The sequence below is a fragment of the Erinaceus europaeus genome, chromosome 5 (genome assembly GCF_950295315.1).
Source record: "Erinaceus europaeus chromosome 5, mEriEur2.1, whole genome shotgun sequence".
Taxonomy (NCBI): Eukaryota; Metazoa; Chordata; class Mammalia; order Eulipotyphla; family Erinaceidae; genus Erinaceus; species Erinaceus europaeus.
The window spans coordinates 127097200-127241378 of record NC_080166.1 but is presented as its reverse complement, the minus strand read 5'-3'; the positions used below and the strand labels follow the sequence as shown (position 1 = coordinate 127241378).

At 44.2% G+C, this 144179-nt stretch overlaps 1 protein-coding gene and 1 long non-coding RNA gene across 10 annotated transcripts; one reads left to right on the top strand and one right to left on the bottom strand.

The window, feature by feature from the left end:
* Positions 1-36216: 36216 nt before the first annotated feature.
* MBNL2 (muscleblind like splicing regulator 2) lies at positions 36217-109148 on the bottom strand. 8 transcript variants are annotated; one of them, XM_060191773.1, is made up of 8 exons: positions 108948-109147; positions 93963-94163; positions 85655-85915; positions 78856-78909; positions 77976-78129; positions 70286-70321; positions 68864-68958; positions 36217-39129 (listed from the first exon to the last, which is right to left on the bottom strand). In XM_060191773.1, the coding sequence occupies exons 1-8, from the start codon at positions 108999-109001 to the stop codon at positions 39115-39117; spliced, it is 870 nt and encodes a 289-aa protein (XP_060047756.1). In that variant the 5' UTR covers positions 109002-109147; the 3' UTR covers positions 36217-39114. The 8 variants fall into 8 exon arrangements, with proteins under 8 accessions (XP_060047756.1, XP_060047755.1, XP_060047758.1 ...); XM_060191772.1 differs by lacking the exon at positions 68864-68958 and having other exon boundaries at positions 108948-109148; XM_060191775.1 differs by lacking the exon at positions 70286-70321.
* A 9259-nt stretch (positions 109149-118407) lies between these two features.
* LOC132538734 (uncharacterized) lies at positions 118408-124852 on the top strand. Of its 2 annotated transcripts, XR_009550087.1 has the most exons (4): positions 118408-118528; positions 118783-118868; positions 122889-123025; positions 124418-124852. It is a non-coding gene; the product is annotated as an uncharacterized LOC132538734 (long non-coding RNA). The 2 variants fall into 2 exon arrangements; XR_009550088.1 differs by lacking the exons at positions 122889-123025; positions 124418-124852 and adding an exon at positions 119808-121017.
* The last annotated feature ends 19327 nt before the right edge of the window (positions 124853-144179 follow it).

Below are 144179 nucleotides of genomic sequence, written 5' to 3'. Positions count from 1 at the left end.
GAGTTGAGCAAGACCAAACAATTCCAGAACGCAAATTGCCTTGACTATTCTGTTAAGGTCTACTCTCTGATAGCTGTTAGGTTTCTGTGTAATGACTTTTGGCTATTTTCCATGTGAAGTGATGTTTCCAATGAGAAGATCTGATAACAAAAGTAAAGTATCCAAGAAAGATTAATCTGTCAGCATGAATAGATTCTATGAACAGCGATCACCTCCAAAGGTGAAGCTGACTAAATCAGTTCTGCCCTAAACAGCTAACTAACAAAGCTGGAGGAGCTAAAATGGACAAGGCAGAGTCTTGGAAGGCTGTGGTGTGTTGTTTTCACCGGGCTGGCTTCACGGGCGGGTAACAGACGACCAAGGACTCATGGTTGAGCTGTAGGCAGTATCTCTTTATTCATGCAGGACGCAGCACAATCTAAGCCGAGCTAAGCTAAACTCAAGGTACTGTAAAACTCACAATGCTGTCTTTATATATACTTGCCAAGTAGGGTGGAAACAGGATGTGACATAAAGAGGGTGGAGAGAAAAGTGACTGGTGAAAATCAGAGTGTGACAAGGAGGGGGCGGAGCAGGCGAGAATCCTATCACTGAACCACCAATGCCATGGAGGGAGGGTGGTGCTTGTTAACAGTGGTTATGTAAATAGAATGCAGTGGTTATGTAAATAGAATCGTGTTAAGCAGGGGGGATTTAAACCAAATGAAACAGAAGGGGTCTCATGCACACCAACAATTCCCCCTTACTTTTTAACTAATGGCCATAGTATTAGGAGTGTGGGGTGAACAGAAACCTATATCATACAGGCGTTTTCAAAAGAACTGGCATAAGACATGGAAAACAAAATAGGCGAGCAGCAATAACCAGTGTGATGCCAAGGGGAACGTTTCTTGCCTCAAAGGGCAAGGCCTAGCAGGCAAAAGGGCATTTTTCTGCAAAACACTCTCACCCCAAGCCTAGGTCCTCCTGCACCATCATGTACCAGGGCCTGGAAATCCCAGGCCCACACCCCAGAGTCTTTACTTTGGTGCAATTCACCAAACCCAGTCCAAGTTCTGCTTTATGTTTCCCCTTTCTGTTTTTATTTCTCAACTTCTGCCCATGAGTGAGATCATCCCATATTCATTCTTCTCTTTCTGGCTGATCTCACTTCACATGGTTCCTTCAAGCTTCATCTAAGATGAAGTGAAGAAGATAAATTCACCATTCTTCATAGCTGAGTAGTATTCCATTGTGTGTATAGACCACAACTTTCTCAGCTACTTGTCTGTTGTTGGACACCTGGGTTGCTTCCAGGTTTTGGCTATTGAGAATTGTTCTACTGTGAACATAGGTGTATAGAGATCTTTTTAGATGGTTGTGTTTCGTTCCCCAGGAGAGGAATTGCTGGGTCATAGGCTAGATCCATTTCCAGCCTTCTGAGAGTTCTCCAGACTGCTGTCCACAGGGGCTGGACCAATTTACATTCCCACTAGCAGTGTAGGAGGGTTCCTTTGTCCCCACAACCCCTCAAGCAATGAACAGTCCTAATCTTCATACTTTCAATTTTAGTGCATGTGCTGCCAAAGTGAGCACATGACCTTCAGACTTCAACTTTAACCTTGAATCTCTTCTCTGTTTCTCTATCCAGTGACCTCCAAGGCCATCTTCTGGTTTGGGCCATTAAAGTGATCTTATTCAAGTATGTCAGTTGTACCAAGGCCTCCTAAGTTTTGTCTCCAGACTTTGGCAAACATTGAAGATTTTCCTTTGCTCAATTCCCCATCTCTCAATCATGCCTTTGCCTGATGCTCACCATGGACAGAAGTGGTACAAAGATTTCAGGATCAGCATCCAAAGTCTCAAAACTCATCACAGTTTGGTATTGGGATTTTGGTTTGAAAACAAGACCATTTTCTGCCATCAGCTATTTGATATTGGGAATAAAAAAATTTAAAAAGCCTGGAACCCTGATATTGGAGAAACAGTACATTTTAAGCTGAGAGGAACAACCAGGCTGATTTTTTTCTTCTTTCTTGCCAGCAGGGTTATCACTGGAGCTCAGTGCCAGAATGATGACTCCACTGTTCCTGATGGCCATTTTTGCCTTTCCTTTTTATATGATAGCACCGAGGGAAATTGAGAAAGGGGAGATAGAAGAAGAAGGAAAGAGAGAGAGACAGAGACAGAGAGAGACAGAGAGAGGTGAGGTACCTGCACCACTGCTTCACCACTCATGAAGCTCCCCCCCTTGCAGGTGAGGACTGGGGGCTTGAACCAGAGTCCTTTCATGTGTGGAATGTGTGCTGATGTAGGTATTCCACCACCCAGCTCTCTGGACTTACCTGCTGTACTTGTACTTTTTTTCTTTTTTTTTGCCTCCAGGGTTATCGCTGGGACTTGGTACCGGCACTACGAATCCACTACTCCTGGTGGCCATTTCCCCCATTTTATTGGCTAGGACAGAGAGAAATTGAGAGGGGACAGGAAGATAGAGAGGGAGAGAAAAATAGACAAAATCAGGGAACCCGTGCCAAGCGTTCAAGGCAGTGCTTATGGAGTGCTCACTTTTGAGTACCCCCAGAAGTCACACTGATCTCATCACCCCCTTCGTGAAAGGTGGAGTGGAGTCAGAATAGAGATGCTGATTCTGCAGTTAGAGCTGAGTTGTGCTGGCAACCTGGAGGGCCAGTTCCTCCCTGGAAGTCATGGTGTTGGCAGCTCCTACCATCTTTAAGTGAATTTAAAAATGTATTTATTTGTTTTGGGTAGAAACAGAAATTGAGAGGGAAGGAAGGAGGGAGAGAGGGAGAGAAACAGATAGAGACACCTGCTTCACCACTCATAAAGCTTCCCCTCCTGCAGGTGGCGACCAGGGGTTTGAACCTGGGTCCTTGTGCATGGTAATGTGTGCACTCTACTAGATACGCCCCTATTCCTCTTTTATTATTATTATTTTATTTTATGAAGTTTCTCTTAATTCTAGTCACAGGCACTTTAAGGCACCTGCTAACACGCTGCAGATATCTGTAAGCACTTTTGTGCTTTCTTAACTCTCACTGGCACAGAGTCCCCCACACCCCACACCCCTTTTCCCTGCAGGTCTGCTCGGTGCTTCTCTGAAGCTGGGTGACAGCTCTGGGCTGTGTGCTGACAGAGACTGATGAGCCCAGAGCAGAAGGGTGTGTGCAGACTAGCAATAGTCTCTTCCCTGTCCTCCTCTTCTTCCTAATTCTCTTTTGTGTCTAGAAAGACAGCCCTGCCATGAGGGGATAAAGGAATTGGGCAGGGCTTTGCCAAAGCCACAAGCTCCCCGGGTGACTTAAGAGGGCGGGTGTCTAGCAGTCAGGCCTCTCTGTTCAGATGCCTCTGCAGAGTCCAGGGAGGGGACGGGGTAAGCCGGGGGTGATCTGCAAGAACTTCCATCACCTTCTTTGACTTCACCTTCATCACTGCCTTGTCCAGAAGGCCACTTAGGAAGAGCACAACTCTGAGACACCATGTAGAATATGAAGGTCACCAGTATTAAGGGGGAGTGGGGTAAAATGGGGTTCCCATCAGCGTTCTGGTTCGGAATCATTGGTGGTGATACATACAAAAGATGTATTCCTCATACTTCTCTTTTTAAAAAATAAATATTTTATTTATTTATTTACTGGACAGAGACAGAGAGAAATCATAGTCAGGCAGCAGTGCATCTGATATACTGCACACATTACAAGTGCCCAAGGACCCAGGTTCAAGCCCCTGGTCCCCATCTCTAGGGAGAAGCTTCAGGAGCAGTGAAGCAGGGCTGCAGGTGTCTCTCTGTCTCTCTATCTCTCTTTCCCCTCTCAATTTATCTCTGTTCTATTAAATAATAATACACAAATTAAAAAAGAGACAAAAGGAAACTGAGAGGGCAGGGAGAGATAGAAAGGGAGAGAGAGAGACATCTGCAGACCCTCAGCATCAGCTGTGAAGCTCTCCTCCTGCAGGGGGGATGAGAAGCTTGAACCTCAGTCTTTGAGTGTTGTGCTGTGTGCTCTCTACCAAGTGCGCCACCACCTGGTTCCCTTCAGACATTTCTGAAACATTTGGGAAACAATGTCAGTGCCTGTTGACACAGGAGTGGAGAAGTAGGATGATGTCTGTCTGCACAGTGGAATATTACTGGGCCATGTAAATGAAGGGGGAATCAGGATATGCTACAACAGAGAGGAACTTTGAAAATATTATGTTAAATGGCCAGGTGGTGGGTCACCTGGTTGAGTGCACACATTACCAGGCACAAGGACCCAGTTCAAGCCCTTGGTCCCCATCTGCAGGAGGGGAGCTTCATGAGTAGGGACTCAATACTGCAGGTGTCTCTCTTTCTCCCTCTCTGTTTCCCCTGTCCTTTTCCAGTTTCTCTCTGTCCCATCATGTGAAATCAATAAACACATAAATAAGATGATAATACATTCAAAGGAAAACAGCTGGACACGAGAGGGACAAGTTGTACACAGATTCCACTTTCACAAAAATGTCTATAGTAGGTAAGCTCACCGACAAAAAAAGAGCCACACTTGGGAAATATTAAAGGAAAGAGAGAAATGGGGAATTGTTTAGTAGGTACAGAGACTCCCTCTGGGCTATGAAATCATTTTGAGTCAGGACTGTAACGTACTTTGAATGTAATTACTGCTCTAAAGTGTATGTACACGCATGCTTGGCAGAATAAATGTTAGGTCGACTTTATCGTCTTTCACTACACACACACACACACACACACACACACACACACACACCTGAAGGGAACTCACAGAGAAAGATGGCACATGCCACTCTCTGTTTCTCTAAGTAAAGCTAAACACTGTGGATATATGAAATACAGGAAGACTCTGAAAAGCTGGGAACAAGAAGGACCTTGAGACCCAAGGAGTGACACAGTTGTGATTCTCATTGGCTTGTCATTTGGGCTCAGGCATCCCTGGTTTGGGTATCGGAGAAGTTGGCAGCCTAGAAACACAAATGTTTGCAAAAAAAAAAAAAATCCACCTGGCAAAGTCCTATGACAAGCTTGTTTGACATGAAGACGCTGGTGGCAAGTGTGACGGGTACAGGGAGGGGCTGGGCCAACAGCGAGCTGACTCAGTCTCTAGGCTTAGGGAGTAACCCCCAGGATTGGCCTGATAGAAAGCTCTCAAAGAAACACACCTAAACATCTCCCTTACTCAGTTCATGCCAAATGTTTGCTTTAAATTGAAGTGTCCATATTCAGCGGGGAAGCAATTACAGAAGCCAGACCTTCCACCTTCTGCATCCCTCAATGACCTTGGGTCCATACCCCCAGAGGGATAAAGAATAGGAAAACTATCAGGGGAGGGGATGGGATACAGAGTTCTGGTGGTGGGAATTGTGTGGAGTTGTACGCCTCTTATCCTATGGTTTAGTCAATGTTTCCTTTTTATAAATAAAAAATTTTTAAAAATAAATAGAAAATAAATTGAAGTGTGTTCTCTGTTCATTTCTAATCTTCCCAGAAATACTTTATATATTTATTCTTTTTTATTGGTGATTTACAAAATTGTAGAATGTCAGGGGTATAATTCCACTGTTCCCACCAGAGTTCTGTGTCCCCATTCCCTCCATTGGAAACTGCTGTAGTTCTCCCAAGGTCACAGATAAGGATTGACTATTATTTCTAAAACGATTTGTCAGTCTATATGTATTTATATATATTTGCCCATTTTTTCTATGGTCCTGCCTTCTCTTCCATTTTAAGTCACACCTATACCTATTACTGCTTCTGAATGTCTTTCCTTTTTTTCCTTCTTCTCTTTTAGGTCCTGATGGAGTTGGGGTTCAGAGAACTCTGGTCATCTTCCCCTAACATTTCTACCCCTCTGGGGATCAAAATTCTCCTTGGGGTGCAGAAGTTAGGAGTTCTGGCTTCCATAATGCTTCTCCACTGGACATGAGCCTGGTATTGACCAAAAAGGCCATCATTAAGTGAGCCAGTTTTGCCCCCCTTTTTTGCCTCCAGGGTTATTGCTGGGGTTCAGTGCTTGCACTATGAATCCGCTGCTCCTAGAGGCCATTTTTTCCCTTTTATTGCCCTTGTTGTTTAACGTTGTTGTTGTTGTTATTGCTGTCATTGTTGTTGGATAAGACAGAGAGAAATTGAGAGAGGAAGGGAAGACAGAGAGGAGAGAAAGATAGACACTGCAGACCTGCTTCACCACTTGTGAAGGATCCCCCTATAGGTGGAGAGCTGGGACTTGAACCAGGATCCTTAAGCCAGTCCTTGTGCTTCACGCCACACGCACTTAACCCGCTGCACTACCGCCTGACCCTGAAATCACCATTTTTTATTAGCTGAGTAGCATTTCATTGTGTATATACACCATAGCTTTCTTAGCCACTCAGCTGTTGTTGGACACATGGGTTGCTTCCAGGTTTTGACTATTAAAAATTGTGATGCTATGAACATAGGTGTACACAGACCTTTTGAGATGGTTGTGTTTGGTTCCTTAGGGTTTGTGTTTGTGTTTGGTTCCCCAGGAGAGGAATTGCAAGGTCATAGGGTAGGTCCACTTCTAGGCTTCTGAGAATTCTCCAGACTGCTCTCCACAGGGGTTGGACCAATTTACATTCCCACCAGCAGTGCAGGAGGGTTTCTTTGTCCCCACAACCTCTCCAGCATTTGTTGTTGCTGTCATTTTTGATGTATGACATCCTCACAGGAGTGAAGTGGTATCTCATTGTTGTCTGTATTTGCATTTCTCTGACAATCAATGACTATTTTTACCAGAGCACCATTCAGCACTGATTTATGGTGGTGCTGGGGATTGAACCTGGGACCTTTGTTACCTCAGGTATGAAAAGCTTCTTTGCATAACCCTTATGTTATTTCCCCAACCCTGACTTTGGGATTTTTAAAATATTGACTGTTAGATGTGCAAAATCCACTGGCTTCCTCTGTTATGGCAATTACATTTAAAAAATATATTTTATTTTAATGAAAGATAGATGAAAGAAAGAGAGACAGGGGCAATAGAGACCAGAGCACTGCTCGGCTCTAGCTTATAGTATTGCTACAAATTGAACCTGGGGGTTTGGATTCTCAAGCATGAAAGTATAATGGTTCTTTTGCAGAACCATTATACTATCTTCCCAGCCCAACTGAAAAAAAAAATTATGTAGTGTTGATTTCAATCCCAAGATCCTCAAGCAAAACATATGAGAAGGTGATATTTGCTTGGGCAGTAAAGTAAGTACAGGAACAAAGTGCCCCAAAAATAAAAGAAAAGAAGTGAAAAAAAAAAAAAGATTGATAATGAAACTCATTTCCAGTTGGCATTTCATTTGATAGAAAAAAATGCAGCCTTGATGCAGGGAAGACTGAGTCCTGAGCTTCTGCCTCTGAACCCAGGAAGGAGGAAGAAAGAAGAGGCAGAAGTGGGAGTTGGATGGTAGCGCAGCGGGTTAAGTGCATGTGGCACAAAGTGCAAGGACCAGTGGAAGGATCCTGGTTCGAGCCCCTGGATCCCCAGCTGCAGGGGAGTCGCTTCACAGGTGGTGAAGCAGGTCTGCAGGTGTCTATCTTTCTCTCCCCCTCTCTTCCCATCCTCTCTTTCTCTGTCCTATCTAACAATGATGACATCAATAACAATAACAATAATAACTAGAATAATAAAACAAGCGCAACAAAAGGGAAAATAAATATTTTTTTTAAAAAGAAGAGGCAGAATTCTTGCAGAATGAGAAACATATTTTTAAAAAATTCAGTCAAATGAACTTGCAAAACAAACAAAATAACAACAACAACAAACCAGAGTGTCTCTTGGCCTTTGAAAGGACTAGTGTTACAACAGGAAGGAAGATTGGGGGTGGGGTGGGGGACACACAGAACTTTGGTGTCAAACATGGCGACTTTCACGTATCATGTATGGGTATGCAAATGTTCCTGAGAGAAACAACAAAAGTTGGCAAGAATGTGGAGGAAAGGGGACACTTCTGCACTGCTGGTGGGAATGTAACTCAGTCCAGCCCTTGAGGAAAAGAATCTAGAGATCTCTCAGAAAACTAGAAATAGACCTACCCTATGATAGCAGTTTCTCTCCTGGGGATTTATCCAAAAGATATATATATGTATCCTATCCAAAGACGTATATATATCCTATTCAATGATATATATGTGTGTGTGTGTGTGTTCATAGAGGCACAATTTGTAATAGACAAAACTTGGAAGCAACCTGTGTACCACCTGATATATGAGTGGCTAAAATGTCATGATATATACATACATGTATACATGTATATCATATATCTCACACACAGGCACACATGGTAGAATACTATTCAGCTGTTAAAAAAGATTAAGTTATCTCCTTTGTTCATTTCCTATATCTTTCAAAATCATGATTAAATCCATCATTTTATGACCCATATAAAGACAAGTTCTCTTCACCTCTCCAGAGCACTACCCACTAGGAAAAAGATAGAGACAGTCTGAGGGTATGGATCAGCTGGTCAGTGTTCATGCCCAGCAGAGAAGCAATTACAGGAGCCAGACCTTCCACCTTCTGCACCCCATAAAGAATTTTAGTCCAAACTTCCAGAGGGGGAAATGTTAAGAGAAGACAACCAGAGGGCACTGAACCCCAGTTCCACCAGGACCTGGAACTTTTGTGACCTTTTTTTTTTTGCAACATCACTGAGGGGGAAGAAATTTTGGAAAACACCTGAGAAAGTCAGATACTGTTTCTTTTTTCTAAGAAGGAAGAGGAAAAAGGAAGAACTATAGGATGAGTTCACTTTTGAGTGGACTATAGAGAATTGAAACACATAAACTTGAAAAAAGAGCAATATATATATTTATATATAGGCAACCCATATCTATGGCCTTGGAAGAACTATGATGTTGGGGGGGGTGGACATAGGACTTTGGTGGTAGGAGTAGTGTGGAATTATAATCTTGTAAATCACTATTCAATCTCTATAAGACAAGTTCTTCATAATTTCTGTTCAAGGGATGGCACCTTCTCGTAAAGAGTGTCTGACTCATTTCAGAGTCACTGTGAGAGTTACTGGAGTGAATGATCTGTTAGTATGCAAACATACCTACCCAGCTTTAAAACTGACCATGACCTCCTATCATTTGGCTGGAGGAAGGTAAGAGGAGAGACAGACCAGCCAAGCATCTTGGCTTCATGCCATTGCTTCCCGCCTGTTATTTCCACCTTCCAAACATCTGCTGACCTTCTCCAATGTATTTGATTGTCCTAATGCAACAGAAACAATCAGCAACCCAGTCGTCTTGTGAAGATTAGAAACTAGGACCCACTCATGGCCCCTCCCCTCCACCCCTCTGTGACCTCTAGTTCCTTTTTCCTCTCTGTTAGGCAAGGCATCACCGAGTGGATGGGTCTCCTCTTCTGAATCACAGATAAAAGCCAGACATTTGTTCCTTTTGAGCCTGCGGCGTGGCTGAGTAACAAAGCCCAGCTATTTTTTTGTTTTTTTAAAGATAAATATAAAGTTGAGTCATCCAAAAATTGGGATCTGAGCAAGCAGCTCTGTATGGCTCCTTTTCATCTCTCTTCAGTGGCTTCAACCCATGCTTGCTGAATGTCTTTAATATAGAAGGCGCCATGCCCTGTATAAGTGAGTGAGAAAAAGAGAGAGAGAGAGAGAGAGAGGTTGAGAGTGAGTCATGGTCTGTGGAGAGAAGTGGAGCTATAGCTAACAACAGAAGGCAGGCAGTAAAAGCAAAAGGACAGAGAAAATGTTAGGGGAACAAGAGAGAGAGGGAGAGGGAGAGGGAGAGAGAGAGAGAGAGAGAGAGAGAGAGAGATTCATCCCAGTTCAGCTGGTTTGTGATACTTCATGAAGGATCTGGGCCTTGAAAATGGAGTAAAGATATCTCAGTGAGCTTCAAGAGGCAGAAGAGTCTTCCAGGAGAGGGAACCCAGACATCCAGACAAGAAGATAAGAGAACACAGAGAATGTTCTAATATGCTGGTGAGCAGAGACCAGGTGACGGCGCACCCATTAGAATGCTCACACTGGGGCCGGGTGGTGGTGCACCTGGTTGAGTGCACTTGTTACAATGCTCAAGGATTCAGGTGCAAGAGTCTGGTCCCCACCTGCAGTGGAAAAGTTCTTCAAGTGGGGAAGCAGGGTTGTAGATGGCTCTCTGTATCCCTCCCTATCACACCCTTTCCTCTCGATTTCTGGCTATCTCTATTCAATAAGGAAAGTTATTTAAAAAAGAATGCTCATGTTACCATGCACAAATATCTGGGTTCAAACCCCCAACCTGCACCTGCAGAGAGGGGAAAAGCTTAGGAGTGGTGAAGCAGTGCTTCAGGTGTTTGTCTTTCTCCCTCCCTCTCTCCTTCCCCCTTTCCTCTTGATTTCTCTCTGTCTCTATCCAATAAAGAAATAAATACTAAATAAAAAAGTAATACCGTGTAGCTGGAGTTATGAAGGTTTGGAAATATGCTAGAGATAAACTATAAATGTATCTTGAACCTATAGACTAGACCTTGAATGTTGTACTAGACAGCTGGGATTTTGTTCAGTCAATATAATCACAGTGTTACTGAGTTTCTGTCTAGCATGGTTTAGTAAGACAGCTAGAAAACTATTCTGATGAGGAAAGCACGGAGACAAACTAGTGTCCTTGCAGAGGCCTGTGACTCTGTAGGTGTCTGGGTCTTTAGCCTACTTAGGCATTCATGGCTTCGGAAGAGAGAGGAATGGCAGATTGCGTCAATGTAGTATCTGCAAAAGAGTCTGTCGCAGAAGCCCACTGCCTGCTTGGATAAGATTCTGGATCCTCGAGCCTCGAGGAGGGCAGAGGAGGAGGAACAGACTTCACTCTGCTGGCTTGCAGGCCTTCACGTGCTTTCCCAAGACTCAAAGCTTGATGCAGTGCTGCCCCTGGGTGTGGGTGCTTCTTTCTGATTTGTAGAGCCTGTGAGTGGAACTCCCTCCTGTAGCCTGGCAGTGCGATGACCTGCCAGTCTTGGTTTCTATTCCCTCAGTCTCTTAGTTCTCCTTAGGGTGAGACACGTATTGGTGTAAGCTAGTGAAGAAAAGGTTCATAAGGTGCCTCTGAGAAGTGTGCACAGGACATTTTGGGAGTCTGTTTGTCATGGTTCGACGAGAGAGGAGATAAGCAAATCTTACCATACATTTCTCATCTGTGGCTGTTGGCGAAATTCAGGCAAGACTCAGGATTCAGAAGATCTGTGGGATCATGATTCTGGCAGCCTGGAGTGGAGACAGTGGGTCTAGTATTCAGGGAATCAGAGTGGGGGTCCTCAGAGGAATACACTGAGTGCAAAATTAGTTAAGGAAGGTAGGGAATTATTCAGAAACAATATCTTTAGGGGTGGCGAGATAGCATGGTGGTTATGCAAATGGCTCCATGCCTGAAGTTCCAAGGTCCACCATAAGCCAGAGCTGACCAGTGTTCTGGTTAGAAAAAAGAAAAGGAAGTGGGGGGGGGACATCCAGTGGCATACTGGGTTTAACGCACATAGTACAAAGCACTAGGACTTGTGCAAGGATCCTGGTTTAAACCCCAGCTCCCCACCTGCAGGGGTGTTGCTTCACAAGTGGTAAGGCAGGTCTGCAGCTCTCTCTCTCTCTCTCTCTCCCTTTCTCTCCATCTGTCTTCCCCTCCCCTCTCAATTTCTTTCTGTCCTATCAAACTATATATAACCACAGGAGCAGTGGATTCGTAGTACAGGCACCGAGCCCCAGCAATAATCCTGAAGGGGGGAAAAAAAAAAAGGAGGAGGAGGAGAAGAAGGAGAAAGAAGATGCCTTTATGATCTGAGGGTAAAGAGAACTTGATCAAATAAGGAATGAAGAATGCAAGGAAGGAAGGAAGGAAGGAACGGGAAAGGAAGAAAAGATAAAATGGCTAGTACGGTTTGTCATACTAGCCCTGAGCCCCAGTGATAACCCTGGCAGCAATAAAAAATAAATACATAAGGAGAAAAACAAACAAAAAATAAAATACTGGCAAAATGTAAATGGACAATGTCAAATGTTATAATTGTACCTACGTGTCAACAATTATATCATAAGCCATTAATCTCCCTATAAAGTAGAAAAAATATGGAAGAAAGGAATGTCCATTCACAGCAGTGAATGAATCCTTGTGACTGGCCGTTAACCAGTAGGTAAGTTGTAGGTGATCCACACTACGGAAGGCTATCCAGCAGTGCCAGTGAAGGAACGTAAGCTATGAACCGTCATTCTCACACGCATCGTGCTGAATGAGGAGAGCAGATTGGGCGGGGAGAGGTGGTGGCACACCTGGTTGAGTGCACATGTTACAGTGCACAAGGACCCAGATTTGAGCCGGAAAGCAAGAAAGGAAGGAAGAAAAGGGAAAGGAAGAAAAGATAAAACTGCTGGGAGCCATTGGTTTGTCAAACTAGCTCTGAGCCCCAGTGATAACCCTGGTAGCGATAAAAAATAAATACGTAAGGGGACAAAGGGGGCAAGCTTCACAGGTGGTGAAGCAATGTTACAGGCGTCTCTCTGTCTCTCTTCCCTCTATCTTTCCCTTCCCTCTCGATTTCTGGCTGTCTCTATCCAATAAATGAAATAATAATAAAAAGGAAAGCAGATTGTAGTAAAGAACATGGTCTATGACACCATTCAGATAATGTTAAAAAAAAAAAAAAGCAGAGGCAAGCAAGCTGTTTCTAAGACTGGTGAGAACTCTAGTGGTTATTTTTAGGAGGTGGGAGGATGGGGACATAGAACCTTGGAGGTGAGGGCAAGTGAGGACCATTCTTTCATTCTTCCAGAGTAGGAAAAAGTGAAGAATGTTCTGTTTCTAGATAGCAAACGATTTGGAGGAATCCAAAAGCTTGTGCCACGTGCAGGACAACTGGCGTGTGGAACTACAGAGTTACGAAGTCAAACTCAATCCACTGGATGTTGTGAAGTGATTATTGCTACGCTTCTGGCTCTGGCAAAGGGTTTGCATCATAACTTATCATACAATTTGAAATAACGCTGAGTCATTTGTCTAAGGGTTTGCATCATAACTTATCATACAACTTGAAATAACGCTGAGTCATTTGTCTTCAGTGGTTTCTTGCTTTTCATTCTTTCTTCTTGAGCTAAACTTTTTTTTTTTTTTGAGTTTGTCTGTCTACATTAATTGTGCTGTGTGTCTCTGTCCACATCATCCAAACTGTGATTTTCGTCCATGTTATCAGCTCTTAGGTGACACTGTCCTCGTGTCGACATTGACCATGTGCTCAGTGTGCTACCCTACCCACATAGATTTTATCCCAGTGCCTGTGTTTACATGTGAATTGTATTTATTTACTTGTTTATTTTTAAGAGGGAACAATATTTGTATTTTTTCGCAAAGATAGCAACTTTATTAAACGTCCTTAAAAAAGAAAACCTTATTATTTCTTCTCTGGCTATAACAGTTATGATATTCTTTATTGGACATACAGAAGCAGTTTTCATTTTTGTTTATGTATTTATTTCTTTTTTTTTTTCTAGAGATAAGACTTCTTGTATTAAAAATGTATGTCTATCCTTTTCATTTTATCTATCCTCAATCAGGACTTTACAAGTTAACAATAACCAAAAAATGCACCTAAGAAGTAAATCACATATATATTTTTATACATGTACATAATATTTTTACCAATCAAAAGCCTTTGTACAAGCAAAATTTTTTGCATTATTTCAAATGTATCTTTTACTTATAGTTCTTATGTTTCAAAAACCACTGCTAAAATACTGTTAATACTGAAGATTGTTATGGATAATACCACCACTTCCATCATCAAAGGTCTGTGTCCACACCCCCACCCCCATAGATAATCACCATAATTCTCCTACAGTCTGAGATGTGGGTTGACATGTTTTTCATTTGTTATGTTCAATTTTCTATATTATGCATATCAGTGAAAGCACTCTCTAGTTGTCTTTTACTTCCTTACTTGCTTCACAAAGCATAATCTTCACTTCCATCCACTTTTATCCAAAGGACACAATATCATCCTTTTTATTGCTGCATAATACTCTGTTGAGTATATGTCCCATAACTTCTGTATTCAGTCATCTGTCAGAGGACATTTTGGTTGTTTCTATTTTTTTTTTTTTGCTATTGTGAATAAAATCACTATAAACATAGTGATGCATACATCCATTCAAATCAGTGCAATTATATATCTTGGGTAATTGCCTAGGAGCAGAATGGCTGGATCACAAGGTATTTCCATTTGTATTTGTCTAAGGATTCTCCATCCTGTTCTCCATAATGGCTGCACCAATTTGCACACCCATCAGCAGTGCAGTAGAGTTCCTCTCTCTCCACATCCTCTCCAACACTTCTCTTATTTTACTGATGGAGCCCATGCTCACAGGTGTGATGTGGTAGCTCAGTGTGGTTTTAATTTGCATTTCTCTCATGATGAGTTCAACTGAAGCATTTCTGCATATGTCTGTGGGCCATGTGCATTTCTTCTTTAGAGAGCCGTCCATTCATATCTTCTGCCCATTTTTGTGTTGGGTTATTACTTTTCTTTTTGTTGAGCTGTTTGAATTCTTTATAGATGTTTGATATCAACTACTTGTCTAATGAGCAGTGTACAAATATCTTTTCCCACTTGCTGGGTTTCCTGTTTATCCTTATGGAATTTTCTTTTGCTATGTAAAAGTTCAATCTTGTTTTTGCTTCCCTTGCCCATGGGGTGGAGTCTCCTAACACCTCTTTAATATTAAGGTCCTGAGATGTTTCACCGATGTATTCTTCTATGTGCTTTATAGTTTCAGGCTTAATATTCAGATCTTTGATCCACTCTGAGTTAATTTAAGTTGGTGTCCAGTGTTAGGTGGTGGCCTATTTTTGTTGTTTTCGATGGGTTATGTTGTTTTCGCCGGGCTAGCTTCACCGGCAGGTAACAGATGACCAGGGACTCGTGGTTGAGCTGTAGGCAGTATCTCTTTATTCATGCAGGATGCAGCACAATCTAAGACGAGCTAAGCTAAACTCAAGGTAAAATAAAACTCACAATGCTGTCTTTATATATACTTGCGAAGTAGGGTGGAAACAGGATGTGACATAGAGAGGGTGGAGAGAAAAGTGACTGGTGAAAATCAGAGTGTGACAAAGAGGGGGCAAATTAGGCGAGAATCCTATCACTGAACCACAAATGCCCTGGAGGGAGGGTGAAACTTGTTAACAGTGGTTATGTAAATAGAATGAAGTGGTTATGTAAATAGAATAGTGTTAAGCAGGGGGGATTTAAACCAAATGAAACAGAAGGGGTCTCATGCATACCAACATATTTTCATTATTCTGTATGTGGTTGTCCAATTCACCCAACACTGTTAAAGACGTTCTCTTCCCCATTAGGAAGTGTTGGCCCTTTTATTGTCTATAATGTGCCTGTGCATGAGTGGGTCTAACTCTGGGCTCTCTATTGAACTAAGCATTTTGATATTAGCCTATGATGCACACAGAAAAAAGATTTTAATTAAAATGACTATACTCACATCCCTCTCCCTCTTCTCCTTCTCCTTCTCCTTCTCCTTCTTTTTCTTCTTTTTCTTTTAGTTGCCTCCGTATTGCTGGGGCTCAGTGCCTGCATTATGAATCCACTGCTCCTGGAGGCCATTTTTCCTTTCATTGCCCTTGTTGTTTATCATTGTTGTTCATACTCTTCTAAAGAAGTTGAGATTTGATGGCGGGCAGTTTCATACAACCTGCATTCTGAAGGTTACCTGTGGTCCAACTGAAATGTAAATTTGTATCCTCACATATTTTTGGCTTATTATTTATCTATTTACTTTACCAGTAAACTTACCAAAATGAAAGAATCAGCCAACAGCATTCAGGTATCTTTAATGACACAGGGTGGATGTTTTCTTTTTAATATTTTTTATTTCTTTATTGGGGAATTAATGTTTTGCATTCAATAGTAAATACAATAGTTTGTACATGCATAACATACCCCAGTTTCCCATATAACAATACAACCCCCACTATGTCCTCTATCATCATTCATGGACCTGTATTCTCCCCACGCACCCACCCCAGAGACTTTTACTTTGGTGCGATATGCCAATTCCATTTCAGGTTCTACTTGTGTTTTCTTTTCTGATCTTGTTTTTCAACTTCTGCCTGAGAGTGAGATCATCCCATATTCATCCTTCTATTTCTGACTTATTTCACTTAACATGAATTTTTCAAGGTCCATCCAAGATCAGCTGAAAACGGTGAAGTCACCATTTTTTTACAGCTGAGTAGTATTCCATTGTGTATATATACCACAACTTGCTCAGCCACTCATCTATTGTTGGAAACCTGGGTTGCTTTTAAATTTTTTTATATTTATTTACTTACTTTCCCCTTTTTGTTGCCCTTGTTTTTTTTATTGTTGCTGTAGTTATTATTGTTGTTGTTATTGATGTCATCATTGTGAGATAGGACGGAGAGAAATAGAGAGAGGAGGGGAAGACAGAGATGGGGAGAGAAAGACAGACACCTGCAGACCTGCTTTACCCACCACCTATGAAGTGACTCCCCTGCAGGTGGGGAGCCAGGGGCTTGAACAGGGATCTTAAGCTGGTCGTTGTGCTTTGCGCCACCTGCGCAAAATCCTCTGCGCTACCTCCCGACTCCCTAGGTGGATGTTTTCTTAATGCATGCCAGCACTTACATGCTTTCATGGTCTTCCCTTTTAAAGCCCCAAACATTTGTCTTTTGAATAGGGTACAGTGTGTCCTGAACCAAAGGAAAAAAACCTGCAACAAGGAACACTCTCACATCCAATGTGTTGCCAGAGACCTGTGCTTTAAAGGCTGAGTTTTATTTTACAGGAAATGTGACTCAAAGCACTTCATTAGCAATTAGCTTTTAAAAATAGTGACAGCTGCAGTTGCTTCTTTATGCCAAGATGCTGGACATGAACATTGGGAGCTTGTTTCTTATTTCTTGCTGATGTGCAGGAAATGGCCCTTTTCTAGCTAAGAAACATAAAGATGTTCCAGACATGGCCATTGCCCAAGTCAGGGAGCCCAGGAGATCAAATGCTGAGGGACCTTAGAATTTTATTCCAACCCATCCATTTATTTATGGATGAGTATTTCACCTGACACTTCCTTCATCTCTGGGGACATTTTATTTCATTTTATTTATTTATTTATTTATTTATATTAATTTATTTTGGGGGGAATTAATGTTTTATATTCAACAGTAAATACAATAGTTTGTACATGCATAACATTTCCCAGTTTTCCATATAACAATTCAACCCCCACTGGGTCCTCTGTCATCCTTATGGACCTGTATTCTCTCCACCCACCCACCCCAGGGTCTTTTACTTTGGTGTGATATGCCAATTCCAGTTCAGGTTCTACTTGTGTTTTCTCTTCTGATCTTGTTTTTCAACTTCTGCCTGAGAGTGAGATCATCCTATATTCATCCTTCTGTTTCTGACTTATTTCACTTAACATGAGTTTTTCAAGGTCCATCCAAGATCGGCTGAAAACGGTGAAGTCACCATTTTTTACAGCTGAGTAGTATTCCATTGTGTATATAAACCACAGCTTGCTCAGCCACTCATCTGTTGTTGGACACCTGGGTAGCTTCCAGGTTTTGGCTATTACAAATTGTGCTGCTAAGAACATATGTGTACACAGATCTTTTTGGATGGGTGTGTTGGGTTCCTTAGGATATATCCCCAGGAGAGGAATTGCAGGATCATTTCTAGCCTTCTGAGAGTTCTCCAGACTGTTCTCCACAGAGGTTGGACCAATTTACATTCCCACCTGCAGTACAGGAGGGTTCCTTTGACCCCCACAAGCTCTTCAGCATTTGCTGCTGTTACCTTTTCTGATGTATGACATTCTCACAGGAGTAAAGTGATATCTCTTTGTTGTCTTTATTTGCATTTCTCTGAAAAAGACTTGGAGCATTTTTCCATGTGTTTCTCAGCCTTTTGGATCTCTTTTGTGGTGACTATTCTGTCCATGTTCTCCCCCTGTTTTTGGATGGAGTTATATGTTTTCTTGTTGTTGAGTTTGGCAAGCTCTTTATATATTTTGGTTATTAGCCTCTTGTCTGATGTATGGCATGTAAAGATCTTCTCTCATTCTGTGAGGGGTCTCTTGGTTTGGGTAATGGTTTCTTTTGCTGTGCAGAAGCTTTTTAATTTGATGTAACCCCATAGGTTTATGCTTACCTTAGTCTTCTTTGTAATTGGATTTGTTTCACTGAAGATGTCTTTTAAATTTATGCGGAAAAAAAGTTCTGCCAATATTTTCCTCTAAGTATCTGATACTTTCTGGTCTAACATCCAAGTCCTTGATCCATTTGGAATTTACTTTTGAATTTGGTGAAATATAGTGGTTCATTTTCATTTTTCTGCATATTTCAACCCATTTTTCCAACACCACTTGCTGAAAAGGACGCTGCTTTCCCCATTTAATAGTCTGGGCACCTTTTGTCAAAGATTAGATGTCCATAGGTGTGTGGCCTTATGTCTGGGCTCTCAATTCTATTCCACTGGTCAGTATGTCTATTCATGTTCCAATACCAAGCAGTTTTTATTACAATGGCCCTATGATACAATTTGAGATCTGGGAGTGTGATGCCTCCAGTTCTGTTCTTTCTTCTCAAGATTGTTTTGGCAATTCTAGGTCTTTTCTGGTTCCAGATAAACAATAGTAGCATTTGTTCTATTCTCCTAAAAAATGTGGTTGAGATTTTGATGGGGATAGCATTAACTTTGTATATGGCTCTGGGTAGTATATTCATTTTGATGATGTTAATTCTTCCAGCTCATGTGCCAGGCTAGCGTGGGGGTGCCTTCTTCCCAGGTTCGTACTCTCTGGGTTGGAGAGAACTCGACCAGGGCCAGCCTGGGCTGCTGCTTACTCAGCGACGTGGGAGAGAGACCAGGAACTTGTGGTGGAGTGGAAACGCAATGTGCCTTTATTGATCAGAGACAACACTTTTATAGGATAGAACCAGAAGTGGCAAGTCAGAAAAGGAAATGGCTAGGAAAGGGGGTGGAGAAAAGGAAAAAGTGGGCTAATGGTAGAAACTTCCTTAGCAACTGTTGAGAAGGTTTTAACCAGTGGGATTAATGTTACCCGGCAGGCAGGGCGGGTCTCAAGGTAGAAAGAAGATAGATCAAAGGTATGGAATTGGGTGGGGACCTTTCAGGCAAGACAATGATTATGTAAATAGGCCACAGTATCAGGAATTCAGGGGAGCTGGCTTAATGCCTGACACCCATGAACATGGAATATCTTCCCACTTCTTTGTGTCTTTTCCAATTTCCTTGAGTAGTGACTCATAAATTTCAGTATACAAGTCTTTCACTTCTTTGGTTAGGTTTATTCCTAAATATTTTATTGTTTTTGTTGCTATAGTAAAAGGAATTGATTTCTGGATTTCAACTTCTTCTAACTTAGTGTTTGCATAGAGGAATGGCACTGACTTTTGAATGTTAGTTTTGTAGCCTGACACCTTACTGATGATTTTCTTGCTGGATTTTTTAGTTTTTTATATGTATATTATCATGTCATCTGCAAATAGGGAGAGTTTGACTTCTTCTCTTCCAATCTGTATGCCTTGAATTCCTTGCTTTTGCCTGATTGCTATGGCAAGAACTTCCAACACTATGTTGAATAATAATGGTGATAGCGGGCAACCCTGTCTAGTACCTGATCTGAGGGGAAATGCTTCCAGTTTTTCACCATTAAGTATGATGTTAGCTGTAGGTTTGCTGTGTATAGACTACACTATCTTCAGGAATTTTCCATTTATTTCCATTTTTTGTAGATCATAAAGGGATGTTGTATTTTGTCAAAGGCTTTCTCTGCATCTATTGAAGTGAGCATGTAGTTTTTGGTCTTGCTTGTATTGATGTGATGGATCATGTTGATTGATTTACATATATTAAACCAATCTTGCATGCCTGGTATAAACCCCACTTGATCATGATAAACAATATTTTTAATATACTGCTGTATCCGGTTGGCTAGAATATTGTTCACTATTTTAGCATCTATGTTCATCAGAGATATTGGTCTGTTGTTTTCTTTTTTGGTTGTGTCCCTGTCTGCTTTTGGTATGTGAGTGATGTTGGCTTCATAGAAGCTGGCAGGGAGTATTCCAGTGTCTTCAATCTTCTGGAAGACTTTTAAAAGTAGAGGTATTAGTTCTTCTTTGAAGGTTTTGTAGAAATTCATTTGTAAAACCTTCTGGTCCAGGACTTTTATTCTTGGGAAGGTTTTTGATAACTGTTTCAATTTCGTTGGTTGTGATGGGCCTGTTCATGTTATCTAGTTCCTCTTTACTTAACTTTGGAAGTTCGTAGGTATCTAGGAAATTGTCCATTTCTTCCAGGTTCTCTAGCCTGGTGGCATATAGTTGTTTGTTGACGCATGATATGCTGAATTTCTGCTGTGTCTGTTGTACTATCTCCTCTTTCTTTTCTTTTTTTCTTTTTTTTTGCCTAAAGGGTTATTGCTGGGGCTCAGTGCCTGCACCATGAATCCACTGCTCCTGGAGGCCATTTTTCCCCCTTTTATTGCCCTTGTTGTCTGTCATTGTTGCTGTTAATATTATTGTTGTTGTCACTGTTGGATAGGACAGAGAGAAATGGAGAGAGGAGGGGAAGACAGGGGGAGAGAAAGACTCCTCTTTCATTTATGATCCAATTTATTTGGGTCTTCTCCCTTTTTTGTTTTGTGAGTCTGGCTAAAGGTTTGTCGATTTTGTTCACTCTTTTCGAAGAACCAACATTTACTTTCGTTGATCTTTTGTAGGGTTTTCTTATTCTCAATGTTATTTATTTCCTCCCTAAGTTTAGTGATTTCTGTCCTTCTGGTTGCTTTAGGGTTCCTTTGTTCTTTTTCTTCTAGGTCTTTAAAATGTGCAGTCAGGCTGTTTATTTGTGTTTTTTCTTGTTTCCTAATGTATGCTTGTATGGCTATGAACTTCCCTTTCAGTACTGCCTTAGCTGTGTCCCAAATATTTTGATATCTTGTGTCTTCATTTTCATTGGACTCTCAAAACATTTTGATTTCTTCCTTTATTTCCTCTTTGACCCAGTAGTTGTTAGTTAGTGTACTGTTGAGTTTCCCATTTTGGGACTATTACTAATCTTTTGTTGACTGTTAAGTATTAGTTTAATTCCACTGTGGTCTGAGAAGATGCTTGCGGTGATTTCAATGCTCTTGAATTGGCTGATGCTGTCTTTGTGGCCTAACATATGGTCTATCCTTGAGAATGAACCATGTGGACTTGAGTAAAATGTGTATTCCAGTTTCTTGGGATGAATGACTCTGAAAATGTCCAACAGTTCTAGTTTATCTATCTCTTCATTTAGCTCCCTTATGTCTTTATTGATTTTCTGCCTTGATGATCTGTCAAGTTGAGAGAGTGTAGTGTTGAAGTCCCCTACTATGACTGTGTTGCTGTTAATATATTGCTGTAGCTCTTTCAGTAAGTGTTTGATGTATTTAGATGGCTTCTCATTGGGTGCATAGATGTTAATAATTGCTAAGTCCTTTTGATTGACTGATCCTCTGAGCATTAAGTAGTGTATATCCATATCTTTTTAAATTTTATTTATTTTAAAGTCTATGCATGTCAGTATCATTTTATTAGGTGAAATTTTAAGAGAGTTAGTTATCATGGCAGTCCTCTTTAAATGTTCAGTTTAACTATTCCCATCTAGAGATGATTCAACTGAGACTTGGGAAGCTGTGGATCAGATTAAACCCAGTCAACTTTAAACCCAGGAGTCAGAACATTTAATTTGTTTTTTCCTTTAATTAAATTAATTAATTAATTTATTTATTATTGGATAGAGACAGAAAGAAATTGAGAGTTGACAGGGAGATAGGGAGAGAGACGGTGAGACTTCTGCAGTGCTGCTTCACCACTTGTGAAGCTTTCCCCCTGCAGGTAGGGACCAGGGGCTTGAACCAGGGTCCTTGTGCACTGTGATGTGTGCGCTTGACCAGGTGCACCACCTCCTGACCGCTCAGAGTCAGACCTCAAAGCCACTTCCTTAGCTGCCTGGCTGATCCTCTTACTATATTTGAAGTCCTCACAGTAGGGCAGCGCCATGAGTTACTCAGAGGAGCAAATTCTCTCACAGTCTCTGTTCTCACTCCTGTCTGATGTTCCTCATCACTGGTTGAGTTAGAGCACAGATCCCTTCCCCCCCCCCCCATCAACCCTGAACTCATGCACTGGACAGTGCCAAATAGTTCTTTAAAATGACAGGGCCAAATTAAATTCTCAGCCATTCTGTATGAGAGTACCTCTTGTTCTGCACTTCAATTTTGGCATTATTGATTAAACATGCATGAAGTGACCTATCATTGTGATATGTGTGTGTGTGTGTGCATATGTGTGTCTGATTTATTTTTATTTATTTTGGGTAGAGATAGAGAGAAATGGAGAGGAGGGGGAGAGATAGACAGAGTGAGAGGTACAGAGAGATACCTCCAGCATTGCTTCACCACTTGTGAAGCTTTCCCCCTGCAGGTGGGGACTGGGGGCTTGAACCTGGGTCCTTGCACACTGCAGTATGTGTGCTCAACTAGGTGCACCACCACCTGGCCCTTAAATATGAATAGATATGGGCCCTGGGTTATATCATTGTGGTAAACAGTTTATTACATTTAAATACTTTTCTTTTTTAAAAAATATTTATTTGTTCCTTTTTGTTGCCCTCGTTTTATTGTTGTGGTTATTATTGTTGTAGCTATTATTGTTGTTGTTATTGATGTTGTTGTTGTTGGGTAGGACAGAGAGAAATGGAGAGAGGAGGGGAAGACACAGAAGGGGAGAGAAAGACAGACACCTGGCTCTTCACCTGCTAGGAGGTTGCTTCACAAGTGGTGAAGCAGGTCTGCAGGTGTCTCTCTTTCTCTCCCCCTCTCTGTTTCCCCTTCTCTTTCAATTTTCTTTGTCCTATCCAACAATGGCAACTATAACAAGGGCAACAAAATGGGAGAAATAGCCTCCAGGAGCAGTGGATTCACAGTGCAGGCACCAAGCCCCAACAATAACCCTGGAGGCAAAAAAAAAAAGAAGGTAAACTTTTAAAATCTTTGGCTTATTTTTTAAATAGATTATTTTGGAAGTGGTTTACAATACTACTGTCACAGTATACGATACCAGTGTTTTTCTTCATTAAATTAATAATATATTGATTTATCTGTGGCTAATTCTCTACTGTCCTTTTGTAATATTTGACATTTCCTATGACTTTAACACACACTGGGTCTTGCATCAATTTTTCCATCACCTGGGGGATTTTATATAAAGTTGGATTGTCTGTTTCTTGAATATTTGATAAAGATATATCACCTGTCACACTGGCTACACTTGGTGGTGGTTGTGTGTATATATGCCGGTGTCATCACTTTAAAAAAAAATTTTATATTTATTTATTTATTCCCTTTTGTTGCCCTTGTTGTTTTATTGTTGTAGTTATTATTGATGTCATTGTTGTTGCATAGGGCAGAGAGAAATGGAGAGAGGAGGGGAAGATAGAGAGGGGGAGAGAAAGACAGACACCTGCAGACCTGCTTCACCGCCTGTGAAGCGACTCCCCTGCAGGTGGGGAGCCGGGGGGCTCAAACCGGGATCCTTTCACTGGTCCTTGCGTTTGGCGCCACCTGCGCTTAACCCGCTGCGCCACCACCCGACTCCCCTGTCATTACTTTTTAACCACCAATTTAGCGAACTCAACTGATTTTTTAACCCTGGAATCTACTTTTGTTTTTATAGTTTATGGGGTAGATTGGGTATCTGGTACTTCACTCAGTTTGTACTGGCATCACGGACTTTTCTCATTATGTTTGATTTCTTTAAATAGAATATTGGGGCTGGGCGGTGGCGCACTAGGTCGAGTGCACATGCTACTTTTTGTAAGGACCCAGGTTCAAGCCCCAGTCCTCACCTGTGTGAGGGATGCTTTACATGGTTGCAGCAGCGCTGCAGGTCTCTCTTGCTTTCTCTTTCTCTCTCTTCCTTTTCCATCCCAGTTTCTCTCTGAACAAACAAAAGTTTTTAAAATGAGAGATTATTTATTTATTTATATGATCAGAAAGAGAATGCTCTGGTAGAAAGTGATACTGGACAATTGGTCCTACCACCTCTGGATCCCCAGGCATGAAAATTTTCTGTTCTAACAGGCAGAACTCTCTCCAACATTTTGTTTGATTATTATTATTACCACTACATTAACAACCATCTGTAACTTGATTTCTGGGTGTTGTGGCCCCTGAGGCAGTGAGGGAGCTCTAGCTCAGGCTGCTGGCACTGTCCACCTTTGGGGCCCTGCCTTCAGGTCTCCGCCCTAGAGCTGCCCAGTCTTGCCCTGGGTCTCCTGTGCCAAGGACAGACTCCAACTTCTTAGAGCTGGGCGCATGCCACCTGAAAAGCCTTGGATTAGTATTAGTTCACATGCAAGCTTTTCAATTTTTACCTCTGAGCATATCCCATTTTCTGAAAGGTGCATTTAGAGAGATGTGTTTCGAGGACCAGTGTCCTGAAACCCCACCTCCCCAGAACTTTGCCCCATTAGGGAACGATAGAAACAGGCTGGGGGTGTGGATCTACCTGTCAACACCCATGCTCAGTGGAGAAGCAATTACAGAAGCCAGACCTTCCACCTTCTGCACCCCATAAAGAATGTTGGTCCATACTCCCAGAGGGATAAAGAATAGGGAAACTTCACATGGAAGGGATGGGATATGGCACTCTGGTGGTGGGAATTATTTGAATTGTACCCCTCTTATCCCACAATCTTGTCAATAATTATTAAATCACTAATAATGAAAAAAGAATTTGAAAAATAAGAAAACACAAAGCAGAACTTGGACTGGGTTTGGTGTATTGCATCAAAATAAAAGACTCCAGGGTGGGGGGGAAGGGTTCATGTCCTGGAACATTATGTTAGAGGACCTAGAGGGGGTTGAATTGTTATGTGGAAAACTAAGAAATGTTACACATGAACAAACTACTGGATTTTACTATTGATTGTAAACCATTAATTCCCAATAAAGAAAAAAAAACTACTAATGGTTTGATAATGATTAACAAGATTGTGTGATAACAGAGGTATGATTCCATACAGTTCTTACCACCAGGTTTTCGTGTCCCAGCCCCTCCACTGGGAGTTCCCTATTCTTAATCCCTCTGGGAGAGTGGACCAAAATTCTTTATGGGATTCAGCAGGTGGAAGGGCTGGCTTCTGTAATTGCTTCTCCATTGGACATGGGCATTGGGCCCCAGCCCATTTCTATTATTCCTTAGTGGGGTAGGACTCTGGGGAGGCGGAGTTCCAGGACATATTGGTGAGGTCATCTGCCCAGGAAAGTCAGGGTGGCTGAACGGCAGGCAGTATGATATAAAGCAGGACAACTTATTTAATAAACAGGAGGCTAAAGGTAGGAATAGAGCAGATTAAGTTAGGAGTCTTCATGGGGGGAAAATCCAGAAAGTCTATTTTAGGCATGTTCCTAGGGACCTGTGACTTTAGTACTTTTTACCTGAGCCTGATAGCTGACATGCAGGTGGACTAAATGTATTGTTTGGGAAGATAGTGTCAAGAGTTGAGAGTAGGGCTAGAAAGCTGCAGTACAGCAGAGAGTAGCTCCCAAACTTGAAAAAGGTAGATAAATGCAGTTAACTGTTTACCCCCATCAGTCTGACTCAGGGCTCACATATATTTATTTAGCACAGGAGCCTGTGTGACCTCTGAGTCCCTGTTAGTTTGAGCCTGCATCTGGCTGTCATTGTTACTCCACCTCCCCCTCCCGGCCCCCAGGCTCATTTTCTGTATTCATTCTATTGTGTCTGCAGAAATGGATGCCTGGAATGTTTGTTATCCACAGATAATGTCAGTGAACGTGTCAGGGAGCTCGTCCACTGGCCTGGTTTACTGCACACCCTGCACTGGCAAACTGAAGTTTCAAAAGATTGCTAGTGCTATGCTTCAGGCATAGGGCTCATGCCCAACTTTTCCTATGTTCTGACTCAGTTCTCAGACCCAGTTCCATGGTAGCTCCATTTACAAAGAAGGCAGATAGGGCTGGAAGATCACGCTTTCACCTTTGAACGTGAGGAGCCAGAATTTGAGCACAGGTAGCCTGGCTTCCATCCCCGTGCTCTTAACCGCTCGCTGCATTTCCTGGGGAATGACTGGGAGCCACTCTAGTCCAGCCAGTCAACAGCAAGGGGCTCCTGGGCCGCCCTAGCTTCCAGCGTCCCCCTGTGGTCACTGTGGGCAGAACCTGCAAGTTCCACTGGCTGATTCACCAAATCAGACACTAAGTATCCTCATTGATCACTGGAAAGGTTTCTCTTTTTGCTTTTTAAAATTTTTATTACCTCCACTTATGGGATAGAGACAGCCAGGAGTTGAAAGGGCAGGGGGACATAGAGAGGGAGAGAAAAAGAGATACCTACAACATTGAGCTCTCCCCCTGCAGTTGGGGACTGAAAGGATCGAACCTGGTTCCTTGTGTACTGTAACATGTGAGCTCTATCAGATACACCACCACCAGCCCCGGACACTGGAAAGGTTGTTTATTTTTATTTGTATTTATTTGTTTTGGATAGAGGCAGAGAGAAATTTAAAGGGAAAAGGGAGACTAAGCTGGAGAAAAAAAAAAGACACCTGTAGCACTGCTCCACCACTCATGAAACTTTCCTCCAGCAGGTAAGGGACTAGGGGGCTCAAACCCAGGTCCTGTGTACTATAATGTGTGCATTCAATCAGGTAGGATACCGCCCAGCCCCTGGAAAGGTTTTTATGGGAGCAAACCCATCAGATGTGTGATGACTCCTGGAAGAGTTGGTATAATCTCAACACTGACGATCTATTTCTTAACGAATTCCTGCCGTTTTAAGGGAGGCTGGTAATCTTCCCCTCTGCTCCTCTACCTTCACAGTCCTGAGCCCAGCCTCTCCTTGTAAGTGCACATGCTAATCATGGAGTCAACTGTAGTGTTGACTACAGAGATTAGATGCGGTGGCCCATGCTATGAGATTATCACAATATCAGAGAACAGTAAATGCTGAATGGTGATGGTGTTGATGTGTGCGCGTGTGCGTGTGTGTGTGTGTGTGCCTGCCTGTGTGCACGCGCATGCGCGTGTGGTTCTGGAGCCTCAAGCATGTGTAAATTCGTTACTCTCTGGTTGTCTTCATCATTCTTTTAAATTCAGATTGAGATAGAAAAGAGAATGTCAAGGCAAAGAGAGCGTTAACTAACCAAACTGTAGGAAGGAGAGAAGCCCCAGATAACAGGAAGCCTTGAGAAAGGGACAGGTCATGAAACGTCTAAGTCCTGAGGCTAAATTTCCCCAGACACAACTATGCAGGAAAAGGTAACAGTAACTGAGGCACCCAGACCCTGAGCTATGGGTACGAGTCCCACCCCCTCAACTTTGCAGCCTCTGCTTCTGTGAGTATGCTTTCTGCTCTCAGCCTGCGGCCCTCCCTAGATAAGCTTATATCTTCCCTTTCTTCAGGGCCCAAAATTCTTTAAGAGTAAGAATTCTTTCTGTATCTCATTAACATAGTAAAGTTATTCCTCCTTGTTGACTCCATTGGTTGGCTCTCAGTCTTGAACCAGCAACAAGATAGGTGGACAGATGTATAGAGAAAGATTTCAGGGGGCCGGGTGGTGGCACACCTGGTTGAGTGTACGTGTTACAATGTGCAAGGACCCGGGTTTGAGCCCCCAGTCCCCAGCTGTAGGGGCAAAGCTTTGTGAGTGGTGAACAAGTGTTGTCTCTTGCTTTCTCTCTCTCTGTCTCTCTCTCCCTTTCCTTTCAATTTCTGGCTGTTTCTATCCAATAAATAAATAAAGATTTAAAAATAATTTTAAATAAGAGAAAAACCTCCACACTAGAGCTTCTTCTCCCAGTGTTGTGGAACTCCAATGTGGCACCAGGGCTCCAACCTGGGGCACACACAGGTCAAGGGACACATCCTAGCAAGCTCCCGTCCTCCTAGGCGAGACATCTTCCAGACCAGACATGATCGTTCTTGTCATCAACAGAGATCTCAGCCTTCCTCACCAAGCCTGGCTAAGCTTTCTTGGGAATGAACATCAGAATCTCTATGCCTCGAGAGTCCGTTTTGCAGCAGGAACTAAGTAAAACCCACCCAGCCCATGAGGATGTTCGAATAGGGAAACATATCTGTCAATCAAAATTACCTAGGAAAATAAATACCTGCACCCAGCAGGAACATACAAGGTTGCCCACTCAGTAAGTAATAGAAGGTGAAATCTACAAGGGGAGTTAGGGGCCCTGTAGACCTTCCACTTCATTCTACGGACACAAAGCAGAGGAGACCAGGAGGGCCATGACTGGTCACTGTGCGTTGCACAAGTAGGATCTCCTCAGTGAAGGAGCAGCAGGAACCCTTTTGTTGACCCACTTGATATCTGCGCCTGCGAAATAGCTCACCTGAGGGCATGTCTGCATCACTCGTTATCAGATTCCAGCCCAGCTCCCATCTCACTGGAGGGAGCTTTGATGCTGTGGTGTCTCCCTCCCCCTTGTCTCTCTCTATACACATACCTGAAAAAGTTCATCCAGAACAGTGAAGCTTTGGCTACAATAATAACAAAATACTGGTTAGCAGTAGAAACCAATATTTAGGGTGCTGTGCAGTAGCACAATAGGTTAAGCGCACATGACATGAACCATAAGGACCGGAGTAAGGATCCTGGTTCCAACCCCCAGCTCCCCACTTGCAGGGGAGTCACTTCACAAGAGGTGAAGCAGGTCTGCAGGTGTCTATCTTTCTCTCCCACTCTGTCTTCCTCTCCTTTCTCCATTTCTGTCTGTCCTATCCAACAGCAACATCATTAACAACAACAATAACCACAACAACGATAAAAAAACAAGGGCAACAAAAGGGAAAAGGTGGCCTCCAGGAGCAGTGGATTCATGGTGCAGGCACTGAGCCCCAACAGTAACCCTGGAGGGAAAAGAAAGAAAGAAAGAAACCAATATTTATTTAGTTTTCTTCTTTTCTTTCTCTCCTTTCTTTCTTTGAATTATTATTATTATTTTTTTATTGCCACCAAGGTTATCATTGTGGTTTGGTGCCAGCACTACAAATCCACTGCTCCCAGTGGCCATTTTTTTATCCTTTTCTTTTTTCTTCTAATTTTTATTGGATAGGACAGAGAGAAGTTGAGAGAGGAGGGAAAGGTAAAAAGAGAGAGAGAGAGGGAGAGAAAGAGAGTCACCTGAAGATCAGCTTTACTGCTCGTGAAACTTCCTCCTTGTAGATGGGGAGCAGGGGCTCGAACCCTGGTCATTGCTCTTGGTAGTAAGTGTGCTTAACTGACTATCCTACTGCCCAGCCCCTTTTATTTCACTATATTTATTTTCTATTACTTGTTATTGTATTGAATTGTGTCCCCTCAAAAGATAGGTTTATATCTAAACTCAGTTATCTACAGGTGTGACTTTAGGTGGTATAGAAAAAATAAAAGGCCTTTTGGGGCATTTTGGAGAGTTGAGATGACGGTTTTATTAAGTTCCTAAGTAATGCCAAGTTACACTGAGAAAAGGGCTTAAGTAGCAGCCACGCTACCAAATCCATAAATCTTTAATCGTCCATTCTTCAGCCAAGCACCTGCACCCCTGAAGCCCATGCATGGATCCAACAAGAGCAAAGGGGCCAGAGGCAGAGGGAAAAGACAAAAAGGGGGGATGTTTCTGCCAAGTGTCTGCTTAAATCAAAGGAGACATCACAGTTTCCATGTTGTTGTGTCCTGTGCTAATGAACTCTGCTAATCTTGCTCACGTGGCCCCGCCTCCCTCTTTGTTTACTGGCATAATACAGCACGTATTCCCAACAAATAATGTCTATGCAGATATAATCAAGTTAGGGTGAGGTCAGTCACCAAGTTGAGATGCTACTATGATCCCATCCGGAACTCCCTGGGCAGACAACCTTACCAGTTCACCAGTGCTTCCTAGAACCTCACCTCTCCAGAGCCCTGCCCTACTAGGGAAAGATAGAAACAGGCTGGGGCTATGGATCCATCTGTCAATGCACATGTCCAGAGAAGCAATTACAGAAGTCAGAAATCCCACCTTCTGTACCCCATAAAGAATTTGGTCCATATCCAGAGGGGTAGAAATGATAAAGGAAGATGACCAGAAGGCTCTGAACTCCAATTCCATCAGGGCCTAAAGAGGGAAGAAGAAAAAAAGGAAAGACATTTGGACTTAGTCATAGGTGTAGGTGAGACTTAGAAACAGTGAAAAGGCAGGACCATAAGAAAAGAAAACAAAAACAAGTAAATACATATATATATATATATATATATATAATCGTAAAAATAATAGTTAACCCATTTATGTGATCTGGGGAGAACTACTGCAGTTTCCAATAGAGGGAATGGGGGCACAGAACTCTAGTTGTGGGAACATTGTGGCATTTTTCCTTGTTACCTTGTAATTTTGTAAACCAACATTAAATCACTAATAAAAAAAAATTAGGGTAAGGTGATTCGGGTAGGCCTGATGCCCATTTGACTGGTGTCCTTAGAATAAAATGTTGTGGGGAGTTGGGCAGTAGTGCAGTGGGTTAAGTGCACATGGCACAAAGCACAAGGACCAGCATAAGGATCTCAGTTCAAACCCTCCGGCTCTCCACCTGCAGGGGAGTCGCTTCACAGGTGGTGAAGCAGGTCTGCAGGTGTCTATCTTTCTCTCCCCCTCTGTCTTCCCCTCCTCTCTCCATTTCTCTCTGTCCTATCTAACAATGACAACATCAACAACAATAAAAACTAAATTTAAAAAAAAGAATAAAATGTTGTGAAGATAGAGACACTCAGAGAGAAGGGAAAGTGACAATGAGATAGAGACTAGAGTGAGGTAACTGTGGACCAAGGATTGATGGAAGAGGCAGAGAAAGGCCCTCTCTACCCAGAGTCTGAGCTAGACCAGGGCCTTTCCATCATCTCAAGTTATGACTTCCAGCCTCCCAAAATAATTGAAAGACTCAATTTCTAGACTTCAAGACCCCTTTTGGTGAGTCCTCTTCATCCTCTCTCCATCATCCATAGACTTTGGTCTTCTACGTGGAAAGCTTCTTGAAGGTGAGAGTTAGACCCGGAGAAGATTCATGCCCTTCAAGGGCTCTCTGGACTTTTGTTGCCCTGCAGCAGCTGTAGGCTCCACAAAGAAATTTTGCCGTGTTACTTGTTATCATGAAGTCCTTATAACCTGCTGTCAGCTTTAGGCATTCTGGCCACTGGGAAAATGGAAGAGGTGCCTCTTCATTGCCAAGAGATATTTGAATTTAATGAGGACATGAGTACTTCCAGGGAGACACAAGAGCTTATGTTAATATTATTTGAAGGACAAGTATCGTCACAGACAGCTGCTTGTCCAATGCCAGGCTCTGTCTTATGTGACCGGTATGTGCTCTGTCATTTAACCTTCCTAATGTCCTGGTGAGGTAGCCCCTGCTGATCAGCCCAGCTTTCTGAAGAAAGAAATTGAAGTTTAGAAGCTGTAAAAAGCAGAGTTGAGAGTCAAACGGGCAGTATAACCAGAAACTTAGCTCATCACCACTAAAGTGGAACAAAACACTGCGCTTTATGTAGAATGGAAATTCTCATCCCTTTGTGGTCATGCAAAATACTAGGTGTAGATTGCTCTCTCTATCAGTGTGCCAGTGTACATGTAGATGGCTGTCCGTTTACTCTGGGGTGTATTTGTCAGCATTTTCTATAGGTATGTAACCAATTGGCTTGTATTTTTTATGTATTTGTTTGTTTTTTGTCTCTAGGGTAGTCACTGGGGCTGGATGCTGGCGCTGCAAATCCACCTCTCCTGGCAGCCATTTTTCTCTTTTGTTTCTTCTATTTTATTCAATAGCACAGACAGAAATTGACAGAGGAAGGGGAAGAGAGAGAGGGAGAGAAAGACACCTGTAGACCTTATCACACCCTGTTGATTCCTTCCTTTAGAGTCCTTTGATCTGCAATAGCCCATAGTAAATTAGTTTTTTATGTATTTTTGTTCTAGTTATTGGATAGAGACAGAGAAATTGAAAGGGGAGGAGGAGATAGGGAGAGAGACAGAGAGACACCTGCAGGACTGCTTCACTGTGATGTGTGCACTTAACCAGGTGCGCCACTGCCTGGACCCCAGTTTTTTTTTTTAATTAATTTTTTTTATAAAAAAGGAAACATTGACTAAACCATAGGATAAGAGGGGTACAACTTCACACAATTCCCACCACCAGAACTTAGGAAAGGACCCCCCCCACACACACACATAGGTGGGGATCTGGGATTCTTGCACTGATCCTTGCATTTTGTAGGCTCTCTCTCCCTCATTAATCACTAAATCATACAACAAGATAGAAGAAAAGAGTATAGCTCTGGGTTTGAGAGATGATTTTCAGTTTGATCAGCTTAAAATGACAACAACCCCTTTCTCTTGGTTTATAGTTGTAGGATAATTGGCATTTTCTACTTAAATCTTTTTCTGTGCAGAAGATCCTTTTTTTTTTTTACTGTAAATTGCTTTTTAAAATTTTTTTAATTTATTTATTGCAGAATGAATGTTTTACATTCAACAGTAAACACAATAGTTTGTACATGCATAACATTTCCCAGTTTTCCATATAACTACAACCCCTACCAGTTCCTCTGTCATCCTTCTTGGATCTGCATTCTCCCCACCCACCCACCCCAGAGTCTTTTACTTTGGTGGAATATGCTAATTCCAGTTTAGGTTCTACTTGTGTTTTCTCTTCTGATCTTGTTTTTCAACTTCTGCCTGAGAGTGAGATCATTCCATATTCATCCTTCTGTTTGACTTATTTCACTTAACATGAATTTTTCAAGGTCCATCCAAGATCGGCTGAAAACAGTGAAGTCACCATTTTTTATAGCTGAGTAGTATTCTATTGTGTATTCTTGCTCAGCCACTCATCTGTTGTTGGACACCTGGGTTGCTTCCAGGTTTTGGTATTACAAATTGTGCTGCCAAGAACATATGTGTACACAGATCTTTTTGAATGGGTGTGTTCAGTTCCTTAGGATATATCCTACAGGAGAGGAATTGCAGGATCATAGGGTAGGTCCATTTCTAGCAGAAAATCAGTTTTATCCTCTCAATCCTACATTTCACTTTTGATTTTGATGTGGTGTCATAAAAAACAAAACAAAAACAGTCTACCGATGAGCATTGCACTCCATCATAACACCAGGTCTGGAAAGCTTTAAGTATAATTTGTTTTCGGCTTACCCCACTCCCCCACTTAAAGCAGCAACTTGCTCTTTAAAGTTTGCACCTTGAACTTTGTTGTCAGAGAATGTTTCTATGTAAGAAAAGATGGATGGGATCCGGGCAGCGCAAGGATACATGCAAGGACGTAGTTTCGAGTCCCTGATCCCCACCTGCAGTGGGAATGCTTCAGCAGCAGTGAAGCAAGTCAGCAGGTGTCTCTCCTTCTCTCTATCCCCCACCCCTCTCAATTTGTCTCTGTTGTATTGAATGACAAGAAAAATAAAAGGCAAGACTGGGGAGGTAGTAGGGCGCTCTCTCTCTCTCTCTCTGCATTCCAATAAAACAGTTTGTTCAGACATATAGCCAGTTTTTCAAACATCTACAAAGGGGTGAAAGGTGTTTCTGCCTTTGGAATTCTTGATATACAGTTTAGATTAAAATACTAGCATGTCAGAGGCCAGGCGGTGGCACACCTGGCTAAGTGCACAAGGACCCAGGTTCAAACCCCTGATCCCCATCTTCAGGGGGAAAGCTTCACGAATGAAGCAGGGCTGCAGGTGTCGCTCTCTCTCTCTTCCTCTCTCTCTCTCTCCCTACCCTCTCAATTTCTATCTCTATCCAATAATAAAAATAAATTTTAAACACACAAACATCATAACCACTAGCGATGCCCACTACTTTAAAAGGTCTGCCAGAGAAGACCGGAGAGAGAGCTCGGTGGTTTGGGAGGAATTGAACCTGGGACTTCAGAACCTTAGGCTCAAGAGTCTCTTTGCGTAACTATTACGCTATCTACCTCTGCCCCCTTTACCTTTTTTTTTTTTTTTTCTAACATGCATTCCTGCCTGAGGCTCAAAGCCCCAGGTTCAATCCCTGGCACTATCATAAGCCAGAGCTGAGCAGACGAGGGCCAGGTAGTGGCACACCCGGTCCAGTGCACGGCTACCCTGGTCCCCACCTGCAGGCGTGCAGTTTCACAAGTGGTGAAGCAGTGCTGCCGGTTTCTGTCTTTCTCCCTATTTCCCTCCACCATCTCAGTTTTTCTCTACCCAATCAATAAATAAAAATTAAAAAAAACAAACACATGAAACCTGCCCTAGAGAAAAGCATCTTCTCCTCTGAGGTCCTGCTCAAGACTGATTTGATTTCACACGGCAGGGATCCTGTCTCCAGGAGCCAAGCAGGGAGTCTGCAGGGAATATACTACCTTTCTGGGCTCTTTCTTTGAACATCTGCCCTCAGGTAGGTTGCTCAGCTTTCCTTCTCTCGTTACTCTACCTAGTGGGAATTCTGCACAGAACAGGACCCACCAGTCTGTGAAGCCTCAGGTCTGAGCTGTTACCCAATCAGTTATGTCTAGAAGCCGCCTTAGGGATTAATTGGGGGGGGGTGTCATCTGTTAATGAAGTGTTTATATTGTTCCCCATGTGTAACCAAGGTTCATATCTTTTACTGTCAGATAGTCTTTTTTTTATTATTTATTTATTTTTATTGTCACCAGGGTTATCATTGGGGCTTGGCGCCAATGACAAATTCTCTGTTTCTGGTAGCTATGCCTCCTCCCATACCCCATTTTACTGATAAAAATTGAGAGCGGAGGGACACACACACACACAGATGGGGGGGCAGAGAGAGACACCTCCAGCCCTGCTTCACTGCTAGTGAAACTTGGCCCCCTAGGTGGGGGCGGGGGGGGGGGCTTGAACCCAGCTCCCAGAGTATGGTGATATGTGCAGCCTACCGGGTGTACTATCACCAGGCCCCTTGTCAGGCAAAATCTTGAAGAGGGCTGAGTGACGGTATTTATTATTCTAATTTCAAAGAATCTCAAGAATCTCTTTTTTATTTTTACTTTTTTTTTTTATTGGATAGAACAGTGAAAACTTGAAAGGGGAGGGAGAGCTAAAGAGAGAAATAGACCCCCTGCAGACCTGTTTTACCGCTTGTGAAGTGTCACCCCTGCAGGTGGGGAGCCGGGGCTCAACTCGGATTCTTGAGCTTAGTAATATGTGCGCTTAACCAGATGTGTCACTGCCTGACCCCTCAAGAATACCTCTAGCACAATCCTTTAAACGTATTTTTTTGCAGTTGTTTAAAAACAAAACAAGGGAGTCAGGCGGTAGTGCAGTAGGTTAAGCGCACATGGCTTGAAGCGCAAGGACTGGAGAAAGGGTCCCGGTTGGAGCCCCGGCTTGGGGGTCACTTCACAGGCGACAAAGCAGGTCTGCAGGTGTCTCTTTCTTACCCCCCCCCATTTCCCCTCCTCTCTCCATTTCTCTCTGTCCTATCTAACAACGACGACATCAATGACAACTACCACAACAATAAAAGACAACAAGGGCAACAAAAGGGAAAACAAAAAAACAAAACAAAACAAAAACAGAAAGCGTGGGCCGGAGTAGCGCACCGGGTTAAGTGCACATAGACCTGAGCTAGGATCCAGGTTCGAGCCCTGGCTCCCCACCTACAAGGGCGTGGCTTCTCACAAGTGGTGAAGCAGGTCTGCAAGTGTCTTTCTCTCCCTTTCTATCTCCCCCTCCCCTCTCAATTTCTTGCTGTCCTATTTAAAAAAAAAAATGGCCAGAGGAGCAGTGGATTTGTAGTGAAGGCACTGAGCCCCAGTGATAACCCTAAAGGCAAAAACAAACAAACGCAAAGCAAAAACTGTTAGTTTCTCATCTGAAGACCAGTGTTTGCTTTCCTTGGGAGTAACCAATTTCTAAGTGAATACAGAAAACTGTTTGGGGACAGAAAATAATATAGTGGGGTGCACTGCACTTGTATGTGAAAAGCCCCAGCTCCGTTCCCAACTCTGCCTATAGCCAGAAGGAGGAAGAGGAGGGGGAGGGAGGGAGAGGGGCGGGGGAGGGGGGAAGAAAGAGAAAATCACTGATTTTGACAAAATATCTATTTCAAGACACACACACAAAGGAGGAGGCAGACTAGAAGTCCTTTTAAATGCTTCTTTTATTTCATTGGTTGTACATTGGGTGATTGAACTGAATACTACAACCAAAACATAGAGTTGATACGAATTAGACTCCTGTTTACACTATAAAGTAATGAATGAGAGAAGATTTTAAGTGTTACAGAAAGATTTAGTAGAAATGTTACCCGTGGTATGGTAGAAAGAATATGGAAAGAATATCTCGGTGAAGTGCTGTTATATCCTGAAAACCAAGAGTGAAATGGAACTCCCATACAAGTGACGTGTTCGTCTCTTATCTACAGTAGTTGTTGAATTGCTGTCTTCATGTCTTGGATATTGGTGATTTTTTCTTCTTCTTTAATTAAACAAAGCATTTAAGATTTATTCATCATAGTCTGACTTCTGAATATAAACAAACTTTTGGCAAATAATATTTATACAGAAAAATAGTTTTAGATCCTCTCAAATCCCAGAATTATTCTATAAAATTACATTATAAATAAATAAAAAGCAAAATCTGTTGTACATATATTTGTACATCTATGCATTTGCCTTGCTTCCTCCTTATTGTAAATGGTATATTTATTTATGACTCTTTGCATATCATAATCACAATTCTGGAAAATGGATATCATAGTAAAAATACAATCTTCTCTATTTTCTGTGGGGTACAGACAATGCTTTTGATGCTCCATTTTTACAGGGTTGAAAATAGTTGTGTGCTAACAACTTCGAAAATCAAAATCACGAAACAAAAGAAAAAAAAGGGGGGAAAGACAATGTTACAACAGTCTACAAAAATATTTTAGTGATTCCATAATTTACCTTTCAGTAATGTATACTATGTTTTCAGTGAGTTTAAGTGAGTTAACAAAGAAAAAGAAAAAAGAAAGGATGAAGGTTTTAGGCAAATTGTAGCATAACTACATTGTTACAGCTGAGAAAATTACAAATATCAATAATACATAAAGATGAAACTACCAAAGAAATACAAGTTAGATACAATACTTTTCCACAATTAAAAAAACAAATGTAAGGGTACAAGCGCTATGTGAGATTACACTTAGAATGTGTGTGTGTGTGTGTGTGTGTGTGTGTGTGTGTGTGTGTGTGTGTGTGTTATAGGGTTATCAAGTCTACAATATAAGATAAACAGTCATTAGACCCTGACCAACATGAATTAAAATGGATTTCTTTTTTTCTCAAATAAAAACGATATATATGGTTGGTGCATCTAGTTTTTCAAACAGGCAATGATGCCAGAATTTAAAATATTTTACATTCAATCTCAAAAGTCAAAATACTTCAGTCACTAATATGTTCACAAAGAAAATGGATGTTTAAAACAATTACACATAATATTCATTTATAACAGTTTTGTTTCTTTTAAACAATAATTTAAAAACTATGCAGGTACTGTATAGGCTATGTGCAACATAGAAAATGTGAAATATGAAATATTTGGTACAATAGTGCTTAAAATAAACTTTAAAACAAACTTTCTGAACAAAATTTAATTGAATCGCTATTACCTTGAAGAACAACCAAGTATTTAAAAAAGTAAACAACATTAAAATATGTTTCATCCATATATAGTATATATGTTTGTGTATATATAATATGTATGTACTTGTATTAAAGTTTTTTTTATACGTTTGAGACATAAAATATGCTTTCATGTGAAAGAATTAAAAGAACTATATATTTTTTTCCCATGCTGTAGTCAGTTACAACCCTTTAATCCAACTTTGGAAATGCAAAACAATAATTTTTTTTTTTTTAAGTGAAACTATCTACCTTTTTGTTTACATAGTAATTTAGATTAAAGTCACAGTCAGATTTGTAGTGACTAAACTCAAACTTACTTAAATGAGAATATTATACAGATCTCCTCACCTACAGCTTTCTCGTTGGACTAGGCTTTTAAATTCCGAAGAGTTAATTCAGTAACAGGCAATTTGGATGGTGAATTGGAAAAACCCATCCTATTGATTAGACTATTGGCATGGGCCTTTCTTTCCGGTCAAACTGGATGAAGTCTGGCAAAATCTAGGCACTTCTACAAAGTCTCTCTTATAAAACAACTTTAAAAATATACTTGTAAAATAATACCTTCAAGACTTTGTTGGGTGGGTGGGTGGGTAGTAGGGGAGGGGTATGAAGCTCATACCGTGCAAAGTGTTTCTTGGTTTCTGTTTTGTTTTCCTCAATCTAGTGAGTGTTATTTCTAGAATCCCTCATCATGCGGCATCTCCTGGCAAAAGCACGCACCACACACTCAGGCGTCCCCAGTACTTGTGCTTGAATTCCCATTCAAATTTTAGACCTGCAGGGCAGGTGCTGGTTTTACTTCACTTCTCTTCTTTGCGGCATGCATGTGGCGGGAGAAGTGAAGCGTACCCTTGGATCCTGCGGGCAAGTGCAATGACTGTAACTGAAGTTGGAATGGAACCTGCCCTCGGAATCGGTTTCCTTTGCTTGTTTGTTCAACTAATGCTAACTGTTTATTGCTAACTTTGAAGTATTCTGAGTCGAAATGCTTACATCGTTTGGACTCTCTGCATCTGCTATAGTTATGGAGATAAGACAATATTCCTAGGACAGAAACTATGTTTAGTAACCCTTTGAAAGTAAACTTTAGCCTTTTTAATTTTGTTTTTTAAATGTCTTTAAACATCACAGCTGGTCTCAGGTAATTAACTATCTTAGGTTGGAATATACTAAGCATACCATATTTAATACTCATAGATGATATAGCAGCACTAACTTCTTAAGAGTTGTGGTCTGTCCAGACTAAATCTTTATTTAGCATGCAGTTTGTGGCAATTCTATTGAGCAGGAAACAGGATAGTATGTACAGTAACAATGTTTAGTTATTCTCAATGCAGAATCCTGGCATTCCATTCCATTTCTGCTGATTATTTCAGAATTATCTGTTGGAAAAAAGACAAGCATGACTTAGACTTCCTTCTCTAAGGGGAACATAATGAGCTTAAGTCTTAACTCTGAAAACAGACATTTGAAAGTAGAAATTTCCCCTCATTTTGGTGCAATCACAAAAATCACAATTTTGTTCAATCTCCACCCTCCGTGCTGAATTTTTTTTTTTTTTAACATTTAAATACTTCTGCTATGTGGCCACTGTAAAGAACGATGATTCAAAGGCACAGAACTTTCTGTAGAAAACTGTGATGACATGTATGTGGACATGCATTGTGTCTGGACCTCAATCAGTCTCTTTCTCTCAAGAGTTTTGCTTATATCTCTTTATTATATTACATTCATATTTCCAATCAACTGATATTCGCAAGGCGATCAGGAAGTCTAATCAGGGGGCTAGGTGGTGGAGCACCAGTAGAGCATACATGTTACCATGTTCAAGGACCCGAGTTCAAGCCCCACACACACCACCTGGGGGGGAAAGCTTCACCAGTGGCGAAGCAGCTTGCAGGTGTCATGTTTCTCTCTTCTTTCTCAATTCCTATCTGTTCTAGCTTAAAAAAAAAAAAAAAAAAGAAAATTGGCTACTGGGAGCAGTGAATTCATCATGCAGGCACTAAGCCGTAGCAATAGCCCTGGTGGCAACAAAACAAAACAAACTCAAAACAAACAAACAAACAAACAAAACCAGTCTAGTCAGAGAACTAGTTTATATGTGAAAAGTTACTTTAGAGTTTAAAATAAATATTTTGACAGGTATAACAAACCAGGCCTAATTTATGAACTTGAATTAATAATTCAAAAGTTTCCATAAAAACTACTTTGATTCCCAAGATAAAGTGATTACCAATTTCAGATTCAGGGAAAGTTTGAAAGTGCAAGATTGGGGGTGGGGGTGGGTTGGGGGAAAGAAGACATTCTAAAAGAAGAAAGAAAACCAGGTCAAACGCTCTTGATAAGTCTAAACATACGCGCTAAACTATTAAATTCAAGCTGAGGTCCTTGCAGTTAAATCTCCAAGTTCATTTCCAACTCTCCACCTTCGTGAAGGACAGAGGAATTATCATGTGGGACCTGGTTCATTACATTTCCAGCACACACTAACACCTGTGCAATGTTTCTACCAAACTTTGTACAGTTCAAATACATAATATTTTGCTTTAACAGTCAAGAAGAGCCTTTTGGCTAGAAAATAAGAAGTAAAACCGCACTATGCAGGGGCGGGGGGGCAGGCAGTAGCGCACCGGGTTAAGCGCACATAGTAAGAATTCAGCACAAGGACCCGCACAAGGATCCAGCTTCGAGCCCCTGGCTCCCCACCTGCGGGGTGGGTGTGGGGTCACTTCACAAGCAGCTAAGCAGGTCTGCAGGTGTCTCTCTTTCTCTCCCTCTCTATCTTCCCCTCCTCAGTTTCTCTCTGTCCTTTTCAATAATATGGAAAAAATGACTGCCAGGAGTTGTGGATTCATAGTGCCGGTTCAGAGCCCCAGTGATAAATCTGGAGGCAAAAAACAAACAAACAAACAAACTCTATGACCGGGTCAGCTAATATTCTTGTGCACCAAATCCAATTTCTAAACATCATCTGTACAAACATGTTTTCTTCTCTCTTTATCTTAGTATTTATACGTGTGCTCCCCCCCCTTTCAGTGTGTGCTCCTGCAGCCTATTTAAACATTATGGGCACTCAAGTAGCTTCTCTCCTAAAGCAAATACATAGCTTTTGTTTTACCGAGACATAAGGTATGTGAAGAATTAATAAAAAATAGAGGAAGAACTTCATTTATATTAAATAACTGTACTAGATGGAATGAGCATTCTTTAAAACAAAGTATATCCAGGGCCGGATGGTGGCGTACCCAGTTGAGTGCACATGTTACAGTGCACAAGGTCCCAGGTTTGAGCCCCCGGTCCCCACCTGCAGGGGGAAAGCTTTGCGAGTGGTGAAGCAGTGTGGCAGATGTCTCTCTGTCTCTTGCCCTGTCTAGCTCCCCCTTCCTCTCAATTTCTGACTGTCTCTATCCAATAAATAAATAAAGATCATAAACAAAGCATATCCTAGGTATTTAGAGTCAGTCAGGAAGAAATACGCTCGACCAGACCTGCCAATATACGCGGATATCTTCGCCCACCCTGTCCAACGCTTGACGTCTCGTCACCCAATCTGGTCCCCTACGCCTACACTGAACTTCTCTGTTCCAGTCTCTTGGAAACAGAGTTGGCAGTCAGCTGAGGTAAAGAACAAACACCTCATCACAGACCCCTGCGAGTGTCCACCCGGCTTTGACCTAGCACGTTATGATTGGGCCCTCCTCAATCGCTATCGAACAGGCCATGGCCGGTGCGCCGCTATGTTCCATCGCTGGGGAGCCAGAGACGACCCGAACTACCCCTGCGGCTCCAGACAGACTATGACCCACATAGTCCACGACTGCCACCTCTCCAGATTCAAAGGAGGTCTCGAAACTTTACATCAGGCTCAACCTGACGCTGTTGACTGGCTACGGAAGAAGGGCAAATGCTAGAAGAAGAAGGGAGAAATAGCACCCCTTGTCTCAAGTGATAGACGTGAATAAAAGCAGTAATGACATACAATTATTTTAGTCTATGTCCCCACCATCCTGAACACACCTGAGCTTATAAACTAGGCAGGGCTGGGCCTGGTTAGGATTTGGATAGGAAGCCCAAGTCCTACATTTTACATGGAAAAATCATCACACCATCCTCAAGAGATTGTTGCCAACAGCTGATATTCAGATTCTTCAGAGAGTCCCATTACAATTTCATTTTTAGATTTAGATCTTTGATTATTTTATAAAGAACAATTAATTATTTTACCTCATACTACAGCTGGAATACTATCTCTAAGGATTCCAAATAAGAATGTGCCCAAGGCATAAAATGATAGCTCTTCTCACCCCCACCCCTTTACTTTCAGTAAAAAAAAAAAAAAAAAGTCTCTCCGACATACTTATGGAGAAAAACCCTACAGTTTCTTAAGTCAAGATATCACAGTTATATACTGGAGCTTACTCACACTCATGTGTACTCACCAAAACAAACATGCAATATAAAACCAAAGTCCCAACCACCTGGAGAGAGAAGCATTCTACAGCAAAACCAGCAATGGGCAAATGGGTACCTCAGAAACTAGTTACAGCCACGCTTCAAACTTGAAATTATTTGACAAAGAGAAAACAACCCCCACCAAGGTTTAACTGAAGTACAGGTCAGCGGTGAAATTACCGAAAGGCACTAGCTGGATTCATTCAACTGCTTTTCCTCTCTATTCTAGTCTACAGAGGACCCATCATTTGGATCAAGATACGAATTAAAAAAATGACCTCTGGTGCTATCAGAACTCTCATAGGTTCCTGCTGCCTGGAATCTAGACCAGAGAATTTTAGCCATACCCTGGGGTCTCTGCCTTTGGCCACTGTGTGTGTGAATATATATATATTTGATACTCCTAGCAGCTGTGGTTTTTATAGATGTTTTAGAAGGGGGGGGGGGTTCTGACTTTTCATTTTTGTGCTGGGAGCACTTTTTTTTTCATTGTCATTTCATTATTAATTAAAAAAAACTTTTTTGTTATCTTTATTTACTGGATGGCAACAGTTAGAAATCTAGAGAGAAGGTGAGATAGAGAGGGAGAGAGACAGAGAGATACCAACATCATTGCTTCACCACTTGTGAAGCTTTCCCCATGCAAGTGGGGCCTGGGGGCTCAAACCCGGGTCCTTGTACACTGTAACATGTGCGTTCAACCATGTGTGCCACCACCCGGCTCCTAATTTCTTTTCTTTCTGGAACCTAGCTTGCTGGTACTTCCTATTGAAATTTATTCGAAATATAGACAGAACAGGAATCCAGGAGACACCAGTTCCCAGCAGAGTGTCTCTGGTTTAATGTCTGTTCAGGTAGTGCTACTTTTTTCTTTTATTTCTTTATTGGGGAATGAATGTTTTACATTCAACAGTAAATACAATAGTTTGCATGTCCCCCTGCAGGTAGGGACCAGGGGCTTGAACCTGGGTCCTTGCACACTGTAATGTGAGCGCTTACCCAGGTGCACCACCGCCTGGCCCCTGAATTTTCTTTTGTAAGCTCCTATTTTAAGTTCATACCAGAACACCTGTAATACGCAGTACAATGAACAAGTGCACTCTCTATGTTTCCCTATGTCCTCTCCTCGGCATTTTTCTTCTATCACAGTTCTACATGGGCAGATGGAAGGCATCCTATAAAGTAAAATTTTCAGAAGTTTTTTTTTTTTAAACAAATCTTTGTCTTTTTTTTTTAAAGTTTTTTTAAAATTTATTTTCCCTTTTGTTGCCCTTGTTGTAGTTATTATTGTTGTTGTCATTGTTAGATAGGACATGGAGAATTGGAGAGAGGAAGGGAAGACAGAAGGGGGAGAGAAAGACAGACACCTGCAGACCTGCTTCACTGCCTGTGAAGCGACTCCCCTGCAGGTGAGGAGCGGGAGGCTCGAATCAGGATCCTTTCGCCAGTCCTTGCGTTTCACATCATGTGCGCTTAACCCACTGCGCTACCGCCCGACTCCCCAAATCTTTGTCTTTTTAATTTAACAGGAGGAGAGAAATTGAGAGGGGAAGGGAAGAAAAAGAGGGGTGAGACCCAGAGATACCTGCAGACTTGCTTCACCGCTTGTGAAGCGTCCCTCCCATAGGTGCAGAGCTGAGGGCTCGAACCTAGATCTTTGCGCTGGTCCTTACGCTTAGTACTATGTTTGCTTAACCACCGCCTGCCCCCCAAAGTCTTTTTTCCCCAGAGGTGTGCGAGTGCCTCTGGCTTCTGGTGGGACTGGGGTTTGAACCTGGACCTCTGGTGCCGCAGGCATGAAGGGCCTTGTGCAGGGCCACTACACTATGTAACCAGTCTGCTTGACTTTATTATTATTAATTTTTATTTTTACCAGAGCACTGCTCAGTTCTGGCTTATGGTGGTGCAGGGGGTTGAGCCTGGGTCTTCAGAGTCTCAGGCACTAAAGTCTTTCCCAGAACCACTATGCTGTCTCCCCTTGATTCTGCAGGAGGCTCCGAGCTTGTGAACTAGCTTAGAAATTAGCTCAGCGCTGCCTGTCATGTACCATGTGCAAAACACTTGCTGGATTTCTTCTGCTGGTGTGGAGACAGCTTGTGATGGAACAGGGGGCTTGGCGAGACAAGCTCTCCCCAAAGAAGGTTTACAGGGCCGGGTGGTGGCACACCTGGTTGAGCGCACATGTTACAATGTGTGCGCAAGGACCCAAGTTCAAGACCCTGGTCCCCACATGCAGGGGGAAAGCTCTTTGTGAGTGGTGAAGCAGTGCTCATGTCTCTTCGCCACTCTCCCTCTCCATCACGCCCCTTCCCTCTCGATATGTGGCTGTCTCCAATAAATAAATGAAAATAACTTTTAAAAGTTCATAATTATTATTATTATTATTTTTTTTTTTACCAGAGAACTGCTCTTTATGGCTTATGATGGTCGGGGGGGGAGGTTTGAACCTGGGACCGTGAAGCCTCAGGAATGAGAGTCTCTTGACATAACCACGGTGCTATCTCTTCCACCCAGAAGGCAAAAAGTTACATTTCTCCTCCTCCTCTTCCTTCTTTTCTTTATTATTTTTGTTGTTGTTGCGATAGAGCTGCCTACAGCTACCTGCAAGAAGGCTGTTCTCACACTGCCTCATGGCTGCTTCAGCTGAGTCCTGGAGTTCAGCCAGCCTAGCCCCGCTCACCTCAGTTAGCCCTAGCAGAGTCTCTGGCTGCCCACTGGCCAACAGACTGGCTAAAACTTTGAGAAGGTTACATTTCTATGTGAGACTAGCCAGCTCAGTGTTGAAAATCCCAATCAGGGAGCCGGGTGGTGGCGTAGCAGGTTAAGCGCGCGTGGCGCAAAGCACAAGGACCAGTGTAAGGATCCCGGTTCACAGGTGGTGAAGCAGGTCTGCAGGTGTCTGTCTTTCTCTTCCCCTTTGTCTTCACCTTCTCTCTCCATTTCTCTCTGTCCTATCCAACAATGATGATGTCAATAACAACAACAACAATAATAACCACTACAATGTTAAACAACAAGGGCAACAAAAGGGAAAATAAATAAAAAATCGTGAACTGAAAGCATTATTTTCTGTTCCCAGTCCCACTCAAAGGAGAAGATATGGGACAGGAAAGGCTGGTGGCCACAAAACCAGTGTCCCTACTGTCAAAACAAAGACATACAAAGACACTTGGGTGCATTCATAAATCTTTTAAAATAACTTTTAAAATATAGATATCCCCATCTAGCAGCAGAATCCCTTACAACCCATGGAAACATGACAAATAAATAGGTCAGCTGAAGAAGCTTCAAGAAGGATAGAGTTTCACTTTTAGACATTCTCATCCATTTTTACAAAGGTCCTGCTTACTCGGAAGAGGGTTTAAAAACAGGATATGTCACACTCTCTAAATTTAAATTCATAAATTACAAAAAAACTTGAGGGTTGAATGGAACTTCCTAGAACAATAAGGCCAGCCTACAGAACCAGGCCTGTGACCTAATACCCGAGTCTCCTTTCCCTTCCTTCCTTCCCTTCCCTTCCTTGCCTTCCCTTCCCTTCCTTCCTTCCTTCCTTCCTTCCTTCCTTCCTTCCTTCCTTCCTTCCTTCCTTCCTTCCTTCCTCTAAGAGATTTAATATCTTGTAAGAACATGACAAGATAACTAGTATAGTTCCACACCGTTCTCTCCACCAGAGTTCTGTGTCCCCACTCTCTCCACTGGAAACTACAGTAGTTCTCCCAAAGTCACAGATATGCATTGGCTATTATCTCTATAACTGTCTGTCTATATTTGTATGTACTTGCCCATTTATTTCTGTGGTCCTGTCTCATCTTCCTATCTAAGTCAGACCTACATCTGTTACTATTTTCAAATGTCCTTCCTTTTTTTTTTTTTCCCTCTTATCTCTCTGGATCCTGATGGAATTGGGGTTCAGAGCCCTCTGGTTATCTTCCCCCTGTCATTTCTTTCACTCCGGGAGTATGGACCAAAATCCTTTATGGGGTGCAGAAGGTGGGAGTTCTGGCTGCTGTAATTGCTTCTCTGCTAAACATGGACATTTTCTCATCCTGACCTATGTGGTGCTCTTCACTACTCAGTCCTGCACCCCTCTTTCCATTCTCCCTGCTGTTCAACACTCTCTCCATCTCTCCCCTAACATCGCCCTCCTCCCCTTCCTTCTCCAAGCAGTCATGAGTGTCTGAGTTTACCGGGTCTTGTCTGAGAGGGGAGACCTGGGAAGGACTTTGGCTGAAGTAGACTGCAAAGGCAGAGGAACATTTGTTTATCTTTTGGTTAACTATCATTTTGCTGCGAAATAGTTTTCTGTAAGTAGTCATAGTATGGCTTACAGAGATAAAAAGCCAACATCTGGTATCTTGAGTAGACGACATTAGAGTCAAATGTTAATAAGAAACGTGCTGACAAACAAACACTGTGAGGAACTTTGATGTATTTTACGGATATGCAAACTTTGGGCATGGTGTCTGCACAATGAATCCACTCCCCCTGGTGAGGCTGTTTCTAGTCCCCCCCACTTCCTTTTTTTTTGGGGGGGGTAGAGGTAGAGAGAAATCCAGAGGGAAGAGGGAGAAAGAGAGACACCTGCAGCCCTGCTCTACTGCTCCTGAAGCCTCCCTCCCCGTAGTAGTCACAGGAGGCTTAAACCCAGGTCCCTGCACATGATAACGTGCACTCAGCCAGGCATGCCACCACCTGGCCTTATTTTTTATTTTTATTTTTTTAAATTTTTATTATCTTTATCTACTTCTTGGATAGAGACAGTGAGAAATCAAGAGGGAAGGGGGAGATAGAGATGGAGAGAGACAGAGAGACACCTGCAGCCCTTGCTTCACCATTCATGAAGCTTTCCTCCCTGCAGGTGGGGACTGGGGGCTCGAACACGGATCCTAGCGCTCAACCAGGTTCCTTTATATGTAAACTTTTATTATAGAAAGGTTCAAAATAATTCATCTGGGCATATCAAAAGGCAATAGAAAATCGTCTAGTCTTGGGATGGTACTAGTTGAGGGAATGGTATTCTGGGGGAAGACAATGCTTTATGTCATATTTGACTGTTTTTTCCCCAGGTTTATTTTTATTTATAAAAAGAAAACACTGACACAAACCACAGGATAAAAGGAGTACAACTCCACATAATTCCTACCACCAGAGTTCCGTATCCCATCCCCTCCCCTGATAGCTTTCCTATTCTTTATTCCTGTGGGAGCCCCCAGATTTATATTTAAACAGGGAAGGCAAGACCAGGGATGTGAGGGAAATATCTGCATATGACAAAGTGACCCTTCTTAAGAGCCACCTGAGCTCAGCTGCAGTGCCAAGTGATACTGTAGACTTCACAGAGCAGGTGTGGGCAGCAGATGGCTTGGTCCTCTTTGTTAATAATAATAAAAAATATAGTTTCTATTCAGGGACTGGAGAGATAGCTCTCCAGGTAGACCTCCTGCCTTGTCAGGTGTAATGACCTGGGTTCAAACCCCCGCACCGTGTGAGACCATCACAGCACTAGAAAGAGCTCAGTGCTGTGATCTCTCTCTCCCAATGTCTGTCTGTCTTTCTGTCTCTCTCAATGAAATAGTGTGGAAGTTGTGCAAGGTGACAGCCACAAAACATACAAACTTATACCTGAAGCCCCAGCTCCTCTGTTTCCAATGGTATGTTTTGCTGGAAACTCATCTTGATAGAATTTATGGCCACCCTCAACAGAAAAGAATTTTCAGATGAGAGTGTCATTTAAAAAACTATTCATAGGGCCGAAGCAGTGGCACACCTGGTTGAGCACACACATTACCAAGTGCAAGGACCTAGTTCAAGCCCCCAGTTCCCACCTGCAAGGGGAAGCTTTATGAGTGGTGAAACAGTGCTGCAGGTATCTCTCTTCCTACCTCCCCCTCAGTTTCTGCCTGCATCCCTAATAAATACAAAATAAAAGTTGTTAAATTTTTTAAAAAGTCTCTTAATGATCGATTTTTTTTGTATTTTATTTTATCTTTGGTCCCCAGGATTATCAATGGGGTCTGGTGTTTCCACAAAGATTCCATTGCAGGGGCCGGGTGGTGGCATACCTGGTTGAGTGCACATGTTACAATATGCAAAGACCTAGGTTCAAGTCCCCAGTCCCCACCTGCAAGGGGGAAGCGTCAAGAGTGGTGAAGCAGTGCTGCAGGTGACTCCCTGTCTCTCTTCCTCTCTACCTTCCCCTTCCTCTCACTTTGTGGCTGTCTCTCTCCAGTAAATAAATAAAAATAATAAAAATAAAACCCTAAAGTTTCCATGCTTCCTTCAACCAGTCCTTATTTCCTCCCTTACTCCCTTCCTTTTTCCTCTCTTCCTTTCTCTCTTTCTTCATTCTTTCTTTTCTCTTTCTGGTACAGACACACAGAGAAAGATAGAGAGTGGTGGGGAATAAGAAGGAGAAACAGAGAGATAGCCAAAGCACTACTTCACCCACTTATGAATCTTCCCCCTTGCAGGCTGGGGGAGAAGCAGGGCCTTGAACCTGGGTCCCTGCACATGGTAACCTATGTGCTTTGCCTGGAATCTGAAGGCAGGTGAGTAGCCTGGACCTCAATGAGCATTTACTGAGCAGGGCCACACTACAGTTGTATGTTACAGTGTAATACGGTTATGAGGATAAAATCCAGGTATAGAAAAATCTTGGTTTGGGGTCAGGTGGTGGTGTACCTAGTTGAGAGCACATGTCACAATGTGCAAGGACCCAGGTTCGAGCCCCTGGTCCCTGCCTACAGGGGGAAAGCTTTACAAGTGGTGAAGCAGGGCTGCAGGCGTCTCTCTGTCTCTCTCCCCTCAATATCCCCTTCCCTTTTGATTTCTGGCTGTACCTATTTAATAAACAAAGATAATAAAGAAATTCTTTTTTTTTTAAAGCAAATTTTGGCTTGAGGGAGGTTCCACTCCTCGCGAGTCCCAGTCCCACTCAGGTTAGTCTAGAGACTCCTGTGCAGTGACGCTGTTATTAGGAAGCCTCTTCTGTTTTTTTGGAATAATGATTTACAGAATTACAAGGTGACAGGGGTACAATTCTGCACCATTTCCACCACCAGAGTTCTGTATCCCCCATTCCCTCAACTGGAAGCTATAGCAGTTTTCCTATGGTTGTAGATAGGCATTAACTATTTTCTCTACCACTGTCTGTCTAATCTTCCCTTCTTTTCCAAGTCACACATACACCTATTACTACCTCCAAATGTCTCTCCCTTCTTCCTCTTCTCTCTCCAGGTCCTGATGGAGTTGGAGTTTAGAGCCCTCTGGTTATCTCCCACCTATCATTTCTCCCCCACTGAGAGTGTGGACCAAAATTCTTTCTGAAGGGTGCAGAAGGTAGGAGTTCTGGCTTCTGGAATTGCTTTTCCACTGGACATGGACATGGCAAGTGCATCCATACCCCCATGTCTCTATCTTTCCCTAGTGGGGTAGGGTTCTGGAGAGGTGAGGTTCTAGGACATACTGGGACGTCAGGATGGAATCACGGTAGCAGCTGCAACTTGGAAGAAGCCCCCTCTTCATCCAAGACCCAGCCCCTCTCAACTCCACCCCCAGCCTGGGAATTCACGCGTGACGGGATTTAGCCCTCAGACCCTAGTGACACCCCCGTGTCAGCCCGGAGTCACTTTTTCCTCCTGGAGGACGAACACGGCGAGGAAAGTAAAGGGAAGTGAGAGGGGACTGTCCTTCCTTCTCCCCAGATGCCAAAGAAGCCCTGAAAGCAAAGCCACGCTGGGGGTGGGGGGCCACGCTGTGAGTTTTAGCAGGGAGACTAATCCGGCTCTGCAGGTGCTGGCGCAGGTGCAAACAATACAGGGAAGAGGCAGGAGATCAACCCACAGCCTCCAAAACTAGAAGTGAGAGAAAGGAGAAAGCAGGCGGTTTGGCTGTGCTTGACTGATGTCCAGAAACAGGTGCCCACGTTCACCTTCCCAGTCAGTCATCACCTCACCCCACCAGGTTGTCTGTGGGGGTGGGGGGTGGGGTCTGCGTTAGGTACTTAGACCTGGCATCTTTCTGGAGTCTCAGGAATCTAGAGGCATCTGTGGACATGGCATCCGGCCTACCCTGTGGCACCCACATGCCATTAGAGAGCAGAGCCATGAGCTGCACTGTGTGCCCTGCCAGGACACCCCAGCAGCAAGCCCACCAGAGTCTCCACAGGAAAACCATTTAGATTCCACACTGTGTGGAAGTGGGAGTTTTGGGACCGGGCAGTGAGTGGCACACTTGGTTCAAGCCCCCAGGCGCCACCTGCAGAGGGGGAGCTTCAGAAGTGGTGAGACAGTGCTGTAGTTGTCTTTTTTCCCTCCACTCTCAACTTTTCTCTGTCTCTAGCCAATATATATATGAAAGTGGGAGTTTTAAACAAACTTTTCCAAACAGAGGGATATTTGTATAATGAAAGAGCCAAGTTCCTCAGTTATCGCAAGAGAAAATCCATGCCATTTGAGTCACATTATTTTAGGAAATGCCCTAAAATGCTTAGCATATGCTTAGGATGTAGGGTGCCTGAAACAGTTTATCTTTCTCCCCCCCCCACCCTCTTTTTTTCCCCCTTTTAGTTGATAGGACAGAGAGGAATTGAAAAGGGTGGAGGAGACAGAGAGAGGAAAGAGAGAGAGACCTGCAGCCCTGCTACACTGCTCATGAAGCATCACCCCGCAAATAAGGAGTGAAGGCTTGAACCTGGGTCCTTGCACACGGTGATGTGTGCATACAACCTAGTGTGTCACTGCTCCCCCTTTAATTAATTAAATGTTTTATTTGTTAACAGAGGACCGAGAAAGGGAAAGAAAGCTCAGGAACATCACCCTGGCACAGGGAATGCCGGGGACTGAACTCACGATGTCATGCCTGAAAGTTCAGCGCCCTACTCACTGCTCTACCTCTCAGGTCCTATTTAGTCTGCTTGGGCCAATGCAGTGCGATGTGTTTCAAAGGGGACTACCTGAGAGTGATCAGGGTGGTCCTGTCGGAGGTTATTTCATTGAAGGTGACCTCTGCACTTGAAAGTAGCGTCTAAGGAAATATTTCACACCTTTAAAGTAGTTCACACGACAAGTGAGAAGCCATTTCATAACGCATCATCTCTTTTCAATATGGGATTTGGGCTCTAAGCACTACATGAAGGATTCAGACCTAGAAATAAAAGTCAACAGAAAGCAGATCTTGCTGGACTCCAGTCAAAGTCAATGTCCTGGTTTTGTCTCCACTCTCATGATGCCAGACTTAAGATTCCCAGGTACATTTTGAGTATGGCGTTCATTTTAATAGTGGAGCTGAATGTATATTTCAGCCTGCTAAGAAGTGGCTTTTAAGACACTCAACAGCAGAACAGCAGCCGAATGTTACCATTCAGTGAAAGGGACAGCAAGACAAGTGTTACCACAGGGCCTAAAGCGTGTCTTTGTAAACTGTAATCATCACACACATTTCTCTGGCCAGCGAGACAACACTACCTGCCCTTCGACACTGTTACCAGAAAAATGGGGTGTTTTTTTCCCCTTCCTTCCTTAGGTCTTTGTCTCTGTGTGTGAGAGAGAGAGAAAGAGAGAGAGACAGAAGGACTCAGACTAAGAGACTAAGAGAGGACATTAGTAAAACTACCTGGTTGTTGAAGGTGATGAAATATGTAAAGAGATGAAAGACAACTAGTGGATGGTTTCTAGATCTGATTCACATGAACTTGGGGGAAAAAACAGAAGCAAGCCAACTGTCTTTAAGACTTTGTAAGAACTGCGGTGGTTCTCTTTGGGAGATGGGAGGGTGGGGACTAGGAGCTTCGGTGGTGGGTGTGGTGTGGACTCTACCCTGTCATCTTACAATATTGTAACCTACCATTAATAACAAATAAAATAAATAAACACCCAGTTGTCTGTTAAGCCAGGGTGCAAAGGAAAAACTAAAGAGTCCTGAAGGGGGCCAGGCGGTGACACACCTGGTTGAGTGCACACATTACCTTGCACAAGGACCCAGGTTCAAACCCCCAGTCCCCATCTGCAGGAGGAAAGTTCCCAAATGGTAAAGTAGTATTGCAAGTGTCTCTCTTTGTTTCTCCCACTCTATCGCCCCCTCTTCTTTCAACTTCTCTTTGTACTATAAAAATAAAAATGAAATGAAATAAAATAAAAAGAGTTCTGGAAACAGGAGGGGGGGTTTCTTTGAAACCAGCTAGGGGACCACCTTTCTGAACCCTGGTTGCTTTATCTGCTGGCACCACAGTGGTGCCTCTTGTGTTGTGTGCCCCGTGGTGGGTGGTGAAGCCAGGCTGCTCTCACCCTCCCTGGCCATGCTCCAGGCAGTGCCAAGCGCCCACAAGCACAGCAGCTGGCACCACGGAAGTGAAAGGGAAGCAGCAGAGATAAACAAATGCCCACATACTCTCCTGCGTCCTTGCTGGAATGACCTCCCACAAGCCTCAGTGGTAAGGCCCATTCTTTTGAGCGAGACCCTTGTTCTGAGGAGATCCCTCTCCTGCGAGGGTGCTGCCTGTGGGTCTACGGTCTGCTCCCGGGACTCCGTGAGCACAGGGGCTGTTGGACCCATGGCTGTCTTTCCAGAGCCCTGATGAGCACGTAGCTCTACAGTTGTTGGGCAAAGACATAGAGATACACAGCCATCCAGTGGGCAGTGGTGCCCGCAAAGCCTGGCGTTTCTGAGCAGACCCTGGTTCTGTCAGATGTGGCTCAGTGAGAAGCTCTCACAAAGGCACTCACTCATCCAAATGGATTCCTTAAAGGAAAACTTGAAGCTCGGTGGACAAAGATCTTGTGCCTGATGCTCCAATGTCCCAGGTTCAATTCCTAACACCACCAGAAGCCAGAGCTGAGCAGTAATCTGGTCTCTCTCTCTCTCTCTCTCTCTCTCTCTCTCTCATAAATACATTCTTAAAAAGACTTTCCTCGGGGGCCAAGGCTTGGCAGCTTCAATTCCCTGAAGCACCATACGCCAGAGCTGAGTACTGTTCTGGAAAATAAATAAATAAATAAATAAATAAATGAACACTAGGGTTGGAGGGGGATGTTCAGGGCCTGGAATATGATGGCAGAGGAGGACCTAGGTGGGAAGGGGGTTAGAGTATTATGCAGAAAACTGAGAAATGTTACACATGGACCAACTATTGTACTTTACTGTTGAATATAAATAATTAATCCCACCAATCAAAAAATTTTTACAAAATGGGGGTGGGGGTGGTGCAGTCAGCTGAATTCCACATTATTCAGGAATAATGTGGAAACCATGACATGTTATTCTATGCAAAGGGGCATGGAAACAACTATGTGTGGTTTTTTTGTTTGTTTGTTTTTCCCTCCAGGGTTATTGCTGGGACTTGGTGTCTAAACTATGAATCCACTGCTCCAAGAGGCTATTTTTTCCCCTTTGTTGCCCTTGTTGTTTATCATTGTTGTTGTTATTGCTGTCGTCATTGTTGGATAGGACAGAGAGAAATGGAGAGAGGAGGGGAAGGCAGAGAGGGGGAGAGAAAGACAGACACCTGCAGACCTGCTTTACTGCCTGTGAAGTGAACCCCCCCCCCCACCGCAGGTGGGGAGCCGAGGGCTCGAACTGGGATCCTTAAGCCGGTCTCTGCGCTTCATGCCATGTGCGCTCAATCCAGTGTGCTACCGCCCGGCCCCCCAACTATGTGTTTTTACTGAAGAACCTGGGCTCAAAGCCCTGGTCCCCTCCTACAGGGAGTGTGGGGTGCGGGGGAGGGAGAGTGGGAAGCTTCAAGAATGGCGAAGCAATGTTGTAGGTATCTCTCTTTTTTCCCTCTCAATTTCTATCTCTATCGTGAATAAATAAACGATAAACATTTAGAGGAAAACATGGGAGTAGTACAGGCTTTTTTATGTGAAAGAGTCATTGTGTGCCCCAAGAGTACTTAAAACAAAAACTCTGGTTCAGTCACACGTCTTCCTGGCAAATATGTCCCTTCTTTGGATTCTGGCTCTTGGCTCACATAACAGAATTATGCTCAAGCAGGCAAAGCACAAACCCCGCCGTTCCGACCACCTGAAGTGTGGGTTTCAGTAGCGTTCCACATCCATGCAGATCACCGTGATTTCGTCGCCAAAACATTTTTTCACCATTCCAAACTGAACTCTGGACTCACTGAACAGCACTACGGACACTTGCACTGCTAATACTCAGTCCCTTCTCCCTTCTTTACTGCCTCTCATGTGCTTTTTAAAAAATGTACTCATTTTGGGGGGCCAGATGGTGGCACACATGGTTAAGTGCCCACATTACAGTGCTCAAGAACCCAGGTTCAAGCCCCCTGGCATCCACCTGCAGGAAGAAAGCTTCATGAGTGGTGAAGCAGGGCTGCAGGTGTTTTTCTGTCTCTCTTTCATTCTCTCTCTCCCCCAATTACTCTCTCTCTATCCCGTAATAGATAAATAAATAAAAATATTTTAGAAATATTTTATTTATTTATGAGAAAGGTAGGAGGAAGACAGAAAGAACCAGACATCACTCTGGCACATGTGCTGCTGGGGATCAAACTCGGACCTCATGCTTGAGAGTCCAAAGCTTTACCACTGCGCCACCTCCTGGACCACATAAAAATATTTTTTAAATGTACTCATTTTTAGCTTCACCATAAGCTCCCTGGATCTTTCAGTTGGTCTATCTGAACTGTCATTAAAATCTGTAGACTACCCTTTTTAACTTAGCGTTATGCTTTTACTTAGAACTCAAGTAACTTCCAGTTGTTCCTTCCATGACTGCCTCTTCCAGACCGCCCCATATGCGTGGTCTCAACTAGTGTTTAACCAACCTGAGACTAACATGCAGGGGGTTTTGCAGAAATAACAGAGGAAAAGGGTGTCTCTCATTTAAAATATGGCTGCACCAAGTTGCACATGCTACCGTGATTCCATCCTGACGTCCCTGAGCAGACAACCTCACCAATGTGTCCTGGAACCTCACCTCTCCAGAGCCCTACCCCACTATGGAAAGATAGAAACAAGCTGGGGATATAGATCGACCTGTCAATGTCCATGTCAAGCAGAGAAGCAATTCCAGAAGCCAGAACTCCCACCTTCTGCACTCCAAAAAGAATTTTGGTCCATACTCCCAGAGGGGGAGTAATGATAGGTGGAAGATGACCAGAAGGCCCTGAATTCCAACTCCATCAGGACCTGGAGAAAGAATCGGAAGTAATAATAGGTGTAGATGTGACTTAGAAAGGAAGAGAAGATGGAACAATGGAGGAAAATGGATATATATATATATATATATATATATATATATATATATATATATATATATGAATAATAGTCAACCCACATCTGTGATCTTGGGAGAACTACTATAGCTTCCGATGGCGGGAATGGGGACACAAAACTCTGGTGGTGGGAACAGTGCAGAATTCTATCCCTGCTACCTTACAATTTTGTAAATCAATAGAAGTCACTAATAAAAAATAAAACAGCGACTGTTGATTTTTTTTTTTCTTGCTACCAGGGCTATTACTAAGGCTCAGTGCCTACCCAATACTATCATTCCTAGTGGTCATTTTTTTTTGTTTGTTTTTCCCCTTTTTGATAGTCACTGAGAGACAGAGAGATAGCTAGGGAGTGAAAGACAAAGAGAGGATAAACACCCAAAGCACCTTGTCACTTCTTAGAAAGCTTCCCTCCCTGCAGGTGGAGACAAGGGGCTGGAAGCCGGACCCTTGAATATGGCAATGTGTGTGTTCTACCAGGTCAGTCACCACCAGGCCTGGTTGTTAACATATTTTGAAAACAAAAGCTTTGAATGAGAGGATTCTTCTGGGCAGACTCTCCAGCCGGAAGTGACTTGAGAGTTCACCACCCCGGGAAGAGTGGTACAGTGCACTGCTTCCTACTTTCTAGCTCATGTGATGGGCCTGAACTTTCTTTCTTTTTAAAATTTATTCTGTATAGAGATGGAGAGAAATTGGGAGAGGAGGGGGCGGTGGGGAGGGAGAGAGGAAGACAGAAACCTGGAGACCTACTTTATGACTTGTGAAGCTTCTCCCTGCAGGTGAAGAGCCTACCATTTCTGACACTGAATTTGGACTTTAAACAGACTTGATTCTACTAGAACTAACTGTCTTCTTAAGTAGTGAAAAACTTTACAGAAGTTAGACTTTGTTTTCAAGAAAACATAGAAAGACACTATACAATTCTACATTGACTTGATGCTCCAGTCCAACTTAAATATGGTGTAGACACAAAGCGACAGGGCTGGGGAACGCTGAATTTGAGTTCTATATTGCCCAAACATCTTCTACCTGCTGGAGTGATAAGTAAATCAGATCTTAAGATTTGTTCACCTCTGAAACATAGATAAGATACTTAGAGAGTTCTGCGGGAACTGTAAGACTTGGGAGCACTATGGTGGTTATCTTTGGAAGGCTGGAGGGTGGGGATACAGAACAGAACTTTGGAGGTGGGTTTGGTGTGGAATTATACACTATCATCTTACAGCAAACTATTAATGACAAATAAATATTTTAAAAAGAGTTCTGCTGAGCACTAAATTAAATTATATCCACATAAATATGTATGTTTGATACATAACAGTGATTTCTGAAAAAGGTCAATTCTCTTGTTTTAGTCTATTTATTTAAAGGCTCATAGTCTCATATAAAAGTTGGCTTCTGCTTCTATTCAAATGGGAATTAACCAATAATATTGTGAATTTAGGTGTCATATGCTTTGTAAGGTATTCCATGTGTGCTGGTACTAAACGTGATTCAGAAAAGTGTCCAAGGCACTTCCTTCCTTTTTCCTTCCTTCCTTCCTGCCTTTCTCTCTCTCTCTCTCCTCCCCTCCAGGGCTATCGCTGGGACTCAGTGCCGGCACTAGGAATCCACTGCTCCTGGTGGCCATTTTTTCCTTTCTAATCACTTTTTTTTTTTAACCAAATCATTTTAGTTTATTTTAAATTTGCTCTAATGCTTCCAATTGCTTTTTATTAGATAGGACACTGACAGAAATTGAGAGGACAGGGAGACAGAAGGAGAGGAAGACAGACACCAGCAGACCTGCTACACTGCTCATGAAGCAGACCTCCTGCAAGTGGGTGGCAGGGGCTTGAACCTGGGTCTTTGCACTTGGTAATATATGTGCTTAACCAGATGTACCACCCCCACCCCCCTTACTTCCTTTTCTACACACACACACACACACACACACACACACACACACACACACACACAATATATATATATATATGTATCCTGGAAGTCGGGTGGTAGCGCAGCGGGTTAAGCGCAGGTGGCGCAAAGCACAAGGACCGGCGTAAGGATCCCGGTTCGAGCCCCCGGCCCCCCCACCTGCAGGGGAGTCGCTTCACAGGCGGTGAAGCAGGTCTGCAGGTGTCTGTCTTTCTCTCCCCCCTCTGTCTTCCCCTCCTCTCTCCATTTCTCTCTGACCTATCCAACAATAATGACATCAATAACTACAATAATAATAAAAAACAACAAGGGCAACAAAAGGGAAAATAAATATTAAAAAATTAAAAGAAAAATTATCCAAATGGTCCTTGGTAGAAACAAACAAATAAACAAAAAACACCATAACCTCCCTCCTCCGTCTTAGTCATTCCTTCCTTCATTCCTTCCTTCCTTCCCTTCTTTCCTTTCTTTCTCTCTTTCTTCCTTTTTCCAATAGCTTACTTATTTATTTCATGGGTAGAGACAGAGAAATTGAGAGGGAATGAGGAGATAGCAAGAGAGAAAGAGAAGCACCTGCAACCCTGCTTCACTGCTCGCGAAGCATCCCTCCTTCAGGTGGGCACTGGGGCTTCAAACCTGGATCCTTGAGTTGGAACATATCTGCTCTACCAGGTACATTAGTGCCTGGCCTCCAACCTTGGAAATTCAAGTCCTTTTTAAATTTTTTATTTATTATTGGATAGAGACAAGATAGAAATTGAGAGGTGAGTGGGGAGACAGAGAGGAAGAGAACCAGAGAGACACTTGCAGCCCTGCTTCACCACTCGTGAAGTTTTCCCCCTGCAGGTGGGGACAAGGGCCTTGAACCTGGGTCCTTGTGCACTGCAGTGTGTGAGCCACTGCCTGGCCCTGGATCTTTTCAGGTTTTCACTTTCTCTTGCACGGAGAGGAAGGGAGGGGGTGAGGTGATGAACTCAAAATTGAAAAAAGCAGCTCTTAGTCACCTTTCTCTAAGGCGAAGTACACAATGGGCTACTTTTCATTCTTAGACTTTCCTGTTACAACTTCTACTCCCATTATAACTCTTTCTCCTCTTCAAAACCATCTTAATGATGCAGGCATCAGAACAAAGAAAAGGAGACGGACAGCGGGAATAGCAATTCTTTTCCTCCCTAATCCCTGCTCCTTTCCCAACTCTCTCCTTTAACAAACCCACCGGCCTGACTTAGCAAATCTCCTGCTGACGCCTGACGGGTTCCAGAAGCCAGGGGGACCACAGCCACCCAGACACCCATGCCAGTCAGCAAGTGAATCCTTCACAAGGCAGATCCAAGTGGCGGCATGGGAGGGCTGACAAGAAGGGAAGAAAAAGACCTCATTATGACAGAGGCTGGACAAGAACTCAAGGGTCACAGGATCCTGGACTCTTCCCGGCTCTCCATTCAGTCCCTTCGCTGACTTCCACTTCTTTCTCGGTCTCTGTTTCCTGCTTTTCCTATATGAAGTAGCTTCCTCTCATCCTTCAGCTTCCTGTCGGCTTGCTTGCTTGCTCGCTCACTCACTCACTCACTCACTTCCTGGGGAGGAGAGCTTTCAGGCCTTTCATCCCCTATGACTAGGACTTGCTTCCACCCAGCTGTTCAAGGGCAGAGTTGCCAAAGCCTCTCTGGCTCTGCTGTGCTGAGCTCTCTGGGCTCTGCCCAAGTGCTTCCTGTCTCCCTCCCCCATCCCACGCAGGGTCTTGTACTGGGAGAGGAAGAACAGCATGGTGGGGAACAGCAGTCCCTCTGACGCTCTCCCTCCCCACAGCCCCTATCCTGTGCATTTTACCCTATCCAGGTACCACCTCACTTACTTAAAAAAACTTTTTAAATTTACTTATTTATTATTGGATAGAGACAGAGAGAAATTGAGAGGGGAGGGGGAAACAGAGAGGAAGAGAGACAGACACCTGCAGCCCTGATTCACCTCTCATGAAGCTTTACCCCTACAGGTGGACACCAGGGGCTTGAACCCAGGTCCTTGAACACTGTAGTGTGCTGTGCTTAACCAGGTGCACCACTGCCTGCCCCCGCTGCCTTGCTTATTCATGATCTGTCTACACAGCCTTCAAGTCCAGTCCCTTCCTCTCCCCCAGCCATGTCAAGACTTAAGGAGCACACTTCCAGCAGTATCTGGGTATCTGACTTAAATTTTTTTTTAATATTTCATGTTATTGGGTGGGTTAGATAGCATAGTAGTTATGAAAAAAGACTCTAATGCCTGAGGCTCCAAAGTCCCAGGTTCAATCCCTTGTACCACCATAAGCCAGAACTGAGTAGTGAACTGGGAATGAATATATATACTTTTATTTATTTACTTGGGGTAAAGACAGAAAGAAATCGAGAAAGGAGGTGTTAGACAGGAAGACAGAAAGATACCTGTAGCACTGCTTTGCCACTCATGAAGCTTCCCTCCTACAGGTGGGAAGTGGGGGCTTGAACCTGGGTCCTTGTACACTGTAGTGTGTGTGTGATCAACCAGGTAAGCCACCACTTGGCCCCTGCTATGTTGTTTTGTGGTGTGGCCTGACTGTTTCCACATCTCTCTGATGAGGCAGTGAACTTCCAGGTGTCCTTGATACCTCCACACTCAATGAGGATCAGGCTCACACCAGTCCGACCTTAGAAACCATATACAATGCCAGTTTGTCTTTGCCATGTGGTGGTTTCACAAGGAACAGTCTGGCTAGACTGCTGCCCCTCCTTTGCAGCTGGCAACTTTCTCAAACACACAGGTATCAGGGCAAGAAGGCAGAGAAAAGAACCTGGGGAAAAAATGCCTTTAGGGCAACATTGTGGGGGTTTTGTTTGTTTGTTTTTGGAGACGCCATTCATCTCTCAGCCCTGGACAACAGTTTTGAAGCTCCACCCTTGCAGAGAGCCACTCTCTCCCGAGAGTTCCAGAACTGGGAATAAACACCTAGCAGGAGGAATGGTCTGCATGACAAAACCTAAAACCAAAGCAATGGAGCAGGATTTTATAACCATCCAGGAAAGCCAGAATGCTACCGGGGATATTACTTTTCAGACGGAAAAGATTTCCTTTCCCCTACCAATTCCATCAAAATGCAAAGGAGGCTGGGACAGGAGGTAAGTAGGGTGGCAGTTCAATCAAGTAGCAGGAAAGTTCCACAGAAGGACCCTTGACATTTCTCTTCCCCGGCAGCACGAAATTGGAAGTGATATTATGTCTTGAGGTGCTAGATACAAAAGAATTCAACCAAGTTTCTCACCAGGAGGTGTAAATTATTCATGAAAAAATGAAAATGTACTAGATGATGACACTTACATAAGTTAGCCTTTCCTCAGAGACTCTGCAAATGACGTTTATTAATTAAACCTCAGGGCAGCCCTGCAATGCAGCTGTTCAGAGGCAGGAAAAGGAGAGGAAAGGACTATAGTGCTCTTACTTTCTGACTTCTTGATGAGAATAAATAACAAGAAGCTGCTTCTCATTGATCCAAGCCCACTGAAGATAGAGCCCCCTGTTCAACTTTCCTTAACTAAAAAAAAAAAAAAAAAGTTGGGGAGGGGCATGGGTAGTACTGCGTAAGGATCCCAGTTAGAGCCCCCGGCTCCCCACCTGCAGGGGGGTCACCTCACAAGTGGTGAAGCAGGCCTGCAGGTGTCTATTTCCCTCACTATCTCCCTATTCTCTCAGAATTTCACTGTTCTATCCAATAAAAAAAATAAAAGGAAAAAAATGGCCGCCAGGAGCGATGGATTTTTTTTTTAATATTTTATTTCTTTATTCCCTTTTGTTGCCCTTGTTGTTTTATTGTTGTAGTTATTATTGTTGTTGTCGTTGTTGGATAGGACAGAGAGAAATGGAGAGAGGAGGGGAAGACAGAGAGGAGGAGAGAAAGAGAGACACCTGCAGACCTGCTTCACCGCCTGTGAAGCGACTCCCCTGCAGGTGGGGAGCTGGGGTTCGAACCGGGATCCTTACGCCGGTCCTTGCGCTTTGCGCCACCTGCGCTTAACCCGCTGTGCTACAGCCCGACTCCCAAGGAGAGATGGATTTTAAATGCCAACAGCAAGTCCCAGTGATGACTCTGGAGGCAAAAATAAATAAATAAAATAAATAAATAAAATAAATAAATAAATAAATATAACCACACTAGCTAGTCTGGATTTCCATGCCCTTGTGACACTGAACTAGGAAATTCTAACCCCAAAAGACCAGTGACTTTCATTAATAATGTTAATTGTTTGCACTCAGTTAACAGTATTAATGAAAGCCACTTGACACATAGGTATTTTTTTTTTCACTCAAGAGCTACAATTGTCTCCAACATCTCTCTTGTCTCTTACTCCATGCATACTCTCTGATTTCTTCCCACAAACCATTTGATTCAGCAGTTCTGCCTCACTGGAAGCAACCAGACCACTGACTGAAACTGCAACTGAACCCTACTCTACCAGGGAGACCAGCACAAAGTGAAAGGTGACTAACCACTTCAGTGGTGATGTCTCAGCTCAGGGGCTTCCCGTGAGGACTTGGAGCCAGGAAACTGCTGTCTTGGCTTTTCCGGAACACAACGTCACTGGGTCAGAAACCAGGAAACAGCAAGAGAGGAACATGTTGCAGCAGCTGGGCCTCCACAAGAGAGGCCGGCCATTCCGCCATGCTTCTTCAGGAGAGGAGCATGATGGGAGTTTGCTCCTCCTCTCACTTTGGGGCTTTGCAGATACAAGATTTTCCGTGTGTGTGTGTGTGTGTGTGTGTGTGTGTGTGTGTGTGTGTTGGGGGGAGAGGGGCACACAGGCCAGGTGTTTGAAGGGTCAATGTGAAGGGCTGGGGGAGTTAACGCCTCCTACGTGTGTCTGAATATAGTTCTGGCAGATGGCTCTGAATAATGTTTTCTAAGACTTTCTACAATGAGAGAGTGAATAAAACATGACCTTGCTTTTCTAGATTTCTTGGTTAGGAATGGCTAACTGACCTATCCAAGAAATCTAGACAAACGACTTTGAAGTTTTGCTCACGTCACTGCACAAGAAATACGTAAAATCTTTTTAGTCACTAGAAGTCCAGTGTGCTACCCATTGCGCCACAGAGCCACCTGAAATACGTAAAATCTTAAATGTTTCTCTTTTCCCTCCTGAGCAGTCTGTGGCAGGCCAGACCAATCTAGCTGTCCTATGTGGGTCGAGCTGTGACGATTTCCTTATTCTGTTCAGATATTGTTGGCACCGAGAATCATATCTACCAACTTACATAAGGCACGTCTGGGAAATGGGATTTTTCTCAATGTATCAAAGATTTCAGTATATAGAGGGCTGTGTGTGTCTGATATACTATCGACTGATTTTCAATGAATTCTTCCTCGATTCAATATTCTGTTGAATGGATTTAATATTTAATATTTAGGGGAGGATGTAAATCATCTTTGGGTCATAATTCTAAACGAGTCATCACCCCCCCCAAAAAAATGTGATTTAGGTATTATTTTCTGTGTTGGTAGACACACGATTTGATTTCACCAGCTATCAAGGCAATGCTTAGGGTGTTCTGTGAACAAAATCCCTTGGCTGAGCACACATGTTACAATGCACAAGGACTCAGGTTTGAGTCCCTGGTCCCCACCTGTAGGAGGAAAGCTTCACAGGTGGTGAAGCAGGGCTGTGGGTGTCTCTCTGTCTCTCTTTCTCTCAATCTCCCCTTCCCTCTTGGTTTCTGGCTGTCTCTAAGCAATAAATAAAGATAATTAAAAAAAAAAAATTCCTGCAGCTTCCTGGGGCACTGTGCAGTGACAGAGCACAAGTTCAGTCCTTGGTACTGCATGCACCAGACTGATGTTCTGGCTCTCTTAAAAAAATAAATACTGATAAGTCCACGCTGTAAAAATACTCCTTTCTAGGAGAAGGATGAATATGGGATGATCTCACTCATAAAAAGAAGTTGAAAAATACTACCACAATGCTGACCTGCCTTACCTGGGCAGGCGACCTCACCAATGTGTCCTAGAACCGCACCTCCCCAGAGCCCTACCTCACTAGGGAAAGATAGAGACAGGCTGGGGGTATGGATCCACCTATCAATGTCCATGCTCAGTGGAGAAGCAATTACGGAAGCCAGACCTTCCACCTTCTGCACCCCATAGAGGTCTTTAGTCCATAGTCCCAGAGGGATAAAGACTAGGGAAGCTTCCAATGGAGGGGATGGGATATGGCACTCTAGTGGTGGGAATTGTATGAACTGTCCCCCTCTTACCCCACAATCTCATTGATTATTATTAACTCACCAATAATATATTTAAAAAAGAAGTTGAAAAAATAAGAAACTTGGACTGGGTTTGGTGTATTGCACCAAAGTAAAGGACTCAGGGGTGGGGTGGGCCCTGGAACATGATGTCTCTTCTCTAATGCTCATGCTCTGAGGATCTTGCCAGTAAGAGTCCTTGTAGAACCCAGGGCACAGAAAATAGCACTTGAAGCTGCGGGGGTTCAAGGGAAGACTCAGAGTATAAAGTGCATTTTAATTAGGTTTCAAGGACGCTATTAGGTAAATTGAAGAGTCTCTAAATAAATGAAGGCATTAAGAATTGAAATGTATTTATGTGGAAATAGTTCCCTCTCCTTTTGCAATGAAATGTTCTTTGGAAATAAAATAATACAGATACAAGAATTTCAATCTGTCCTCCCTTTCTTTCTTTCTTCTTTTCTCTCTCTTTCCTTCTTTCTCCTCCTTGCTCTCTTCTTTCCTCTTTCTTCTTGAATTTCCTTTTTTCCCCCTTTGTCCCCCCTTTCTTCTTTCTTTCTGCCTCTTTCTTTCTTTCTTTCTTTCTTTCTATCAGAGCACGGCTTCTCTGACTTGTGGCGGTGCTGGGAATTGAACTTGGAGCCTCTGGCATGTAAAGTGTTTTTGCAGAACCACCACAATGCAGTCTCCCCTATCTTCAATCTGTACTCTCATTCCATGAAATAAAATCTCTGCCAATGTGAACAAATGAAATCGTCCATATGCTGAACTGTCCACTCTGCCTTGCTCAGTGGCCATTCTAAGATGAAACGCGCATCACTGCAACCAGCTGGAGATGCATGCATCCTGGCCTTCAGCTGGAGGCTGAAATGGATTGATGTATAAGGCACTGTCAGTGCCCTTGTCACCAAACTATTTGTGAGATGAATGACAGAGGCTCAAGGAAAAGCTTAGGGCAGTGATTCATGCACAAGGAGTCCGTGCACTTGACCTGCCAGGACTAATGTCATTCTTGTTAACTTCAACTTCAATTTCTATGAAATTCTCCTATCTTATCTATAAAACCGGCCATCATTTTCAGTCTACTCACTGGTGGTAGTATGACATTGAATACTAATGTATGCCTGCAGACTATAAGCACTATCAGCCTTATACTGGATTGTTAGAAAAGCCATGGTACTTTTTTTCCTTTTTTGCATAGAAAAATACGCTATGATTTTTCTAACAACTCATCAGCAGTTTTGAAACATGACCTCACTATTACATCCCCGGCTGGAAGCTCTGCTCAAATTCAGGTTATCTCCCCCAACTTAGGGTTCACTTTTGTGTTAGCTACTTTAGCAAGACTTTCATTTGCCCTATCGCTGCCGCTTATAGGCATCAGATCCCACACGAAAGACCATTTTATTGGTGGAAGCAGTGACTTTTGTGGATAATTATAGAGAGAGGCGGTACGACGTGATGGCTGAAACTAAGACTGTTGGAATCAAACTGTCTGGGTTGAAAACTATAGCAAAGGGGACAGGGGAGATAGCGGAGGGGTTATACAAAGAGGCTTTCATGTCCAAAGCCCCGAAGTCCCATGTTCAAACCCTGTTCCACCATACGCCAGAGTGGTGCAGTGCTTTGGTAAGCAAGCAAGGAAACAAACAAACAGACAAAATATACATAGCAAGAAGGTCTGGAGAGAGGCAGCTCAGCTCAGAGTCAGCACAGGATTCGCACGCGTGAGGCTCCAGGTTCCATCTCGGGCACCACCATCTTTCAGCACCTGCTGCTCTGCTTTTGCTTTCTCTGTGTCTCCCTTTCTTCACAAAACACACATGAGTAAATCTGTAAAAACTCATCAAGCGGGAGTCCGGCGGTAGCGCAGCGGGTTAAGCGCAGGTGGCGCCAAATGCAAGGACCAGTGAAAGGATCCCAGTTTGAGCCCCGGGCTCCCCACCTGCAGGGGAGTCGCTTCACTGGCGGTGAAGCAGGTCTGCAGGTGTCTGTCTTTCTCTCCCCCTCTCTGTCTTCCCCTCCTCTCTCCATTTCTCTCTGTCCTATCCAACGACGACATCAACAACAACAACAACAAAACAACAACAAGGGCAACAAAAGGGAAAATAAATAAAATTTTTAAAATATTTTTAAAAAATTCAACAAGGACCACTTATTAACTGTGTGACTTTGACTAAGGCAGTTTAATGACTATTCCATCAGTTCCATCATCTATAATGTAGGAGTGACAACTGTACTTATAAGGCTGCCATTTGGGCTAAATGTATTTATCTAGCCAACTGTATCTTCTCTCAGACAATAGAAGCAAAATGAGAGAAATCATCTAGAACATGTTCTTGTGCATGGAAAGTAGTCTGTGAAGAATATTAGGTGTAATTTGTATATAAAGGCCCACAGATCTTAATTAAACCAGGAAATAGCTATTGGTAAATTTGTTTATAATATTTTTGTGTCCATACTGCCCCCAGAGTTAAACAACCAAACATGAAATTTTATTTCCCAAATGTATTGGGGATTTTGTCTTCATTCAATTTCACTGTATTATTGCTTTAGTTATTTATTTTACCAGAGTACTGCTCAGCTCTGGCTTATGATGGTATAGGGAGTTGAACCTGGGACTCTGGAGTCTCAGACTTGAGAACCTCTATATATGGCCATTTTGGAGGACCAGGTGGTGGTGCTCCTGCTTGAGCACACACATTACAGTGTGTGAGGACCCAAGTTCAAGACTCTGTTTCCTACCTGCATGGCGAAAGCTTCATGAGTGGTGAAGCAGGTCTGTAGGTACCTCTCTGTCTTTCTCCCTCTCTGTCTCCTCTCTCAATTTCTCTCTGTCTCTATCCAGTAATAAATAAAATAGGTCCAATCTATTTCTTCTTTTTTTTTCTTTTTTAAAGAATTTTATTTATTTATCAATGAGAGGGATAGGAGGAGGAGGAGGAGAGAGAGAGAGAGAGAGAGAGAGACCTGCCGTCTTGCTTCACCCTTTTGAAGCATCCCCCTGTGCTTGGACCCAGGTCACTGCACATGGTAACATGTGCACTCAACCAGGTGTGCCACTGCCCGACCCCTTTTCTGCGTTTTTCACATGCAAGGAAATGTTTACCAAAGCTAAAGCGTTTCTTTTCTTCCCCATTTCAGGGTTAGCCAGCATCTGTCACATCGGATGAACCACAACAGAGAACTGAGGGTTCTTGAGGCTACCTACCATCAGGTAACCCTTCAATTCTATTTCTTTTGAATTAACCCGAAGCTAAACTTTCTAATTCCTTTACCAATCACATACTGCTACAGAGTGATGCATTCTTAGCTCTGGGACAGTCCTGGAATCCTATACACAGAGAGAAACCTACATATCCAATCTCTTCAAAGTTTTGCTTTTACCAGTTGGAACCCAAAATCACTAGGCTGGAAAATATAGGTGATACATGGTCAGGTATTCAGCGCTAATTAATTTAGGAGATTTAGCTGGAACTATCAAGGACTTCTTCATCGTGGCTTCTTTCCCATGGAGGAATCTCTATATGATGGAAGTTCCCAGTTGGCCATCAAATCTAAGTGAAATTCCATGGCAAATGAACAAACACTATTATGTTATGCTTCAAGCTTATGAAGGGACTCGAACACAGATTGTGGTGGTGGGGGGGGAGAGATCATAAAAACATGGTTCAGGCAGGCAGGACTCAGACATCAAAGGAACAGATAATCTTGCTTTCCTATGCAGAAGAAGCAAAGGGGGGCAGGGAGAGGTGCTTTGAACCTAATCACAGGAGGATTGTACAGTGCCTTCCTTCTCCCATCCCATCATGTGAAAAAAAAAAAAGGAAAAATCTTCCCAGATAAGGGATATGTGATGTGTTGCTTGTTTGGGCTGTCTGGACCTCAAGTAGTTGGCTTCCCTTAAAAGGCTAAGCTGATATTTTAGAGGCGGTAGAGAGAGAGTTGTTGGTGTTTGCCTTTGAGCGCTGGTGTGGCCTCTCCTTACTTTGTCATAGCTCAGAGGGCCCCTGAAGGAGCCGCCACCAGCTCTGGCCTTCATCTCCTCACTCAAGTGCACACACACCTGCTTTTGCTCACCCTGAAGCTAGTGTGCTGGGCTCAACGGTGCCCGTGATCATGGACGGGAGGAGCCTGGCACCTGTCCCGCCTACAGTTTATACCTGGCTTCCCCCCATTTCTCCCATCATCCCGGACTTTCCTCCTAGCCAACTCCACATCCTTTTCCATATCTGATGACTTTATTTAGCTTGAAAAATAAAAAAAGAAAAAAACTAAAAAAACTAAACTAAACAAAACACCCCCAAGGTGACTCTTTCTAGAAATGCAAGCTGAGTGTCTTCCTAGGTGAGGGGAGGGCTTGTGCTGCCAACAGCATGTGGAGCAGAGCAGCTGGCTGGAGTTAGGAGTCCAGTGAGCCTATCGCTTTAGGACGTTGGCAGGGAAGCAGTGCATCCTGTCACCAGCACATGCATGAGACGCTCTCAGTTCCAAGTCTTGAATCACCGCCGATAGCCTGCCTTGGTGAGCTCTGAACCCTAGCTCTGTCCCTCCCCCCACTCCCACCACCACAATGTTCTGCCTTTTAGACCAGTATTTGAACAGAATACAAAGCAGGAGAGAGAGAGAGAGAGAAAAAAAAATCAAGCAAAGCTTGGGAGCACAGACGACCAAGACGAAATGCTGAGAAGAACCATCCCATTCTCAACTTTAACGTTAAGAGAAAAAAAGTGGTGGGGAGACTGTTTACTAAGAGGAGACTGTTTGTTTGTTTGTCTGTTTGTTTATCCCTCCTTGGCACCAGGTAAAGGGGAAGCACTACATGAGCAGAGCCAAAACACAGGCTGTTCCGAAGCACCCACGGGCGACTGAGCTTGGGCAATGTTTCTGAGGCAATTCACAAACCACTGGAAACGCAGTGCTGCTCTGGAAGGAATTTAAGCCTGCCAGGTTAATCACACAATTATTAGGTACGAAAAAACAAACAGTGCAACACAAAACATAGCTATATCATTATTTGCAGTAAATGTTAACTCTAAATAAGTGCAAACCTGTCCACAAATGCCGGCTATAAAGCTAATTTAAAATAAAGTAAAAAGAAAGAAAGAAAGAAAGAAAAAAAAAAACCAAACCAAAATTTGATGGATAAAACACGAAAAAAAAATTCTCACACTGAGAATTTTTTTTTTTTTTCCCAGTATCAGCACTCATTTAGAGTTCGGGATTTGTGAAAGAAAGCTTTAAAAGGAGCAAACCTGATTGGCTGTGGCTGTTGCTGCGAAGGGGACACTTGTTGCAGGAGTTGTTGCTGCAGAGACAGTGGCTGACGTAGCGCTGTGCATCATGGGTACTTTCAGGAGGGGAACCATGGGAGCAATGAACAGGAGGGTGTAGCATTATGGTAATAGAAGTGGTATTTTGGCATGGTGAATATCAGAGCAGCAAGCCATCATGGGTTAAACCAGCAGATGGCATGCAATCACAATGCAAAGCAAGGAAGCATGGGAGAGAAATAAAAAAAAAAAAAGGGAAAATAGCTTATTACAAGTACAATTAAAGGAAGTTTAAAAAAAAAAAAAAAAAACATCATCAGTGATTCCCAGAAAGGCCAAAGCAGATGGCTTTGGTCAATGTATTTATCAACATTTTTAACCTCTCACAATAGAGCATCCCCGACTCAGAGTCTCCTCATGTCTGTACAGTCACCAGGGCTGTTTTTCAGAACAAAAAAAGCTGGATGTCCAATAAATCAGGAATATGCAATATTCACGTGACAGCAACGTTCTACACCATCAAGGCTCACTCTGGAGGCTGTAATCAGTGTATTCTTTGGAGTTGGTCGGAATTAGATAAAATTTTTGGAGGGGATCAACGTAAGGGTTTTTTTTGTTCGTTTGTTTGAGCTGAAATTCACAGGAACTGTGATTTCTTTGGACCAGTAAGCGGTAATGCAGAAATCACAGCACCTGGACCAGAGTTATTGTGAAAGAGGTAAAAAAAAAAAATTTGGTGTTTATTTTTCTTGATTCTAAACAGAACACATCATACGTCCTGAAGACAGAGTTTAACACCAAGTTAGGGGCTGCATGAGGATGATTGCGTATGAATGAAACTTTAGCATCCAAGGGAAGGGGTGAGATGCGTATCATCATTGTGAGTAAATCAATCCTTAAAATTAAAAAAAGGGGGGATAACATAGCAAGACAGTTGAAACATTTGTTTTTCAAAATACACAGTTCTTAGAAATAAATACTTCTGGGAAACTCTGATAACTTTAACACACAGCAAAGAGGAGATCAAGGCACACCACTATGGGTCTTGCACACATGGATGGAATCAGCCTGCCTCTCTCATCAAGTAAGCCTTTTTTCTCCTTTACTCTAAACCACATAAACTCTAAAGAGAAACAAAACACAGGTCATTGAAACATCAGACTCGTTTCTTGCGGTCTTATGTTTCCTGCAGTGGTTGCTCTAAGTCACATTAGAAAGTGGCCATTTTTTCCCCCTTAAATAGACAAAAACATTTAAAAAATTCTAGACATTAACTCTAAAGCCAAATGAGCCTTCAGTGCTACCATTTCCTAGTGGAGTCCTATCATCTCTGAAACACGTTATCAAACAAGTGAAGGCACTGTACACAATATAGAAGACAAATAAAAAAAGGTTGGAACCTACCAATACTGGTAGCGGGTGTCATGCACAAAACTGAACCTGCATGGCATGCAATGGTGGGTGGGAAAAGTGAATAAAGGGAAAGAAACAGGTTAGCGGTTTAGAGTTAACATTCAAAGTAAGATTGAAGCACAACCAGAAATCAGTAGGGTTAGTTCACACAGTCTTTGTGTCATTCATGGGTTTTCGGGACTGACAACAGGTCTAGATTGGACTTGGTTTGGTTTGGTCTTGAAGCCAATATGAGACCACATTCACTCCTCCTCCTACTTTTCAGGCTGACCGTATGCAGTAGCGTGATTCTCCTTGAGAATGATGTGTGATAGAGCTGAAGTGTCCTCTTTTGACTTTATTTTGTCTTTCTTTCTTCCATTCTCTCTCTCTAAGACATTATCAAGTTCATCCTCCAAGGTAGGGAGCAGGGATTTTACAGACGGAAAAGTCTGAGGCTCAGTGACTGCTCCGAGGTCACACAGTGTCTGGGAACCAAGGTTGTGGCTGCAAACAGAATTCTCTCCCTACATTCAGGTGCAGGCTGTGACTTTAGGTGACACTGCCCTCATGGCGTGAAACATTCCCCTGGCGTTAGGGGAGAGGGTCTGCATGTCACTACTAAAACAGAGCTGTAATTCAGGTCCCTCCAGATCAAAAGGGGGTGTGTGGTGTGGTGTGGTGTGGTGTGGTGTGGTGTGGTGTGGTGTGGTGTGGTGTGGTGTGGTGTGGTGTGGTGTGGTATATGGCGTGGTGTGGTGTGTGTGTGTCTGACAGGGTAGGGAGACTGAGGTTCCTGAGGACAGAATGGCTTGCCTATGTGGGCCATCTATTTCCTACTTTCACTCTGATCATGGAGTGGTGCCTGGTGATAAGATGTAAAGCACAGAAGAGGCAACAGTAGAATTGGGTCTGAGGCAGGAGCTGGGCTGGGGACTTGGGACATGGCTGACTCTTGAATTGGGGTGGGGGGAGGGGCCCTTGGCACAATTCCTATGTGTGTGGACCTGAAGGAAGAAAGGTGGTTTTTCTTGATAGCAGTTGCCTTCTCTGTGGGTGGTCTCCTAAATGGATCTGAATCAGAAAGCGTTGAGTAGCAGTGTGTGTTATGGAGGACAGACAGCCCTGGACTGAAAAACGCATCTGCTTCCGGTTGGTTCAATGTCTTAGAGAATCCCAGTCATCAGAGGGTTGAGAAAACTGGGGAATGGCTGTCATGGAGGTGCCTGAGAGGTGTTTTTTTTTTTAAGTAAACACAGTTGCACCTGCTTGATTTTAGAGTTGCCTCCTGAGACACTAAGTGAAGAATCTGAGATGGGGATGGGGGGGCTCTCTGCCCTCTTTGCTAAACTGTTCATATGCAAAGCGTGGACCTCTCTCACTAGCATCTGGATCAGGATCAGTGAAGAGGAACTTGTTGGAAAGAGGCTCTTTAACTGAGTTTCTGTCGGGTTTTCCAACTCATATGCTCCTAGACCCAACTTAAAAAACAACCCCTCTGCCCCACCCGCCAGACTTCTGGAAATCCTGTTCCTGACACAGGGCCTTTCTCTTCTTCACAATCTGGCTCATTCCCGCCCTGCTCACTCTCTAGTCCTCTCAGGCGTGGCTTCCACTGTTCACCTCTCCAACTGCTGAAGTCCCCCAGGAACTCCACGTTGCTGTGGGGGGCGGGATGCTTCCTTCTTTTTTCTTTCCTAGCACTGCTCAGCTCTGGTTTATGGTGGTTGGGGAATTGAACCTGGGACCTCAGAGCCTCAGGCATGAGAATCTATTTGCATAGCCATTACTCTGTCTCCCTCACCTGGAGTTCTTCCTTCTTCATCTGACTATTGCAGTCTCAATCACCTGCAGCAGTTGGCCATCCCATCCATAACAAACCACTCTTTTCCCTTCAACTTCTTGATCACACAGACACTTGCAGACTTACACACACACACACACACACACACACACACACACACACACACACACTTTGCCCACTACAGGCTGGCATCAGGACTCAGTTCTGTATCCTTTTTCATTTCTTTCTGAGTCTTTCAAGTAAATAGGGGTATCAACACTATCTGTTACCTCATGGTTTCCAGCCTCTGCTCTGAGCTCCTGGTCCCCTCTAAGGGTCTCTACTGAGGGCTCCGGGCCCCCTGGAAGGGCTCACCTGGCCTTCCCACATGGCTGCCTCATGAGTGTCTCAAAAATGACATGTCCCAGCATCTGTCCTTCCCCCAGCGGCTGCTTCAATGCCTCGGACATGCTCCAGGGTCTCCCCTGTCTACCTGGTCTTCCAGTGAATGGAAGATCGTAACTCTTCTCACTTTCACCTGTGGGATTCCCGTGTCTAACCTGGCAGTTCCGGCTCTGTGGTGCATCCTGCGTTTTGTCTATTGGTCCATTTCCAGTGCCACTTCTCAAACCCTGGTCACCATCACCGTCACCATCAAGTCTGGGCTACACAATCACATCTTAACAGGCCTTTTCGCTTCCATTCCTGCTCTCCACACCTCAAATCTGTCACTCCACTCTGCTGACAAGAGTCAACCCTTCCAAATGCAGGTCTGCTCCACTTCTCTGATGGGAAAAGACTCCATGGTTCCACGTGGCTTTCAGGACCACGGCTCCTCGAATGTCCAGAAACAAATCCCAACCTTCCCAGCTCCTGCAACCTCCTGCCCACAGCACCACGGTCCACACAGCCCAGACTTTCAATTCCTAGAGCTCCACTCACCACACTTCTGTCCTACGTCTGAGCTTCCCAAAGCTGTCTCCTCTGCCCCCAGAACCTTTATTCACTCTTTTCATCTTCCAGGACTCAACACACAGGCTACGACTTCAGGAGACTTCTGTAGTTCCTCTACAACCTGCCTCTCAGGATGGCTCTATGCTTCCTCCTTCCAATCTCATCGAGTCTTTACCTGGCTGATTCTCTGCGCACGCGCGCGCGCGCACTCACACACACACACACATTTGCTTACACATACACATGGGCACACACACATGCTCATTTACACATACAACTCACACATACACACACATACACACTCTCACACAAACACACACACTCTCTCACACACACAGACACACTCACTTATACAGCCCCCCCACACACACGCGATCACACATACAATTACACTTTATTGACATGGGGTATGTAGTGACCATGTGTCTCTCCTCCTTCACTGTAGACTCTGTGGGACGAGGCAGATTCAGTGCAAGATCTCAGCCATAAGTGTGTGGGGAAGGGAGTGGGGGGAATTTGTTGCTAAAACTCTTCAAGCACCCAGCTTGTGAATGCCTTCCTCCCATAGCGGTTGGGTGCAGAGAGAGCCTTATCCAGAAGCCCTGACTCACTGGCATTCTGATATGGAAGGGACTGTCCTGAAGGGTTTTCTCAAGGGGGGGTTGTGTGTGTGTGTGCAGGTGAACCCCTTTGGAGGGGGTGCCACACATTTGGCTGCAGTTCAAGCTGTGGCCCAATGGCTCAGCCTAAAGAGCCAGAGAGGCCTCCTGAAGATTCCAGACCACGCCTCCCTCTCCTTCCTGAGGGAGTCCTTAAGTTTCTGCACTCTGTCTAGTTTCCACCTGGTTCTGAGCTCCTGCTCAGTATTTCCACAACTCGCTTTGGGAGCTAGGACACACCAGACTAGCTATCACAGACAACCGTGTGTTGAATCAAATCAGTAAAGCTTGCTGGGGTCGACTACCGCATTTCCACGGAACAGGGAGAACCAGGAGGTGGGTGCAACTTATGCCAATGAGTTCTGACTTCTTTCTTATCACTGGGCAGCATGTGGGCTGGCACTGCCCCTTCTCCTGCCTATTCCAAGCTGCCAATATCACGAAATAAATGGGGAGGCAGGGTGTCTTTGTTCTCCCTGGTGGAAGCGCGTCTCTAAGGCATGCATTCTAGCAATGAGCCTTTGCAAGTGTCTTCTGCTTCAGATGCACAGACATATCGGCTTTAGAATCTGTGCGTCAGACCACATGGCTCAGCCCCTGAATTATAGATTCCACTGCTGCTGGATTGACACAACCTCAGTTTTTCCATCTGCAAAATGCAAATAAGTACGCCTGTCACTGGCAAAGTATCTGGAAGGATGATAATGTCTCTAGGGACACTTACAGGAATTCAGAAATCAGCCTGTCAGAGAAACGCTACGTATTATTAAGGCTGCTATTTTGGTAAGTGTGTGTGTGCGTGTGCATGCATGTGTGTATGTGTGTGTATGTGTCCCGCCACTTCCCTAAGATAGCAAAGAAAAACGTGCAGCTCCCAGGTTAAAATAATCCTTATCAAATAAAGGAATAAAGGGAGGAAAAGGGAAAAAAAATTCCCACCCACTTCAAATGTACTAGGGCATCAACCCAGGAGATAATTATATTAGTGAAGCTTATTTTTATATCCTCACAGCCTGGAGGAAGAATTCCTAAAGCCCAAATCCACAGTGTCAGTGGGAGAATTTCTGTAGCATATAAAAGATTTTCAGCTTGAAAGATCTTTTCATAAAGGGTAATCTCTCAGAGAACACAAGGTGTTTTTAAGCTGCTTGTTTATGGCATTTATTAATGTAAAAAAAACAAAGTGGGCCAGGAGATGATGGCACAGTGGATAATGCATTAGATATTAAAGCTTGAGGGCCTGAGGAGTTGTTCAGTCCCTGGAAGCACATGTACCAGAGTGATATCTGGTTCTTTCTCTCTCTGTCCCTATCTTTCTTATTAGTAAATAAATAAAAAATTAAAAAAATAGCTAGAGATAGGAAAAAAAAAAGCTGTGTTTTGAAATAGCGACTTAGCATCTATCAAGTTTCAACAATTATTTTGACACTGATGAATTAGCAGAGGTTGAAAATGACAGTGAAGGTTGGGAAGACAGCATCATGCCTCTGCCAAAGTCTTTCATGTCTGAGGCTCTGTGGTCCCAGGTTTGATACCCAGCACCACCATAAGCCAGAGCTGAGCAGTGCTCTGGAGGTTCTCTCTCAATCTCTCTCTCTCCTTCTCTCTCTGAATTTCACTCATTAGAAGTATATACACACAAAAAAATTATAGAAAACAATGGTAAGCAAGTAATGATGGTTATCTTTATCAGGTGTTTTTTTGTAAAAAAAAAAAAGTTGAAAAAAGTCATCCTGAAAACTGAGAGCCAAGATAAATACTGAAATTTCTATTACAGATTAACTGAGGGAGAAATCATGCTGATTTCCTTTCAGTAAAGTTACTTTCTCTTAAGTCAACATCTTGGAAGCCTGAAATATCATTTGAGAGAGAGTAAGAGCCGTATGATTGTTTCCTATGATATTTGCATGATATTTCTGATGGGAGTTCTTCCAAGTCACAGGACTAAATGGTTTAGGTCCCAATTTGGGGGGGGGGGAGGGAGAGGACCCCACACCCCTTCTCAGTTGAAGATTGCTGGATACAGGCAAGCAGTTCTTAAAGCATCCAGCAGAGGGCGGTAGTGCACAGCCACAACAGCCAGCAGGCAGCATCTCAGCAGTGATCTGATTATAGCGGGAGAGAAGTTCATTCTGATTTTCCGGGTGGATTATTTTAAAACAAGTGCTCTAGCAAGCCAGGCATCACTGGACTGAAGTGTCATACACGAGCTAGGGGCCTTTGATGGTTTGCACCACTCAGCTCCGGGGTTTCCTGGGTAGTTCCAGAATGCCAGCGTCATGACCAGCTGACTACTCAGCCTTCAGAAACGGACCTTTATGATGGCCTCCCCTGACCCTTCAGTGTATTTTCCCCTAATATTTTCATGGTTAAAATACCTAGTTAAGATATCTCACTGGGTGAGGGTGCCTGCTTCATCATACACTTGACTCAGATGGGGGCTCAGAGCCCTTCATACTGGGGAAGCTTTGGTGCTGTAGTCTGTCTCTCTCTGTCTGTCTGTCTGTCTGTCTGTCTGTCTCTCTTTACCTTTATGGAAAAGTCATTATGGTGTGGAGAAGCCACAGTGACAACAAGAAAAAAATACATACACGCACACTTGTATATAAAACTAGGTGATGAACTGCAAAAAATAAATCACTTAAAAATAAAATCACATGAATCTGCAAGGTCAGCTTATCACTGGCAATTATTTTATAAACTTCTTATACCAAGTGAATCCCAAGTATAAAAGCTGTGCACTGTGATTGCACATTAAGGCTGTTCTAGGGCAAAGGGGAACCCCAAGAATTAGCAAATTAGAGGTTCACCTTACATGTCTAGGGGTTCATTTTAAAAGAAGAACAGAACTCAGATAAGTAAATCAGAAGCTAAGGTTCATCATTTAGGGGATAACTGTTCATTCCAAAGTGGACACTTTAGAGAAATAACAACTATGGTAACAGTCATTCACTTCCCTCTTTAATTTGCCTCTTAGGTAATCTAGATCTGATAGGGTCTAGATTTTAGGAAGTGCTAAGAAACTAACAAAACAAGCAAACAAGTGGAAAAAAAAAAAAACCCACTTTCTGATAGCTTCTCATCTCTGTCTTCATCTGGGATGAAGATTTTGATTTCAAAATTAAGAACTCAAGGGCAAGCCTTCTCACTAATGTCTAAGTCCCCTTCTATTTTTTTTTCTTCTTCTTATACACTAGCAAATTTTACTCACTTCTGAGTATATTTTTTCTGCTCCTGATGCAGGCTAAAAGGTCAGAACTACAGTTGACTTGTGGGCCCTGTACGTGTGCATGGGTGTGCGTGCATGCGTGTGTGCGTGTGTGCGTGTTTTCATTTGGGAAAGCAGGCATTAAAAGGGGGGAAGGAAGGTTGATGTGTGCTGTGTTTTTATTTCTTCACTTAAATCTGACATTTTGTATTAAGCCCTAAATAGGAACTCTGACTTTCTTGTAGGAGGTCTGGGTGGTGTCATGCCCTGTAAACAGGACCGGACACAGGACTGCTAGCTTCTACTAGGTCTTTTCTTTATTATTAGTTGTGCCACCTTGGAAAGTCACTTGCATTACAGGGGCCTCAGGTTTTTCATCTGTAAAACACTCAATGGGTGAGGAGTTCACTAAAAACCCTTCCAACTCCAAGGTTCTATGAACCAACCAGGGACAGGAGTGAATGCACCTGCTACTTATTCTCAAGCATTGGCTTAGAAGCCAAGGAGAAGAGTTCTATATATTTATCGACTTGGTGGGAATTCAGAAGGATGGAGAGAGAGAGAGAGAGAGAGAGAGAGAGAGAGAAAATGGGTGTAAACATATGAGTAGAGGATTGCTTTAATATGAATCGTCTCTGTTTTGTTTTAGTGCTCTGAATAGGACTAGAAGAGGGGAGAAAAGGTTAGTATTTACTGGCATTACTGCTTTTTCGGTCATTCAGGGTTAAGGACAAATTCCAATTACCACACAGAAAAGTCTTTTTTTCTTTTCTTTTCTTTTTTTTTTTTACAAAAGCAATTACACACGGCTTGTTTAAACACAAGACACCAAGAGCCCTTGCTGCTTCTTTGTCTCTTGTGGGTTCAACCTGCCACTCACTGCACACTATAAAACTCTTTGGCTTTAGAATCCTGACACTCCTGTGCTCTCCTTCCAAACGAGGCCAGTCGATCTAGATAGCTAGGATAAGGCTGGTGGTCAAGGCTGTATTTGTTATACCTTTAAAAGCAAATTCGGTGCCACCAAGCAGCCTAGAGGAATGAGAAGAAAGCACATGACTGGAAGGGCACAAGGGATACAGGGCTGGGGACACATACCTGTCGGGATGAACGCCGTGTGCTGCTGAAGCTGTGTGCTAGTCAGCGCTTGCTGGTAGTGCAGGACACTGGGGTTAAAGACCGTGCTGGCACTGTTGCTTTTTTCAAGTGCTTGTCTCTTTGGTAAAGGATGAAGAGCACCAGGAGGAAAGGCCTAGAAGGGAAAGAATCGGACAAGACATGTCTAACTCCAAGCAGACAGTCCTCCGCTGTCCACAGAGATCATCAATTTGCCACATTCTTTTAAAAAACAAAAAAACAGAAACAAAAAAAAAAATTAGCAAAATGACAGCTACGGGGATGCCTGTGCCATGCACCTTGATTTTAACAGCGGCAATGTCGAATGAGTGAGAATTTGTTACTGGGAGCGGAAGCATGGTTTTCTGTCACCCAAAAAAAAAGGGGGGGGAGGGGGGGGAGAAATGGTAGCATCTCAACTAAGGAAAAGAAAATAAAAACTATCAAGCAACAAGAACAACAAAAATAGCTTTAGCTTTCAAAATGAGTCAAACTATTCTAAGGAGGGGGGCAGGGTAGGGTAGGAAGAGAAGCATTTGTGTTATTATTAATACCTAGTCTTTTCTTTAACTAGACGGCAATGGCTTGGATTTAAAGGTTAATAATAAGAATTCCAGTGAGCATTTCCCCAGTCATGGAACTTAAAACTGTTTCACTCTTTGGAAAAGGTATTAAAAATCTGTTAGGGTTCGGTTCCTTCCCATGTTACACATGAAAATGAGATGGCTCAACACCGGACTGGATTCCTTTTTCATTAATTAACAATCATGATTGTTGGCAACCAATATCTTACAAGTAATACACATCTCAGATGGCTCTCTGAAAAGCTACATGCAAAGCGAAAGGTGAAAGGTCAAAGTACCAGGTCTACAGATGCTTCGAGAGGTCGCTTCATTGCTTTGGCAGTCGACTGAGTCTTTTAATAACAGGCAGCGAGCACATGATGGCAGTGGGCCAATGGGATTCAAGCGAATTAACATACAGGTAAACAGCAAGCAGAGGTGCATCATGGGAACGGCATTGCATTGTGGATAGGTGAGAAGGAAAAAAATATTCTGAATGCAATATACAACGTACAAAACACTAGGCATGCACAACAACAAAAATGTTCTTTAAAGAAATGAATATTACACCTTAAATTAGTATTGAAGCAAAAATGCAACTACTATACCTTAGTTAAAAGCATTTAAGAGAGTAAAATATAGATGTTTGAAATTCAGGAAAGTTAATCAAAACAGCAGCTCGCATACACACACCATAAGCATTTTTTTTTATATATTGCTTCAGAAAGAAAAAAAAAATGCAAAAACTCTTTTAAAGGCCATTGGATGAAGAACTTCTGATAAGTTAGTTTTTCAATGTGAAGTAATGACATTACAAAGGAGATCCGTGTCCCAAATAAGGGATCTCGCCTTGCGCTTTGACGAAAGTCTGTTCTAATGATGATTTTGCCTCACGAAATGAAGCGACGAACTGAGACAGACAATTCAGGCAAAAAAATTAGGCAAACAGGAGATTCTTGAGGCAAAACGGTTTGGGGCTGGAACTTCATTTTTTGTCTGAATCACATGGAGTGATGTGTCAGTTCTTCTCTTCACTCTTAGCATGTATCTGACACTGTGGACTACGGTTCCAGACTAAGCCGGCTCTGAATTTGAACAGGAAGTGTCTAAAAAGTTCATCACATTTTTCCCCCCAAGAACTAACTTATCATTCATTCTCTTTTCCACCACATTTAAAATCATACATAAATGTCATCTCAAATAACTTACCCGATTACACTAAGAAAATACCCCCCTTCTAAAAGGATTTTTAGTGCTTTCAGGTATTAAAATAATTTCTACTTAATGATTCTATTTGTACTGGAATAATAATTCATTGATCCAGTTACTGAGATGTGGAACTTGTGACTAAAACAAGTAAAGCAGCAAACAACTTAAAAAAAAAATTGCAAGGACTTCTTGAAAGTTAGAAGTGAAATCATATCTATAATTTATAACCACACTTTTGGGTAGATGGCTTCAATTCAATACCTAAAATAATAACAAATACTGGTTGCTCTAGGCCATAATAAAAAAGACTGATTCCTTGATAATTGTTGTAAAATACTTAAAAATTCTCTGATGGACTTCTGTGGACATTAATATTCAAAGGGAAAGTTCCATTGTAAATTAAAAATCAAACAAACAAACAAACAAGAACAAGGGAGACCCTTTTCTACATTTGAGCACAATAGGTAAATCCCTAAGGCTTGCAAATACGCAATGTTACATTTTGAAGTTCTGAGTGAGAACTGTGGAATTTGAAATAGAACGGAATTGTTCCAGATGTCCTCTCCCCATTGGATATCACTGCTTTGTTTTCTTCTTTCTCATAAATATAAAGAGCAGCACACCGCCATCTGCTGACTTTGTATAAAAAGCATATCAGTAGGAAAGGTAAAGAAAGAAGAATGAGGAGGAAGAGGCTGGCAGTAATATAGAGTCCAGATAGAAAGATCCTGCATCATCAGCAGGGGACATGTCTTGGGGAGTGCTTCCTTGCTGTCATATGTGAAACCCTGCCATTCATAGGTAAGAAATATATCTTTTTTTTTTTTTTTTTTAACCAAAGCACTGCTCAGCTCTGGCTTATAGTGGTGGTGGGGGGGGGATTGAACCTGGGATTTTGGAGCCTCAGGCATGAGTCTCTTTGCCATCTACCCTCCGCCCAGAAGTATATCTTTAACAACAACAACAACAAAAATCTGGGCTTAAGAAAAATAGTTTAGCAGCTAGAGCATAGGACTTGGGTGCCTGAGCTGAGGCCTCAAGTTCTCTTTCTAGCACCAGAGCTGAGAGAATCCCTCCCCCCAAAGAATAGACAGGGATTTCTTTTCTACCTTATGTGAATGAAGAGTCATGTCATCATATGCCCTTGCAGACTATGGGTGTTTTGTTTTAGAAGCTATTATCTGACCATTGGCCTCTGTTGAAAGAGTTTCAGGCTTAGAACAGACCTCAGAGATCACCAAGAATTTGGGAGGCTCCACAGGTACCTTGCTAGGAGGTTTCAGTAATAGCATCCCCATCGCGTGCCAAAGCAGGGGGCGGGAGGGGGGGAGTCATTGTCTACATGATCACTGATATTTCTGTCCCTCGTGTTGTATGCTTTACATTGAGTTCTAGTTCTCCCCCGCCAAGAGAACTGGATCAGTCCAGTTAGTTTTCGCGGGCCCGCTTGGCCCCGCCCCTAGGAACCCCGAGAGAGGGTTCCAAAGTGGGAGAGTGGGAGAGTGGGAGAGTTCGAGAGTTCCGGAGTTGGGGAGGGTTCCAGAGTTCCAGAGTAAGTGAGAGTGCTTGCGCCGCCGCAAAGGGACAGCAGAGTTCTGTTTGGTGATTAGTTTGTCTTAGTTTATGAATCGTTGTTCCTGAATAAAGAAATACAGCTGCCCTGCCCAGCCGTTGTCTCCGCGTCTCTGTTACCCGCCCATGAAGCTAAGCCCGGCCAGCTGGAGCCCCCGAATTTTAACAACACCCTCGCCTCTGGAATTCCTCTAGCTTTCAGTAAGTGGGTACAAATCAGTAGGACAAGGCCTTCATGCAAGTAGTTTTTTCCCTCTTTCTGGAACAAGGAACAAAGCAACTCTGGGTCAGAGCAGGCAAACCAAGGTCTATGGCAGGTATTACAGCACAGACCAATTCACGGGACCAGGCAACTGTGAGGCCAGAAACCAGAGCTGCCACAAGTAGGACATTGCTCAAAGCCCCCGAGCTGGTTTCCTTATTCAAAGGAAACTGATCTAACTGAATGAAGGCTTGGACAGAATAGTCGCCTCCTGGCTTCACTTGGTTTGAATGCATGTGAAGAAAGCCTTTGGGCTTGAAGACTTTTTGTGTTACAATGACCCAAGCTAAGTGTTGTTAAGCTTCCTTTTACGATTGAGAAAACAAACATTCTGGGAGCAGGGGAGAGAGCATAATAGTTCTGCAAGAAACTTTCATGCCTGAGACTTTGAGGTCCCTCGTTCAGTCCTCAGCACCACTAAAAACCAATGCTTAGCAGTACACTAGCCTGCCTCTCTCTCTCTCTCTCTTTCTCTCTCTCTCTCCCCCCTCATTACAAAAATTAAATAAATAAAATATCTCTAAAAAATAAAATTCTGCTGAAGACACTGCTCATCTTTTCAGAGGTCTTGTCAAAGAATAAGTCTATAAAGGAAATATGTGTCTCTTTCTCTTGGGCTCAAAGCTTTGGCTTCATTTCCAGGGTCCAGTTCATCAGAAGAAGGCCAGATCCCCAGTCTCTAATAAGACCTGCACTCCTGGAACACTTTGGGTTCCAAGATGGAGCCCAGTGAGGGGCATGTTACTGACTCCTGAGTGACAGCTTCACTACCATCTTTTCCTCTGGACGAGGGACTCCGGATACCAGTGCTCCTTCTGTGTCCTGCAAACACTGGCTACCAGAGGGAACACATTTGGACCTTATCCAGGTATTGTACTAGCAGGTGTCTGTGGTAGCAGGACCCATTCTCCCAACTCTCAGAACAGAGACCCAGGGGTCTGGGGATAGAGATGGTCAGAGTGCTCTGGAGAAAGGCTATGACTGCCCACACAGACAGCCACCCAAAGCACTCTGGGATGGTTTCTTATGTCTAATTTGAGCTGGGGGTAGACGGCACTTCTCTCTCTCGTCAACAGATATAAGACAGGGCTGGGTGGTGATGCGCCTGGTTAAGCATACACATTACAGTGCGCAAGGATCTAGGTTCAAGCCCCTGGTCCCCACCTGTAGGAAGAAAGCTTCATGAGTGGTGAAGCAGGGCTGTAGGTATCTGTCTCTTTCCATCTCTATCTCTCCCTCTCGTCTCAATTTCTCTCTGTCTCTATCCAATAATAATAATAACAATAACAATAATAACAAAACAGACATAAGATGGTGTGGGTATTCCTACAGTGTCTCCAAACATGGCCAGATGCCTTACAGAATGGGGGTGACAAGCCGAGACTCAGAAAGGAAAACAAGAGAGTGGCCCCTGGTTTTCAGGCTCCTGGATTCAGACCTCCTGAGCACTGATATCAGGATACAAGCAGTGTTTTTCACACAAAGGGTTGCCCACCATCATCTGTCACTGAGTATAACCAAAGATGGGACATAAGGTATGGGACTATGGGGCTTGAGGTAGGGAAGAGAGAGAGAAAGACAAAACTAAAGTAGAAATGATTACAGATAAAGATTGAGGATGACCAGTTTGGAAAATGTTCTAGCAAGGCTCTCTTTGGAGGAAAACACGAGTTGGTAAGATCCAATTTAAAAAAAAAATGCTTTTTAAAAATTACATTTTGTTTCTTTAGTATTGGATAGAGAGAGAGAAACTGAAAGGGAGGAGGAGGTAGAGAGGGAAAGAGACAGAGAGACACCTGCGGCCTTGCTTCACCACTCATAAAGCTTTCTCCCTGCAGGTAGGGAATGCAGGCTTGAACCCAGGTTAATTAATATATATATATATATATATATATATGTATATTTATATATTTATTTATGCCTCTTCAGTTGGATTTTTGCGTCCTGAAAGCAGAGCCCTGACTGCTCCTGGGGTTATGCTGGGTACCTCAGTGTGATTTTTATTATTTATTAGTTCTATGACAAAGTGTCTTTTGGCCCAACAGTGGGACAAGTTAGGGTTGGCTTGAAAGAATGATACTCAGAGAAAAATATGGTTTGGGGAGCTACTTCAGCAGGAGAGCACAGGACTTGCATGCCCAAGGCTCCAGGCTCGGCCTCTGGCACCGTATAAGCCAGAGCTGAGAGGTGCTCTGGGTTCTCTCTTGCACAGATATCAATACTCCGTTTAAATCTGACTTTTCATAGTATGAGATCTTCCAAGATGGACTCCTCACTGGATAGATATTGATATACCAAGACACCCTTCTTTCTTGCTCATAGGCACTGGGATGTCAGTTTACTCTCACTTCTCCCATTCCCATTTCTAGTGGGCATCTGTTTTGAAAAAAACACTTACAGGACAAAATAAAAGAGGGAGGGAGATTTCTTTCTTATGCATCAACTTGCTCAGAAGAAAATCTGTCAACCTATATGGAAACGCACATCCAGGAGGAATAAGAGTTATCACTTAAAATGAGAATCACAGCAGAAAGAGCCCTAAAGGCCCAAGGATTCAGGGAAGGGGGAGAGGGAGAGGGAGAGAAGGAGGAGGAGGAGAAGGAGCGAGAGGGAGGAGGAGGAGAGAGAGGAGGAGGAGAAGAAGGAGGAGAAGGAGGAGGACAAGGAGGAGAGACCATGTGTCGGGCACTATGTGGGTAGGAGGAATACATTAGGAAGGTCTCATTTCATATTTTGAGTTTAGATTTATTTATTCTTAGGACCTCAGACATGCAAGTCCTATGCTCTTATGCTGAGAGATCTCTGAGGGAGAGAGGCGTATCTTTTTTTCTTTGCGAGAGAGTGAGATAGAAAGAACACAAGAGAGCAAAGCACTGCTCCACCACCACGATTCCGTGTGTCTCTCTTGCCCTCCTGTGGTGCTGGGGATGGAACCCAAGGCCTCAAGCACACAAGGCATGTGGCTCCAGTGCTGAACTCCCTCCCTCCCTGGCCTTTACGAATGCTCTCAATGCACGAATGAACAATTAGTGCCTTCCACCAATCAGAGCTCAGCCTAAACCCAATTAGCCAGAAATGTCTACAATTCAGTGCTCCAGTTCTCAATTCTGCTGCACGCTAGAATCACCTGAGAGCATATGTGTGTGTACACACACACACATATATATCCTTGGACTCATTTGATAAGAAACCCTGGGAGAAGGGACCGGGGTATAAAGCTCTGAGATGCCCCCCACACACACTGCAGAGTGCCCAGTGGGACCAAATCCAAGAACTGGTCCTCGGACAGGTGCTCCTCAGATGAAGTTCTGTAGATTTATAATCACCCTCATGGGTTCACACCCCCCTCCCCTGCAAGTCAGGCTTGAGACTGTGAAGCCAGAGACTAGGCCTCGGGTATGAAATTCAGGGAGTGTGTGTGTGTGTGTGTGTGTGTGTGTGTGTGTGTGTGTGTGTATGTGAAAGAGGTCATATTGATGCCAGGGACAGAAGAGCAATTGTGGAGAGCAAGCTGACATGGTCTTTATGACTGGTTTTTTTTGGGGGGATGGGGGCAGGAACCATAATAGCACCCCAGGACTTCACTTTCTGCCTCTTGGTCTACTTGTCCATCCTTGAGATGAGGACACAGGTGGTAGTCCCTGCCGACCACCTGCAGCTGCCCGGGCACCTGCCTTGTGATTGCACCTGTGGCCTGGTTACCGGGCCCTGTTCAAGTCACCATTCCCTCCTTCTCTCTCTCTTTCTCTCTTGGGTCCTCCATTCTGGCAGGCTCTCCCAGGCAGCGCTGGGCACACACACGCCCCCCCCCCCATCCCCAGAGATTTACTTATTGTGCCAGAGAAGGGATGGGAAGGGGAAAAGGGCAGACGGAACAGGGGGGAAAAAGTGGGTGCGCAGGGAAAGAAAACCACAGAACGTAGGCAGCGGCTCAGCAGCGGGGACAGCAGCCTTCCCTAGTGGCCAGAGGTGGGGGAGCCCCAAATGGAAGCTGACGCCCCACCCCCTCCAGGCCCCCCGGGTGCAGAAGGCTTGGCGGCGGGGCACAGACTTACCATGACTGTGGCCGCTGCAGCCGCCTGGGCGGCCACCGCGGCTTGGTTGGCTTGGTGCTGCGCGGCTTTGATTTTGGCCTGCAAGTGTGCAGGAGGGTGAAAATATTTGCATTTCTCCCTCATGCAACGCCCCTTTATGTAATCCATACAAACGGTTACGGTGTTGTCGTTGGTGTCGATCATGGTGCTGTCGGCTGGGTGCGCAAAGCGGCAGTCGGTCTCGCCACGGGCGCAGTTGCCCCGCTGGAACTCCCTGCAGACCTAGTGCAAGGGAGAGGGGGAGTAGAGCTTGGAGGCCTGTCTGGAGGAGGCATCTCCCATTCTCCACTTGCTGAAGAGGTGAAAACACACACACACACACACACACACACACCCAAGACACACTTTTTTCTTCCTGCCTAACTGCCAGGATGTATGCCAATGGCAGCACTATGTGCATTTTCTGGAATTTTCTGTTTGTTTTCCATCTGCAATCAAATAAGTACCAACCTAAACACTGTGTCCTGGAGCCCCACCTCTCCAGAGCCCTGCCCCACTGGGGAAAGATAAAAACATGATGGGGGTATGGCCCACCTGCCAATCAATGTCCATGTCCAGCAGAGAAGCAATTCCAGAAGCCAGACCTCCCACCTTCTGCACCCCATAAAGAATTCTGGTTATAACCCCTGGGGGGAATGTTAGGGTAAGATGACCAGAGGGCGCTGAACTTCAACTCCATCAGGACCCAGGGAGAGAAGAGAAAAAAGGAAGATCACTCAGAAGTAGTATATGGTGTAGGTATGACTTAGAAAGAAAGAGAAGGCAGGGAGCCAGGCGGTAGCACAGCGGGTTAAGCGCAGGTGGCTGCAAAGCGCAAGGCCAACGTAAGGATCCCAGTTCAAGCCCCAGCTCCTCACCTGCAGGGGAGTCACAGGCCATGAAGCAGGTTTGCAGGTGTCTATCTTTCTCTCCCCCTCTCTGTCTTCCCCTCCTCTCTCCGTTTCTCTCTGTCCTATCCAACAACGATGACAATAACAACAACAATAACTACAACAATAAAACAAGGGCAGCAAAAGGGAATAAATATTAAAAAAAAAAAAAGGCAGGACCACAGAAAAAATTAGCAAGTATATATAAATATAGATTAACTGTAGAAATAATAGTCAGCCTGTGTCCGTGGCCTTGGGAGAACTACTGCAGTTTCCACTGGAGGGGATGGGGACACAGAGCTCTGGCTGGGGGAACGGTGTGGAATTATACCCCTGTTGTCTTCTAATTTTGTAATTCAGTGTTAAATCACTAATAAAAATAGAAATAATTTTATTTATAAATATAAAAATAATAAATAATTTGAAAATCATCTTTGTTTATTGGATCGAGACAGAAGAAATCAAGAGAATGGGGAGAGATAGAGAGGGAGAGAGACAGAGAGACACCTGCAGCCCTGCTTCACCACTCGCAAAGCTTTCCCCCAGCAGGTGGGGACTGGGGACTGGAGCCCGGGTTCTTGTGCACTGTAACGTGTGTGCTCAACCAGGTGTGCCACCAGCCAGCCTACCTCGCCCACCAAATAATTTTTCCCCATTATCTTGTGCCCAAATTTGGGAAAACTGTCAAAGTTACCTCTTCATCCTTAGTACGGCTACAACCGTTCAGAAATGTTGCCGACAGAAATATACGCTTTTCTGTTGTGATCAGGAGTTTGTGCCCTTAAAACTCAGCAAATTATTTTATGAGCTGTATAGTATCATGATAGGAGATAGTATTTCTGAGCTGTATAGTATCATGATAGGAGATAGATAGTATTTATGAGCTATATAGTATCATGATAGGAGATAGTATTTCTGAGCTGTATAGTATCATGATAGGAGATAGATAGTATTTATGAGCTATATAGTATCATGATAGGAGATAGATAGTATTTCTGAGCTGTATAGTATCATGATAGGAGATAGTATTTCTGAGCTGTATAGTATCATGATAGGAGATAGTATTTCTGAGCTGTATAGTATCATGATAGGAGATAGATAGTATTTATGAGCTGTATAGTATCATGATAGGAGATAGTATTTCTGAGCTGTATAGTATCATGATAGGAGATAGTATTTCTGAGCTGTATAGTATCATGATAGGAGATAGCATTTCTGAGCTGTATAGTATCATGATAGGAGATAGTATTTCTGAGCTGTATAGTATCATGATAGGAGATAGTATTTCTGAGCTGTATAGTATCATGATAGGAGATAGTATCTCTGAGCTGTATAGTATCATGATAGGAGATAGTATTTCTGAGCTATATAGTATCATGATAGGAGACAGTATTTCTTAGACTAAAGAATAGAGTCGCTGAAGAAGGTCTCCTCAAGACTGGGCAATAACTCACCTCGTGGAGTGCACATGCTCTAGGACCTGGGTTCCAGTCCCCAACCCCCACAAGGGAAAACTATGGAAAGGGGGTTTCATAGCCGCCAGAGCAGTGGTGTGGTAATCTTTCTCTTTGTCTGTCTGACCCACTATCTAAAACCCCCAGCCCTGGCCCCCAGAAAAAAAAAAACCCTTAATTTTTATATAATATGAAGAATGAAGTCAGTGACATCATCAGGCTCCTGTTGTGGTTACCTCCCATAGACCACCATCCGTACACCTGTGCTCGCTTTCCATTTCCAGAATAGGACTAAGCAGAGTTTTCTGGAAGCAGAGTTTCCTAGATAGGCCCTTTCAAAGTAGGAATATAGTTTGGGTCAAGCACTACTGCAACTATGGGGGGAAAATGTAAAGCCCCTCTCTACTAGACATGACTTAAAAATGCAAAACGTTTTTAAATATTTTTATTTGCTAACTATATGAAAAAAAATTTTTTTACCCACAGATTTTCCCCAATCTCTGAAAAGCATGAATCTGAGCACTGCTAAGACCTCTTCACTTGGGGCCTGGTGGTGGCGCACCTGGGTGAGCACATGTTACGGTGCTCAAGGGCCCAGGTTCAAGCCCCCTGGTCCCCACCTGCAAGGGGAAAGCTCCACAAGTGATGAAGCAGGGCTGCAGGTGTCTCTCTGTCTGTCTGTCTCTCTCTCTCTGACTCCCCCTTCCCTCTTGACTTCTGGCTGTCTCTAATCAATAAATAAGTAAAGATAAAAAGACCTCTTCGCTGATCTCTACTGAGGAAATATATATTGAAGACTTCTTCGCTGATCTCTATTGAGGAAATATATATTGAAGACCTCTTCACTGATCTCTACTGAGGAAATATATATTGAAGACCTCTTCGCTGATCTCTATTGAGGAAATATATATTGAAGACCTCTTCGCTGATCTCTATTGAGGAAATATATATTGAAGAACTCTTCGCTGATCTCTATTGAGGAAATATATATTGAAGACTTCTTCGCTGAACTCTACTGAGGAAATATATATTGAAGACCTCTTCGCTGGGGCTGAGAATCTACATTCAAGAGCTACAGAGTCTGCATGTGCAGTTTGGCTTGAATAACAAAGAAATTTTTTTTTTTTAAAAAAAAGCTTCAGCTGTCCTCTGAGAATAATATATAAATGTATTTGCCAAACACCTATGTGTGCTGATATAAACTGAACACCTGAAATTACATATGATTTGGATATATACATAAAGCTTGGGCCAGGGCAGGCAAAATGGCTCACTGGATAGCGCTGCTCTGCCAAGTGTGTGACTCGGGCTTGAGCCCTGCCCCCACTGCTTGGAAGGAAGCTTCATTGCTTTGGTCTCTTTCACTCCTTGCCTCTATGATTATGAAAGGAAGGAAAGGAGGGGGGAAGGGAGGGAGGGAGGGAGGAAGGGAGGAAAGAAAGAAGGAGGGAAGGGAGGAAGGAAGGAAAGAGGGAAGGAAGGAAAGATCTGGAGATAGATCTGTCCATTCTCCATCCTCCACCCATCTGTCTTTTTTTTTTAATAAGACTTTCTTTTATTTATTTATTTATTTCCTTTTTGTTGCCCTTGTTTCCATTGTTGTTGTAGTTTTATTGTTTTGATGTCGTTGTCGTTGTTGGATAGGACAGAGAGAAATGGAGAGAGGAGGGGAAGACAGAAAGGGGGAGAGAAAGACAGACACCTGCAGATCTGCTTCACCGCCTGTGAAGCGACTCCCCTGCAGGTGGGGAGCCGGGGGCTCGAACTGGGATCCTTATGCCGGTCCTTGCACTTCCTGTCACGTGCGCTTAAGCTGCTGCGCTACCGCCCGACTCCCCCGTCGGTCTTTCTGTCTGTCTAGCATCTGTCTCCATCCTGACCACTTCACAGTACTGCAGGCTTTTCCCATGGAAGGAAAGTTTCCCCAGATTGTGCAGCCTGACCATAGCTGCCAACTCCGAAGACAACTGGGGGAAATGCGGGACTTGAGTTTCCTCTCTGAGATCTGAGAGGGGGTGCGGGTGAGGTGAGTCTGCATACTCCTGTCACCCTCAATGCTCCTCTGTCCTACAGATAGTGCGTGTCTGTGATCAGAAATTAGAACACTTCCAATCATCCAAACACCAAACACTGAAATAAATGGCAGGTCACTAGGTGGCTACTGTACGGTTTTGTTTTACATCAACTCTGGCCTCTGAGTGTGAACCTGGGACTTTGCATAACCATTAAGCTACCTCCCCCCCCCCCCCATGGCTACTTTTGACAGCACAGAAAGAAAGTTAAAGGATAAAGGGGAGAGAAACGTGGACGGAAATAAGGGTAAAGAGGAGAAAAAGGTTTGCCGTTTTACATACTGTAGTTTCTTCTTTTTAATCCTTATCCCCCAATTATTCTGCAATCTTAGAGAACTAGAATTTCATCTCTGGGATTTTTGGGAGACTGAGAGTTAACTGTTTAAGGAACGATTTTTAAAATTATAGAATATTATTAGTTTCTCCTTGGCTACTGATAATGTGAGTAATGTATTCTTTAAAAATTAATTAATTTAGGGAGTTGGGTGGTAGCAGCGGGTTAAACGCACGTGGCGCAAAGCGTAAGGACCGGCACAAGGATCCCGGTTGGAGCCCCCGGCTCCCCACCTGCAGGGGAGTCGCTTCACAGGCGGTGAGCAGGTCTGCAGGTGTCTGTCTTTTTCTCCCCCTCTCTGCCTTCCCCTCCTCTCTGCATTTCTCTCTGTCCTATCCAACAACGACAACAACAACAATAATAACTACAACAACAATAAAAAACAACAAGGGCAACAAGAGGGAAAATAAATAACTAAACAAATAAATTTATGACAGAGACAAAGAGAAACTGAGAAGGGAGGGAGAAGACGCAGAGGGAGAGAGATCTACCTGCAGCCCTGGTTGAACCTGGGTCCCTGTGCACTGTAATTTGTGCACTCAACCAGGTGTGCCACCACCCAAATGACAAATACTATTTTCTTCCTTCCTTCCTTTCTTCGCCTCCAGGGTTATTACTGGGGCTTGGTGCCTGTACTATGAATCAATTGCTCCTGGAGGCTATCTTTTCCCTTTTCTTATCCTTGTTGTTTATCATTTTGTTGTTATTATTATTGTCATTGCTATCGTTGTTGGATAGGACAGAGAGAAATCAAGAGAGGAGGAGGAGGAGACAAAGAGAGAAAAAAAAATAGACACCTGCAGACCTGCTCAGCGCCTGTGAAGCTTCCCCCCAGCAGGTGAGGACCGGGGGCTTGAACCCGGGTCTTTGTGCATGGTAAAATGTGCATTCTCCCTGGTGTACCTGTAAGGCAGTTTTTTATTTACTCTCCATCCAGAGTCACCATGTTCAGCGGTGGCTCCCATTTTGACCCTGCCTTTCGGTGTCCACATGTGAGGCCAACATTGAAGCCTCAGGAAAGTCAAAGACACCTGGGAAATGCAGATTCACTGGCCGGTGGTCAAGCCAGTTAGAAGACTAAACAGACACATCACAAAATAACTCATTGTTCCCCCTACAAACATACACTTTGGATGCCGGCCAGCATTCCATCTCCAGCTCACAGAACGCACAGAAATTTTAAATAAAAAATGGCTGAGATGTTCCCACAGATTGGGAGGCAGCCTCTCCAGGCCGCACTCCTGGAGCTGCTGCCAAGGGTCTCTGGGTGTGTGCAGCCGGCTCCGGTCCTGCTTTGCTGAACTGAAAGCTGCTGTGCTGAAACCATCATGAATCATCTCTACATATGTCTTTGTCTACCAGCCCTGGTGGGCAGGACGATTTGTTCCCAACTCAGCTGATTTAATTTGTTTTCTAAACCCTGCAGTCACGTACCAAACCAGACACACTCCAAGTTCCAGCAGGTGGCGCTCTGGACACTTTTGCTGGGTGACAAGCCATTTATTCTTGTTCAGGGAGACAGATTATTTGCAAAACACTCACTATTGGGGTTTATGTTTTCCTCTCCCCTCCCCTCCCCTCCCTTCTCCCTTACCCTCTCTCCTCCCCTCCCCTCCCCTCTCTCCTCTCTTCTCCCCACCCCTCCCCTCCTCTCCCCTCCCCCTCCTCTCCTCTCCTCTCCTCTCTCCTCTCTCTCTCTTCTCTCTCTTTCTCTCTCTTTCTCTCTCTCCCCTCTCCTCTCCCTCTCCCCTCCTCCCCTCTCCTTTTTTTTTTCTTTTCTCTTCCCCTCCCCCCACTTGGGTACCCAAATACTCTAGACTGAAGCTGATATTAGACAGTGAGGATTTTTTTTCCCTCAAGATTTATGGGGGTAAATACCTAAATAAAATGCACACTGAAAGAATATTCTCGAGTGAACCAACATAAACGCAGCCTAACCATACATGGGAGACCTAGCAGCCTTAGTGGTGCTGATATTAAAGGAGCCTTTTGAAAAACACGACAAAACAAAAAAGCCCACACTCATCAGAATCTTTGCACACCCGCATACTATGCTATCAAGTGGCATAGGAAGTCACAGCGAACGAATGGGCGGATCCTCTAACTGGTTCAGGCAAAATTCCACCCAGCAAAATACAGGGGGGTTGACTTAAATTATGACAGTGAATTATGGCTGAGGAATATGGGATGTGAATGTGTGACCGCTACACTCTGGGAACCAGACTGGTTGATGAATATGTAAACTGGTTTTCCCTTTTTTGCCACCAGGGTTACCACTACGGCTTGGTGGGTGCCTGTACTAGGAATTCACCACTGCCAGCAGCCATTTTTTCTTCCCCCCTTTTTTTTCTTTCTGTTTTTTTCTTAATATTTTTATTATCTTTATTTATTTGACAGAGACAGCCAGAAGTCCAGAAGGAAGAAGGTGATAGGGACAAAGACAGAAAAACACCTGCAATACTGCTTCACCACTTGCAAAGCTTCCCCCTTGCAGGTGGGGACTGGGGGCTCGAACCCTGGTCCTTGAGTATTGTAACATATGCGCTCAACCAGGTGTGCCACCACCTGGCCCCTATCTTTCTATTTTTATTGACAGGCCAGGGAGGAATTGAGAGGGGAAGGGACATAACAGAAGGGGAGGGAAAGAGAGAGATAGACACCCATAGATTTACTTCACAGCTTATGAAGCCTTCCCCTACAGGAGATGAGCAGCGGCTTGAACCCAGGTCCTTGAGAATGGTGCTGCATATCCTTAACCAGGTGCGTCAGTGCCCAGCCCCTGGTTTTCTTAAACATTATAGACTACAGGATTTATGTTAGAGGATATATTTCAATAAATATATAATGTAATATAAAAAATGGCCCCGGTCTCCACCTGCAGGGGGAAAGCTTTGCAAGTGGTGATAGCTCATTTTATACAATTTTATATATATATAATATAATTTAATATAATAGCCCATTTTCCAGAGACCCCTGACTTACACTCCCAAAACAACAAAGACTGACATCCTGGACCATGTCAGAGCAGCTATCGAGTTCCTAAAAGATTCAAAATATTCAGATGAAAATATTCAAAATATTCAAATGATCATACCACTCGGCATAGTTATAGCCCCACTTCCTCCCATCCTAGTTCCTGAAGACTTGGACTCCTGACTTGCCTGTTTCCACAACTTTCCATAAGCCAGCAAAGAGAAATGCCCAGTGGATCTGGAGACCTTTGGGAGCCTCTGTACGGTCTGTGTGGTAACTGATTCCGTGTCCCTTTCGCTGCTACATTTTTTGCCCTTCAACATACATCCCATGTCACTGACCTCTACCTGCAATGAATGCATTGTTTCTCAACAGATGTATTTCCTTCATACTTGGCCTTGAATTCAAACCATAGGTGTGTGTGTGTGTGTGTGTGTGTGTGTGTGTGTGTAGCATGTGTGCACAGCTCTTGGGCAAGACTGAATCCCAATCTCTCAAAGCAGTGGCTTACAGAGAAGTAATTTTAGACCACGAATGCATTTCAAACCACAAACATAACGGAAGTACCTCCAGTTTGTCCGTCCTGAGAAGTTTCTGAGTTGCAGTGTTGCCCGGGACAGTAACAGGTGGGCTTCCAGGAACAATGACAGGTGTGGTGGGTAGAATTTCAGTTGGGACTAACCCAACTCCAGGGGTTACAGGTGCTAAGTAAGGAGCAAAGCTAATCGCCGTGTTTGTTCCGATGGCAGGGCCTACAGGAAAAGTGGGCTGTTCAAAGGAAGACAACACAGGAGAAAGATTTCTTTAGAACAGAACATTCCAAAAAAAAAATCATAAGCAATATCATTTGAACACCATTGGTTCATCACATATAAGATGATGCTCGTTGTAAGATTTCTTTAGACTCTACAAAAATGATCAGCAGTGTCCTCTCAACATCATTTATTTATCACAGACAAGACTGTGTTAGTTGTATAAATCCATACTGAGGGCTCATTCAACACCCTTTTCTGTTTTGTTTAATAATAATAATGAAATAAGGAAACACATAAAGATCTTTCTTTCTGTTTTTTTTTTTTTTTTTTTTTTTTTACCAGAGCACTGCTCAGCTCTGGCTTATGGTGGTGTGGAGGATTGAACCTGGGACTTCAGAGCCTCAGGTGTAAGAGTCTCTTTGCGTAACCATTATGCTATCTACCCCTGCCCAAGATGTAGCATTTTCCAAACCCTACAACAACATGGACGCATATCATAGAAACATAAGCAAAGGGAACAGGCTCGCCTTTTACTCCTACAAGTGTCCTCAGGAAAAGAAAACAGTCATTTCCGCTCAAACTGCTCATGGGGGCAAACTCCTGAATGAAATGGAAAGCAGGCAGTGAAGCCTCTTGACACGAGATCCCTAATCTTCTGTTTTTCCTGCGTGTCTCCCAAGGGAAGCAGGGTAAAAGAAATGGCTGCATTTATACTCTGAATTTCCAGTAGTTCAAGTTTATACATTCTCGAAAGGTAAGGATTACTTGAGATTTTTATTTTTATTTTTTTAACATTGTGCGGCCACGATCTGTTTCTAGCATGCCATCTCCAACATTAAAGAGCAGTTTAGGGGCCTGATGGTGGTACCACCAGGAGAATAGACCTATTCCTATGCACAAGGACCGAGGTTCAAGACTGTACTCCCGGGGCTGGAGGGTAGCACAGCAGGCTAAGCGCACATGGCGTGAAGCACAAGGACCGGCATAAGGGTCCCAGTTCGAGCCCCCAGCTCCCCACCTGCAGGGAGGTCGCTTCACAAGCGGTGAAGCCGGTCTGCAGGTGTCTCTCTTTCTCTACCCCTCTCTATCTTCCCCTCCTCTCTCCATTTCTCTCTGTCCTATCCAACAACAATGACAGCAATAACAACAATAATAATAACAGCAAGGATGAACAACAAGGGCAACAAAAGGGGAAAAAATAGCCCTGGTCTCCTCCTGTAGGGGGAAAGCTTTGCAAGTGGTGAAGCAGTTTTCTAGGTCTGTCTGTCTTATCTATCTGTCTCCCCCTACCCTCTTGATTTCTGGCTGCCTCTAACCAATAAATAAAGATAATAAATAAATAAATAAATAGATAAATAGATAAATAAATAAATGCCACTCTCATCCCCAACTTAGTTCCTTTTCCACCATCAAGTGCCAGCCCCCACCTCAGCCTTCTCCCTCTCCCCTTCCTTCCCCAGAATGCTTTGCTTTGGTGAGAAACACCATCCTCAGTCTAAGTTAACGTCTGATATGGAATGTCTGGAGAGAATGTTGGATGCTTATTTTTAAACATCCCACCTAAAGTTACGCCTTTCAGAAATGGCAAACTTTGTTTCACATTTAAAGAAACCGTGCTAAAAATGTAAGGTCTGGAAGATGCCTCTCAGACTAAACGCTACACTGAATCAAACCTGAAAGGTTTCCGCCTATCTGTTTAGCTATGGGATGGCCCTTAACCTCCAATTTCAGGACCAGTTTTTCAGAGAGTTGCTATCATATGTTAATACAATTTGCTGACACTGAGCGAGGCTGCTGACTGTGGTGTTACATTATTACTTATACATTTCAGGTAAACAGTCTACTTCTGGCTCTGAATGAGCTGTTGAACATATGGGTGAAATAACAATCTATGTTTATTAAACACACTTTTGTTTACAACAATCACAGGAAAGGGCCTATAAATTATCATACAGCAAAACAGCGAATTATTGATAAATTGTGCAGGGAGCTATCCGAGAGGCTGGGTGTCTTCACTGAAGAGGCTGGGTGCCCAGAGAGGTGATGCTAATCGTTTCCAGGGGTGGGGTGCGGGCTGCACTCCCAGGAGAAGCTCAGAGTTCTCAGGCTCTGATTTCAAATTCACTTTGGAAAAGAGTTGCATCAGGAGTTGGAAACATGGGAACTAAACGACTGCCAGCATTTTTTTTTTCTCCTTCCTCAACTTCCTACAAAATTGTATGTTTTTCACCTTCAACCCATTTGAATCATGTTTATAGAGAGCTGCGATTTTTCAGCAATTAGTTGCTTTATTTTATTTATTTTATTTTATTTCCACCAAGGTTAACACTGGGGCTCAGTACCAGTGGCCTAAATCCATGGATTCTATGGCCATTTTTCCCTCTTTCTCTCTTTCCTTTCCTCCTCCCTTTCTTCCTCCTTTACTTTCCTTCCCTCCTTTCACTTTGCCTCCAGGGCTCAGTGCCAGCACTGCAAATCCACTGCTCCTGGTGGCCATTTTGTCCATTTTTTTTTGTAATAGGACAGAGAGAAAATGAGAGAGGAGGGTGAGATAGAGAGGGAGAAAGATTGACACCCATAGACCTGCCTTTGCCAATTGTGAAGCGCCCCCCCCCCCACCAGCAGGTGGGGACCCGGGGGGGGGGGGCTTGAACCAGGAACCTTGCACAGGTCCTTGTGCTTCTTCTTCTTATTTTTTAACCTTTATTTACTTATTGGATAGAGAGAGCCAGAGATCAAGAAGGAAGGAGGAGACAGAGAGGGAGAGAGACAAAGAGACACCTGCAGCACTGCTTCACCACTAACAAAGCTTTCCCCCTGCCAGTAGGGACCGGAGGCTTGAGCCTGGGTCCTTGCGCATTGTAACATGTGCGCTCAATCAGGTGCACCACCACCCAGCCCTGGTTCTTGTCCGTCTCAGTATGTGTGCTTAACCAGGTGCACCACTGCCTGGTCATCCATCCATCCTCCCTTCCTCCCTCCCTCCCTCCCTCCCTCCCTCCCTTCCTTCCTTCCTTCCTTCCTTCCTTCCTTCCTCTCACTTTATTGGATAGGACAGAGAGAAACTGAGAGGGGAGGAGGAGATAGAGAGGGAGAGAAAAGGAGAGCTATTTGTTACAGACCAGCTCATGAAGTGTCCCTCCTGCAGGTGGGAAACAGAGGTTCGAACCCAGTCCTTTGTACATGCTAATTAGTGCTCTCAACCAGGTGCCACTGCCCAGCCCCCACTGGTTGCTTTTGTAATTGGATGCTACAGAGGGGGGAAAAAGCCAAGTTTTTTTAAGGCTATAAAAATGATCTAATATTAACATTTTAAAAAATCAGTTCTGATAGTTCAAAAATCACAACAGATCAGTGGATCAAAAAAACAGCTCTATCAAAAGTGCTTGAGGGGGGAATTATATTCACAGAGAGATGGTCAGATCTGGGAAGGAGGCTTAAAATTTTCATTTATAAAATTACTCTTTTTCATGTGCAGGACCCAAGTACAAGCCTAGTCTCCACCACATTGAAGGAAGCTTTGTTGCTATAATTTTTTCCCGTTTTCTCTCTTCTTTTCTCCCTCCCTCTGTCTCTATCTTAAAAGAGAAAAGAAAGAATTACTGGGGGGGCGGGGGGAGGGGGTGCGGAGCCAATATGATGACTTGGAAACAGCAGCTGGCTTGAGCTCCAGCAAGCAGCAATTTGTGACCGGGGATTCTCTGGACAGGGTTCCATATCCTAGCATGATACCGACCAGACTTCCCTGGACAGACAACCCCACCAATGTGTCCTGGAGCTCCGCTTCCCCAGAGCCCTGCCCACTAGGGAAAGAGAGAGACAGACTGGGAGTATGGATCGACCTGCCAAGGCCCATGTTCAGCAGGGAAGCAATTACAGAAGCCAGACCTTCCACCTTCTGTATCCCACAATGACCCTGGATCCATACTCCCAGAGGGATAAAGAATAGGAAAGCTATCAGGGGAGGGGATGGGATACAAAGTTCTGGTGGTGAAAATTGTGGGGAGTTGTACCCCTCTTATTTTATGGCTTTGTCAATGCTTCCTTTTTATAAATAAAAAATTTAAAAATAAAAAAACTTAATTATAACCTGGGCTTCTGTTATCTGTGAATTGAAACTCATGGAATATAGGGTTTTCTAGAAGTAATCAAAGTAAAATAAATGTTGAAATGTAAATTCTAAAAAAAAAGAAAAGAGAATTACTATATGGTGTGACATATGGCCAACTTTGGGATCCACTGTCATAGATGAGGTGTAAAAATAGTTATTTAAAAAAAGTGTGTTTTGCATGTAATTTAACTCAGAGGATAATGATCAAAGTAAACATTTAGAGAAAAGGGCTTCATATTCTCTCTATAGAAGCAAATTCCCAATCTTGAGGACTTCCGGAAGTACGGGTGAAGAGGAGCAGCAGCTCTCCAGGCTCAACTAGGAACAGCAAAGAGGATCGATCACGTGAGAACACAACAGGATAAGACTCAGATCACTCCGGGAACCCACCAAGCCCCAGGGTGAGAGACAGAAAGAGAAATGAAGAAAAAGAACGACAACTATAGCTTTGCTCCACCGCTTCTGAAGCATCTCTCCTGAAGGTGGGGGACCGCCATGACTAGGAATGTGTGAGCAGTCGTCTGGCCTCTCCAGTTTCATTCTTTTAGATATGACCTTCCAGTTTTCAAAACAGTGTTTATCCAAAAGGTACACTTCTCTCTCTTCACTGAATACTGGCTGGATTGGCATATAGTAATTCATCATATACATGTATGTTTTCCCGTGTCCTCTATTCTGTCACTTTGATGAACATTTGTTTTGTATATGTATAACAATGTCATATTATTTTGACTGATAGAGCTTTTGAGGTAACAATTTGGAGGAGGAGGAGGAGGAAGAAGTAAAGGAGGAGAAGCAGGAGGAGGAGGACCTCCTTCCCAATCACTTGGGTATCAGAGTCAGAAATACAACTGAAACCTCAACTATCCTTGTGCCAAAGTAAAAGACTCTGGGGTGGGTGGCGGGGAGAACAGAGGTCCAAGAAGGATGACAGAGGACCTAGTGGGGGTTGTATTGTTATATGGAAAACTGGGAAATGTGATGCATGTACAAACTATCGTATTTACTGTCGAATGTAAAACGTTAATTCCCCAATAAAGAAATTAAAAAAAAAAAAACAGTTGAATGTTCAGAGGCTTCAGGAGGACAGAGTCATTCAGATACTTCCTCTTGTTTTCCAGAGTGCTTTCCACTGCTGAATTAATTAAGGGAGAAAAAAAAAATTAGAGCTGGCAAAATAGCTCACATGGATAGAGCACTGCTTTGTCATGTGGGCAACCCAGGTTCAAGCCTAGTCCTCACTGCATGGAAGGAAGCTTTGGTGCTGTGTTCTTTCTCTCTCTCTCTCTGGTTTTCTCTCTCTCTCTGCTTCTCTAATCCTGAAAACCTAGTTATAGAGCTGGGCAGTGGCTCACCTGACTGAGTGCACACAGTACCAGGCACAAGGACCTGGGCTTGGGCCCCCACTTCCCACCTTCAGGGGGACACTTCACAAGAAACAAAGCGGGTCTGTAGGTACTCCTCCCTCCTGTCTCAACTTCTTTCAGTAAAAATAGAAAGAAAAAAAATACTTATAATTTCCAGAGATGGGTACCATATGCTGTTGTCCTGACTATTGCTATTATTATTATTATCATCGTTAGTGACAACAGCAGCTCACAGCAGTGAAAGGGTCTGTTTGCTTTCTGAACATCTGCCCATGTCCCACCTTCTTTAATCCTGGCATCTGAAAGGAGAAAGTGTGGCAGAGGGAAGGACACTGAGAGGAGAGGCGAAGTGATCACTCCCCAAGGTCAGCACCGCTGAGACAGCACTAAAAGAGCATCCAGCCCTGCGGGCTTCCCAGCTGGGATGCTCTCCACTCCTCTGCACCCTCCAGATCTGCTGGGCAAGTCCTTCCACACAAGAGCTGCCCTTATGTCTGTCTCTGCAGCAGACAGAGAGCTGCCTGCCACCACCCCGGGCCTTCCACATGCAACTCCCAGTGAAGCATCCTGGTGTGAAGCATCCTGGAAGCATCGGCTGGCAGCTGAGAGGGGAAAGGCAGCATCTCTAGAGAACTCTATTTCTGGAAGCACAGCCAGGAGAGGATGGGAGAGGTGTCCTGCACGCTCTACAGAAGCTTCTGCTGGGCCAGGCTCAGTTGAGTTCCTCTCACCTCTCAGCCATGACCACAGCTCGAGAGGCCGGGGGACTAGCATCCCAGGGAGGCATAAGGAAAACTGCTTCCGGAACACTGGGCTGGCTGCCTCTTCCTGCTGTGTGTCACTCCAGGCTCCCACATTTCTCTTCCTATTTCTCCTCTCTCTCTCTCTCTCTCTCAATGTGGCTGTCTGACAACTTTTATTTTTAACTTAAAAAAATTTTATCATCTTTATTTATTGGATAAAGACAGAAGTCAAGAGGGAAGGGGGAGACAGAGAGGGAGAGTGACAGAGAAGACACCTGCAGCCCTGCTTCACCACTCACAAAGCTTTTCTCTCGCAGGTGGGGACCAGGGGTTCAAACCTGGGTCCTTGTGCACTGTAACAGGTGCATTCAACCAGGTGCACCACCACCCAGCCCCCCCTTTTTTTTTATAACTTTAAAAAATGTTTTACTTATTATTTATTTATTTTTGGATAGAGACAGAGAGAAATTGAGGAGGAAGGGGGAGATAAAGGAGGAGAGAGAGAAGACACCTGCAGCCCTGCTTCACCGCTCAGGAAGCTTCCCCACTGCGGGTGAGGACCTTGAATCTCCGTCCTTGCATGCTGTAAGGTGTGCACTTAGCTGGGTGTATCACCTCCCAGCCCTTTTCCTTCCTTCCTTTCTTTTTTCTTTTTTTTAATATAATTTTCTAATCTTTCTTCCCTATTTTATTTGGGTGGGGGCTAGTGGTTTATAGTACAGTTGTTGAAACATGAGTACAACTTCTCACCTCCTTGTGACAAATGTCCGCAAAACACTCTGTCTTCTTGGGGGTCGGGTTATAGCGCAGTGGGTTAAGCACACAAGGTGTGAAACTTGAGGTTTGGTGTAAGGATCTGGGTTCGAGCCACCAGCTCCCCACCTGCAGAGGGGTCGCTTCACAAGTGGTGAAGCAGGTCTGCAGGTGTCTATATTTCTCTCCCCATCTCTTGTCTTCCCCTCTTTCCTCCATTACTCTGTGTCCTATCCAGCAACAACATCAATAACAGCAACAATAATAACCACAACAATGATAAAAACAAGAGCAACAAAAAAAAGGAAAATATATAAATAAATAAAATATTAAAAAAAAAAAAACACTCTCTCCCCCAACTTAGGTCCTTTTCTACCATCATGCACCAGGGCCCCAGAGCCCCTCCCTCTCATTCCTTGCCCTCTTTCCCCAGAATTCTTTGCTTTGGTGCAATACAGTAACCCAGTCCAAGTTTCACCTTGTATTTTCCCCTTTCTATTCTCGATTCCTAAGTTCCATTTGAGTACCATTCTCCACTCTTTGCTCCCAGTACATTAGGCCAGTGGATTCATGTTTGAAGAGAAATGAAACACATCACACACACACACACACACACACTTTGACATTCTAGATAGTAGCAGAGAAAGACCACTCCTGGGAAGTAATGACAAAGTGGCCTGAGTTATTTTATGACATCTTTAAAAAAAAAAAAAAGTGAGCCTATTGACTTTTCAAGACAAGTCTGTGACAGTTTCACACATTTAGAAAGCCTTGACTTCAAAGGGCAGGTGTCTGGCACTCCAACAGAAAGGCTCCAGACAGCTTTCCTTAAACTTCTTCCCTCTCCTCCCAGGAACATCTCACGAAGGCAGAACACTCAATATGAGGCCTGTCTCCAAAGATTGGATCGTACCAGCTCTTAAATCACTATCTGAATAGAGGCTACATTCCCCATCCTAACCCCAGGAGTGTACACACAAAGGTGGGAGGGGGAGTTGGGACATGAACACAGACTCTCAGCATCTTGTCCATGTTTATATTAGAAGTGGGGAATTGTTGGGACAGGAACGTAATTAGCATGCGGCTGACCTCAGGGGGACAGACTTACATAAACTCACAAAGGGTTGTGGGTGTGTCAGAGCTGATTTAAGTGCCATCCTGCAGGAATTAGCACGTTTTTATGTGTGCTCTCGGTGTAGTGTCTGCTCTTCTCCCCAAGGACCACCAAGCTGCGTCTCCTGGTACCTGAATCTGTGTAGCTGAGCTCTGGGAACTAACTTAAGGACTCATGGCTCCGGCCCTGGCCATAATGACTAGCTGATATCTGTGCCCCATTGCCTAGTTTGCTGTACCTAAATAAAACCATACCACTGTGCTGTGATGTAACAAACTCATTTGTTTAAACCCCAAGCCAAAGCCACCAAAGACTTTTTTTTTGTAGTGTGTGTGTGTGTGTGTGTGTGTGTGTGTGTGTGTGTGTGTGTAGGGGGCAAGTCTCCCTGTCATCCTGTCAGATACCAGGGAGAGATAAACCACTGGGGGAACTAAGATGCAGGGGACTTTCCAAATACACCCATGATGAGGCAGGAGAGTTATGGCTTATAGTTTAGTGAATGTTACAAATATTGATCGGTACAGGCCAGTGCCATAACACTGTGTACATTTATGGAACTGAAATCCTAATGGCAAAGAACAACTGAATAAAACAACAAGTCATCTTTATGAAGCAGCAGCCGTGAGGGACCTCACTGGTTGAGTGATGGGGATTGGTAATGGGCCCTAGGGGGTAGATTTGGAGTCCTCGTGGACCAGATGAAGTTCATACCTGAATAGAAGATGCTTCCAGAAAGAACAAAAGGAATGAGTCAAATAAGGGCTTTGTGTGTTCGTGGACCTGCAAGTCTGGTTTGGTCTCTAGGGGTCTAGGAAGAGTGGACCAAGAGGAGCTAGAACACTTGATATCGTAGATTAGAGTCAAGTTTACACAGAGACTTTGTCTTTAGTGAAAGGGGAATATGCTGACATATTTTAAAGATTTATCTATAAATCTATGAGAGAGAGCAGGGGATGAAGGAGGGCAGGTAGTGACACACCTGGTTAAGTGCATACACTAGTGTGCAGGAACCCAGATTAAGGCCCCTCCTCCCCACCTGCAGGGGGAAAGCCTCTTGAGTGGTGACGTAGATATATCTCTCTCCACTCCCTCTCCCCTCTCAATTTCTCTGTGTCTCTAGCAAATAAATAAATAAATAAATATAAATGGAAAGAACAGAGAGAGGGAGGGAGGGAGGGAGGGAGAGAGAGAGAGAGAGAGAGAAGCACAGCTCAGCTTTGGCGTAAGGTGATGCCAGGGATTACGCCTGTGGCTTCTGGGGTCTCAGGTATGCAAGTTGGTGCTGCAATATCTGAGCTCTTTCAGTCCTGAAGTATTTTAAATAAAAGGTTTATGTCTTGAAGTTTCTATTCTATTTTATGATATATATATATATATATATGTATATATATATATATATATATAACATAAAAGTTAAGTTGGGAACTATAGAATAAATGCTTTACTGTCGGGTTGTGTTGCGGGGGAGAGAGAACAGGAACTCGTGGCGGAGTGGGAACGCAAATCTTTATTCACACGGACGTCCCAGAGTTGGGTGTGAGCACAGTAGTTTAGGCCACGTGGAGCTAGCAAAATGGCTGCCTCCCACTATGCCCACCAGCCCTTCTCCAGGTCTTCTCCAGGTCAGGGCGTGGAAGAGAAAGAGAGTGAAACCGGAACAGCAGTGGGATTTATAGGGTAAAGACAGAAGTGGCAAGTCGGGAATGGGATTGGCTAGGAAAGGGGGTGGGGAGAGGCAAAAGGCATGCTGGGAAGGTGGAAGCATCCTTAGCAACTGTTGCAATGGTTTTAACTGAATTAGCAGTACCCTGAGGGGATAATGTTGTGGGGATCTTTCAGGCAAAACAATGATTATGGAAGCAGAGCAGGGGGGCTGGCTTTAAGGTCCAACACTTTACAGAGTAACTTGAAACAAAGGGAGGCAAGCAGAGGAGTGGATGGACTCAGAGGCAGATAGAACAGGATTTGCTGGTGCATGGAGCATGACAGTGTGTATGAGAGAGGCTGACTGGTTTTGGCTTGAGACTGTTGGCAGAGGACACTATGTATTGTAGAAGGGAATGTGTGGGATGAAGCCTGGCTTTGTGCACTGCTGTGAGAAAAGAAAGACTAAGAAATCAAACACACCCATCCAAAAAGATCTGTGTACACATATGTTCATAGCCGCACAATTTGTTATAGCCAAAACCTGAAGCAACCCGGGTGCCCAACAATACATGAGATGGAATACTACTCAGCTATTAAAAATGAATACACCTTCTTCACCTCATCTTAGATGGGACTTGAAGAAATCATATTACATGAGATAGGCCAGAAAGAGAGAATGGATATGGGATGATCGCACTCAAGGACAGAACGGAGAAAGAGCAACAGAAAGGAATACACTAAGTAGAACTTGAACTGGGTTTGGTGTATTGCACCAAAGTAAAAGACCTTGGGGGGGGGGGGGCAGGGAGCTTTCAGGTCCTGGCACATGATGGTGGAGGGGGATCTAGGCTGTAGGTGTGTGTGTGTGAGAATGTTTTGCAGAAATTAGACATTTCACACATGTACCAACTATTGTATTTACTGTAAATTATTAATCCCACTAAATCTTTTTAAATAAATAAAAATAAAGGTGAGGTCGATAGTGTCGGGAGCCATAATGACACTGCATATCACGCCCCCAAGATGGCGCCGGCCACGTGGTGGCTAAACCAGTAAAGTGGTAAACAACTTTGTGGAAGTTGGACGATCCAACTGAACAGACTGCGTGCTGTACACGTGAACTGTTTTATGATTGGTAGAAGGCTGCATGATCTATGAATGCTGTATGCTTGCTTAATGCCCATTGGCTGACTATGTAAGAGTGAAAGGTACTTAAGGTGGCCATAAGAAGGAAATAAAGGGAATTGAGGAAGAAGACTCTGGTGTCCGTGTCGTTGTTGCGGGCTGACAGCGACAGATAGGAAGTTATATAAGCTCAGAGCTTAAAGGAAAGGTCTGGCCTAGAAATATCTGCTTGGGAGTTCTCTATTTGAAGGCAACTTACAGTCACAGGAATAATGAGCCCATGAAAAAGAGGACAGATGGAAAGTTCTGTGTATTGCTGAGAACCTCACAGTAGAAGAACACAGTGAGCAAAGGAGACAGAGGAGAAGGAGAAGCCAGAGAGGAAGCATGCCACAAAGGAGAGATTGGTTCCATGCTTGAAAGATCCCTACAAAGTTGGATGCAGAAAGTAACCATTGGTTTGGCAAGATGGCAGCCATGGTTGAGAGCTCTCTGTGGAACGAGTGCAAGGTGGATGGGAGACTGAGTGGGAAAAGTCAACAAAGGTCGACATCTTAAAGGGAGACAGAGGGGGTCAGGTGGTAGCGCAGCGGGTTAAGCGCACGTGGCACAAAGCTCAAGGACCAGCCTAAGGATCCCGGTTTAAGCTCTCACTCCCCACCTGCAGGGGAGTCGCTTCACAGGCGGTGAAGCAGGTCTGTGGCTATCTATCTTTCTCTCCCCCTTTCTGTCTTCCCCTCCTCTCTCCATTTCTCTCTGTCCTATCCAATAACGAACGACATCAACAACAACAATAATAACCACAAGGCTACGACAACAAGGGCAACAAAAGGGGGAAAAAAAGGCCTCCAGAAGCAGTAGATTCATGGTGCAGCATGAATCTATCAGCAGAACTGAGCCCCAACAATAACCTTGGAGGCCAAAAAAAAAAAAAGGAGACAGAAACATGGAGTGATGTAGCAATCTATGTGTCTCAGTGTAATTTTCTTGAGCAACTTTTTGCATGTGCAAGCTTCCTGGTGGCATAACACAGCACAGGCTCTGTCCTTTCACAGCTTCAGAGTCCGAAATGTGGTGTCTATTTCAGTGAGCCCATGTCACAATGTTAGCAGGGCCCTACTCCTTCTAGAGGCTCTTGGGAAGAATCTATTCTTTGTCTCTTCCACCTGTTGGTGACTGCCGGTATCCCTTGGTTTATGGCCACGTCACTCCAAACTCTGCCTCTCGGGTCATACTATCTTTCTCATCCTCTTTCTCTGTGGTAGGTCTCCCTCTGCTATTATCTTCTATGGATATTTGTGATTGTATTTAATCTGGGAGGACCACCCCCACTTCAAGACGGCCTATACACCTATCTGCAAATCCTATTTCCAAGAGAAGGTGAAGTCTGCCCAGTTTCAGGGGCCTATTTAGCCTGTGTTGCTCTTCTCTGAGTTACAGTGGGATTAAATCCCAATTAATTTAATACTTAAAAACAAATTCTAAGTAAATATAAAAAAATTGAAAATGTGTGTGGCACATGCAACCTACTAAGAATCATAGCTGAGGCTAGCTGACCTTAAATATACTCAGATCATACTAGCCTATATTTACGAAAATCATCTTACAAAGCCTCTTTTCATAATAATATCTTATATAATTGAATATTTCACCTAATGTGAGAAACAAAATGCCCCAATTTAAAATGCAAAGTTATTATTTCTTCAGCATGCATAGCATATTATTGGCACCGTCAAAAATCTGAAAGCTGTGGACTCTTACTATTGTACGCTGGCCTGTACTAATTCATGAGCTCATTCTTGAGATTCTGAGGTTGTCTGTAGACTTGATAATTTTTACATCAGTCACATTTTTAGTTCTAATATTTCCTGTGATTGAAAAGTCTCTATTAATCTATTTATGACATCACTTTTTCACAGAATGGTACTGGTTCATAACTTCTAACTAATATTTGAGACAACACATATGCAGAACTTAAAAACAAACAAACAAACAAACAAAAACTATGAGCTTGACCAACAAGAATAACATTCTCTCATGAGCAATGCCATGACTGAGCAGCAGGGTCAGTGCTGGTGAATTCTAAATAAACAGGAAGCAAATGATTAAAAGGAGCAAGACCCACAATGCACTACAGCTACGTCGACCCTGGTGGTTCTAAATTTATCTCCGTAGACATTATTTAATATGTGTAACTGAATTATTTCAGCATTTAGGTAACTTAATAAAACAGTTTACATGCAGGCCTCAATACATGCAACCATAAATTATACATGTGTGTAGCTTTAAATGGACCTTTTGGAAGAAGGGGTGAAATGTGTCCAGATCTCTGGGGTATCCATACATGTAGGCGGACTCATTCTCTAGAGCACTTAACCGGGACCTCCTTTATGCTCTCTGCCTTGCCTCAGCCAATACCAAATGCCCTGTGCTCTAGCTCTTTGTGTCCCAAAGACTATGCCTTCCTCCTCTTGGGAGTCCCCTGTCCCTGGCACTCTTTTCGCTGCAGACAGAGCTGGTTGGTGGTTACTTGGTACCATCACCTCTGAGCAGAAAACTCAAGAGTAGCAGAGATTGTTAACAATCCAGATTCTCTCTCCTCATTCATTTCATCTCATCTCACTGATACATAGCAAGGAATTTAACCCACTCGTAGGTAGCTATCTTTTTGAATTGAGCAGTTTTTAACATAACCTCTTCATATAATCAAGACTGATTCTGGGGCTGGGAGAGACCGCATCATGGTTCTGCAAAAGACATTCATGCTTGAGGTGCTGAGGCCCCAGGTTCAATCCCTAGCACCACTGTTAGTCAGTGCTCTAGTATGTTATTTTACTTATTTTTTTAAATTAATGAGAAAGATAGGAGGAGAGAGAGAAAGAACCAGACATCATTCTGGTACATGTACCCCCAGGCATTGAACTCAGGCCCTCTTGTTTGAGAGTCAGTGCTTTATCTACTGCGCCACCTCCCAGACCACTCTTTCTCTCTGTACCTCTATTTTATTCAAATAAATAAATAAATAAATAAATAAATAAATGTGTATCTCAAACAATAGTCTTTTGTGCATGCATTTTTTTAAAGGAAATTCCACTGACTTTCTGTGTGTGTTTTAAATAGCTTGATTTGACTTGACGGATAATTCATGAATGTATATGAAACCCACTACAGCCAAATGGGCTCTATTCCCTTGGGCCTTATTTCTAAAACGGTTTCCAGACCTTTCAGACAGTACACACAAAACGCATGAAATTGGTCTGTGTGTGTGTGTGTATGGGGGAGGGGGGAGTGACAAGGTTATAAAAGACATATTCACGGACCGAACATCTCATGTCGAGCGAGGTCCTTGCCCTGTGCTGCAGCCCTTGTGGGATACTGGGTGGCTAAGGCCGCCTTCTCTGAGGCTGCCACCAGATTCGGGATGGTGCCAACTCCAGAATATTCCCTGACCAAGATGCCGGAGATCTACTGAAGTCCTACCATCCTGTATCAGGGAACTCATTCCTCTTCCCTGGTTTCTCACTTTCCCCCTCTTTCAAATGATGCCGTTGAGTTAAATAACCTCTTGGCTATATTGCTAAATGTGTTTCAGGTGGCAAAACCTCTTTCTGACATAGGTCACCAGTTCCTGCTCTAAATGACAATACAGAATGAGGCCACTGCAAAGACAGAGCTTCCTGGTAAGGACTAGCTGAGAGGTTACAATTTTCCCAGACATTGAAGAGAAATTTCTCTGTCTAGTGCTTCCATGAAGACTTCCCCCCACCCCCATCTCAACAGCTTTCATAACCTATTTCCAGCACCAATTTAGCTTCAAAGATCTGTGCCTTAATTGTCATGGAAGCCACAAAGTAGAAAGGGGTCATTTCGGGTTCGCGTGGCATTGCCTGGACCTGCATTTCCAACACCAAGCCCATCGCTAATACTCAGCACTCACCACAGGATGGAGCGGGGTTCCTGGAAACATAAATTGCATCTGTTGGGCGAGCATAGCGGCTGCAGTTTTCTGTTGGATCAAATTGTTCCTCCCGTTAATTTCTAGCTGAGTTTTCAAATGGGTTGGAGGGTGAAGATACTTGCAGTTCTCTCTTGAACAGCGGCCCTGCAAAAAAAAAAAAAGAAAGAAACATTTTGCTTGTAGATCTGTTACCAGGAAGGAGTTCACAACTCTTATTTGTAACCATTTTCCAATCCAGTAGCACAGAGATGATAGTGTGTGTGTGCACGCCTGCACATGCTGCTGGGGGGACGTGAGTCAGGGTCTAGGAGATTATTAACCGGGCTCCAATCTGTTGAGCAGAGAAGCTTCCTGAGGTGCTGTTGTTGTTTATGATGGAGTTACCCTCTAAAAATGCACTCTGCAGAGACTGCTCGGAGTACAGATGAGAGTCAAGGCAGATCCCTCTCCACATGGAGGAGGGTCATCAAGGAGCAAAACCATTGTGAACCTCTTGACGGAGGCTTTTGAACTTGGTTTGTGCATGCGGAGGGAGGACAAGACGCGTGCAATGCGGAGAATGACAGGCTCTCCTGGGGATGTGTGTGCTCCGCACTCGCTGAAGGTCCCTCACTTGGTGTATTGAAGAAAAGAGAATGGAAGGGAGCCGAGCCGGGTGGTGGGGCACCTGGTTGAGCGCACACATGTTGCCAAGCACAAGGACCCAGGTTCAAGCCCCCACTCCCCACCTGTGTGTGTGTGTGGGGAGGGGGGAGTCGGGAGAGGGAGTTTCTTGAGCAGTGAAGCCAGGTTGAAGGTCTGTTTATCTCTTTTCTCTCTCTCAATTTCTCTATCTCTATCCAAAATAAAGAAATAGATAAAATTTAAAAATTAAAAAAAATGAAAAAGAAAAGAGGGCAGGAGTGAACCTTGCTGAGCAGCAGACTCAGAGGTGGCTTCTGCAGAAACTCAATCACCTGGGAGTCAGTGTGCTGCACAACACTCCTTTCCACACTCTCCACCACCCCCCCCCCGCCCCCGCCCCCATCCCCATGACCACTGTATCCAATTCACAGCCAAGATGTGACCTAGAGAAGACTGTTGAGGGCTAGCATAGTATTTGAACAATTAAGCTGGCAAAGCAGGAATGAAAGCTAATTAGTTTTCAGGTGTGCTTCAACCTCCTCTGGAAGACTAATTGTTAGCAGTAGTGTTTATACTGAAATGCAATTTGTATCCCCCCCACAAATAACCAATTGGGAGAACCTCCACAATGTGTGAACTGCACAGCTTTCTGGAGAGAGAAGAGCAGACTGTGCTTGCCAGTCTGAGAACGATCCTCCCCCCTCCCCAAAGAATTGGTCTATTTGCAACCAAGGAGAGAAATATGGGTTTGTTTACCAGATATAAAAATAATTTTTTAAAAGCAAGCTTGGTGGAGCTGGGGAAACACAGTGTCTGCAGTCACTCTTACTACTGAACATCTGGAGCAGCAGTCCTGCAGTCTTTTGGTAGCCAGGCTCCCTCTCCTGGGTGTGGATTATCCCCCAGCAACCCCCCCACTCCCCCCCCCGAAGATCTTGGGTTCAGTTCTGGTTGTTTGTGACAATCAGCCAAAGCTGTCCCCAGACCCCACTGTCAGCAGCACTAGAGGATGTGTCATCTTCTGCAGCGAAAACATTGGAAGGGTTTGCCCAGCTCTCGGCTGTGTCAGCCCTCCTTGGTCTCAAGTTCACACTGCTGGATATTCCACTCAACCTCCCGTGTAAACAGATAGACATCCCAGGTCAGGGAGGTAGAGGTCTTGGGTAAAGATACAGTCAGACTGGATCCACAACTGGAGAAGGAAAGAATCTCCTTCCTTTCTTCATCTGCATATACCTCTGCAGCTGGGGGGAGGGAACCCTAATGCTACTTGGCTCATTGCGCTGTGATTTTCCTGGGATCTCTCCACACTACCAACTTGCTTTGCATTGCTGTATTTATTTTACTTCTCGCTCTGCCCTGCCTTGGCAATTGCCTTGGTCTCTCAGTTGGCCGAAATCAAATCACCAAGGAAGCATTCAGCTCCATCTACACAGGTCTGTGAGCAGTGACTGCTTATCAGCCAGGTGCCCTAACACATCTCCATATTCTGAGACGGAGTTGGGGGGGAATCTTGGGGTACAGGACACAGAATGGCATTTCTTGTACAGAACAGACGTGATAAGCCACTCCAGCCTTCTCTCTCTGATCATCTCAACCCAAACTCCGTTTGGGACCAGTCGTTGAGAAGTGGACACTTACAAAGACCAGTGTATACACGGCACACTTAAGGGCGACACACTTAAGGGCGACACACTTAAGGGCTTAGGAGCAGAAACTAAGAGACGGCCTAGTGGGCGTGGGGGTGGCTCTGGGAAGGCAGGGTCCCCCAAAGCAGAGGAGTTAGTGAATTACTCAAGCTTTTACCAACTGGGTTATTAAATCAGGCTAATTCAAAGAGTCAGTGCTTTGTTGCCTCATGTAGAATTTTTTTGTTATTATTTATACTGTTTTTTGTGGGGTTTTTTTTTTTTTGCCCCTAGGGTTACTGCTGGGGCTCAGTGCCTGCACTACAAATCCACTGCTCCTGGAGGTCATATTTTTTCTATTGTGTTTGTTCTTGTTGTTACTATTGTTGTTGCTGCTGCTGCTGTTGGATAGGACAGAGAGAAGTGGAGAGAGGAGGGGAAGACAGAGAGGGGGAGAGAAAGATAGACACCTGCAGACCTGCTTCACTGCCTGTGAAGCAAAACCACCACCCCACCCCCCGTAGTTGAGGAGCTGGGGGCTTGAACCAGAATCCTTATGCTTGTTCACGTTGGTCCTTGTGCGGTGTACCATGTGTGCTTAACCTGTTGTGCTTAACCGGGCGGTAGCCCACCCTATTTATTATTTTTAATTGCCACCAGGGTTACTGCTCAGGGTTTTGTGCCTGCTTGCACAATGAATCCACTGTTCCTTCCCACCATTTTGTTTTTCCCTTGGCAGGGAGTTGGGGGGGGGGGGGCAGAGACAGAGATAAATTGAGAGGGAATGGGAAGGTAGAAGAGGGGAGAGAAACAGAGAACACCTACATCAATATTCCATTGCTTGTGAAGCTTCCCTCCCCCTACAGGCAGGGGTGGGGAGGGCTTGAGCCTGGGTCCCGATGCAATGCACTGTGTGCACTCTACCAGGCTCATCACTGCCGAGCACCTCGAACTTAGACTGGGCAAACATGGCTTTCCTGTAACTGCTATTATCTCTTAATATAACAGGGCCTCAGGAGGAGGGTCACAGTAACCTATCTCAGCCAATAGAACATGATTTACAACATCAAATTAGTAACGTATTGACGGAAACATCTTTTTTAAAAATTTCATAAGAATTAATGTGATTTCCTAGAGTCCTTCCGTACACACTTGAATCAAGGTATGGTATCGATTACCCGGTGCCAGACAGTTGATACATGACTATCTCATTTTCTCCTTACTACCGCGATAATGATTCCTATTTGATAGAATTGCAAGTGGGCTCAGAAAGAGCCACTTTGCCAAGGTCACGTGACTGGTGGGGGGGGTGGCACTGAAAGTCTGGTGCAGCTAACACAGCAACATTCTTCCCCAAAGCTCTGTCTCAAAAACAGTTCAGACCCTGGGAGGGCGAGAAATCTAGCATTATCCTCTGTAAAATAGTAAGATGCTGGGGGTGGGGGTGCGTGTGCATGTGTGTGTGTGTGCACCTGGTTAACTGCACATATTATCATGCACCAGGACCCAGGTTCAAGTTCCTGATCCCCACCCAGCAGGGGGAAAGCTTCATGAGTGGTGAAATAGTGCTACAGGTATCTCTGTCTCTTTCTCTCCCCCTGTCTCTCCTTCTCCATCTCCCCTCCCTCTCAATTTCTCTCTCGTCTATCAAATACAATAAGTTTAAAAATTAAAAGATAAATAAGGTGAAATACAGAGTTAAAATATAAAAGCAGATTTGGAACTGGAAAGAGATTGTTTGCAGGAGTTGGGTGGTAGCACAGGAGGTTAAGCGCAGGCGGTGCAAAGCGCAAGGACCAGGGTAAGGACCCCTGTTCGAACCACCGGCTCCCCATGTGAAGGGGAGTCGCTTCACAAGTGGTGAAGCAGGTCTATCTTTCTCTCCCTCTCTCTGTCTTCCCCTCCTCTCTCCATTTCTCTCTGTCCTATCCAACAACAATGACATCAATAACAACAACAATAACTATAGCAATAAAACAAGGGCAACAAAAGGGAATAAATAAATAAAATAAATATTCTAAAAAAGAGATTGTTTGCATGGGTTTATCTGCTATTGAGAAAACAAGAGACATGACCAACCCCTTCGGCTCTGAATTAAAAACCTGGTTCTAGCCTGAACTACCCGCTTAACCATGAGCATGTTACCTGAATGTCTTGTACAGCCTTTGTTTTTCATCTGTACAATGAAAAGAAGTACTGTGTCTTTCCCTAAGGGCTGTCATGGAATTAAAAAAAATAATAATATACAGTGTCTCAGGAAGTGGCCTAGCAGGCGGAGTGCCTGATGTGCAAGCATGAGGTCTTGAGTTCAATCCCCAGCACAGCAATGCTGGAGTAGTAGTAAGCAATCCCTTTCCGGGGGGTATATCCTAAGGAACTAAGCACATCCATCTGAAAAAAAAAATGTGCATATCCATGTTCACAGCAGCACAATTTGTAATAGCCAAAACCTGGAAGCAACCCAGGAGTCCAACAACAGACGAATGGCTGAGTAAATTATGGTCTACATACACAATGGAATACGATTCTGCTCTTAAAAACACTGAATTCACCTTCTTCACCTCATCTTGGATGGAGCTGGAAGGCAACATGTTAAGTGAGATCAGCCAGAAAGAGAAGCATGAATATGGGGTGATCTCACTCATAGACAGAAGTTGAAAAATTAGAATAGGAAACACTGAGCATAACTTGGACTAGAGTTGGTGTATCACACCAAAGGGAAAGACTCTGAGGTGGGAGGAAGGGTTGAAGTCCTGGAATACGACTGTGAAGGACCTAGTGGGGATTGAACTGTTATGTGGAAAACTGGGAAATATTACACATGTACAAACTACTGTATTTTAGGGAATTGGGTGGTAGCACAGCAGGTTAAGCTCACGGTGACACAAAGCGCATGGACCCACGTTAAGGATCTTGGTTTGAGCCCTGGAAGGGGAGTCGCTTCACAAGTGGTGAAGCAGATCTGCAGGTGTCTGTCTTTCTCTTCCCTTCTCTGTTTTCCCCTCCTCTCTCCATTTCTCTCTGTCCTATCCAACAATGACAACATCAATAACAACAACAATAACTACAACAATGACAACAAAAGGGAATAAATAAACATAAAAAACTACTGTATTTTATTGTTGACTGTAAACTATTAATCCCCCCAAAAAAGAAAAAAGTTCTCCATAGAAAAGTGTAAAAAAAAAAAAATCAACATATGGACAAGATTTGTAAGAATGTCTGAAACATCAGAAGCACTTTGGGAATGTTGCATTTATTATTAAAGAAAAGAAACATACTGATAGATGATATATGGTTTACTGGAAATGTGGCTTATAAAATAGGGCTTTGGGGAGCTGGGCGGTAGCACAGCGGGTTAAGCGCACATGGCGAAGTGCAAGGACGGGTGTAAGGATCAGGTTGAGCCCCCAGCTCCCCACCTGCAGGGGAGTCGCTTCACAGTGAAGCAGGTCTGCAGGTGTCTATCTTTCTCCCTCTCTGTCTTCCTCTTCTCTCTCCATCTCTCTCTGTCCTGTCCAACAACAATGACAGCAATAACACAACAATAATAATAACAATAATAAACAACAAGGGCAACAAAAGGGGAAAAAAATGGCCTTCAGGAGCAGTGGATTCGTAGCGCAGGCACCGAGCCCCAGTGATAACCCTGGAGGAAAAAAAAATATATAGGGTTTTGGATGGTTTCTTGGAGCTTCAAGTTTTCACTTCAAAACATGCTAAAAGCTGTTTAATTGTGCTTATCTGAGTAGCTTACTTGATATTATCTTCAGTTCCACAAGGTCTGCTGGCTAGTTCCCACATTTGATTTTTATTTTATTTATTTTAGTGAGAGATATGAAGAGAAAAGAGAGGGAAAGGGAGAGAAAGACTGGAGTACTGCTGAAATATGGGTTAAGGTCGTGCTGGGGATTGAACCTGGGACCTCAGAGCCACAGGCATGAAGTCTTTTGTCTAACTATGATGCTGTCTTCCCAGTCTGAAAGGACCCCTATTTAAAGAAACTGCCTTGAACCGCAACTCAACCCTAAAATGTCTTGACATTTTCAAGTACATTGCATCACTGATGCTGAGATGAACGGATTCAAGCCCAGGAAAGCAAAAGGAGGCAGAATGTTCAGGAGGGAGGGATTCTACTGGATTCTAAACTCTTAAAGAAAAGAAAAAAAAACACTGTCAAAATATAACAAGTTCTCTGGCACAGAGAACCAATTTGTACCGGCAGTTTCTTTGTTGCTGTTGTTGTTAGGGCCTCGGATTTGTCAGGATTCGCCTCACCACACAGACTACTGATTATCAGAGGGCAGAAATGGAAAGTGTCTCGCTATACTGTTGCAAAACAAAACACAAGCATCAAAAACGATGCCTCCTGACTTCAGTCCATGCAAGACAAATACAAACATCTTGAAAAAATCGCCTTGTAGCTGCTAAAATTCTTATTCCATTTATTCATTTATTTATTTCATTCTTTCTCTTATCCTTCTTTCCTCCCTCTCTCCCCTTCCTTCTTTCCTTCCTTCCTGCCTCCCTTCCTCCCCCCCCCCTCTCTCTTTCTTTCCTTCCTGCTGACGTTGTTACTCTGTCTTTTTAAGTTCTGGGGGAACCGCTTCTAGTGCTGTGAGAGAAACTGGGGCCAGACCAGAAAGAGGAGCGCTGGTGTGACTTTAAAATCTGTTAATTAATTGATATTGATTTATTAACAGGACAGAGAGAAACTGAGGAGCGAGGGAAAGGCAGAGAAGGAAAAGGAAAGGGAGACACTTGCAGCACTGCTTCACCGCTCATGAAGCTTCTCCCCTGCAGGTGGGGACTGGGGTCCTGAACCTGGGTCCTTAGGCAAGGTAACATGTGTGATCAATAGGGTACACTGTCCAGCCCCTGGTGTGAGTTTTGCCAGAGGAAGTAGAAGTGAGGAAGACTTTTTCAGTATCCTTGTAAAGAGTATTATGAAAAGACAGTGTTCAACAGACAGGAACCCACATGTTGTGTGTGTGTGTGTGTGTGTGTGTGTGTGTTGTGTGTACTGTGTCACACAAGCCAGCAGAGCCTCTGCCAGGGATGGGAATAAGTGATGTGGGTCACATGCATCCTTGTTCTCAGTGTACTTCCAGGCTGGCATCTCATTCATTCCTTCACCCAACAAATACTCATTGAGCACCGACCTTGTGCCAGGCACTGAGCTAAGTGCTGGTTCACCCAAGGTCAACCAACAATGAAACAGACGTGCTAGCAAATCTCCATCTTGTTCTGCAGGAGGAGAGAGCTGGGAAAGAAAGGTGGAGGTGAGAAGTGACACAGGGGGAACAGAGGAGGGCTCTGAACAAGTGACACCCAGCCTGAGACCCAAAGGGCATGAAGGAACTTGGCAAGGACGCGAGGGGCAAGAAGTGTGCGTGTGTGTCTCTCTGTCTGACTCTGGATTTAGGCGTGAGTATGAGCGCCTGTATGTTTGTGCAGAGTGTGTGTGTGTATCTGTGTGTTGGGTGGGAGAAATATATGAAATGAGAACAAGAGAATGTGCTGGAAGTATGTGCCCTCTGGGGATTTTCACGCACTTTTTCACAGGCCTGAGGACTGGGGTGGGTATGCATTGGAATGGGAGGAATGGCCAGGAAGCCACCGAAGCCACGTTACAGAGGAGGGCGAAGAACTCTGGACCTCGTTCCCACGCAAAGGTTTAAGCAGGGGTGGGGTTGGGGGGCTAACAAGCTCAGACACACGCTTTGTGCTCCACACAAAAACCTTCTCTCACACTCACATTTCCCATATCTAATTCTTTTACAGTTTGTCTTGGTTGAGGCCACTTATTTCAAATCGATAAATTTTGAAAGAGTTGACAGAGGATTTGGGTTGGTCGATCCCACTTCCAAAACTCATTATAACTCCAGGACTAGGGAGAAGGAGGGTTCAAAACCAGTTAGAATTTCAAGCTGCACTTCTCCCAACAGAGGACGATGGCAGATTCTCGTAAGGAATACCCATGACAAGCTCCAACAGGACGGAGAAGGAGCCTAAGGAACTTGGCAGAGCAACAGACTGGAGCTGTTGGAATGACATGGCCATTAGATTCCGGGGCGTGGGGTAGAACAAATGTAGCCTTGGCTAAGAAAAGCTTTCAAAATCAGGCTGGTGTGAGCAAGGCAAAGGCATAATTAGAAAATGAAGCTGTTTTTTTTTCTTCTAATTGCTGATGGTAAAACAAGTCATTTTTAGTCTTTTTTTCCCCCCTAGTACACTCCTAATTGAAAAAGTCAATTAAAATACAGAAGCAAAAATGAAAACAGATTAATTAGGAGACTGCTAGCAGGATTAATGCCCCCCCCAATAGGAATCACCAGCCAGGAACTTGATCCCATGAATTTTCCATGGGAAAGGAGATGGACTAGGGAGGCTGGGCAGTGGTTCACCTGGCTGGGCGTGCACATTACCACGCGCAAGGGTCTGGGTGCAAACAGCCGCTCCCCACCTACGTGGGATAAGCTTCACAAGTGGTGAAGCAGCAGTGCAGGTGTCTCTGTCTTCCCTTTTCCTTTTAATTTCTCTAATAATAAAATGTTTAAAGAGAGAAGAGATGAATCGCAGGAGATAAGCAACTACAGAAGTCCAGTCAAGTCTTCCTTGTTGTGTGTGTGTGTGGGGGGGTGGGTATTTAAATTTTGTCTTGGCAGGCTGAGTCTCAGGTCTCCCTCTTTGGCTGGAGGCTAATTCAGGTGGAGGGTGCCGGCCGCATCACAACCTCGTCTATAGAGTGTTTCCACTCTCCCTCCAAGAGGCTCCACCATGCCACCCACCACCTTTAGCATGTTCTGTGTCCCAGCCAGCCACCCAGGCTGTGGAATGGCTTGAGGATAGAAACTATGTGCTCTGATAGCACTTGTGAGGACACTTGGAGCCTGGGAACCCGCTTTGGTCCCCAGCACTGGTCAGGGGGGAAAAAACCCACAGCAGAGCCTCTCAGACCCCCTCACATTCCATATGCATGAGAGCAGCCCAGTGGGAAAAGCCTGATGTCATTGCTGACAGATGCTCTTGACCCCAAGTCACATTTCTGAAACCTGTTCTGTCCTGGAACCTCTCCCGGAGAAGTCATGGAAGCTCCCCGGAGAGGAGCCGCCCCTGGAAGTGGACAGCCTGGGCTCAAAGTCTGAGTTCTGCTATTTGTTTTGAGGTACAGAGAGAGAGGGATGCAGAAATGGGGCTGGGAGTGAGGAGGGGAGGAACCACAGTACTGAAGCTTCCTTCCATGAGGTCAGGGCCAGGTTCAAACCTGGGCTGCACCACAGCAGAGCAGTGCACTGGACAAGTGAGGTATTTTTCCAGACCTCTACTATTTCCTTCCCCTTCCCTCCCCTTCCCTTCCCTTCCCTCCCCCTTCCCCCTCTTTTTCCCCCTTCCCCTTCATCCATCCATCCATCCATCCATCCATCCATCCATCCATCCATCCATCCGATCTATATTTTGCCACCAGGGTTATTGCTGAAATCCATCACTTCTGGTAGCTTTTCTTCTCCCTCCTCCTCCTCCTCCTCCTCCTCTTCTTTTCTTTATATTTTACTTGCTAGGACAGAGAAATGTGAGAAGGAGAGAGAAATACAGACATCTGCAGCCCTTCTTCACCATGCTCATGAAACTTCCTTCTCCCCTGCAGGTGAGCGGCTTTCTTTCTTTCTTTCTTTCTTTGGTTGTCACTGGGACTTCACCACTCTAGGCCAACTTTTTCAGACAGAAAGACAGAGATGGAGAGACAGATATCACAGCACCAGAGCTTCCTTCAGTGTGGTCAGGGGCCAGGTCTGAACCTGGATCCTGCCCATACAAAGCAAACAACCTATCCAAGTGAACTATCTTGCCAACCCTCTGCTATTCTTTAATCTTTTTTTAAATTGTTATTTGATAGGTCAGAGAGAAATTGAGAGAAGAGGAGGAGACAGACAGAGATAGAGACACCTGCAGACCTCGTTTACCACTCATGAAGCTTCTGCTTTGCAGACAGGGAACCAGGGGATTGAACCTGAGGCCTTGTGCATGGTAACGTGTGTGTTCAACTGAGTGTGCCACCACCTGGCCCCTCTGGTATTCTTTCTGTTTTTTAAAGACTTTATTTAGTTTTACACACACACACACACACACACACACACATACACACACACGGGGGGGGGCGGGGGAGAGAGAACGAACAACACTCCCTTCTGGCATTTGGGGTGCCAAGATAGAACCCAGAGCCTCATGCATGGCAGTATTATCACCTCCTCAGCCCCTGCTATTCTTGCCATGGGACCTTGGGTCTCTGGAGACCCGTGGCCTCCAGCCAGCACACCTGTACTAGAGATACCAACAGTACCTGCCCTCAGAAACTCTAGGGAAGGATGGAGAGTTGGTACATACACCATGTTGGAAATGTTCCTGGCACAGAGCAAGAACTCAGTCAAGTCTCATCGTCTTCATCAATGGTAGCCTCACAAATATCTACACTCTCTCTGCCTGCCACTGAAAACAATCTTCCTCCACTGGCTCCCTTGCTTTATAACTGTGTTTCCCTCTGGCCTATCTACAACTCTTTAACCCTTTGTGATGTTTATTCTCACAGCCAATGCCAAGCCTCAGATCTGTTCTCCTTTGATACACTTTCCTGTTGAAACCTGCCAAGACTGGTGAACATGGTGTGTCTGCTCTGGAGCTGAGGGCAGCTCTGCAGCAGAATGTGGGGGGGGGGGGGGGTGGTGGGGGGGGGGGAGAGAATTCTAGATTTCCTGCTTTGGCTTTAGTCCCTAAAGACTATAACAGACTTTTAAAGTCATTCTTATCATGGTCAGTGCCTCAAGTTTTTCATCTGTCTAAGGGGTGCAATTGCTCAGCCCCTTCTGATGATCCTGAGATCCAGAAGTTAGAACTAGAATCACTTTTATTGGTGATTTAATATTGATTTACAAAATTACAAGATAACACGTACAATTCCACACTGTTCCCACCACCAGAGTTCTGGATCCCCAATCTCTCCACTGTAAGCTACAGCAGTTCTCCTAAGGTTACAGATATGGGTTAACTATTATTTCTACAGCCATCTGCCTATATTTGTATATATTTGCCCTTTTTTGGGGGGGGTCTCATCTCCTTTCCAAGTCATACATACACCTATTATTACATTCAAATGTCCCTCCCTGCTTCCTCCTCTCTCTCCAGTTTCTGATGGAGTTGGGGTTCAGAGCCCTCTGATCATCTTCCCCCTATCATTTCTCCCCCACTAAGAGTATGGATCAAAATTGTTTTGGGGGTGTAGAAGGTGGAAGGTCTGGCTTCTGTAATCGATTCTCTGCTGGACATGGATGTTGGCAGGTGGATCCACACCCCCAGCCTGTTTCTATGTTTCCCTAGTGGGGCAGGGCTCTGGAGAGGTGGGGTACAGTGGTGAGGTTGTCTTCCCAGGAAATAAGACAGGTCTTTGTCATACCTTGTCTATTCCCACCCCACGTCCCCACCTTCCATACTCCTAACCATCTGAAAGACAAAAGCCACATAAATAAAACAGGTCCAGCAAGAAGTGACTGCAGCAAATGACACATGTTGGCAGGATTCCCAACCTAACCCTGAAAACTGAGAGAATCTACGTGACAAAGGAGGGCAGGGGACACACCAGCAGAAGTGTGCACTGAAGTCCATAGTCAACACGGTCAGGAAGATTTACTACGTACCTACAGTGTACACAGCGTGACACTGGACATTTCAATCCAATGGGCCACCGTGCTGGTGACACATGCACGGTTACTGATACTTCCTAGCTGACTAAGCTGGCTGGGTGAGTCTTATTGCTTCGGTCTCCCTGTCATTGCAAAATCTCTTAAGGGTTTTGAAAGGGGAGGGAGAGAGGACACCTTGATGTGAGTAAGTCAGCAGATTCGTATCTTTATTTAAAAAAAAAATGGGTTTGAGTCAAGCAGCAAAGGCTGAGTTTAACATCTGGGCTGGGCCTTCTCTTCCTTCTTCAGTTCCTCTCTGGAAGGATATGGGAAGGTAAAAGTGAAGGGGGATTAAAATGGGTATTTACAGCAAGGCCTAATTGATAATATTAAGTATGCAACTGAAATAGCTCTACTCTCAGACAAAAGACAGATTATTAGGCTTTTAGGCTTCTTTTGAAACTAAATAAACTCATCGAACCACACGAACATTTTGCATTACTAGTCCCAAAGACGTAACTCGGCAAATAAAATATAACCACTTAAGGCCATCAGAATGGCCTTAGAAGAAGAAGGAAGCCGTAGAGGAAGCCTCACAGCCAGGAAATTGCGACAAGCAAATGATAACCAGAGCTCTCTCTGAAGTGAACAACAGCCTACATGCCCAGCATTCTGTATGAAGTTACTATAAGCACGTTATATTTAATAGCAATTTAGTTCAACTTCTGTAACAATTTCTGTAACAAACATCTCTCACAGTCTATATATGCCCGATGCTTTTTGGGCAAGTAGTATCAAGTGCTGCACTAATTTAAAATGGATTAAAAGGTGATATTCACAATCATCTTTCTTCTGGGGTCTCTCTCTCTTCTGTTGCTGCTATAGCATAAAGGAAAGATTTAGGAAGATGTAAGGGAAGTGATGACATAATCATCACCTGGGAACTAGTGACAGGTCATAAAACATGACCACCTAAAAGAAGGCACAGGTGAACTTCCATATGTAGCCAGAACAGCTACTCCTCCTATCTTTGGGGACCAACAGACCACAGGGCCAAGCAACCTGCACAGATGTGAATTAACACATTGTGGAAGATGGGAGAGGGGGCCAGGCAGTGACAGACACACCTGGTTAAATGCACACAGTACCAAGCTCAAGGACCCTATAAGGACCCGAGTTGGAGCCCCCGGCTCCCCACCTGCAGGACGGATGCTTCACCAGTAGTAAAGCAGGTCTGCAGGTGTCTCTCTCCCACCCTCTCTATCTCCCCTTCCGTTCTCAAATTCTCTCTGTCCTATCCAATAAAATGGGGGAAAAATGGCCTCCAGGAGCAGCGGATGTGTAGTGAGCCCCAGTGATAACCTCTGCTTGCCAAGTATTTCTCCTCTGCCAATAAACTACCTTTTAATCCTTTCCTATACTTCTTTATCCTGAATACACTGACACTCAGCACTCCAGAATTCTTTCTCTGGAGTAGGTGAGAACTTCAAAGATCCAAAAGGGGGCATCACATGCTCCCCAGTAACCCCAGCACCTCCAACTTTACTACCACCCTGTGGCCCCACTCTAAAGATCAGAAGGGAAAATGTAAGTTGAATTGATTAGTACACATGTTACCGTGTACAAGGACATCAGTTCAAGCCCCCAGTCCCCACCTGGTGGGGGGACTTCATGAGCAATGAAGCAGAGCTGCAGGTGTCTCTCCATCTCCCTCAATTCCCCCTCAATTTCTCTCTGTCTCTATCCCATAAATAAATCAGCTATCAAAAAGTAAAAGTTGCTTAGCTGAGCGACACAAGTCATGTCTTGAGGAGTGTTTGCCTTTTATTCCCCAGGGGAAAAAAAAATAAAGCAATGTGTTTACTGCTCACCACCCTGCCCCAACCAGAGTACAGGGTGGTGCTCTGTCTAGGGGGTGCCCAGGGCTCTTTCCCAGTACCAGTGGGAGGGAGTTGCTCTCAATCTGCACTGAAGGAAGCCTGCAATGCCCACAGGGCTATGGACATCACAAGGCTTTGGGAACAGATCTGTGACTCATCCCTGATGATGCCAACACAATGCAATGCAGGAGCCCTGCAAGCACTACGGGTCTGTGCCATGAAGACGTAGCTTGTGCGACCACTTTAAACAGGTGAGACATTCAAATGAATAAATGGAGATGGGGCAGGCGAAAGGGGGCCCACTGTTTATGGTCTGTCATTTCCAAGCATGCTTTGAGCTTTTTTAAAAATGAATTTTGGTTGCCTGGGGGCAGCTTCTTGTTGTTCTTAATACTTGAGTCTTGTGATTGGAAAGAGCTGTTTGTCAGTTTGATTAAAGGGACCAAGCTCTGTTTTTCCTGGTAAGGATTATCCATCCATCCTGCTAGCTATATGTTTTAACTGAAAACATGCTGGGTAAGAGAAATAATGAGGTAAAAAAATTGCCCCTTGCTGGCCTCCTCCCGAGATGGAAGAAAAGGAATCTCCAGACATTTCTGAGGATTCCTTTGAACATTATTTTATATAGCAATGAGAAGAAATGTCTTCTGAGTCACAGAAGGACATTGGCAAGTGTGGATCATGAGAATACATCAACAGAACACCAAACCCAGCCTTGGCTTGACTTGCTAGTGTCTAGATTTCCTAAAGAGAATTCACAAAGCCTGGGCATGGCTGGGGAGAAACAGGAGCTCCATGAAATATTAATACTATAGCACCAGGAAATTCCCACTGTGGGGGAGAGGCAGGTCTTCTAGTCTTTCTACGTTTCCTCAAAATCCACAGAATAGACTCTCACAAAGTGGGTATAGAACTGGACTTGCAGGCAAGAGGTCCTGAGTTCAAAGCCTGGCTTCACATATGCCAGAATGATGCTCTGGTGTCTTCTTTCTCTCTCCCTTCTTCTCATTAATAAACATTTTACACAGTAAAATAAAACACTAGCCACCCCATATTTTATACTTATATTCCTTGAATTACTTTACTCATATGCTTTTGTTTAGGGCTAGATAACACCTCTGAGAAAAAGGACCTCCTCACATGAGGTGATTTGGCCTAAAGGTACCAAAAAAAAAAAATAGCATCAGGGGGCCAGGTGGTCGCGTACCTGGCTGAGTGCACACATTACAATGTGCCAAGGATGTAGGTTCAAGCCCCTGGCCCACACCCACAGGGGAAAAGCATCACAAATGGTGAGGCAGGGCTGCAGGTGTCTCTCTGTTACTCACCCTCTCTATCCCTCCCTTCCCTCTCAATTGCTGTCTCTATCCTGTAATAAATAAAAATAAAATTATATATATATATGAAAAATAACATCAGAAATAAATTTTGTGGGATAAGAGTATACAGCACAGTGGCAGCACTTGGACCCCCAGACTATCATTCCTGGGGTCCTAGAGATACCAGGTTCAATCCCTGAGCAGTGCTCTGGTCTGTCTGTAACACAAACAAATCTTCTGGGGTAAAAAATGAAGAAGAAAAAAATGAGTGGACATGCAACACACATTATCAAATGTCTGTCTTCTTTCTTTCTTTTCTTGCAGCCATCTTGTCAAGTCCCTTCTCTGTGCTACTCCCTGAGGCACAAAGAGACACTGAACACGGAAGGTGGCGAAACTTCAACAACACATCGCAGGGCGTCTTATCTCAGCTGAAGTTCAGAGAAGACCCCAGAGAGGAGCTAGGTGGAAGGAAGTAGAGAGTAAGAGTTGGCCATTTGGAAAATTAACATAAGCATGGCTCGCCCTATGTGGGGTAAATCCCCGAAGCTAGGCAGAGGACAGCATAATGGTTCTGCCAAAGTCTTTCATGCCTGAGACTCCAAAGTTCCAGGTTCAATCCCCAACACCACCATAAGCCAGAGCTGAGAAGTGCTCTAGTCTCTCTCTCTCTCTCTCTCTCTCCCCACCAACGTGTATATATATTTTCTCTCCATGTTTCTCTTATTAAAAATAAATAAAACATTGAGGGATCAGGCAGTAGCGCACCGGGTTAAGCACACATAGTACGAAGTGCAAGGAGCAGTGCAAGGATCCAGGTTCAAGCCCTTGGCTCCCCACCTGTGTGTGGGGGAAGTCACTCCACAAGCAGTGAAGCAGGTCTGCAGGTGTCTATTTTTCTCTCCTCCTCTCTATCTGCCACTCCTCTCTCAATTTCTCTCTGTCCTATCTAACCACAACAAAAAAAGTTGGGGGAAATGGCTACTAGGAGCAGTGGATTTGTATTGCTGGCACCAAGCCGCCCCAGCGATAACCCTGGAGGCAAATAAATAAATAAATAAATATTTAAAATAAAGATATAAAGCCCTTACATAGGCCCCACGACAAGATGATAGCATAATGACAGTGCTCTGTGAGCACTGGATGTTACTGCATTATAACATTATCATCAGATGTGAGCAATTTCAAGAAGTCGGGTCATTTTATTGTATTTTTTCAAACCAGTAAAATCTACTGAAGACACGAAACCTTATGCCACTCCTTCGATGACTGAGTATCTTGTTCGGTCTGATCTGAAGACCACCTGGTGAGAGTCACCTGTCTACACAGAGGACTTTCTGGAATTGGCACCCAAGACAGTCAGCCCCCAAAGGGGGCAGTTCTCTGGAAAGCTCCAGGACAGCTGTGTCCTTGATCAAATACCAGAAGTCCTTTTGTCTCAGCCAGAAAATAGCCTGTCTGTCTAATACCATGTGTTTGCCTTGTGTCTCTGATCGCTCCAGTCTCCCTGCACCCCCAAATCCCAACACCTCCCCTCTGGGGTCTCAGGATCCCTTGGAACCAACAGAAGGCTTAAATCTGACACATCAAGGCTTGTCTCTGACTTAGCTGTGGTGCATTCTCACTGGTTGTTGCCACCTGGCAGGTATGCCTATCAGACTCCATTATAAATAGACTTGTGACCAAACCAGCCTGTGCTGGTTGCTGGCATTGTAGCTAGGAAGGCTTCCCAGAGGAGGTGGTAAAGGAAGGGGGGAAGAATACAGGCAGGAGCACGAGGTGGGCAGGAAGGGAAAAGGAATCGAACAGGAGACCCAGAAAAAGAAGAGGCAAAGGGAAAAAGCAAAACAAAACAAAACAAAAAACAACAACAACAGAAAACCCGGGGCTTGAAGAGTGCATATTCACTTTCACTACTGCACACGGGAGAACATTCCAGTCTGGCTGGTTTGGATGGCTGGCTGGGGCACTGTGCAGTACTTGATGCAAAATGAGCCTGTGGCCGCTCATCTGGGAAATGTACTTTGCTCAGAAAACAAAGCGGCCCAGGAAAGTGAGCCGTGTGGCCTCAAACGCAGGGCTCAGGGTGGGGTGGGAGAGAAGCTGACAGCCTCAAAAGGAGGAGGTGACGATGGAGGTTTATTCTGCTGCCTCCTCCTCCAACCTGAATCCCGCCCCCCCCCCCCCCCACACACACACCCCTTCCCCAGGGCTGGGCTGTCTGGCCTCACTCCTTTATTCTTTCAGCAAACTTTCAATTTGGGAAGCATCTGCTCTCTGCCAGAAACAGGGATGGGCTTGCACACAGGGTATTGAGACATGGTCCTACCCTGGGTTAAAAATAGCTCCGGCTTACATAACACCACACAGGATCATGTCCCCCGCAGCTTGGTGAGTGCTTTTCATAGTTCACCTTGGGATCTTCAGCACAGGATTTCCACAGGGCAGTGTGAATAGTCTCATCTTGTGGGAAGGGGCGGGGGTGGGGGGCATGGGGTGTGAGCAGGAGGCTCTGGAGGTGTGCTGAGGTGACAGTGAGCGAGGGGCCTTCGTCCCACCTTGGCAGATCATCTGTGAGTCAGTTCTGCCCCCCTTCCCCCCACCCCCTCCACAGACACTTGGAATGCAATGGAACATTCCTCTCACACCTCAGGGAGCATTCTTCACAGGCACACCATCTTGTCATGTGTCACCTCAACTTAGAGGTAAAGAAAATGCCACTCAGAGCTGAAGTAACTTTCCAGACTCCTCCAGGCATGGCCCAGCCCCCATAAAAAAAGAAAGTTGGCCAATAATCAATTTTGGTTCCCCTTGTGAAAAAGGCACCCTCTCACTCCTTGAGGTCAGTAAGAGGAACAGATTTTTTCCCCCCTCCAGGGTTATCACTGGGGCTCGAAACTTTACATCAGGCTCAACCTGACGCTGTTGACTGGCTACCAAAGAAGGGCAAACGCTGGAAGAAGAACTGAGGCTCATTACCTGCATTACCAATCCACTGCTCCTGGCGGCCATTTTTTCCATTTTATTGGATAGGACAGAGAGAAATTGAGAAAGAAGGGGAGATAGAGGGGGGAGAGAAAGATAGACAGCTGCAGACCTGCTCCACCGATTGTGAAACAACCTCCCTGCAGGTGGGGAACGGGCGCTCGAACCAGGATCCTTGCGCAGGTCCTTGCACTTCATACCACGCGTGCTTAACATGGTGCGCCACTACCCAGTCCACGAGGAACTGATTATTGTTGCTGTTGTTCTTGTTCAACACGTGAGAGATTCTCTTCCAACACAACGGTGGGGGGGGTTGTTTTGTAATAAAAGGCTTTAGGGAAATGACCTGGAGGATTGGTGTGGTGAGTTGGAGTGTGGTGTCTCTCCAGAAACACAAGTTCACGTTGTTTTTCTATTAATTTTTTAGGCATTATTTTATTTATTTATTGGATAGAGAGAGCCAGAAATTGAGTGGGAAGTGGGGTGATAGAGAGGGAGAGAGACAGAGAGATACCTGCAGACCTGCTTCAGCACTCAGAAAGCTTCCCTACAGGAGGGGGCCTGGAGGCTTGAACCTAGGTCCTTGTACATTTTAACATGTGCTCTCAACCAGATGTGTCACCACCCAGCCCCACAAGTTCATGTTTTATGGCATCAAATGTGACCATCTATGGAGGACAGGTCTTTCCAGAAGTGGCTAGGTTAACAGGGAGACAACAGTGGGGCATCTTGAGCCAAGGTGCTGCTGTATGAGGGAGTGAGGGAGGGAGAGGAGAGAGAAAGAGAGAGAGAGGGAGAGAGAGAGACAGAGTGTGCATTCAAGGGCCCAGGTAATACCACAGCAGCAGAGCACAGGAGTTGCCTGCTTGAGACTCCAGAGGCCCAAGATTCAGTCCTAGCACTGCCATATGCCTGAGCTGCATAATACCTTTATTTATTTGTTTATTTATTTATTTATTCATTTATTCCTCCAGGGTTATCACTGGGGCTCCGTGTGAGCACTACAAATCCACAGCTCCTGGTGGCCATTTTTTTCTTGCACTTTATTGGCTAGGACAGAGAGAAATTGAGAGGAGAAGGGAAGAAAGACAGACACCTGCAGACCTGCTTCACCACTTGTGAAGTGTCTTCCCTACAGGTGGGGATCAGGGGCTTGAACCTGGATCCTTGCTGGGGTCCCTGTGCTTTGTACTATGTGTACTTAACTGGGTGTGCCACCACCCAGCCCCCACACCTCTTTATTTTATCAGTTGATCAGTCAGTAAAGAACGCAGATGTTGAAATGGTGATGCTCAGAGGGATGATGTGAGAAGACGTAGGAGAAGGTGGCCACCTCAGAGCCCAGGAGCATCCAAGGCACAGAAGCTGGGACAGGCCCTTTTCTCGATCCAGCCCACCCCTTAACAGCAGGCTCTGCCTCGAAACCATGAGAAAATGACCGGTTTCTGTTGCTCCACAGCCACCCAGTTTGTGTTATCTGTCAAGTGACTCTTAAAAATACAGTCGCCTCTAAAACTTGCTAGAGAGGCTATCCAAGCAGATGGGATTTTGTCTTTTGCGACAACAGGAATGGAAATGGAGGGAGTCACGCTAAGTGAAATAAGCCAGCAGGATGATCTCACTCGTAGGTGGGATTTAAGAAACAGAGCTGAGGAAAAACACAAAACAAAACCTCATTTCTCCATCTGGAGTAGAGGAAGACGGAGGGAGAGGGGAGCAGGGAGCCCAGTGTCCTGATGAGGAAGCAAATGGCACAAGGTGGTGACTCATGTGTGTCGGGACACATTCTGGGGACACGTGAAATTGTATCTCTGAAATGATAGCTGGGGAGGCAACACAGTGTGGTGCAGAAAGACTCATGTCTGAGGCTACAAAGTCCCAAGTTCAGTCTCCAACACCACCATAAGTCAGAGGTGAGCAGTGCTCACTGGTAAAATAAGTACATTCATAAATATAAATATATCCCCAAATATGAAACAAAAAAAAAATAAAGACATGGTAGAGGGCTGGAGATAGTTCACCAAGTAGGGCGCCCTCATTGCCATGTGCTCTCTCCAGGTTTGAGTCCCAGTACCACATACGAGGTTCAGTGTCAATAAAGCTCTGGTGTTGTGTTGTCTCCTCCTCTCTGTTCCTCTATCTGAATTAAAAAGTAACCTGGATTGGATAGGCCCCTGTTCCATTAAAAATAAATATAATAGGGGGCAGGTGGTGGCACACCTGGTTGAGCACACACATCACAGTGCATAAGGACCCAGATTTGAGGCCCTGGTGCCCACCTGCAGGAGGAAAGCTTCACAAGTGGTGAAGCAGGGCTGCAGGTGTCTCTCTGTCTCTCTTCCTCTCTATTTTCCCCTCCTCTCTTCATTTCTGCTTTCTCTAGCCAATAAATAAAGAAAATAAAAAGATTATTATTATAAATATATCTATATTTTTGACAGATAAATATTTTTTTCATACAACTGGAGTCTATAACAGCAAAACATCATGGATCTTCAAACACTAAGATTCAAAATAATTTTTTATTTTATTTATTTATTTATTGGCTCGAGACAGCCAGAAATTGAGAGGGTAGGGGGAGATAAAGATAGACAGAGACAGAGAGACACCTGCAGCACTGCTTCACCACTCACAAAGCTTTTCCCCTGCAGGTGGGGTCCAGGGACTTGAACCCTGGTCTTTGAGCATTGTAACGTGTGTGCGCAACCAGGTGCACCACCACCCAACCCTTCCAACACTAAAATTTGGTTCTCAATATCAGCTTTTTTGTTTTTCATGAATTCAAGTTTTATGTGTGATGGGGGGGCGGGAAGAAAAAAGCAAACCAACTCCCAATGCCTTAACAAGTACAATTTTCTACAAATGAAACTAGTCAGCTTAAATGCTATCCGATTTTTTTAATATGGAAGATTTAATGGGAGAGATTTATTTTAGTGAAAGACAAAATGTTTCACTAAAGAACTCATTAGTAATGCATAAAGGCCTATGGAGTCTCTGAAGATCCATTTTCAAAGAGAAATGTTGGGGATAATTTTTATCTCCTGATTATAGACAAAGACTTGATGAAAGATTGTCCTTTATATTAAAATTGCATGAAATGGGGGAGGGGAGAGAGAAATCATCAGTCGAGCAAGAGAGAAGTCACAGACAATGAATGAAACTGTTGGCATTTTGAGACGTGTCTTAATTTTTAAATTATTTTTTCTATTATTTTTATATCATGGGGGGGGTTAATGACTTACAGTTCAGTTGTTGACACGTGCATATGGAAATAATCTCTCATCTCCCCGTGACAGGTGTCTGCAAAACACTCTCACCCGATGTAAGTCCTTTCACCATCATGTACCAGAACCCCAAAGCCTCCACTCCAAATCCCCTCCCTGCCTCCTTCCCCAGAATCCTTTGCTTTGGTTCAAAACATCAAAGGGTGTCTAGGTTTTTACTTTATGTTTTTGCTTTCTGTCTTTGTTTCTGAAGTTCCACCTATGAGTGAGATCATCTGGCGTTCATCTTTTTCTTTCTAGCTGATCTCACTTTTTAAAATAATGATAAAAAAAAATTAACCAAGGCTGATGTGTGTTTCTGTGGAATCACTCTGACATCAGGGGCAACGACAGAAAAGATGAGGTAAAGCAGAGGCCAGATCGCAACTTACCCCACTGTCACAGGCACTAAATCTGTTCATTTCACTCTTCCCCATCTTCTCCATCCAGACAAATCCTCAGCTGTGCCTGGGTCTTCACCCCTTAATCATACCAACTCAGTACCCCCATTAAAAATTTATTTATTGGGGACTGGGTAGTTAAGCTTACATATCACCATGTGCAAGGACCCAGGCTCGAACCCCTGCTCCTGAACTGTAGGGGGTCTGTCTCACAAGTGGTGAAGCAGGTCTGCAGGTGTTTCTCTGTCTCTCTCCCTCTGTATCTACCCTTCACTCCCAATTTCTCTCTGTCCTGTCAAATAAAATAGAAAGAAAAAAAAAATGGCCACCAAAAAAATGGTGGATTCATAGTGCTGGCAGCGAGCCCCAGCAATAACCCAGTTGGCAATAAAAATAACAATAATAATAAAACAGTTTATTTATTGAACAGAGACAGAGAGAAATAGAGGGGGAGGGGAGATAGAGAGACATCTGCTTCGCAGCTCACAAAGCTTTCCCCCTGCAGGTGGTGATGGGGGTCTGAATCCAATCTTATGCTAAACTCAGTTCCGTGTACCTTCATTTTGACAACGGCATGGTTCCCAGCCCTGAACCTCAACTGTCCGGTTCATTTAGCTCACCCTTGGGGCGTCCCAACCCTTAAAGGCCGGATTACCATAGGGAGTCTCTCTCTTTACTTCCAAATTCAACGGCAGCATCTTACTCACTCCAATGTACTTCCTGGGAGGAAGTCTTGCTGTCTAGGAGGCCCTGCCCATGGTTTGGTCTTGGGATTCACTGGACAACTGCTGCCCAGCCTCAGATGGTCCTGGGGACGTCTTCTGACCTAGAAGGGGTTAGTGTTACTCGGAAAACTGAGAAATGTTACACATGTACCAACTACTGTATTTTACTGTTGACTATAAACCATTAATTCCTCACAATAAAGAAAATTAAAAGGGGCCGGGTGGTGGCGCACCTGGTTGAGTGCTTGTGTTACAATGCACAAGGACTCAGGTTCAAGCCTCAGGTCCCCATCTACAAGAAGGAAAGCTTTCCGAGTGGTAAAGCAGGGTCGCAGGTGTCTCTCTGTCTCTCTCCATCCCTATCTTCCCCTCCTCTCTTGATTTTTGGCTGTTTCTATCCAATAAATAAAGATAATTTAAAAAAAAAGAAAATTAAAAATAATAATAATAAAAGAAAGAAGGAGAGAAAAGGAAGTTCTCTGACAATCTGATAGAGAAATGAAACCCTGGGAGGTGAAAGATCTCATCCTGAGTCCCACACAAGTAGCAAAAAATAAGAGATTTTAACCCAAGCCTTACAACCACTATGACCTTACTGCCGCTGCTATTAGTCACAGTGCTACTTTCCCAGAATTACAAAAACGGCATTTATTGAATGTTTATAAGGAGTCAGGCACTGTTCGAAGTGCTTTACGAGACTGATTCTATGCGTATGCCTAATCAGCTTCCGAGGTAGCACTTGTTCTTGTGTCCACTATGTGACTGTGAAAACCAAGACTTTTATGCCTGAGGCTCTGAGGTCCCTGGTTCAGTCCCCAGCACCATCATAAACCAGAGTTGAACAAAGATTTCGGGTCTCTCTCTCTCTCTCTCCCTCTCTCTCCCTGTATATATATAACTTTCATTAAAACTAAATCATAAAATTAATGGCAGCATCAGAATATAAATTATTAACTGCTACCAGATGCCTCATATACTATGCTCTGCCTAGGTGGGTACAAAAATAAAAGATAAATTGTTCCTACGGGCCAGGAGCACATGCGCTACAGTGCACAAGGATCCAGGTTCTTCGATCTCCCTGGCCTCCACCTGCAGGGGGGAAGCTTCACAAGTGGTGAAGCAGGGCTGCAGGTGTCTCTCTGTCTCTCTCTCTCTCTCTCCCCCTTTCCTCTTGATTTCTATCTCTATCCAATAAATAAATAAAGGTAATACAAAATAAAAATATATTTAAAAAATAAATAAATTGTCCCTATCTTTTGACACACTGAGTGCAAAGGTCTGTAATGCATCACACACATGAACAGAAAAGAAAAAACCACCAAAAGTAATATTTAAGTCTGTTAGCCAAAGGGTCCAGTAATGTTTCATAAATCAGACATTCTTACAAATCCAATTAAAGTGACTGAGCATACTCTATAAATAGGTTGAATTTTAATACAGCAAACACATAATTGAAAGGCCAACCAAAGTAGGTCATTTACAGGCCCCAAGAACTACTTGCTTAAAAAATTGCCTTATTGGTAGGGCAGTCACGTTACCAAATTTCCAGTCCCCACTTACAAGGAGAAAGCTTCAGGATAGGGGGAACAATCTTGCCGGTGTCTCTTTTTTCCTCTTCATCTCTATTTCCCCTTCCCTCTTAGTTTCTCTGTCTGTAGTAAATAAATAAATACCAGGGGCAGGACAGTGGCACATCTGGTTAAGTTGCACATATAACCATTCACAAGGGCCTGGGTTTAAGCCCTTGCTCCCCACCTGCAGGGGGGAAGCTTCAGGAGCAGTGAAGCAAGTACTGCAGATGTCTCTCTCCTTCTTTATCTCCCTCCTCTTTAAATTTCTCTCTATCCTAGAAAAGAAAAAGGAAAAATGGGAAATGGAAAATGGCCGCCCAGGAGCAGTGTCATGCAGACACAGCAAGAACCCTGGTGATAAAAACAAACAAACAAACAGAAAATGCTAGTAGCTTGAACCGAAGGGAGAGAGAACTCCCAGGAGATAAACTTTTGAACGGTCTCTACAGGACTTTGTTCATTTCACCCACTCCATCTCTTGGCTTCTGCCATGCACAAGAGCAGTTGGGTAGAAGGAAGCTTGGGGTCCACGCCTCTGTCTTCTCCCCCCATTTCAAGTTGCCCCAACATGTCCCATTTGCAACAATGAGCTCCTCCTGTCCAGGAACTACCCTTCAGTCTGTCATCAGCCAGCTTCGAGGACACCTTCCCTGCACCACCCTAGCAGTCACTTCTGGAAGTAACTCCGAGGTTCTTCTCATCCGCACAGGGAAGGGACTTTGCTGTGAGTCGCTCCAAGAAGCAGAAGCTTCTCAGCTGCGTCAGAACAGCTCAGCTGTTAGAGCAGAGGGCCTCAGAGAGCAGGTACACACCGATATTTGCTTAACAAATGGAGCTTTGGAAGATACAGACTTTGCCCAGAAAACCTCAGGGGATGAGATCCAGCGGGTGAACAAATTGAACTCGAAGATGATTTTCACATCAAAGGCTATTTCCTTCCACTTAAGAGCCCTTAAATATTGCCCTCAATACATACCAGAATCTTTAAAAAAAAAAAAAAATAGCTAACTTTTTTTCCTATAAGAATAAGAAAGGATAGAAGGAAGGACTTAATGCCTTCCCTAAAAATGAACATAAATGCCAACCAGCATGTGAATCCCTACTGTACTAATAATGCAAACAACGATAAATTAATACAAAACAAGCAGTTTGCACACACCAGGTCTTTTCCTTGAATGTGCTTCCAAATGCCCCGGAATCTGATAGTTCTGTCTTTCCTTCCTCGTGGTGAATGGCTTGAAAGAAACAGCTCACCCATGTTGAATAACACGCAAAGAGTCGCAGAAATGATGGGGGGCAGAAGCAAGATCTTAACGAAACGCTCCAGGAAGTCAAGCACCCCTGGAAGTCAGGGCGCCCCCCGACTCTGTCATCTACCCCCACCCCCTTCCACTGAAGACCCTCAAACACTGAGATGTTGTTCTCAGTGATCAAGCTCGCTGATGGCTTCAGCCAAGGAAAACCATCGCAACATGATGCCTCCCCAATAACTGTGCCCTGGCCATTCCCCACCACTCACTCACTGACTGCACACTGAACAAACTTCTCCCCTCTGGCAGGCACTGTTCTCACTCAGCACGAGTGGTGGGAAAATAGGCTGGAAGTCTAATCTTCATGGCGCTGACTTTTTTTTTCCCCTTCTTCAATGTTTTTAGTACAGAAAGGGGACTGGCTCTAGCACCTTGAATGCCCTACACAGCTGCCTCCCCAGACAATTTTCATCCTACTTTTTTTTTGAGAGAGAAAGAGAGAGAGAGAGAGAGAGAGAGAGAGAAAGAAGGCAGAGCTACCTAAACACCACTCTACCGTCCATGGAACTCCTTTGGTGCTGTCCATGTTGCTCCCTTGTGGTCCTGGAGCGGGTGTCACAACCAGGGCTTCAGGCATAAACCTTACCTACTGGCCCCAAGTTTGCATTTTTTAAAAATATTTATTTATTTACTTATTCCCTTTTGTTGCCCTTGTTGTTTGTTGTAGTTATTGTTGTTGTTGTTGTTACTGATGTCGTCATTGTTGGATAGGACAGAGAGAAATGGAGAGAGGAGGGGAAGACAGAGAGGGGGAGAGAAAGACAGACACCTGCAGACCTGCTTCACCGCTTGTGAAGTGACTCCCCTGCAGGTGGGGAGCTGGGGGCTCGAACCAGGATCTTTATGCTGGTCCTTGTGCTTCACATTTAACCCGCTACACTAATGCCCAACTCCGCCCAAGTTTGCATTTTTAAATTTTTTTTTTTTTTTTTTTACTAGAGCACTGCTCAGCTCTGGCTTATGGTGGTGTGGGGGATTGAACCTGGGACTTTGGAGCCTCAGGCATGAGAGTCTCTTTTGCATAACCATTATGCTGTCTACCCTCTGCCACCAAGTTTGCATTTTTATGGAGAAAGACAACAAACCAGATCAATAAGTAGAGCATACCGCAGGTAGGATGGTGACAAGTGTCATGAATGAGTGCAGCCTAGAATGTCCCCAGCTGTCACCACGGACTGCAAGCTCAGACTGACAGGGACGCAGAAGTTATACAAGCTCCTGTGCTAAATAGGAATAGACATGGGCCCTGGGTCAGATCAGTTTACAGTTACTTATTTATATACTTTCCTTATGCTTGGGGACTCCTGTGTCCAGGAGCCTCTTCACCAGGGAAAGAGAGAAACACGCCGGGAATATGGATCAACCTGTCAATGCCTCTGTTCAGCAGAGAAACAAATACAGAAGCCAGACCTCCCACCTTCTGCACCCCATAAAGATCTTTGATCCGTACTTCCAGAGGGATAAAGACTAGGGGAAGCTTCCAATGGAGGGGATAGGATACAGAAATCTGGTGGTGGGAATTGTGTGGAATTGTACCCCTGTCATCTTACAGTCCTGTTAGTCATTATTAAATCACTAATAAAAATTTTAAAAAGAAAAAGAAAAAATCTAAGGAGGGACAGGAAGCAGATCTGTGGAAAACCTAGCAGGTTTTCTTCAGGCAAAGAACTCAAAGAGAAGGTGCCAACTGAAGCCTGAGATGGGTGGGGGGGGACAAGGCTAGTAGGCGCTGGTACGAGGAGACAGCTTGTGCCACAGTCCTGAGGTAGGGCTGGACCCACTCTAGAACGTTCTAAGGCTGTGTCTCAGAAGGGAGGCAGAGCAGAAGGCAGAGACCCTTACGGGTCTGGAGGAGGACTTGGGCTTTGGTTCTGCTGGACTTACAGGTCACGGCAGGGTTAATGTACTGGGTGAGATTACCCAGAGGTCTCCATGTTCTTCACTTCTTTTTTTGAAATGTATTAGCAAGTTTAATAAATTATGAGAAAGCACATTATGTCAGACTCCCCATCCCTGAGTACTGCTGAGCTCATACTAAATTCCATTTACCGTGGCTTCACGAGCAGGGGTGAGCCAGAGGTTGGGAAAGTTTGCAGGGGCTGAAAGGCAAAAGGCTCCAATGCAGGGGCCACCGTAACCCTAGCACCCCAGCCCCAGAGCTCCCCTGCTCTCTCCTTCGAGAAAGGAAATGGGGGGGAGGGGGATGAGCCAACACAGTGTCCATCCCAGGATCAAAATTCCAACCTTGGGGAATGGCTCTGCGCTCTTCCTCCTAGAATCCAGCCATGGAGATAAATCCACCCATCAAGGGCTGTTTGAGCAACAGGCTGTAAGTGGGTCCTAAAAGGACCAATCAGCAATGGGAGAAAAAGCAGGACAGAGCACAGAGCCGTCTGTCTGGGTCCTCAATGTGCCTCTGACAATACAGATGGATTCTCACATCCCGTGTTACCTTTTTTTGTTGTTGTTCAAGGAGATTATTATTATTATTATTATTATTATTATTATTATTATTATTATTATTATTATTATTATTATTTGGCAAGTGTTTCTTACCACAAGGACACTGGATCATAAGATGTGACTTTCTCCCTTTCTGTTCTCTGTGACAGAGCTGGGCCCAATAATGTGTGGAGAGAGGGCCGTGGGGAAGTCAGGCAGAGAAGGAAAACAGGAGAGTCAGGGAGCTAGCCCACAGGGTAGGGTACATGCCTTAACCGTGTTTATGGCCCAGGTTCAAGTCCAGGTACCACACAGGAGTGCCAGGACACTGAAGGAAGCTCCAGTACTGTGATATCACTCCTACCAATACCCATATGTGTAAAAAAGGAAAAAAGGAAAAAAGGGGGGGGGGAGGGTGGATTCTCAGGGTCAAGCCCCCTCCCCATCTACAGAGAGAAGCTTCATGAGCAGTGAAGCAGGTGTACAGGTGTCTCTTCCTTCGCCCGTTCTATCTCTCTCTTCCCTCTCAATTTCTCTTTGTCCTCTCAAAATCTAAGAAAATTAAGCATTAAAAGCATTTTTTACAAGATTCTAAAAAGCAACAGCTATTTCAGGAAGTTAATAGCTTTTTCCGAGTAATGCCATTTTAGCTTGCTGCTTGTACATTTCTAAAATATTTTCTCTCAGCTGAGACGCACAGGTCCACAAAATGTGGCTTAAAACTGTTAAACTGAAGCATGCGGGCCAGTTTGTTCTTTTGAGTTTCATGATGAATATTATTAGAAATTTGGGAACTTTCGCTAGGACCACACTTCAGAGTTCTATTCTGTCTGAATCATTTACTCGAGGACTCCCTTTTAAAGATATTTTTCAATCTTGATATAGTTGAGGTGGACAAATAATATTATCTCCTGATTATTCTCACAGAGTCTGTCTTTAGCAGCTGCCTCTGTGGAGCTGGGGGGGTTTGTTTACAGTGTTTGAATTACATTCCATGAGTGAACAAACCACAGTTACAGTAACAGACCCCAGTTGGGGTTCTACACTGTCGCACTCTTTAAAAAAAAATCTTTATTTATTTATTGGATAGAGACAGCCAGCAATCCAGAGCAAGGGAGAGAGAGAGAGCGAGAGAGACCTACAGCAATGCTTCTCCACTTATATAGCTTCCACCCTACAGGTGGGGCTGGGGGCTGAACCTGGGGTCCTTGTGCATTGTAACATGTGTGCTGAACCAGGTGTACCGCCACCTGGCCCCACCATTGTACTTTTTATGCATAATTTAAAAATTGGGATTAACTGTTTACAATCAATAGCAAATACAGTTGTTGGTATACGTGTAATATTTCTCAGCTTTATTTTGTGACAACGCGCACACACACACACACACACACACACACACACACACACACACACCTCCTTCCCCTTCTGCCATTTTTATTTCCAGAGTTCAAGTGAAATCAGTGGATTAACGAGTATGGATTTGGGGCCTGCTCTTAGTGCGCCTTGAAGAGGCGTATTCTGAAAGTGTAATCTTACCCGAGCTCTCAGCAGATCTAGATGTTTTCCTCACAAAGTAATCACATTACCCTGATAGGTATCAGACAATGAAACCCACGTTTTTCTTTTTTGCCTCCACTGCCAGGAAACTCAGAGCTAAAGTTCAGATCCAATAATGAGTTCATTTCAGGTGACCCATACAATGCTGCTCACTTCCTTCACATCGATTTCTACTTTGCTGTCGCTTTTAAAAACAGCCAGGGTTGATGGTACGAAAATCCCTTCAGATCCTTTTTGGAAATAAATCAGGTTCTGAAATGCACTCACGACCATCCCCCAACACACTTATGAACGGTTTTGCATTGTATCCAACCGTATCCACAGTAGCCCGGGACTCAGATGTCCTTGGGCCTGTGTCCTCTTTGTCACCACAGAGAATCACGAGGGCTAGAGCGAGAATGTGACTGTCTAGACTCACAGAACTCTTTGAACTCAGAGCCAGGTCCAACCCAGGGCTCTTCTAGCCAAGTCTGAACGCTAAACAGAGCAACCTACCCCATAACCTATCTGCCAAGGGCCCTTAATCAGGGAGCCTGCCTCTGTCTCTCCCTGACACCTTTCTGTCTCCCTCTCATCCTTTGAGCCCACCCACCGTGTGTGAGGCCTGCATGGTTCATTTCTGAGGCACAGACCCAGTACCTGGCCAAGCCCAGCTCACTCATTATCTCAGCTGGAGTGAAGATTACAGAACTCTTATTGTCTTCACAGTTCTGGAGGCTGGAAGTCCAAAGAACAAGGTGTTGGCAGGGCCACAGGCCCTGTGGAGGGTCTGGGTGAAGCGGAACCTTGACACGTGTAGATTCAGTAACCATCAAAGCTTCACACAGAGCTTTCTCAATGGACACGCATGTCACGTGGAGGACACCTCAAGAGCATCTGCTCAGACTGGAGATGTGGAGAGTCTACTGTTCTTGAGGAGACAGTATCAAGAATAATGGAGCACCTGCATGAGCCTTGCCCCTTTAAAAGCAAGGTGTTACCCCTCTTATGAACTTGCCTCTTCTTCTTTTCAGCCCAAGCCCTGATAAAACCCTGCCTGGCGCAAGGATCCTGGTTCGAGTCCCCACCTCCCACCTGCTAGGAAGTGAAGCAGGTCTTCAAGTGACTATCTCTCTCTCTCTCTCTCTTTCTCCCTTCTCTCTCAGTCTCTGCCCTAGTCAATAAAAATGGGAAAATGGCCGCCAGGAGCAGTGGATTCATAGTGTCAGCACCGAGCCCCAGCAATAACCCTGGAGGCTAATAATAATAATAATAGTAATAATAATAATAATAGGAAAAAAAGAAAGAAAAAAAAAGGAAAAAAACCTACCTGGGCATACACTGGCCTCTTCTCAATTTCTATTACATGAGCACGTAAGAACCCACTTCAGCAACATATGAAAACTTTGTCCTGGGTCTCTTGGAGTTGTTGTCTCTCTATGTGAATCTCAGAGGCTAAATTCCCTCTTTGAATAGGAGCATCACAGGAGGACCAGCAGTGGCGCACCTGGTTGAGCACACCTGAGTTCAAGCTCCTGGTTCCTACCTGCTGGGGGGAAGCATCACAAGTGGTGAAACTGTGCTGCAGGTGTCTCTCTTTCTCCCTCTTTATCTCCCTTTGCCCTCTCAATTTCTCTCTGTCCTATAAAATAAAAATCAATCTTTTTAAAAAAAATTTATATTTATTTATTTTCTCTTTTGTTGCCCTTGTTTTCTATTATTGTAGTTATTATTGCTGTTGTTGTTGTCGTCATTGTTGGATAGGACAGAGAGAAATGGAGAGAGGAGGGGAAGACAGAGAAGGGGACAGAAAGAGAGACACCTGCAGACCTGCTTCACCGCCTGTGAAGTGACTCCCCTGCAGGTGGGGAGCCGGGGGCTGGAATCCGAATCCTGCAAGCCGGTCCTTGCGCTTAGCACCATGTGCGCTTAACCCACTGCTCTACCGCCTGATTCCCAAAATCAATCTTTTTTAAAAGAACATCACATCCTTTGGCCTCATTGAACTTAACCACCTCTGTAAAGAAGTTGTGACCCAGTAACTTTACCTTCTGAGAAGCTGGATGGTCAAACTTTCAACACGTGGGCACGAGAGCACTGCAGCTCAGTCTCTAGCAGCCAGGAAGCCCGTCTTCCTGACTCTGTGTCTCCCTGCTCAAAGTCTTTCATTATCCTGATTTACCAAATCCAGTCCCGATTCCTCACTTGGGCGTTAAGTCCTCCTACTACCCCCCTTTCAAAGCAGCATTGTGACTGCATCTCCCTCCACGCCCCATATCCCTCTATACTCCAGTCGAGCGGCCTGACTTGGATTCCAAACAGCCCACACTTTCCTGCCTCCAGCGTGTGCTCACGGGGCTCTTTCCGCCCAGAATACCCACTCTCTTGCCCCCACTCTCAGATGCTTACTCCTCCACGGTGCCTTGCTAATTCCATATTTTCTTTCTTTTTTTCTTCCATCCTTCCTTTCTCTCTCTCTCTCTTTTTCGCATGAGGCTGGAAGGCGGGAATTACGATCACTGTACTACAAACATTTCTATGTTCCCAGCCCTTTACTCAGAATCCTCCTCCAGGCTAGAGACTCACTCATCCTTGCATCTCTCCTACAAGTTTCCTTTGCCAACTCCTCCCCAGTGGTTGCCTTGGTGGAAGTGGAGAGGGAACAAAGACAGATGATAGATAGGTAGGTAGGTAGGTAGGTAGGTAGATAGATAGATAGATAATTTTGTGGGGACTGGGCAGTAGCATACCGGGTTAAGCGCACGCATAGGAAAGAATCCTGGTTCTAGCCCCAGGCTCCCCACCTGCAGGGGGTCGCTTCACGGGCAGTCAAGCAGGTCTGCAGGTGTCTATCCTTCTCTTGCCTTCTCTCCTCTCAATCTTCCCCTCCTCTCTAGATTTCTCTCTGTCCTATCCAACAGCAGCAACGACAGCAATGATAGATAATTTTGCTATGGAAATAAACAGTAAACATGTCACGGTCGTCTAAGGTGGCTCCTACCGTAAGTGTTGAGACTAAGCGTGATGCATGGACACAGACAGTAGAATAAATCATTAAAGCTTGATTGTACAGCCCCTCTGGAAGGTGTATAAAGAGTCCTTAAACAAATGGAAAGGGATTTAATTACCTTATGATCCAGCAAAACCACTCTTGAGCCTTTATGCAGAGGACATACAGACACTAATTCAAAGGGACATGTGCACCCCTGGGTTCCTAGCTGCCTTATTCACTGTAGCCAAAGACTGGAAGCAGCCTCAATGCCCACCAACAGATGACTGGCTAAAGAAGTGATGGGATATAGTACTTCTGCCATCTAGAAATGATATTGTGTCCTTTAGGACAAAATGGATGGAACTGGAGCGATTCTGCTTAGCGAAGTAAGTAAATAGGTAAAAAACAACTACCGGATGGTTTAACCCATATGTGGAATCTAGAAACCTGATACACATAAACTTGCAAAAACAAAAACAAGCAAAAAACTCAGAAGTGCACAAACTATCTCTAAATGTGAGAAACATGGCAGTTATCAATGGGAGGATAGGGGCACAGAGTTTAGAGTTTAGGTGGTGGTGCCATGTGGGACCATTTAACCTGTAATCTTACAATCTTATAAACCACTGCTCATCATACATTTAGGATCCTGGTTCCAGTTTTCTCCTCCCAACCCCCCAACCCCCCCCCTTCCCCTTCTCTGTCTTCCCCTCCTCTCTAGATTTCTCTCTCCTATCCAGCAACAACAGCAATAACAACAATAAACAACAAGGGCAACAAAAGGGGGAAAATTTTAAAAAATAATGGCTTGTAAAAAAATTAAAAGTAATAATAATTTAAAGTGTGGTTGTAAAGCACAAGAGGCACAAGGGCACAGACATGACCCAAGGGGTGGAACTAGGAGTCAACTGTTGTCACTAGGAAATCCCCTTTGTCCGGGCCACTCTCCTCTCCCCAACAGAACATTCCATGAAGTTCATTTGGAGGAAGAAAAGTAAATATCCAGATGGACAAGGGAATGACCTTTCTTTAACAGAGGGGATGGGTTTGTTATCCAGCCAAATGTTTGAAATTCCTCCACCAGCATGCATAATTGAAAGAGAAAGAGAGAGAGAGAGAGAGAGATGTGTTAACTGCCCTTAAGTGACAGCTGGTAGGACTTCCGCCACAACTCCTGGAGAAGTATTGATCTGGGATCATTATAAGTGACTGCACCGAGGTGACAAGAGAGGTAGGGTGACAGAGAGGCAAGGCTGCCTTTCCAATGGGCAAACTCATGCACAGCTGCGTGTTGGCAGCTGGCCAAGGGCTGGCCAACTCACAAAGCCCCACTGTCCATCTCTGCGTGGCGTTTTCATGAGTAACAAAGGGACAAATCCCAGAGATGCGATCTGGCTCGTTCACATAACCCTATAGCTCCAAGTGGATCCTCAGTGGAGAAACATAATTCCAGGTAGTAAAGAGACTTTTCTTTTCACCTCTACCTTTGCTCTGGATCAGCAACCACCCCGCCCCCTGACTGTTATTTAGGGAAACACAGCTCTTGACTCAGCACTGCAGACAGTTTGAAGAGACGGCAGAAAAAATATGATCTGCGCCCTGACAGAGTCACCACTTTGGCATCGGGTGGGAAATACTTTAATTTTCTCAAGTCTTGCTCAGATCCAACATTCCACAATGCTATCACTGAGAGAGAACTATTTTCTTTAAGGGGGGTGGGGTGGGGGAGGCATGAATATACTTTTGTCTAAAGCGTTATTTCCCAGTCTCCCAGTATCTGCCACATCGCTTTTCCATTAAACCCTTCAGCTTCTCTCAATCACAACTCTGCACAAGAGATGGATTCCAGCTTTCTTGCTCCCTTTCCTGATGCTGACTAAATGTTGTCTCTTTTACCTGAAGCCACATGAAATATGGGATGACTTGACTCATCTGAAATCCAATATGATAGCGTTTGGCTTCCATAGTAACCGCTCTGTTGCTCGCTAATACTTTTCTGGAAAAATGATCTGGTTTTGGTTTAGTCTAGGGAAAAAATACATTCAGGGTCCCCCCCGCTTTAAAATGTGTAGAAGGGAAATATACATCTCTTTTAAACAGCTGGAATCCATTTAAGGCCCTGGCAAGCACAATGGAAAAATCAATGGAAGTTGAAAGTTGAAAGGCAAAGCCTGCCTCTTCGAGCGTCATTAAAACTTGGTGTCAGCTAAGAAAAATAAAAAAGGAGCTCTGACGACTAGGGTGGAAAGTCACTCAGTTGATATGGCTTTATTAAAGACATACTGTTAGCTGGATGTTGGGAGGTGGAGGCCAAAAAGATTTAGGCTTCATTTCTAGCCCTCAAAAGAGCTTTGAACTCAACGATGCAGATAACCAAAACTGGCTCAGAACAATCGTGAATGAGATGCTTTGTTGATCACAAGAGTCGAGATTGTAAAGGGCTCCGGCAGGCCAGAGGACTTGAGGAACACAGAGCAATCTAAGCAAGGTTGACCCTCCCTACAAACTCCAGAAATCTTGTTGAGGACCCAAAGTCACTTCCCAACTAGACAAGAAATGAGGAGTCATTGAGTCTGTCCTTGGTGCTTGGCAACCTACCTCAGCCCCTACTCAGTTCTAGGAGACCAGTGTCTAAAAGCTTCCTACTTACTATGCATCCTTTCTTTTTCCCCACATGGAAAATGAGCTAATAAGTAGGAGATTTATTTCTGCCCTCTCCCTCTATGGTGCTAGGCATCTCCTCAGATTTTTCAAGAAACACTGGTTGCTTTGTTCTTTGCTCAGAGGAAGGGAGTTAAATGAGGAACACCCATCGGTGAGATTTCATTTATGCCCCAGACATTCACACTGGTGGTCCA

Excerpts from the sequence above, each read along its gene's own strand:
- MBNL2 (XM_060191772.1), bottom strand. The coding sequence starts at position 109,001 with ATGCTCGCCCAACAGATGCAATTTATGTTTCCAGGAACCCCGCTCCAT. Across the intron at positions 94,164-108,947 it reads GAACCCCGCTCCATCCTGTG|CCCACTTTTCCTGTAGGCCC; the intron begins GTGAGTGCTGAG and ends TCCTTTGAACAG. Across the intron at positions 78,130-78,855 it reads TCGAAGCATCTGTAGACCTG|GCCTTTCCTCCTGGTGCTCT; the intron begins GTACTTTGACCT and ends TTTCCCTTCTAG.